The 138,161-nt window shown below is 60.8% G+C and overlaps 3 protein-coding genes and 2 long non-coding RNA genes across 7 annotated transcripts; 2 read left to right on the forward strand and 3 right to left on the reverse strand.

Annotated features, from left to right (window-relative positions):
- Positions 1-1,197: 1,197 nt before the first annotated feature.
- Positions 1,198-3,749, reverse strand: TLNRD1 (talin rod domain containing 1). Its single transcript, XM_044231033.1, has one exon. The coding sequence runs from the start codon at positions 2,948-2,950 to the stop codon at positions 1,859-1,861; it is 1,092 nt and encodes a 363-aa protein (XP_044086968.1). The 5' UTR covers positions 2,951-3,749; the 3' UTR covers positions 1,198-1,858.
- A 4,938-nt stretch (positions 3,750-8,687) lies between these two features.
- On the reverse strand, positions 8,688-12,908 carry LOC122893879. Its single transcript, XR_006381706.1, has 2 exons — positions 10,422-12,908; positions 8,688-10,312 (listed from the first exon to the last, which is right to left on the reverse strand). It is a non-coding gene; the product is annotated as an uncharacterized LOC122893879 (long non-coding RNA).
- A 347-nt stretch (positions 12,909-13,255) lies between these two features.
- Positions 13,256-21,777, forward strand: MESD (mesoderm development LRP chaperone). Its single transcript, XM_044229607.1, has 3 exons — positions 13,256-13,456; positions 18,849-19,081; positions 20,469-21,777. The coding sequence occupies exons 1-3, from the start codon at positions 13,256-13,258 to the stop codon at positions 20,731-20,733; spliced, it is 699 nt and encodes a 232-aa protein (XP_044085542.1). The 3' UTR covers positions 20,734-21,777.
- A 12,010-nt stretch (positions 21,778-33,787) lies between these two features.
- LOC122893378 lies at positions 33,788-43,000 on the forward strand. Its single transcript, XR_006381624.1, has 3 exons — positions 33,788-33,825; positions 36,756-36,878; positions 42,449-43,000. It is a non-coding gene; the product is annotated as an uncharacterized LOC122893378 (long non-coding RNA).
- On the reverse strand, positions 36,454-91,409 carry LOC122893377 (cell migration inducing hyaluronidase 1). Of its 3 annotated transcripts, XM_044230340.1 has the most exons (29): positions 91,312-91,409; positions 87,257-87,397; positions 86,651-86,789; positions 85,776-86,012; positions 83,807-83,986; positions 81,416-81,486; positions 80,770-80,865; positions 79,864-79,985; positions 76,578-76,710; positions 75,605-75,796; positions 68,320-68,495; positions 66,645-66,854; positions 60,729-60,934; positions 59,966-60,035; positions 59,200-59,328; positions 57,071-57,156; positions 56,090-56,221; positions 55,154-55,189; positions 54,918-55,073; positions 51,854-52,034; positions 50,618-50,833; positions 47,542-47,753; positions 46,614-46,805; positions 44,613-44,817; positions 44,417-44,503; positions 43,677-43,834; positions 40,671-40,771; positions 38,992-39,098; positions 36,454-37,279 (listed from the first exon to the last, which is right to left on the reverse strand). In XM_044230340.1, the coding sequence occupies exons 1-29, from the start codon at positions 91,403-91,405 to the stop codon at positions 37,163-37,165; spliced, it is 4,182 nt and encodes a 1,393-aa protein (XP_044086275.1). In that variant the 5' UTR covers positions 91,406-91,409; the 3' UTR covers positions 36,454-37,162. The 3 variants fall into 3 exon arrangements, with proteins under 3 accessions (XP_044086275.1, XP_044086278.1, XP_044086277.1); XM_044230343.1 differs by lacking the exon at positions 66,645-66,854; XM_044230342.1 differs by lacking the exon at positions 36,454-37,279 and having other exon boundaries at positions 38,911-39,098.
- Between the last annotated feature and the right edge of the window lie 46,752 nt (positions 91,410-138,161).

Genomic DNA, 138,161 nt, shown 5'->3' on the forward strand with positions numbered 1-138,161 from the left:
CTGCCTGCCTCTCTGCCTACTTGTGATCTCTCTCTGTCAAATAAATAAACAAAATATTTAAAAGAAAAAGAAAAAAAAAGACTTTTCCAAACATCAAATTCAGAGCAGCTCCCCGATCCTACTCTGACCCAACACAGGTTTAAAGATGCTTTACATGTTGAATACGATGTTCTTGTAATAAACAGAGCTAGTGGAGTAAAACAGTCAATAGGACTTTCTTATATGTTACAGTGAAAAACGCTTTCTTCTCAGAGCCTTGGGAACTACCAAGGTTCAGGCACAACAGATCGGACGAATTGTAAACTGAGCAAATTTAAAGCGTGTTTGGGTTTTTATCCATGTGGCTCTCCCAGGGCAAGCCCTGCGAAGAAGAATGTTATACTTTCAGCGGGAAAGCGTCCCAAACTTAACAAGTTTCAGTAAAACTATACACTTCTCTCTCCCCAATTTTCTTTTTTAACTGTCTGCAGAAAGGACAAACTCCCTTAAAATAACTCCAAACGTCAGTTAACAAAGCCTTCTTCCAATATGAAACCAACCAGAGCAGATCTTAGATCAAGGCCACGGAAATCAGCCCTTTGCCTGCAACTACGCTGTGGCTCGAGAAGGTTCCTACCACTTTCCAGAACACCTCTCCCTCTCTTAAACAGTGTGGAACCCTGCAAACTTCTTCCTACAATCACGAGTGACTGGGTCCTGTGCGAAGAGACCTGCCTACATAAGAGGCCGCAAAGTCTCCTGAAGGTCCTTGCTATAGCCCAGTTTCCAGCTCCAGCGACCAGGTCCCCTGACCTGGCAAGGGTGGGGTACCGCGCAGGATTAGGAAGGGCCCGAATCTGAAAGAGACAGGCAGAATACGAATCAGACAGACCTCGGTCAGCCTGACCCACTGTCCATCAGGACAGACAGCGGTGGGACACAGTGGGGGCTTAAGTACTTTCCAGGAGAAAGCAGAGGCAAGACCAAACTCCACTTGCCAGCCCCAACCCCCCCCCAGCATGGTACCTACTGCCAATCATTCCCCTGGCACCTCTCCAAGGACAGTGTTCTCCAATTCTAGGCTGCTCAGAGAGATCACCCTCCAGGAAAAAGGGAGACAGGGCTAAGGCGGGGAGACGCTGCTACCCCCTCCAGGGACCCATGCAGCATGCAACATTATTACAATTATTGAAAATCAACAATAATTGCAAAGGGCCATCTGAGAAACATAACATTTTAATAAATGAAATAAATACTCCAGTACATGCAAGGTAAAAACTTGACATGGGGGTGGGGGGTGGGCAAGGGCAGGGGGGAATCACTCTATAGTGTAAATTAAAAAATAAAACACACACTCACAGTAGCTTTTCCCCCCCATTTGCAAATCACATGGCAAAGTCATACTCTTTCCACACCAAGTATACGCCTAATCCAACACGATTGCTTAAAAAAAAAAAAAATACAAAAAAAAAAAAAAAAGGTAGCTACATCCATGTCTAAGGAGTGAAAACTGAGGTAACCTTTCTTTTAATTAGGAAGAAACAGAAAACAGAAAGAAAAAAAAAGGACCCCAAAAGAAACAAACCCATGACCTCCTTCCTGCCCAATTGGTAAGAAAATTTAGTGGAGGAACTCCAGAAGAGGGGCCGGGGCTGGGTGCCACCTCCGGGTCCCCGCTGGGTGTGCGCAGGTGGGCAGTGGGTCCCCCCGCGCCCACGAGTGTCGTCGGAGCGCATGGCCCGGCTCTCTGGAAGGTTCCTCTGGAGCATCCGACATGGAGGGGGGGCTTCCCCTGGGATTTCTTTGGTATACGTGGAGAGGGGCAGACAGTAAGTATCTTCCTCTAGTCTGGGGTGGAAGAAAGAAGGGGCGGGGGGTGCTAATTCACAGAATTGGAATTCACTGGCGGTAAAGTCCTGGGCGAAGACCTCTCCCGTAAAGCCTGAGATAGCAGGGTGCAGCCTTCAGACACGGCGCAGGCCGAGTTCCTCAGCCTCTCCCTGTGGTCCGACATCTTGGCGCCCCCGTCGGGGTGCTGCGCCAGATCCCTGAGGCACTGGGTCAGGAGCACGCAGGCCGACACCACGCTCATGGCGCCGCCCAGGATGGCGGTCTGCACCGCCTTGCCCTCGGCGCTCACGGCCGCCGCGCGACCCAGGAACTGCGGCTCGGTGGCGAAGCCCACCAGGGCGCTCACGGCCTGCACCAGCGGCCCGCTGAAGAGCGCGCAGCGGCTGCGGGCCAGCTCGCTGGGCGCCGCCTTCACCTCGCGCACGCAGGCCAGCAGCGCCGACGCGCTGGTGCTCATGCACTTGACGCCCAGCTTGAACTGCTCGCGGGAGAAGCGGTCCCGGGACTTGTCGCTGGCCAGGGCGCACGCGTCCGTCAGGAACTTGAGGTTGCGCGACAGCCCCTGCGACACCTCCAGCAGCAGCTGCGGCGTCATGTCGGCCAGCGGGGTGGCGCGCAGCACGGCGCAGCCCTGCTCCACCTCGTGGCGGCAGCGCGTCACGCGGTAGCGGTCCACCAGGCCCGGCTGCGCGGGCTGCGCGCCCGGCGTGGCCACGGCCGCCAGGTAGGCCGCGTGGGCGGAGCACTCGGTCAGCGACACCACCAGGTCGCCCAGCTCCACCAGGCTGTCCCCGGCCTCCCCGAAGCGGCCCATGTTGAGCTGGCTCTGCACGTCGTGGGTGAGGATGGAGAGCCCCTTGGTGCGCGCGATGATCGTGTCCCGGCACTGCTCGAAGGACTCGGCGGCCCCGGCGCAGGAGGAGGCGGGGCCCTCGAAGAGCACGGGCCGCGCCTCGCTCGACAGCAGCAGCAGGTCGGCCACCAGCTGCATCTTGCCTTTGCAGTGGTCGCAGACGGACACCAGCCTCTTCCGCGGCTGCGAGCAGGCCGCCCCGACGGCGCTCGCAGGAGCCGGAGAAGCCGCCTCGCCAGTGGGCTTCCCAGCGCTGCCGCTAGCCATCGCGCCCGGGGGGCACTGGCATGCCGCTGGGGATCCCGCTACCGCCGCCGCTGCCACTGCCGCCGCCCCCGCGGCCGTCGCGACTCAGCTGGCCAGGGCCGCGGTGCCTTCCCCGCACCATCATGCCATCCACCGCGCCGGGCGGAGGGCACTGGGCTGCTGCGGCTGCCGGAGCCCGAGCGGCGGCGGCGCGGGGCGGGCCCGGGGGCCAGAGGACGCAGGAGGTTCTTCGGGGCGCGGGGAGGGGCTGCAGCGTTCGGCCTCCTGGAGGGCTTGCAGGAACCATGAACCGGGCACAGCAAACTCACGGAGCGCGCTCCTCGCCGCCGGGCTGCCAGGAAAGTCCCTTCTGCTGGGCCGCCGTCGCCGCCAACGCCGCCGCCGCCTTCCTGGGCATGGCCCGGCCCGGCCGGAGCGGGAGGGCGGGAGGGGGGGGGAAGCTGGGAGTTGTCCTTCCTTCCTTCCTTTCTTTGAAATCAAAATCCCTTCCTCGGGGAGGAGCGCGGGCGGCGGCTCGGGCGGGCTCTGCTGTCAGCCACCTCGGGCTCGGCGGCGCACGTGGGCTTCAGGCGCCCTGACCCCGCCGGGCGGCACTTGCCCGCGACGGCGGCCGGGGCTGGCGCCGCGGGGCGCACATCGCCTGCCCCCCGCTCTCGGGAAGCGGCGCCGGCGGCGGCAGAGCCGAGGGTGTGGCCGCTGCTGGCGCGGCCGCGCCGAGTCAGAGTCGGGCGGGAGGCTGCACTGATTGCGCACAGCGGCCGCCCCGCTCGCGCGCTCGCCCGCCCGCCACGCCCGGGCGCGCCGGCCACCGCGGCCGCCCCTTCCCGCCTCGCCGGCTCACAGCGCGCGGCCCGGCGCCGAGGCGGCACGCCCTCCCCGACCGCGCGCCCCGCGGCCGGCCGCTGGCTGTGGGCGCGAGTCCATCCCGGTCGCCCGGTCGCCTGGGGCCCGCGGCGGCTGAGCTCTCTGGAGACCCCGGGCCCTGCGCATCGGACGCCCGGCGCGCGTCTCCCCGGCGGCCGCGCCAACTCAGAAGGTCCCCGCGGCGCGGCGGCCACCCGCCCGGGCCCCGGCTCCTGCCATCTTCGTCAACCTCCAACTTCCGAGCGAGCCGGGAGAAACTGAAAGGAAGGGCGGGGGCCGAGAGGCGGAGGGGAAGACGCCCGCCTCCTCTCCCCGCGCGGCTGCTCCTCGGCGCGGGCCGTGGGTGCGCCGCCGCCCGCCGGGGCCGCCCGAGCCGCCTCCTCCCCGCGTCCGCGCCTCGCCCCCGGGCTCGCCGCCGCCGCCGCCCGGCCGTCACCTCCCTGGAGCCTATAGAAATCTTTTGTGTGGCGTCACCGCCTTTCGTTTAAATCCCGCTTCCTCCTCTCGCCCTTCCTCCCGCCCCCTCCGCCGCTCCCGGATGCTTGCGCGATGCGCTGCTCCTCCCCCGGGAAGCTGGGTGGCTGCGGGAGGACGCCGCCGCCCAGCGCGGAGCCGCGGGCGCGGGCCGGGGGTCCCGTGGGGGGCGGGCGGGGGCTGGGAGCGGCCCTGGGCGCACGGCCCCGGGTGGGGGGGGCGCGGGGCGCAGCCGCCGGCGGCCTCGCGGGGACCCCGAGCCGGACCCGGGCTCCGCGCTTCCTCCCCGCCCCGCCAGCGAGTCTGGAAGGGGACTGTTTCTGCCCCGAAGGGAGGAGGACGCTGCCCCCCGTACCCGGGCGGCGTGCCGGGGGCCGCTCTGCGCCTTCTGCGGGACCCGGGCGGGGTTCGCCAGCCCTCGCCCTGCCCTTTGTTGTGCGTGGCCTCCTCCGCGGGGGTGGGGTGAGGTGGGGGGGTAGATTCTGCAGGGCTGTGTGGGCCGAGGAGAGCACTCGCTAGGGAGTCGGAAGAGCCGGCTGGGGCCCCTCGTGTGCTTGGAGCGCGGGCTTTGAACCAGACTTCCTGCGGTCGGCCTTTTCTCCAGCCGTCTAGTTCTGTGACCTTGTACAAGCCCTCCCCCCAAGTGTCCGTCTCCTCCTTTCCAAGTCAGACTGTGGGCACTGACTGCTCGAGTCCCCGGCTCCAGAGTAGTAGCGGGGAGAATCAGGAGCCTCCGTCCGCGGGCGTTCTCATAACTTGTGTGTCTTCAGTTCGGCGGCGATGGGATCAGAGTGGCCACTGCTCACGAAGACGAACAGCCTTTGGAGGTAAACCGCGCTGTCCGGTTTTACGCAGAAGGAACTCATCCGCTGATGCCTCCAGCGCCTTCCTAAGGACAGGAGGAGAGCAGATGGCCCGGCGAGGAGCCCACTCCTGACCTTTTTTTTCGTTGAACCCAGACCTTGCCCTTCAGGAAGTGGTTGAAGCACCTGGGCTTCCTCCCCTTGGGGTGGGGGTGGGGGGCACCTCTCAGTCCAGAAACAGGCCCTCCAGGTGCCCAGCACCAGCTGGGTGTGTCAGCCAACGGAAATGTTTGTTCCTCTGTCCCTTCATGGTCACCTTTTTTTTCCAGCCAGCCAGTTAATATCACTTGTTACTAAGATGACCGCATTGCAACTTACCGTCCAAACTGAAACCGCTCTTAGAGTGAATTATAAAATATGCTATTAAAAAGTTAACCAAGAAAAACAGATACAGACCTGAATGGGTAGTCACCCGACTTAGAACAGAGAGTGTCCTTGGATATTTCTAGAATCTAGAGGAACCCACTTGTTTTGCAGCCAGGGCCAATAAAAGAGGGTTTTCTCAACAAGCAGCAATTACGTAGGATTAAGCCCTTTTAGTTTTCTATGATTGGAAACCGGGTGGACTGATCAAACTCCTTCCGTGGTAACCCAGGAAAGCACCCTACTCTTATGTAGCTCCAAAAAACATATTAGGACAAGTCAAACCCTTCCCACCATACCCAGTGGATTCATGAAACTGCTCTAGGATTGGGATTTTTCCCCAAAACTACTTGGAACCTGGGGTGGGGGGCTGTTTCCCTTCTATATATGTGTCTTCTCTTTGCTGGACACCTTGTACCCCTCGAGGAACTGGTCACGCATAGAAGTTTCTACTATGTTTGCATTAACTTTAAAAACTTAGAGGATTAGGGGTGCCTGGGTGGTTCAGTGGGTTAAGCCTCTGCCTTTGGCTCAGGTCATGATCCTGGGATCGAGCCCCGCATCGGGCTCACTGCTCGATGGGGAGCCTGCTTTCCCTTATCTCTCTCTCTGCCTACTTGTGATCTCTGTCAAATAAATAAATAAAAATCTTTAAAAAAAAAAAAAACTTACAGGATTATTTTCTTGGTGTCTCCTCCTACCCAGACCCTTCCCGGGACTGCCTCCACCTTCTTCTCAGGTTACCTGACTTTCTGCCATGGCCCATTCAGTCCACAAACACTGGACACCTACCGTGCAGCGGCCCCCACACTAGGCACCCACGTTACAGCAAAGTAACGAAGTCCTCGGAAGGGTAGAGCCCAGAGAGGCAACACAGCCGCACAAGCAAGTTGTCACAACGTGGTCACTGGCATGGTGACCGCCGGAGGAAAGGAGCTGCCTCAGAGATAGTGGGCCCCACGGAACAGCCCAGGGGCAAGTGGGCGGGGTCACGTGGTCAGCTGTGCTCCATGAAATGGGAGGGAAGTGATGTGCCTTCCTTTCTGCCAAGGCAACGCAAAGCAGATCTGCGGTTCTCCATTCTCTCTTGCCCTGCTCTAAGCCCTCGGAGACGGTTCTAGAGGGTGCAGCTCCAAGACGGTGGGACCTCCGTAAGCCCAGCGGCTGGAGTGCACCGTGCGTTGACCTGTATGGGACATGCGACAGGAGCCAGGCAGGAGCCCCGAGTCACACCGCAGACCCTCGGTGGTTTGTCGCTGTAGCATATGGCAGTGCAGCTAAGTTAAGAGCGGCCGTGCGTGCCTCTCCAGTCCCTGGAAATCGGGCTATCTCTTTAGAAACCTCACTCGCTACCCTTTCCGACCCTCTCTGAAAATATAACGTGAACCCAAGGTACTGTGCAAAGTGTTTTTCATTACGGTGGAAATCGGGTGAGAGAAGCTGCTAACACGGGCTGAAGGGTTGGGGGGGGATGGTGGATGGAGCAGACAAGCGGAAGCCCGGGCCCGTAGGAAATAGCGCGGCCCCTGGAGAAGGTATTCTCAGTGCCCGGCCTGGCGTCGTGGGAATTTAACAAAGAAAGGAGCCCGACACGGAAAGAGAGCTGCTTGAGGTTTGGGTTCCGGGGGGCCGGGTGGGACAGACAGGTTGGGCCAGCCGGGAGTGGGGAAATGGGCTTTCCCTCCTTTCTCGCTTATTCTAGAAGGTGTGTCCAGCCCCTGGACTTAGAGCAGGTATAAAAGAGCGGTATGAACACTATTTGGGTTTGGCTTTTTTTTTTTTCTTTTTTGAATTGTGGCTCTATATTCCTTACATAAAACTTTCCATCTTAGCCATTTCTCCGGGCTTAGCCCCGGCTCAGCGGAAGCGCCCACCACCCCCACCGCCTCACCCCGCTTGTCGCCTTGCTCTCTGGTGTATCTTGTTCCCAGCCCATCAGAACACCTACGGAGGGGCTCACCCGTCCCTCCCACATGCTCCCCATGCCCCTGCCCGCCCCTACTCCTTCCCTCTGGCCTGTCTCTCCGGTCATCTGAAGCTGAGTATGAGAGCGAGGCCGGTGTGCGGGCCGCTGACCAGGAGAGGCTCACGTGGGCACCCAGCTCCCAAGACCTGGGAGACCTGGAATGTTCTCCTGTCTAGCTCATCAGAGATCCCTACGTAGAAGTGCAGGTTGCTTTCACGGGTAAATTCTCTACCTCCTCTCCCTACTGGTAAAGGATCTCGAGGGGTATTTTCCAGAATTCTGCAGGGCAGAAAAGATAAATGCCAAGATCCAAGCTTCAGCTCCTCACACTGATCATGCCTCGTTCTTTTTCTGTCTCTCAGGGTGCCCAGTACCTAGTAAGTCAGCAACTACGGATTGCCTCGCAGGCTCCCTCCACGCGGAGCCTCCCTGACCCCAATACAGACTCTCCAGCACTTGTGCCCCTGGTGTGCCCAATGCATAGAGTGGCCCTTAGCACGGCGTACTGTCTCCCCACAACCCCGGCCCCTCTTTTAGGAGGAGGACTTGATCCGTCCCCCTCGTCCCCCTCACCTAGTGCGCCGTGTGGTCGTCAATAAATTTTGTGGAAGAGATAAAAAAATGAATTAACCTGTTGGCCGTTCTTTGCAAGAAAGGCATGCTTTTGTTGAACCCAAATCCTGCTGGCCGCAGCTCTTGCTCAGCCGTGGACACAAAGTCACGGACGTTCACCATCCCACGGCAGGGACACGGCCCGTGGGTGTGGTCAGGATTTACAGCTCATGGCTCTAGGGTCGAAGCGTAGGCCTAAGGCCTATTCGCTTAGCAAGTGTGTTCAGCCCAGTTCTCCTCTAGCTTGTGGAGAGCCCAGGGAGATGATTTTCTGGAAACACAGATCGTGAGGTCACTGACTGTCATTGCAAATCGCTGTGCCAACAAAGTGCAGGGAATGTCTCAGACCACACAGATAAAAAAAAGTCCTACATTTTCTTCTAGCAGATTCTGGTCTGATCCTGAAGGTTTCAAGGCAACGGCAGTATTAGGGATAATTTGAATTAAGTGTATTGTTCTGAGTACTTTAGTTGAAATTAGACCTCTTTGCCCTACAATGTTTAGGGACATCCCTGTGTTTACACGTGTCTTACCCCTTTTAAAACACAACTGATTTGAAATCCCACTCCTTAGAGAAAACCATTAGAGACATAACTGGGCTATTTTCCTATGCAGACATATGCATAGCTGTATGAGTTTAATACCATTCTATAATTTTCTTTAACAATTCAAACAAACAGTTTTAGTATGAACAGATGAACACATGTGAGTCCTAGGTAACGACTGTGATGTTTCCCATCGCATCAATGGGCTCCAGTTGGCCGTCTGTACGTGTAGGTTTTTCACAGCCTGAAGTCGCCGAGCATGTCAGGTCCTCCTGCTTTGTGGAAAGCGGGACATAGGATTATGACAAGGGGCGAATGAAACCAAACATCTAGAGGACTCAGGGGACTTTGTGCCACATGGTAAGTGCTCGATTTTGTCTGCGGTACTCTTGTTTTCATCCTCTGCCTTCTTGGAGTCCGTTCTTGGAAGCAGAATTGCTAATTCCAGGGCGATCTTTCAGATTCTCCACATCATGGACTTTTTTTTTTTTTTTTTTTTTAGGATTTTGATACTTTTCACCTCATTTTCATGTAGAAAGACTGTACCCCTGGAAGCGAACGGGTCTGCTTATTTCCTGAGCATTGTCAACAGGGCACAGGACTTGAATTTATATTCAAGCCCAGATGACGGGTAAACTTATATATCTTGTTTGAATCTGCATTTCTTCGCTACCTAGTGAGGTTCTGCAGTTTTTGTTCATGTAGAAGTTGGCCATGGACTGATGTTGCACAAATAAAGAGAGTGTGCATGGCCTTTCCCCTTCTTTGGCCGGGGAGTTTGTCTTTTTCTTGCTGAGTTGTAAGCTAGTTTGTCTCTACCCTGTCGGACCTTAATGTACTTTTTGCCTTTTAACTTACTGTCACCGTGTTTGGCAAACACGGGTTTTAACTGTTGTCTCATTAGACGAGTCCTACTCTTCTGTTCACAAATAATCAGGTGGTCAGGGATGGACTCTGGGGCAGTCACGTCTCTTCTGGAAATCTGGAATTGCTGCATGTGAGTAAACTGAGGGGCAGCTAAACCTCGGGAGACCCTATTTTGCCTTTCCTTGCACTGGATTCAGAAGTAGCCAAGCAAAGATGGTAAAGGGCCATGGTCTCCCCATGTCCACTTTAGCTCCACCCCCTGGACCCTCCTCCCATTGAATTTAAAGTTTCAGACTTTAAATGGTTCATGTTTGGTGCACCAGAGCCTCCCAAACCACGCTGTATCCTTTAGGTCATAGGCGTCCGTTCTGATCGATGGATACGTATGTCTTTCCCGCTTGTCAGCATCCTGAACATCACAACTGCCTGGTTCCCGACATCGCAGGCAAGTCTTTTCGCGGCCTCCAGGCCAGGCCTCCCTGCTCTGTTGCTGACTGCCACAAGCCAGGATAAACCCAGATTGTCCAGAAGGCTGGATGTGAGATTCCATTTTACCATCTGCAGTCACTGAACCTTGGAGGTGGGGTTAGTATTAAACCCCAAGCAGTGAGAAGTTCGTGGCTTCCTTCAGCCCGTGACCATGCCGTCCCTCTCACTTGGGCCCCCCTCCTCTCCTGTCCTCCAGCACTGCCTCGGGCCTGGTCACGTCTCTCTCGTCCCATCTGAGCGCCCCTGCCTCCAGCGTCCTTTCCAGTGGCTCTTGCCCAGTTTCACCATGTGACCGGCTCAGCGATTACCCCAGTGGGTGCTACATGGAAGAAAGACACATCGTATCATCCGAGGCACCCGGGACCTCTGATGAATGCTGTAGTTCCCAAACCAGCATTTCCTCTTATTTAAAATGGGGATATTATTACCATCAGCTCCTCCCTTCAGGTCCTGACCTCCTGGAACCCGTACGACACTGACTGTGTATCCTGTATCTCCTCCGCTGCATCGCGAGCTCTTTCAAGTGGGGACCCTGTTACATTAACCCTTCCATCAGTGCCTCACCTGCTGGACCGCAGGCCCTCGATAGATCAATTCTCACCGAAAGTTGAACTGAGTCAACTTCCAAACACCAAAATGGTGACAGTGAAAAATCAATCCAGATGTTTTCACATCAGAGGATTATAAACTGAATTGATTTGTTCCTTCGATGAAAGTCAGTACCGTGGAATTTTTTTTTTTATATGATCCCAAGAATTTCTGTGAAACACTAAATGACCCTCCCCCCCCCCCGGTATAACCAGATTCTGTGGCCCAGGACTCTCCACACTTTTGCACCTTCGCTTGGCAGCTGGCAAAATAAATGAGCAGCGGGACCCCTCCCAGCAGAGCACATGACCGACCACAGCTGCTCATGTGTTTTAGCCGTGACTGAACCGGGCCAGGGCTTCGAGCCACTGGGTGGAGCCGTGTGCCCTGGGGAGAAAGCTTATGACATTTCCCCTATGATTTCAGAAAAGAAAAGAAAAGAAAGAATAGGGGAAAAAAAAAAAAAAAAAAACTCTTTTTCTTAGAGTCTCTGCTCCATGTCAGTAAAAACATGTCATGGTCTGTATACATAGAGATGCATGTGTGGGGACAGGCAAGGTCACCCGGCTCTGCAGCGGGACAGAATTCACACACAATTGTCCTCAGGGTGAAAGGGAGGCACAGACAGGTCCACAGCCACCTCCTCTCTTCCCGTGATAACACAATCCCGGTTTTATCTGGGGTGACAATGTATACAACTAGAAGACAGTCTCCCGGCCTCCGCTCTCTCTGCAGGGCTCGGCTCTGGCCAGACACAGGCAGAACTGAGCAGGCTGCTTAAAGGAAGCGAACTCGGTAGAAAAGTGGGCTCCGTGACACCTCCCCTCCTTCCACCTTCTCGACGCAGGGGCTCCAGTCACCACTGCGGAGCCCGCAGTGAACTTGAGGAGAGACACCTCGGGCCTGTAGAATGGAGCAGGCTAAGGAGGAGGCTGGGTGCCAGGGGACTGAGGAGCTCCAGGACCAGCCCTCCAGGATTCTGTTTCCAACCACTTCTGAGAAAGAGAAATGAAACACGGACAACAAAGCCCTCTCTCTGGTCGAAACCGCTTTAAAAGGAGCGCGGTTTTCTGTTACAGGCAGCTTAGGAGTCTAATCCTAGGAAGTGGGGATCTCCTCGTTTGCTAGGGCAGCCGCAAGAGTGTGACAGAGCAGGTGGCTTCAACGACAGGACACACTTCCTTACTGTTCTGGAGGCTGCACGTCCCCAACTGAGGTGCTGGCAGGGTTGGTGTCTCTGGTGTCTTTCTCCTTCACTGTGCACGGCCGCCTTTTCCCTGTGTCTTCCCAAGTCTCTCCCCCATAGGACTGTGACCTAATCTCTTCTCGTAGAAGAGCATCTTCCAACCTCATGTTAACTTAGTTACTTCTTCAGAGACTCTGTGTCCAAACACAGACCCATTCTGGGGGGCGGTGATCAGCACTTCAACATAGGAAATCTGGGGAGGATACAACTCAGCCCATAATAGAAAGCATGAATAAAGAGGTTTATTGTGGCTCTTTTTTTTTTTTTTTTTGGTAATAGCATAAAAATTGGTAATAAGTGTCCATAAACGGGGGTGGGGGTAATAGGGGAATAAAGTACTGTGTGTGAATAGAGAAGCATGCCATACGTACTGAAGAATGAAGAAGGGAAGTTCATCTGTCCTGTTGGAAGAGGAAGACACTTAAGGAGCCAACACGCTTACCCGTACGTCCACTCTGCCGTACACATACGGGTCGATGCAGCGAAATTCGAACGGACCCCGTTGCAGTGACCTGCTGATGTCTACGATGCACAGAAAAACGGGTAGTGACGAACGGCGCTGGGGTACAGTGGTGGGGCGGAGGGGACGCTGTGTCCTACAACTGCCACCAGTGATTCGTCTTTCCTCGTGGTTAAAACTTGGAGAGAAAGACCAGCGAGCGCATCTGCCGGCTCTTGTACAAGAAAAGCGAACACACAAAAACGATGCAGCCTCGGAAGGCATCAGTCCGAGCCTACAGTACCGGGTTAGAATCAGACGAAATACGGAAACTGTCCTGAAAATACAAAGTAATCTTTTGGGGGGAGCTGGGGGGGTCCTCGCGCGCCGGAGAGGTCGGTGACCCTGCGAGGCGAGCCGGACCGCGCGCCCAGCCGCGTGCACGCGTGGCCTCCGGACCGGCCGAGCCACCTGCCGCTCGCCAGCAGCGCCGCCGCGGGGCACGGAGAGGAGCACAGCGGCCCGGCTTCCCCGCAGCCCGGGCGGTCCCAGGACGGCGGCTCCGGGCCCTCCCGCAGGCCGCACGGCGAGGCCCCGCGAGGCGCTGTCCGGGGCTCCCGGAGGCCCCGGCGGCGCTGGTGGACGTGGCCTGCGCGGCACGGAGAAGAGGCCAGGGCTCCGCGAGCCGACGGGCCGGCGACCCGCGCTGACCCGGCGGGGGCAGACACCCGCCTCCGGACCGCGGGAGGGACCCCGGGGGCGGGGCGGGGCCAAGATGGCGCGGGGGCGGGGCTCCTGGAGGCGGGTACGAGGCGGGGCCTGGCGGGCCGGCCCGGGGCTGGGGGCGGGCCTGGGGGCGGGGACAGGAGGGGGCTGGAGGCGGGGCTGGAAGCTGGGGCTGGAAGCTGGCCCGGGGCGGGGCCGGGGGCGGGGCTGGGGGCGGGGCCCGGCGGCGCGCGCATCGCCGGTCTCCGCGGCGGCGGGCGAAGATGGCGGCCTCCGGCTGGGCGCGCGCGGTCCTGGTCCTCCTCTGCGCCTCCGACCTGCTGCTGCCGCCGCTGCCGCCCGGGGCCTCCGCTGCCGAGGACGCGGCCCGGACGCCCGGCGAGGCCAGCCCGCCTCCGCGGAAGAAGAAGGACATCCGCGACTACAACGACGCGGACATGGCGCGTCTCCTGGAGCAGTGGGAGGTCCGCGCGCGCGCACTGGGCCGGCCCCGCCGCGTCCCGGGCCCGGTTCCCGCTGACCCCCCGCGCCCTCCGCCGCCGCGCTGGTGTCTCCCGGCCCCCTGACGGCCCCTCTGCCCAGGCCAGGCCTCCCTGCTGGCTGCCGCGCGCGAGCCGCCGCCGCCCCCCAGCGCCCCCGCCGTCCCCCGCCCCAGGGTCCCCCCGGGACGGTCCCGTCCCGCTTTCCGGGCCACGCCGGTCCCGGGCCGGCCCTCACGCCTCTGCCCTTCGGTTCCTTCGGTGCGGGGGCCCCCGCGGTCAGTGCGCCCGGCACGTGGGGAGGGGCCCTTCCCGCTCTGCTCGGGGGTGGGGGTGGGGTCGGAGGGCGAGGGTCGTCCCAGCTGCCGTCGTGGGCCGGACTTCAGGCCCGCAGGACTTCGGGCTTCTCACTGCTGTAGTCTCCGCCGAGAGTGTTGTAGTTCGGGTGGGGGGTGGAAGCAAGGGCTGCTGGCCCTCAGGAAACTGCACGTCCTTTAAAGGAGCAGAGGCGTGTTTGCGCCAGTGGGTGTTCGGGCCCTCGGTGCGCGCGCCCGCTGTGTCATCTTTTTAGAGAAAGTTCAGCAAAGGAGAACATGTGCCTTTTTCCCTTGCAAAGGCGGTTGGATGGTCCCGGCTGGTCGGCTGGTCGGCGTGGCCGGTGGAGTGGGGTCGGCAACGTGGGTTCTGCTCACTGTGTATCTTGGGCAAGCCCTGTTTCCTCTCCAGGCCTCAGGTTCCTTATCTGCAGAATGAGGTTTCACCGGATGAAGCCTTCCCACGCTGCTGTCTTTATTTTGTGGGTATCTCTGTGCACATGGTCGAGTCTGATAGAGGCTTTCCGTTTAAAATACCGTCAGAGGAGCTGGGCTGGGAGGGAGCAGACTTGTACCGTATGTTATCAGCCCTGATGGCGAGATTGCGGTGGATTTGGGTGTGCACCCCACGGACAAGGAGGGAGCCCCGTGCGGCAGTTCCTTCCCCCTTTGCTGTCTCCCTTTCTGTCCTCTGTCTCTTTATGGACTTGAGCAAATGAAGGTTTTGATCCCCCAGTGTAAGAACACTACCTCTTGAAGAAATCCTAGGCCGGAAATACTAAGACTGGGAGCTAGGCAGCCGGTGGGGTGGGGGCGGTGTGGTGGAGGCGAGCCAGATGTCCCACTGTCAGGAACTCTGTGACAGGACGAGTAACCCCGATACAAACTGGGAACTGCTGAGTTTTGTAAAAAGGAAGAAAGTGTCTTGGGACTTTCAAAAGGTCCCAGGGAGGAAATGGCATTTTAGACACTGGAGAAGGGTGTGGGAGCTGGGCCACAGGAGCTGAGGGTGGGGCACGAGGGAACGGGGCAGAAGGTGCCAATGGTCATTGTCCAGGCTCTGGAATCGGACTGCAGGGTCTCAGAACACTTGTGAGATTCGCTACGGGAGAACCTGTCCATGCTTTAGTTTCCTTATCTGCAAAATGAAGACCTTAGTCATACCCACCCCAAAGTAGCAGGAGGATTAGCTTTAAGAAAGCCCGGATAGAAGGTAGGGTAGCGCACCTCCCACTGGAAGCCGTGGGCATGTGAATCTTCTGGTAGCTTAACTGGAAAAAGCTCTGTCCGAAGTTAAGGGAAGGTTAGTGGGGACCAGGTCAGCCTGGACCTCGAATGCTCTGGGGTCTGCACTTTGTTTAGAAGGCAGTACGCTGTCGCTGATGAGTTTGATGACCCAAATACTGGGATACAGGCACGCTCACAGGTGATCATCCCTACCTACAGACGGAAGTGTGCGTTCACCCTCTCGTGTTCCCTCTGTGCAGACAGTTTTCTAGCTGAGAGCATAGCATTGGTGTAATTTTTTGCTATTCATTTTTTCACTTGATAGACTGAGCATCTGCCCATGGCTACTGCATGGTGTTCATCATACCCTTTAAAGGCTTCGGAGGATGCCTTGGAGCGGGTGTTTCCGCTGTTGGAGGTTTTCGAGTAGGGGATGTCATGGTTAGAAAAATGGTTGGTTGGCAAAGGTTAGGACGGATGGGCAGGGAGAGAATCTGAAGGTAGAAACGACTCCTTGGTTAATGTTTACTGAGTTTTCGTTAGCTAACCGGACTGCTCGGAGCACATTCACTCACCTCACGCTCTTGCCCTGTTTTCTAGGTGGTGACGGGGAAGCTCAGAGAGGCTCAGTAACTTGCCCAAGGTCACACAGCAAGTAAACTGGATTTCAGACTTTGTCATTTGATTTGCAAGGCTGTCCTTTTAACACTTCCACTGCGGTGCCATCCACACTGGTGAACAGAAGTGCAGCTGACAGGTGGCGAGAAGGGCCTGGGTTAAGCCAGAAGCTTAAGGTCGAGCAGAAGGGAGACACGTGAGAGATCGTACGCTCAGCTTGGTGGCTGGTGGCTTGTGTGACCAGGCAGGAGACAGCATGATCTGCTCAAAGCACGGTGTTGAACCAGCTTTACCGCTTGGTAACTGTGACTCTCCCTGTCCTTAACCGTAAAGCCAGAAACATCTCCCTTGGCAGGGTGCGGGATAGACCAAGTGAGCTAATGTTTGCAGACACTCCCCCACGCCCACGCCCCCCCAGCTATGATTTTTCCTCCCAGAGTGGCGAACCCTGAATCCATCCCCCAACTCCTTTCCATCAGTGGGAGACTTGGTGTGCCGTGGAGAGGCCTGCGATGGTGTTGGGGGTGGGGATGGGGCAAGGGAACGCTTTCTGCTGTGTTAGACTCGATGCTGAGTCCCAGCTGGTGTAGGAAGACCAAAGGCCAGTCATTCTCTGATGACACTTCACGGTAGGGGCAGGTTGCGGGGAGGGGTTCCGGAGCCAGCCATGTGAGCTTTCTCTTCCGTGTCACCCCTGCTGGCATGTGGCCTCAAGTCACATTTGCCTTCTCTGAGCCTCACCTACCCCGTGTTCCGTGGGTGCCTTGTAGGGCCATCCTGCAGGCTGGGCACAGCGGCTCCGTTCATGCTAGCTCGTGTGTTACCATCAGGGACCTCAGGAGCAGGGAAAGGATCTGCCGGAAGGGGAGTTGAGCTTTGCAGTGGAGAAGTGGGGAAGCTGCTGGAAAATGTGTAGAGGCAGGGCTGGCCTGGGTCTGGGAGTGCCTGGGGTAGGGGCTTGATGGCTTCCTCAGAGAGAGAGATAGGGACAGTAGGTCAGATGCCCCAGGGAAGAAGCGGTGGGACCAGTAGAGCCGGACTGGCGTCCCTTCTGCCCCCGTTCTACCCCCGCTTATTTTGTAACGGAAACACACATAAAGCTACAAGATGGAAATTTTGTTTGAAACGGTCCGTACCCTTGCTGTATGCACTGGACTTCTGATTATTAGTTTTCATTAAGTGCCTCCTGTGACCTACTGGACTAATTTCCTGAGCTCTTAAGTGAAATCCGTGTGAAAAACGCAAATGTCCTCGGTTCCTGAGCCAGCCAGAAGTCGTGAGGTGTTTTAAGGAGACCGTAGCAGATGTTACAGAGAAGTAAGAGCCGAATGAAGACGGAAACAGCCGGGGATTCTGGCGGCCAGGCGGTCCCGCTTGATTGTGTCAGTGGGGTTCCTGTAGGTGGTTGGAGGCGTGAGGCCTGGGGCCGGCACAGGCTGTTTCCTGCTGGTCTTTATGTCATCGAATCCCCAGACCCTAGGAGGGAGATGCCGCCCCCCTTCCCATTATAGGTGAGGAAAGGGATTTTCTAGCCGCCCCAGATCCCCTCATGGGACAGCTGAGCCCCTGGCTGCAGATCGCCTTCTGCGTACGAAGCAAAAGGACAAAGAAAACCAGTCAGGTGGGAGGGTCGCAGAGTCGAGGAAAGCTTGGTATGTCGTGTGCCGTCACACTGCGGGGCCCTGGGGGTCACCTCGCTCTGCTTTCTTTTTATAGATGAGGAAGCAGGCCCAGGGGGTAAGGAGTCCTACGCGAGGCCAGCCAGGTGGAGAGGCGGGTTAACGCTAGATCCCAGATCGCATGAAGGGGGCCGGCTCCAAGCTCTGCTGTAGACGGCTCTTGGGCCCCCCTTTATTAAAAATATTTTAGAAGTCCACGATTGTTGGTTTGTCAGGAGGACCATGGAAGAGCGACGCAGGGACTGTTTCACTTTAGGTTGGTCGTTTTTCGTTTCCTTCGGTAACCTCTGTACGGAGAGGTGCTTCACTCGCCGCACAGTTCAGCCATTTAAAGCGCACATTTCAGTGGCGTTTTCATGGGGCCGTGCAGCTGTCACCTGCCTCAAGTGTAGAACCTTGTCATCGCCCCAGAAACAAAATCTGGTGTCACTCCCCCGCCCCCGCATCTCCCAACCCTGCAGGCAGCCCAAGGCAGCCACCAATCTCTGTGTGTTCTGGGCATCTCACCAGTGGCTTCACACACCAGGTCTCCTGTGAGTGGCTTCCGTCACTTAGTAGAGTGTTTTCGGGGACCACCTACCAGTCATTCATTTCTTTTTATGGCTGAGATTATTAGTCTTTTCTCCGAGGAACTCTGGCTTTTACCTATTTTTATTTATCAGTCTGTTTACCTGCCTGCCTACCTGCGAAAAGTCACGTGTTCCCTCTGGTGCCTCCCAGTGCCAGCCTGATGCCACAGGGAGTGCTCGTCCCCCTTCCAGGCCTAGAACTCCCTTCCCCGACGTGGAGAACAAGATTGCCGTTATCCTTAATGTATTTACTTGTCTGGGGGAGGAAGCCTAGAATTCTCGCACAGTGGTTTGAGGCTTGCTGGTTCACACCACTGCAGGAACCAAGCCTGTTAACTAGAACTGACTGGCTGTTGGCAGTTCTTACTGTTCAGTTCACGTCGGTATACGTGGAACGCAGATTTTAAGTGTAGGGTGCTATGCATTCTGACAAAGGGATACACCTGTGTCGTCCACGCCACCACCAAGATAGAGGACAGTCCCGTGACCTCACAAAGTTCCTTGTGTCCCTTCTCAGTCCACCTCATCTCATTCTGCCTCTCGGGGGTCACCACTGTTCCTGGTTTCTGTCATCCTAGGTTAATGTGTTGGATCTTGAACTTTAGATAGCGGGCTTGCAGCACGTCTGATTTTTGTGCCCGGCACATTGGTCCCAAGTCCTGTCTTTCCGAGGTCTGGGACACATCTTCATTGCTGTGTTGCAGCTCATTGTAGGACCGAAGGAGAACGTGGTCATTTTTACACTCTGCCATGCTGGGTAGATTCCTGCAGAGGCAAAGAGCTGTCATGCAGGGTCTCTGGTGACCGGGGGTGACCGGTGCTCAGTCCCGCTGGCGATTAGGGCTTCGCCTAGAGGTTGAATAAGGGAGGGCACTGGGTTTCCTTTCTCCTGGGAGAACTCGAGTCGTGCGCGCGCACCTGCCGTCCAGCGAGCGCGTCTGACCACGCCCGTGCTCTGCTCTTCTCGTAGAAGGATGACGACATTGAAGAAGGGGATCTCCCGGAGCACAAGAGACCCTCGGCGCCTATCGACTTCTCACAGATAGACCCGGGCAAGCCCGAGAGCATCCTGAAGATGACCAAGAAGGGGAAGACGCTCATGATGTTCGTCACCGTGTCCGGAAGCCCCACGGAGAAGGAGACGGAGGAGATCACCAGCCTCTGGCAGGGCAGTCTCTTCAATGCCAACTACGACGTGCAGAGGTAACGCCCGGCGGGCCGGCTGGGGATGCGGCGGGCCGTGCCGGGCCTCCGCCCGTGGCCACAGTGGCGTGTCCTTGCTGACGGTCCTCGCCTCGTGCCCTGGCCTCTCCCGTCTCTGATTTTCTCTTACCATGTCTTTCTTTCTCTCTCTTCATCTTTAGAAGAGCGTTTATTGTTGGTCACAGCCAGCACGCTGTTTTTTACTGTCTCATTTGATCCTGAAGTTTTCCTTCTCTTTGTATCTTTAACTTTCCTGCTGTCAGGGTGGAGCGGACACGCGATGTCACGCGAGCGTCAGGTGCCCGGCCTGGAGCTTCAGCAGCCGCGTGCTCTGCCCCTGCGGGGGCGGCTCCCAGCTGTCCCCACCCAGCTCTGTGACGGGCCTCGGGCCCTGCATTGTGCCTTTGTCCCCGGGAGGGTGGTGTTAACTGTCACTTGATCTGAGGGAGGTGGAGCAGGTTAGCGTCCACAGGGCAGATGCGGCACAGCCTGACCGTGGGCCCCCGGGTCCCTCCGTGGGGGCCGCACCCACGCTCAGGCTGGGAGCCGGCGGCCGGGGGGACGGCCCGGGGGAAGGTGAAGGGCGCGGCCCTCGGCCCAGTGCTGAGGATTTGCCTTTTTCCTCCCCAGTAACGGTCCTGAAATTCAGGGTCTTCCCGTGTCCCGGGTGCGGAGAGAAGAGCAGTGACAAAACAGGAAGGAGCACTTTGTGGCCGCGAGGGCAGGGTGCTGTCGTGGGCGGGACCAGCTGCCAGGGGCGCAGGGGAAGGTCAGGGCCCTCTGAGGGTCGGGGTGCGGCCCTTGGGGATTTGCGCCCCTGGCCACACCGAGGGGCCGTGTAGGCCTCTGTCTGCTCGTCTTCACCCCTGAGGACCTGCTGAGTGTTGGCCTGCATGTGACCCTCCGGGCTCGGGATCTCTGTCCGGTGACCAAGTGGTGACCGAGTGTATCTCTGAGCCTTCACGGCCCCTTACCGCGACCCAGCCTAAGCCCGTGGTTTTCACCCTTTGTCCGCCGAAGGCTTTGGGCAGAGGAAACCTTCACTGGGTGCCTCAGGACGCAGAACAGATTCAAGGGGTAACCGCCTCCCGCAGCCGCAGGGGGTCCCCCCAGACCCCTCGCGGACGCTGTCTCCGCGCGGGCGTCCACACCACGCATAGCCGGGTTCCGTGCGTGCGGTTTGAGCAGACGCGTGAAACCCTTCAGTCAGCTGGTGCTTTTGAACCTTAATGTCAGTAGCTACTTGGCCTTGAAAACTACAGGTTTTTCTTCTGTAGTTTTGTTGGATTTGGGGGGGATTATTTTTCCGGTTACATGCTGCAGAGCAGCTCTGCCCGTGAACGCTTTGCTGGTGTGTGCTGACCTACGATCGCGTGTCTCTGTCCAGGTTCATCGTGGGATCAGACCGCGCCATCTTCATGCTTCGGGACGGGAGCTACGCCTGGGAGATCAAGGACTTTCTGGTCAGCCAGGACAGGTGCGCCGACGTAACCCTGGAGGGGCAGGTGTACCCCGGCAGAGGCGGAAGCAAAGAGAAGAATAAAACAAAGCAGGAGAAGGGCAAGAAGCAGCAGGAGGGCGCCCCGAAGTCTCGGGCCAGCAAGGCTGCCAAGGAAGACAATCGAGCCGGGAGTAAGAGGGAGGAGCTGTGAGCGGCCGCCACGGCCCCTTCGGAGGAGCCCTCGGGACGGAAGACCGCTCCCCGGGCAGGGCGGGCACAGGCACCCCTCGCCGAGGACATCCTGCTTTCTTCTGGAAGTGCCCATAGGACCAGGTGTGGTCCATGTGAGAAGAACTGTCTGAACGGCTTCAAGAAGGAAGACGAGGTCTTGTCATTCACGTTGGACAACGACACATTCGCGTTTACCATAAAGTCACTGTACGTGGAAGCCCGACTTGCTTTTCCCGTTTCGGTATGGGGGTGTCGCTGACTCCTACGGCCACGCTTCCGTCACCACGCCGGCCCTGGCCCACGGGCGTGCTGGGTCTGTGCTTCCTTCCTTTCTGTTCACCGGGGCTGCCGCGGGCTGACCAGACGGACGCAGACTCGGCGGGACCGGGCTCTTCGGGCTGCAGACTGGCCTTCGGGACTGTCGTGAAGCCCTCCCCGGGAGCCCTGCGCGCACTCGGGGGTCTGACTGTGCAGTGGCATGGCCCGATGTCTGACCCCCCACATCGGTGCGGAGGACGTCACGCGGCTGTCCTCTACTTTGAATCCTGGGGGGGCTGTCGGTACGTGTGTGGGTTTACGCAGTCCGTCCGGGTCCGGGTTGTGTTTCTGTCCTGCGTGGGGCTCGCGCGTGCCACGTCCCGGGACGGTGCTGAGGGTGGGCGGCGGGAGTCAGCAGGTGGGACGGGACACCCCGTGACCTCGTTCTCCTCTGCCTGTTCTTTGACGAAGTGCCTCAACTGGTTGCGTCCTATGCTGCGGGGACGCGCCTCCCGCTCCTGCCGGGTGTGGCTGTTCGTGCGTCAGGCCGGCAGGATTTAGCTGCCGGGGTCGTTGGTGAGAACTAAAATTACTTGTACAAGACTTCCGTTGTGACTCTATCAAATCAAAAATAGCGCATGTGCGTGGTTCCAAATGTGACTGAGGAAGGTACAAAGTGACAAGTTCGTGCCTCCCCCTGCCACTGCCGCCTCTCAGGGGAAGCTCCTGTTAAGTTGTTTCTAAGGAAAAAAAAGTTCGCTCCGCATCTTGTAGTGACGTGTTCCTTCCAGCCGCCGTGTCCCCACGTCCGCAGGTCTTCGGGTTCTCTGGGCTGAAGCGCGCCGTCTGGCTCCGCAGGTCTGTGCTGCAGCTGGACGGTCTCCCCGCCTTCACCTGCCCTCCCGGCCAGCCTAAAGGCGTCAGGCCCGGTCAGAGCTAATCCTGGGGTCCGTGCACGCAAGCCCCCTTAGGAGGAGGGCTTCCTTGCGTCTCCACACCTCGAGCGGGGTGAGGGGGGCTGGTGCACGGGGCTGGAGCTGCAGCCACCGGGCCTCGTCCCGACGAGGGCTGTCCGAGCCCCTGGCAGCCCCGGCGGCCGTCTGCCCTCTGGCCGAGACAGCAACCGTTGTGGTTGGATCGCGGTTTCAGGCGGACGCAGGGAGTGTACCTCCACACTGCGCTAAGGGAGCCTGTGTTTCCTCGTGGTCTTTCCACGTCAGGATGTCCTAACCTCACTGCTCCCCGTGTAACGTGCAGCCATGTCAGCCCGTGCTTGGAGCGTCTGTGAACGTGCTGGGCATGTCTGGGCACCAGGGACAGTGTAGATGCAGCCCCTGCTGTCCTGAAACGTGATGACCCATTGGGGGAAGACAAGGACTCATCACGCACAAAACAGCAACTGTTAGATGCAAGAGGTGCACGGTGCCAGGAGGTGGGATGGAGGCAGAGGAACCATCTGTGCAAAGGCCCTGTGGTTAGGAGAAGAGGAGGCATGGTGGGAAGCCAAGAGGAGTCGGGCATAGTGCAGCACCCCATAAAGAGGGAAGAGGTACGCGGGCCTGGTGGGAATCTGGGATGCCCTGAGGGATTTGGAGCTGCGTTGGGGTGAGCGTGACACCATCCCGTTTGTACGCGGCTGTTCTGAAGTACTGACCGCAGGGGCCCCAGTGGTGTGGCTGGGGTGAGCTGGGGAGTATTGCAGGGGCTCCGGCCACAGCTGCAGGTGGCCCCAGTGGGCAGCTGGTGGTGAGGGGTGACCTCCCCGTTGGCCTGCACACTGCCTGCCTGGGGACCCTTGCATTCTCCGGGTTTTTCCTTAGCACATGGAGCTGCTGGAATATCTCGGTAAACTTGGATTCTTATCTGAAGGGCAAATCCCTAGCAGTGGAATTGCTGGAAGAAACCAGACGGAACATTCTGGTCTGTTCTCCCGAGCAGTTCAGTTCACGCAGCTCCGCTCCTCACTCCTGCGTGCTGCTGGGCAGCGTGCCAGGTGGGGTCGGCGATGCAGACCCCGCGACCCCGTTGGCGGCCCCATACAGCTGGAGGCGCCAGGCGGCCACACCTGTGCCCCCGGCCCCCCAACCCACACCGACAGGCGAGCTGGGGAACCTCCGAACACTTCCGGCCCAGCCTCTGAGACGTCCCTGCTGTGAACTGCCCGGCCCGGCCCGGCCCGGCCGACATGCGGACTCACCGGCGTTGGGCGGGGCCGTCCGGAACATCCACATACCCTGCTGATGTGAGTTAAAAGTGGTCGAAGACAAAGTCAGTGGGACTTTCTGACTTTCTGATCGGCGGGTCTGTCTGGATCTCATACACCTGCGTGGTGGCCTCCGATTGTGGCCTCGGAGACAGGAGCGCGCCGTCAGGTAGATCAGGTAGACGGCCTTGCCCCTTCGTGCCCACGCCCCCTGGGTTCTCACGGTTCTGCTCTGGGTTTTGGTACTTCTGGTGCCCTCCTTTACATATTATGTTAAGTCCCTTGCTTTTTTTTTTTTTTTTTTAAGATTTTATTTATTTATTTGACAGAGATCACAAGTAGGCAGAGAAACAGGCAGAGAGAGAGAAGAAGCAGACTCCCTGCCGAGCAGAGAGCCTGATGCAGGGCTCGATCCCATGACCTTGAGATCATGACCCGAGCCAAAGGCAGAGACTTTAACCCACTGAGCCACCCAGGCACCCCTGTTTTGTTTTGTTTTAATTTCATTCTGTTTTTCATCTCAGCTGTTTTTGTTAAAATTCAAGGCTTCGGGGCGCCTGGGTGGCTCAGTGGGTTAAAGCCTCTGCCTTCGGCTCGGGTCATGATCTCAGGGTCCTGGGATCAAGCCCCACTTCGGGCTCTCTGCTCAGCGGAGAGCCTGCTTCCTCCTCTCTCTGCCTGCCTCTCTGCCTACTTGTGATTTCTGTCTGTCAAATAAATAAATAAAATCTTTAAAAAAAAAATTCAAGGCTTCATTAAGTTTTATGAACTCAAAGTCCAAATGGAGAATCTCCCCTTTGGGTTATATTTTTCCCCCCAGAATGGACTGTTTCTCTGGAATCGTCAGTCTGTTTCTTCTTTCGTTGTTGTTTTGTAATTGCCAAGCGTTTGGATGGCTGCCAGGTCATTGTTACCCTCTCGCTCATGCTTCGTGGACACAGCGTCTCCCAGACCTTGGCCCGCAGCATCTATTTTGGGTGGGTTCCGCCTCCCCTTGCTCCTGATTTGAGTGTTGTTTTGTTTCGCTGGAGCAGTGATCCAAGGATGTGGGGTGCCATCCCCCAGCTTTTCCACAGCCGAGTGGGACCAGCAGGGTCCTAGGCCTGTGGTCTGGCTCGACAGGTGCACTCTGCAGTGTCCTGGATCCGCGGCTCCTCCCCACAGTTGCGGGAGGGGTGACCCCCATTCCAGGAAGCCACTCGACACATCTTTGGAGAGTTTCTCGCACTAGCCACGGACCTTGGACTGTTGGCATCTCTCTGGGACGGTCTGAGCGGAGTGTTCTTTGCCTCGCTCCTCTGTGCACACCACGTCTCCTGCGGCCTGCAGACCATGGGGTGCTGCCGTGGGCCAGTGGGGAGGGCACCCTCCCCACGCCCTCGTCCTACCCTGACACGTGGAAGGGCGTCACACAGCCAGCAGCCAGCATCAGTCATATTTTAATGCTCTCTATAAAAAATATGGTAAAAAAAGAAAAAAAGCCAACCCTGCCAACAGCTGATTGCATGAGATGGAACCGGAGAGAGCAGGGAGGAGCGGGACAGCGAGGCCGCTGAGGACAAGCGTGGGGTCCACTCGTTTCTCTCAAAGCAGCAAACTCTGGTTCCACGTCCTCTGTTTTCAGAGTTCATATTCCCCGACTTCCCGGGTTCTTGCTTCCAGAGGAGGAACCGAAATCCTCGTTTTCACTAAGACAACATGACAGCCGTGTTAAGCGAGCTCTATAAAAGGAAGAAATTCATCCAGCAACACAGCAGCGGGGGCTCTCGAAGCTCCTGTCACCTGACCCCGTGTCCTTCAGAGCGAGATCGCTGCCCTTTCTGTTCCTGCAGGAAGGAACACTCGTCCCACACGCTGTCTGTGGTGACGCAGGGTCCACACGCGGCGTTTAGCGGCTGTGACGCTCCAAGGTTTCGCTGCGCCTTACTTTTGCTCTCCAGACCCATGTCGGGGAGAAAGTCGGGCTGGACCGCGGTGTGAAGCCTGGTTCCCTTACAGCCTTCACCTCACAGTCGAGCAGCCCCTCTGACCGGCAGCCCAAGCCCGCCCTGCTCACGTGACTGACCCCGCCCCCCTCGGTCCTGGCCATGAACCCGGACATGAGCGCCGAGCCCGAGCCCGAGCCTGAGTGAGCCGGCAGCCGAGTCGCAGAGAGCGGAGCCGCCAGACCGAAGGCGTCCAAACCTCTCGGTGAAGTTTCTAGGTTTGCCCTGAGTTTCTCACCTCCCGGGTCTTGCTTGGGCTGACACCAGAGCCTGAGGGCTCTGGATCCTGACAATCGACTTCCCGCCGGAGCCAGTTTGCAGAGGTTTCCACCGCAGGGCTCACCCCGGCTCCCCCTCGTCGGATTCTCCGGCACCGCGCACCCAGAGGAGACAGATCCAAGCAGGATGGGGAGCCGCGGCCCCGGGGCGGTAGCGGTGCTCCCCGTGTCTCGTCGCCGTTCTTGCCAGTCAGTCACTCACAAGCACGCAGCGGAGTCATTTTTTGACGCCCTGAAGAGGAGTCCTTTGGTCCGAGATCACTGGAACAAAGCACGCGTTCTTGTGTGCGTTGTCACTTTATTTCCAGAGTAATACTGACCGTGCCGGCCATAGTTCATTACAGACGACAGTGATTTAGTTTCCACGCCCCGATGCCGAGGGAGGTGTCGCGTGCTCCGTGCTTGCTCACGTCCCTTCCTCCCCTGCAAACGATTTCTTCTTTCGTCTCCTCATCTGTTGCTGCATTCTGCCGGACAAAAATTGTGTGCTGGACCCTTGCTAAAACGACGAGGAAGACTTAATTTAGGACTGTCCCAGCGAGAGCAAGGGCATCCCCCCCGTGGTGAGCGCGGGCGGCGGGGGCGGGGGGCTGGCAGGGAGCAGCTGTGTGTGGACCTGCAGCCCGAAGGCAGAGCCAGAGGGGCTTGGGCGTTCTCGCTGAACCGGCCGCACAGGGCTCTGGGCGAAGGCAGGCCCAGGGCTGGGGTATCAAGGGGCGGGGGCAGGTGCTGGACTGACTTAGCAGAGTCCCTGCTAGAATGGGGCTCAGCGGGCCGAGCCGGGGGCCTGGGTGAGGTCAGTCCTCAGGAGAGCCCACCAAGTTTGCTCAAGGACAGGCGTCTGCCGCTCCGAGGTGTGCAGTGTGCGCGCCTTCCGTCGAACACGCCGTGGGAGCTGCTGGAGGAGGGCTTCCCCGCGGTGTGGCTGTCGGGTGCCTCTTCACCGGGCTGCGTGAGGCCGCGGGGGGCAGCCCGGCTCTTCCCCGGGGGGCCTGGGGATGCAGGCCTGAGACGAGAAGCCTGAAGGAGGGTAGCTGAGTCGGACCCTCCAGTTCAGCTGGGGCTGGGGGCCGAGGAGGAGGGTGACGGTGGCAACAAGAAACCCAGCTCAGGCTTTAGAACTTCCTCACCTTCCTGTGACCGGCATACTGGGAGCCTTGCCCCTGCCCCGCTGCAAAGCCGGCCAGGGAAGGGGGACGGGGGCTGACCAGCCGCGGCAGCGCCAGTGAGAGCTCCGCCTCCTTCATGGGCCCCATCACAGAAGTAGAGCTGTTCCTTCTCTCCACCGTCTGGTCCCGAGAGCCAGGGCACCGCGGGGACAGCCACGTGGCTGGACCCTCTAAAGCCCTCAGGGTCTCCTCCCGGTGAGAGTCCGTCCTGCAGTTAGGGGTGTGTCCACTAGGGGGCAGCAGAGACCGGCCTCCGCCCCTGCCCTGACCGCGTCCCCTCCTGGGGCGGGAGTCCCGCAGCTGCTGTTCTAAGGAGCCTGTCTCGAGGTCTGCACCTGCCCGACACCCGTGCACGTGTGGACACATCTTCCTCCAACTTCCTCTTTGGAACGGAAGAGACTCGGGTCCTTGTTGCCGTCTAATGTACTAATGCGGTGCCAGGGCACGGCGCCCTAGGAGGGGAATACGGGGTTGTCCCCCCACACCCCATGTTTTACACATGGGGAAACCGAGGCACAGAGACCTGGAGTGTTTTTCCCCAGGTCACCCTGCTAGGGATCGACAAAGGCAGCATTCGAACCTGGGCTCCATCTGGGACGAGGGCTGCTCCCCCATGTGGGCCACGGGGCACGTGTGTGCCAGTTAGTGCCCTCCCTGCACACCGGCAGCCTGCTGGAACTGCACGGGCCAAAGGGGTAAGGCAACCCAGGCAGGCGCGCCCATCCCTCGGCAGAGACCGAGGTCGCTCAGCACTTCTGAAACCGGCTGGGTGCAGGCTGTGTGCCCGCGGGATCTCACTGGCTCCCCAGAGCCACGGGCTTGCGTGGCCTGGGTGAGCACGGCCCCCCCCACCAGCCCCGCGCTGCCGCAGCTGCATCACAGGGGGCGCATTGGGTGAGCCCCTGCCCCGGGGCCCACGGGGCTGAGAGTTCCCGCCTCCTGGGAGCGAGTGAGGATTGAGCGACAAATCCACGTGAGGCGTGCGACACGGCTTTCCGTAGTGCTGTGCCCCTGTTCCCACGTCTGGGGGGGGTTCTTCCGGTGAGTGAACAGAGGCCTATGGGGGTTGACCCCGACGTCCCAGTCACAGCTGGGAGGAGGCAGAGAGCCTCCCGCCCAGGCCTGTCCAGGGGCCTGTGCCCCCCTCTCTGGAGCACAGCTCCCTCGGGGGTGGCCAGCATGATGGCAAAGATGGTCCCGGAAGGAGGCCAGCAGTCTGCCCCACACACTGCGTGCGGGAGCACCGCGTCCTTCCAGGGAGGAGCGTCTCCTCCCCCCGATCGCTGTGTGGCACGGGGCCTGCGCTCAGCCAGGGCCTTCACCCCACCAAGGGCAGAGACCAGGGCCAGGGGGTCCCATCCCCGCCACCGGTGGGGGATGTACCATGCAAGAGCCCTGGGCGGACCACAGGCTGACGGCGCCACTTCCAGGACAGGGACTCGGGCCTGTTGCAGGGGGTCCCACCAGGTGTCCCAGGCCAGAAAGGCCGGGGCCTTTCACACCTGAGCTGCAGCCGAGGCCGCCTGGGGAGCTCCACAGTCCTTGCCGCCCTGACCCACACCTCTCTGCGCACGTGGCCGCCGCTCCCATTCCGTCCAGCCCTGGATGGACCAGAGCAGCCCAGCCAGCTGGGTGTTCCAGGCCTAGAGCACGGTCCTGGCAGACCCTGGGCCCTTCCCTTTCCTCCAGAGAAATCTGCCACAGTCTCCAAGGTAAGACCCGGGCTCGCAGACCCAGAGCCCGGAGCACGGCGGGCGGGGAGTGCTCTGTCCGGAATGTCGGGAATTCCTGGGGACATGTGGTCTGCCCTGGCCAGCCTGCGTTCTTCTCTGGGGAGTGAGGCTTCTTGCCGCGGGCCCAGATACATGGGCCTCTTTGATCCTCGCGCCCCCCCACCCCCGCCTCAGCCCCCAGTCGGATGACCTCGAGCGCCGTATCTGATGTCCCTCACCCTGACCCCTCCTATAAACAGGGGAGGGAGTTCTGCCAGGCCTGGAATTTACAGCCCAGGACCCGGGAGAAACAGGACAAGAGGGAGACCTTTCCAACGCAAAGAAGGGTCCCATTCAACCCTGAGGGTAGAATGAACCTTCTTTACAGACTCCCTGAGGTCTTTGCTCCTCCATTAGAGCCCCTGCAGGGCAAGGGGGCTGGTTTCTGCCTTTGGACACCTACTTCTAATTTTAAATCCGTGTTTGTCACGGGCCAGAACGTGTCTGTCACCTCCTGCAGCACAGCTGGACCAAAGGATCTTAAAGAACAGCTCACCGAGGGGAGTTTGCCTCTGCCTGCTAGTTCTTTGGGCTTTTTTTTTCAATTTATTTATTTTCAGAAAAACAGTATTCATTATTTTTTCACCACACCCAGTGCTCCATGCAAGCCGTGCCCTCTATAATACCCACCACCTGGTACCCCAACCTCCCACCCCCCCGCCACTTCAAACCCCTCAGATTGTTTTTCAGAGTCCATAGTCTCTCATGGTCTTTGGGCTTTTCAGATGCAGAAGCAGGAGCCTGGAAAAAGGGAAGGGAGAAAGAGGTGCAAAGGCCCGGAGGCATAAGTGGGCAGGGCCAGGATGGACACAGAGGGAGGGAGGCGGCCTGTGGTGCGTGCATGTGTGTACACGTCAAATGTGGGGAATGGTGGCCAGCTGAGTCCTAAGGTCATGTAGCCTGTAATGATCTGCAGCTTCCAGAGCCCACAGGGATTCTGCGGCTGAGGCCGCCAGTGAGGGCGTGGGGTGTCGCCACAGACACTATCTCAGTGAGGACCAAGAACTCAGCAGAGCTGAACCCAAGTTACTTAGTCGTTCCCGCTTAGCTGACCCCTGGGCTTCTTCGACCGTGTCGGATGCGCACAAAGGATCCCGTAACGAGCAGCTTCACACGCGAGCTCCGTCTGCTGAGGCTAAATGCCCCCTAAGTTCTTAGCACGTCACTGGAAAGAACTATTTTTAAGGCTCTTGACTCGTGATGCTAAATGCTCCCGAAAACGGCCACTTCCGACTCGCAGAAGCCTCCGTCACAGAACCGTGGTGAAGGTGTGCGAACGCAAACCAGCACGCGCCGTCTGGCCGGTCCCCGGTCCCTCTCCCAGTGTCGGTAACCGTCCGTATTTCCGTAGTCATCTTTAATCTGTGTTTTGGGAAGGGGAACGTGCCTCGATTTGACCACTCTCTGATTATCGACTACTAGGGTTGTTTGGGAGTTTCTGCTACCGTGTAGACCGCCGCGGCGCAGGCCCCTGTCGCCGACCCCCGTGCTCCCCCAGCCCTCGGCTCCGGAAGGGTTCTTGGACCCAGTTCTGGGGCCAGAGCTTTGCTCATGTTTTCAAATCACTTTGACGTACCAGTAAATCACTTTATAGGAAACGTGCGCCAAGCAGCGGGTCACCGTCTGCGAATGTCCGCCCCGTCCCCTAGCGTTCAGTCTGACGGGGACCAGCAGCGTTTCCTGCTGTCCCCACTGACGTCCTGTAACTGCGGGTGAGTTTTTAAATGTGTTTCTCTCCGTTTGCAGGTTTTCTACTGTGAACGGCTCCCTCCTGTGTTCCTCCTGGTTTTACCCACTCCCGCCCCACCGCTCCCGGGGACTTGGTGCGAGCCCCTGGGTATAACGAATCCGTATGAGGCAGGAGGCAGGGAAGGGTCGGGTCATGAAGGGGCCACGTGCAAGCAGGGCGTGAAGTTCGGGCCGCAGCAAGGAGCAGGGCAGAGACGCTGGGCCTGCGGCCACACGGGAAGCATCACCAGCCCGGGGCCTGGGGACCGGGAGGCAGGGCACGTACGGGGCCCCGGGCGGACGGTGGGAGAGGGCCTGGCCCAAGTCCTGGCTTCCTGAGAGGGAGCTCGCCCGCCGGCCGACCCCCCGCAAGGAGGGACGCCGTGACCTTGTTCCCTGAGCCAGCGCCTCCCGTCCCCTGACGGTGCCTCCTGCCGGCCGGCCCGCTGGGAGTCAGAGGCGAGGAGCGGCCGTGGCCTCCCACCCGCTCCTGGGGCGCCGAGGAGGGCGGGCTGGGGCACACGGAGCGCACGGTGTCCGCGGACGCCCGCTTCTTCTCTGGGGGAGCCGCTGGAAGTTCGATTCCGTGGACTTCGGGATTCCTCAGGATTTTGAATTTAATAATTCCACGGATCTTAGCAACCCGTCGTGATGACTTCACCGTCTGCCGGCACCGGCCGAGCACCGCCCGCCCCAGCTGTGCGCCTCTCCTCAGCCAGACGCAGTGTGTCCCCCTGGCCCTGGAGGGACACGACACCAACAAGCAAGTCCCCATGTTAGCAGCGTCTTTCTCCTCCCGACGACGACGCGCTCCTGTCGGGGGGCGCCCAGTCCTTGCCTCGTCCCTCCACCGTGGGAGGGGATGCTGGGCCTGAGGGGCGGTCGGGCGAAGACCGGCAGACAGGGCTGTTCTGCTCGCGGCCGCCTTCCAGACGCTCTGCCTCCCGCCGGCGATGGCTCCCACGGGATCCTTGGGCCCTGCAGCTCGCCGTGGGCCCCATCGGGACAGTCACAGCGTGGACTTCAGCCACAGACTTCAGCTGCAAACCAGGGCTGTCCTCCTCCCGCCCCCGCAGCCGGCTCCCCTGCCCACCGCCGGCAGGGGAGGGGGCGTGCGCTCTCCCTCTCCTCTTCCTGCTCGGGGTCCCAAGCCCCCATCCCTGCTGGCTCCTCTAGGGTGGGGCACACAGCCGGGGGGGGGGGGGGGGGGGGCTGGAGGGGGGGCAACAAGCCCAGTCTGTGAGATAGCAGGGGTCCTCTGGTCCCCTGTTAGGGCACGTGTTCGAGCATTGGCTCTGGTTTGGGCTGTGTTCTGGATTATTCCCAGATGCTGTCCTACCAACTTGGATCCGAGCGATTGTCTCCAGTTAAATACTGGTAAAGCCAGCTTCTCCTTCAGCTCCTGCCTTTGGAGGCCCCGCAGCCTCTTCCTGTAAGGGTTCCCCTCTGGGGCAGGGCCCTTCAGGCTCATGCTTGCGGGGAGTAAGCTCCACAGCTCCTGGGAAACCCCGTGTACCCTTGCCCAGCCCAGGAGGAAGGTGCGTCTCCCCAGAGGCTGTGCTCTCTTCTCCTGGGACCTGTGTGTTCCCTGTGTCCTTGAGTCACCCCCAGATGAGCAGAGGGACATCTCCAGCCTCTGCCCTACCGCACGACAGGGGCACGGGCTAGCTCTCCAGAGACGCGGGTGGCAGCCGGGCGGCCTGTGAGCTGGTGTCCAGCTGAGCATTAAAATGTCAATCTTGTCTTCCTGCAAATACCCCATCTCCCAGGAGGGGTTCTCTCGGCACCCTGGAGAGAGGGCAGACGTCCTGTTCTTGGAATTTCCATCAGGGACGGCCTCCTGGGCAGAGCCTCTCGCCTTCCGTTCCCTCACCTGGAGGGGGTGACGGGGCCCAGAACACCTCTCTCCACACGTCCTTCCAGGACGGCCCAGCAGCACCCGCTCAGAACGTGGGTGACTGTCACCTGCTGCCCCTGCCCAGCCCTGCTCTAGACGGTCCCTGCAAGAGGTGAGTGTGTTCACCGCCCCGTGACGTAGCGCGGCCACGGTCAGGGGCTCCGTAGATTCTCGGGGCTGCTCAAGGTGGGGCCCAGAGAAATCGTCTTTGCTCCACAGAGCACCCAGATGAGGGTCTGGATAAGAGAAGAAATGCTTAGCCCCACTTTTTAAGAAGGGTTTATTTATTTATTTGTCAGGAGAGAGAGAGAGAAAGAGAGAGCACAGCAGGGAGAGCAGAAAGCGAGGCAGAAGCAGGCTCCCCCCCAAGCAAGGAGCTGATGCAGGACTGGATCCCGGCACCCTGGGATCATGACCTGAGCCGAAGGCAGACATTCCCCCGCCCAACCCGTTGAGCCACCCAGGCGTGCTGCCCAATTTTCTTTTTCTTTTTCTTTTTTATTTATTTATTTTTAAAGATTTTATTTATTTATTTGACAGCCAGAGATCACAGTAGGCAGAGAGGCAGACGGAGAGAGGGGAGGGGGAGAAGCAGGGTCCCTGCTGAGCAGAGAGCCCGATGCAGGACTCGATCCCAGGACCCTGGGATCATGACCTGAGCCGAAGGCAGAGGCTTAACCCACTGAGCCCCCCAGGCGCCCCCAATTTTCTTTTTAAACTGTAGTTAGTGGAAGGAAACAACAGTTCTTTGTGTAAGGGGAGGGGGCTTCTATGTCCCAGAGCAGCAGCTGGACGCAGGGATTTGCTTAAGGCATGTGCCTTGGGGGACGGGAGGCGGACGGGCTTTCCGGCCGTGATGACTGATTTTCTACCTTCGGTTGTTGCTCCGCCGTGTTCCCAAGCCTTCAGCAAAACCCTGCTACGTCCGGGTAACTTCCTGTGCTCGTGTCTCTGGGGGATCGAGAAGGAAAGGGCCGTGTTTCCCGCCGAGGTCACTGTGTGGTGTCTGTCAGCTGAGACAAGGAAGGTCCGAAGTGGAGGCCAGCCATGCAGGGGTGCAGCGGGGGCTCCTGCGAGTGAGTGTGTGTGTGTGTGTGTGTGTGTGCGCGCGCATGTGCACGGGCAGGCCTTAGCCGCGAGGGCTGGCACCGGGCTTCTCCCAGCCGCGGCAGCTTGCGCGGGTTCACTAAGCGAAGACGTCGTCCCCAACACCGGGGACGCCCGGGCAGCCCGCGTTTGGGGCGCAAATGACTGAACTTCGTCTCCTCGGTGGGACCAAAGGCCTCCGACTGCTGCCGAGGGCACGCGAGGTGCCTGTGGGCGCTCACAGCCTGGCCGGGTCTTCCTGCGCTTCGGAGATGCTGCGTGTTTCTAGAGCTGGAGGTTCGCGGCGGCCCCGGGTCGAGCTCCAGCCCTCGCTGGCCCGGTGTGTCCGCCGCCCCTCGGGCTCGCTCGCCGCCAGCCGACTGTCCCGGTGAGCTGCGGTCAGAGGCGACTCCCCGGGAGTCAGGCGACGGCTCGTGTTTTTTAAGGATACAATGTTTTATTTTGTTATTCTTTACTTTTAGCTTTATAAAGATTTTATTTATTTGACAGAGACACAGCGAGAGAGGGAACACAAGCAGGCGGAGGGGGAGAGGAGGAAGCAGACTCCCCACCCTGAGCAGGGAGCCCCCTGGGGGGCTCGATCCCAGGACCCTGGGATCAGGACCTGAGCCGAAGGCAGACACTTAACCCACGGAGCCGCCGAGGAGCCCCGTGATACAGTATTTTAAAATTCAGGTGCGTACATTGGTTTTTCTCGACATAACGCTCTGGCGTATTAATAGGTGGGGTCACCGTAACGGTTACGGGTGCCGGAAATCCAAAGTTCACTTGCTTTGCTTTACAGCGACCTGTCCACCTGTGTGGTCTAGAGCTGAGCCTCAGGCCTCGGGGGTCCTCGCACCTCACTTCCCACTCCTTCCGGTGCCCCTGGGGGAGGGGAGCGCCGCGTGGGTTCAGAGGGCAGCTGGGTGTCGGCCTCGGGGAAGTGGGCAGAGACCGGTCGGCTGATGCCTTCATTCAACATTGGAGGCTGCATGTGCTCTGCCCCACGGGAAGTCAGGGGGTCCCGCCCTGAGTGAGGCAGGTGGGAGGGCTGGGTGGCAGCCCGAGGCGGGGGTGCGTGGTGGTGGTGCAGGCCCTGGGCCCGGGGGGAGGAAGGAGGAAGGGGGTCAGAGAAGCCTTTGCGTGGCCCTCAGCCTTGGAGAGCGCAGGCGTCAGCCTGCGGAGAAGAAAGAGGGAAGCGGCGCCCGGGATAAGGAACAGGTCACAGGTCACCTGGCAGAGACCCTGGGTGCCTTGGATGGGGGAGGGGTGAGCAGTGACGAGGGTTCTGTGTGCCTCGGACCGGGATGGGGACCGGTGGGTGACGTGCTGGGTGACAAGGCTGAGACGCAGGCACACACTAGGTTGGGGACCACCCAGTCTGTCCGTGGATGTGGGAACGAAATCACCCCATCCTGCTTCCCACTCAGAGCCATTGCATTTTAAGTCTGAACTCTGACCTCTCAAGGCCACCGCAGGTGTCTGAGTGGACACCCGTCTCTCCTTCCCCCTGCGTGCAGGGAGAGCCCCACCGCTCGCTGCGCTGTCTCCCCAGCCTTCGTCTCCAGGCCCTCGAGCTCGGTTCCCGGTCGGAGGGCTTCTACTGCCCGTCTTCCTTGCTTAGTTCCTGCTCGTTCTCTAGAACCTCCTGGGCCCAGCCCCCAGCCCGCCGAGGCTGGCCGGTCCCCCAGCCCGCCGAGGCTGGCACATGGGACTCCCCTGTAAGTGTGGGAAGCCAAAGGGTCCCCGCCATAAGAGCAGAGGCCGAAGGGTCCCCGCCGCCGCGCTTCCCCGCCGGCTCGTCTGAGGCTCCCTCTGCCCCTGGTTGGCCGGCTGCTGCGGTCTCCCTGCCTGGTCCCCGCCCTTCCGGGGGCCGGTCCTGTCGCCGAGCCAGTGCCAGGGCTCCTTGGAGCAGGGACAATGCTGGTGGTTCAGTCACCAGAGACCACCCCCACCATCAAGTCCTGGGGTCCCCGAATCCCGCCCATCGGCTCCCTTCATGCAGCTCCCGACCCATGTCCTGCCACCTCTGCTAGCTTTCCATCCACCCGGGCTGGGTCCCCGTCCCTCGTCGGTCCCCAGGTGAGGCCGGTTCGCCGCCCCGGGCCTGCCACTTGCTGGTGGTGGGGCCGCCTGCTCCCCATCAGGCTCTTTCCTGCTCCCGTTGGTGCTGATCAAGTGCAGGAGTGTGAGCTCCGCCCCTGGGTCACGTTCCCGGAGAGCGCGGGGGTCACGCCTCCGCCCGGCCACCAGGATGTCCCAGCCCGTCGGGCCGACGTGTCTGTGAGGACTTGGTACCACCGGTGCAGGGCCAGCCCCAGAGAGGACACCGAGCACACACACGTTCGCAGTCACACACGCACACACGCAGTCACACGGCACACACGAGCACACACATGTTCAGTCACACACGCACGCATGTACGTGCACGGTCACACAAGCTCACTCATGCGGACACACTCACATGCACACGGACGCGCACACGCATGTGACGCACACACTGAGTCACATGCACACACTCACACACTTCTGCAGGCCCACACAGTAACACACACGTGCACACGCGCACACTCATACACATGCACACACACGTGAGAGCAGAGATGGAGGAAGCCCAGTATAGGCGCCCCAAGGGCTCTCCGGAAACCACCAAGAGGATACCGTCGTGTGAGGACAGAAACACCCCGGGTCTGCCCTGCCCAGGACGCAGCCACCAGCCCCAGGGACCCCGAGCCCGTCTCACGTGGCCAGTGCCCCCTGAGGACTGAGTTTGTCATCGTATGTAACTGTGATTAAGCGTGGACAGCCACGGTGGCTGTGGCCGCCTCCCGGGCAGTGTGGCTTAGGGCACCACCTGGTGACCTGTTCCGGCTCCGCTTCCCACGCCTCCCCCCAGAGCCGGCGAGGCCCTCCAGCCAAGGGACCTGTGCGAGGCTGGCCCTGCCCCGTCTTGTCCGGCCGCTTGCTTCAAACCCGCTTCTCCCCCTCCATGCTGTCCTCGGACGCTGGGTTTGACGTCAGAAGGAAGAGACAGTCCTGCTTCGAGCCAAGACCCCGTTGGCTTCCCCCCGGGTCAGCAACCTGACCGCTTGGGAACGTGGAGGCCTGGGCACGTCCTGGGCCTGGCCAGCAGTGAGTGAGCGACAGCTTCTTGTCCAGGACCTATCGGTGCCCCCTCGGGACAGGGCGAGGTAGGACGCTGGCGTACAATTATCCTTGGAAGTGAGAGAGGCGCTCACCGATCCCGTCCATCTCATTTCCCTTAGATACCTGGCTTAAAATGAGGGCCGCATTCACGGAAAACAAAGCAAGCAGGCAGGAGAAGGAGATCCTTTGTGTGTTTACTATGGTACAGCAAGATTCTCCAAACCAGAGCCAAGGTCCTCTGCTGCCCACAGAAGGCTCTGGGTTCACCCCCCTCGCACATTTAAGACGACTCTTCATTTCTCTGACCGTGACTTCTCCAAGTGCATATAGAATAAATAAATAGAAAATACATCTTTGTTCATGGTAGCGCCGTTTACACACAAAACACACGGTACATCGAATTCCCGAAAAAGGACCCGCTATTTCGGCAACAGGAAGGAGACAAGCATCTCAGAGGAGTGTCTTTTACCCTAAAGGCCCAGCTCCCGTGAACGCTGACAAACAGAGAGGACCATAGGAGCAGGGTTCCAAGCCACGAGACAGTCCGCGCCACCAAGAACGCGCCGGAGAGAAAGCACACCGATCCAGCGCCGTTAGACGTAGGTACAACTCTGAGGGATCTCAAATGGGTCATTTCGGAAAGTAACTGAACTGGAGGCAGCCCGCGTCCTGGCCACCCGAAGTGATCCCAACTGCTTCACAGTGCTTAGGCCCTTCGCACTGCCAGGGTCTGAAACCCCGCAGAACTGTAGCCGCGAACATGAGGTCATCTCGGCTCCCTTCCCAGGGCCCCGCAGCCGCCCCATCCCACCGCCACCTCCGAGCCGCTGGGCGAACTAGGAGGTGTCGACTCAGCCCGGGGAGGGGGCCTCCTGCCCGAGTGTCACGGACGCGGCCGGGCGCGGGGAGCCAAGAAGGCCCTCTCTGAAGAAAGGCTTTGTGGTTGGTTGCAGGAAAGGGGAAACCGCAGCTCCTCGTGGCCCCCTGGGTGACTTGGGACCTGAGCGGAGAAGGGAAACTTTCCTCCTTCCCGGAACTCTCTGCGAGAGCTGAGCAGTCGCTGGAGGCCCGCAGTGGGCCCCGCAGCTCCGCAGACGCCCCCAGAGCTCACCGGAAGCCTGGCAGTGTGCCCCGATGCTGTCCCCTGGGCCACGCCCGCAGGCCTGCAGACCAGGGGACACCTGGGGAAGGGTCGTGGCTGCCGGGTGCCCTCTCGAGGGGTGGCAGGTACTTGGAACCCCGTGGAGCCTGCAGGGCCATCCCCAGCCCGCGGGAGGGCACCCGCTGTGCACAGAAGGCCAGGAGGAGACCGCCATGGGCCAGTTCTCTCCATTCTGATCCATCTTCCCTTCCAGAGGGCTTGGTCCCATCTGGGGAGCTCCCTCGGGGGTGCAGGACACCCTGGGGCCTATTGTTGAGGCAATGTGGTGTGGCAGCCGGTGCTGGGCATGGGGCGCCTGGGCCCCCTGGCCTGGCTGTGTGGTTCTTCCCCATTCAGGTCTCATGTGCCCTGTCCGCAAAATGAGGGTTTGGGCCTAGGTCACCAGTAAAGTCCTTTCCAAGCCCGAAACCCTGGGCTCCTTGAGGGGTGAGCCCGTTCAGGAACCCATGAGGCCCCAAATAGGAGCTCATGTCTCTCCACCTAGCTCCCCCCACCCGGGGCCTGAGGGTGGCTGACTGGGGACTGAAATGCTCTCCACAGTGGGCCCGGCCCGCCCAGCCCACCCCCTGCCCGGCACACTTGGCCGTGAGAGTGGGCAGCAGGCGGGAGGCAGAGGGTGACCCGCAGTGCCCGGCTTCATCTCCAAACCCCTCTGCCCACCAGATGCCCGGCCCTTCCTTCCTGCGGGCCCGTTCCTCCTCCTGCGGGAAGCTTCCTGACCCCTCAAGTGGGCAGGATCCTTCCCTCCAGGGCACCTGCGTGGGTCCCCATCCTCCCTACTTCACAGTCTCCGCCTGGCATCGGGGGGCACACAGACCTGACCGCCTGTCCCCCCCCCCAGCCTGCAAGTCACTGACTCCAGGCCTGGCTTCTCACCGCCCCCACCCTGCGTGCCCCGGGGCACCCCGCGTCCCAGGCCCTGGCCAGGAAGAATCCCATCTACGTCTAGGGTCTGTGTGTGCTGCGGAAAGCCACAGACTTCTGGAATCCCACGACAGAAAGGGCCTCTAGAAGTCACCTAGTCCTCCCCCCATCCCGGGACCTGAAGTCTCCAGAAGGGCTGAACCCCCCAGAGACAGGGCTGGCCCATTCCCCGAGGGTTGCCGGTCCCGCCTTGGCGAGCGCTGTCTACACCCCAGCTCCCAAGGCCTGAAGGTCGCTGCTCGCTTACAGGAACAGAGATTTCCCGAAGACCCAACTGCCTTCCCGGCTCCACCTCCCACCATGCACGCTGGGGAGCACCGAGATCTGCGACGGCTGATCGGGGCTCCGGGTGCCAGCACCGCTCGGGACTCCTCGTACACCCCCCACGCCTCCCCACCCCGCTGCAGAGGCAGGAGAGAAGTACCCAGGAGGCTGCAGGGAGACCCTTGACTGGAGGCTAGGGAGGGGGTGGGCAGCACCAGGCATCTCTGACGGCCTCCCCTTGGCCCATCAGGGCTGACCCCACTGGGGCCAGGGCCGGGGGAGCCGCCCGCCGCCGGGGTCCGCCATCACTGCGCACCGGGGGGCAGCACGCGAGCAGCCCCTCACAGCTTCTTCTTCCTCACCACGGGGATCGGCACCACTTGGAAGATCTTGGCCTTGTGGTCGTCCGTGTCCAGGGTCACCCAGGTGGGCCGGAAGTCCCCTTTGAAGCCAACGAACGCCATCTTTTCTGGAAAGTGGGGACGGGTCCCGTGAACAGAAGCCCCGAGAGAGTGGCTGCCCTCCCCCACCTCGCAGGCTCCCCGTCACCGTCTCCCTGCCCCACCAGGTGGCCCCCGGGAGAGCTCGGTGCCCGGCTGCAGATGCTACCTGGGGGGGTCACGCAGGGTGTCACCTGACCTCGGGGCCAGCCGCGCGGGGTGATGGCTCTGCTTTACCCAGGACACCTCCCGGGAGCACCCGCCACCTTCCAGCGGAGCCCCCCACCCTCCCCTGTCTGAAGCCCAGTGACCCCATCTCTCCCGGGAGAGGTGGGCACCACTACAAGAGCTCTCCCCCGCCCCCACCCTGCTCCCACAGGCTGTGGGCTTAGAAGGACTTTGTCCAGGGCACGGAGTGGACGGAGCAGCCCAACCAGATGGCGAGTCCTCGGCCCCACACAGCGGTCTCCCTCCTGCGTTCAGAGCTTAACCATCGGAGGGCCGTGCGCCTCCATGTCCATACCAAGATATGGCCCAGGCCGGCGGGCCGCACACATTTCCCATCGCTGGGAAAGCACCGCTCGACAGAGGTCACCCCAGGCACGGCAGCTTTTGGCAACCAGATCGTAATTAAAAAGAGAGGGGCCCCAAATGATCCAGAACTGAGCTGGAAAAGAGACCTCTCTCCCTGGGGTTCTCCTTTGGCACTTTGAAGGGCCTTCGTTCATGGTTCCTGACTTTTCTCTGGGAGCGGCCTGGAGTTCCCGTCTGCTAGGACAGGCAACCTGCGCTAGAGGGTCCTCATGGTCAGGGTGGCAGGGTAGCCAACAGCCCTGACTGGCTCCGGACTAGGACATTCAGATCCAAATTTGAATCTTGGGCAAGTTACTCAGGTGTCTAATTCTATCTAAAATGGAAACCAGGGCACCGATTGCCCGGTTCTTCATGAATTACAAGGTGCCCAGCACGGGGCAGGGCTGCACACCGCACATGGACCGCCGTGGACGGGAGTGTCCCCAGACTCGCCCTGCCTCCCTCCCGGCCTCCCCAGGGACGCCCCCCCCCAACATAGCCTGCAGTGACAGTGGCAAGGGTCAGGCCCGCATTTCTGGGCTGGCTGGCGTCTTCCCTGCAGAGTCTGTGCTGGACGTTGTCACAGAAGGGCTGGGGGACCATGGACGAGCCACCTAGAATATTTGGGCTTTCCTTTTCTCCCAGGTAGGGAGGGACAAAAGAGCGCGGAGGAAATGCGGGACATCTGCCAGAGCGGAGCGCGGGGAGGTGGGCCCTTCCAGGCTGAGCCGCAGAACCTGGGACGACGGTCAGAGCCTCTTTTCTGCGGGTGTTTTGTTAAAAGTCGGGCGGAGCACTTGCTGAGCAGATGGGCAAACACCTCCAGCAGGCTTCTGCCAGGGCCTGGCCGCACAGCAAGGGGAAGCTGCCCTGTAGGCGTGGGGTCAGGGGACATCGCGCCCGTGCATCCCAGAAGGCACCACTTGTGCTGAGGATTCAGAGGTTTGGTGGGAAGCAAGGGGTAGCAGCGGCCACACCCCAGGGATCTGGACCCGCGGTCGATGCGCACCCCGCTCTAGACCACTTACCTTTCAATTTGAGGCTCCTGTCTGCGCCGAGGCTTTCCAGCACTCTGGTCCAGGGGCCCCGGGAGGTGTATCTTCCCTTGGACACAATGAGCACGATGGAACTGCCGAGAGAGGGGGCGTCAGAGGCCAGGCTAGAGGGAGGCCCCTCCTGGGCAGTGGCGGGGGCCGTGCGGGGAGAGGTGGTCAGCAGTGCCCAGAGGTCCAACTGGGGGTTGGGAAAGGGCAGCCTGTCCCGCGTGTCACACTGACAGCTCTTTCCGTGCACTGACCGACATCCTGAGCACCCCTCCCTCATCTGGCTGTGGTCGGTGCCCGTGGCCTCTCCGAGCCCGCTCTCCGCCGGCCCGCTGCCCGTGCGTGTCTGTCCCCAGACAGGACAGAGGAGGAGCGCAGAGCATGCCTCCGCCAGGGCCCGGCACGTGGAGCAGGGACGTCAGTTTGCATTTATTGGTTAGGACTGAGAGAAATGTGGCGGGAGAGAAAGCCACAGGCCGGGGTTACCAGGGGAGGCGTAACCTCACATTCCCGTCCCTTCTCTCTGCTCAGACAACACAGAGCTACGGCTCAGTTTGCAAACGGGGGGATGGGGGAAAGTTTCGAAAGTGTCTGAGAACACCTGTCCTAGGGGAACCATGCTCAGGGGTGGGGGGCAGAGGCCTGGAGCTGGGGGTGCGCCCAGCCTGGTGGTCCCAACCTGCAAAAGCGCAGATCCGGGGCAAGGCTCGCCTCCCCGGGTTGTGCTCAGGCCAAAGTGCTGGGAACACGGGCTCCTCGTGGCAGACTCAGCCTGCTGGGCCAGACAGGAGGATGTGGGCCCCTCCCCCAGGAACAGAAGCCCAACGGGGCTTCCAGTTCACATCTCAAAGGAATCCTATAACCACAGACCACAGTCCAGACATGGAGAGACTGTACAGGATTGTGGAACCCACTGTCCACCCCGTTCGTGTTCCACTGGGAGCAGAAGGGACACTCCTCAGATGCAGAGAGCTTGTTGGCCTCACGACAGACGACGGGAGCTGCAGCTGCGTGTGGCTCTGGGGAGATTGGGGAGGAGGCCCGCAGGGCTGGGGGGTTAGGCCCGTTAAGGAGGGTAGCATTGCAAACACTCCCTCTGCACTGGATTCGGGCTGTGTTCCCAGGAGGCTGCTGTGCCACTGGTCCAGCTCAGAGCCGAGGCTGGAGTCCCTTCCTACTGGGGTGACCCCAAACCGAGATCATGCCGTCCAGACAGGGCCCTAGGTTAGCTCATAGGAACTGCACAGGGAGACAGGGTTCCTCGTGGGCATGCAGAAGCCTGTAGCCTGTCGGTGTCCCTGTCTGCCTGGTGTGGGGCTGTCCTGGCCTCTGAGCCCTGCACCTGTCAGCAGGGAGGCTCCCGGGGCGGCAGGGCAGAGCCTGTTCCTTTAAGCCATCCTTAATGTTCCAGCCGGGGGACAGTGGCTGCCTCCTCCTTGCCCTGGGACCCCAGCGCCAGTGGTCAGCTGGGGACAGGCCAGAAGGGGCCGGGCAGGCCCGGGGCGAGAGTGGGGAAGGACCTGCCCTGCCGTACTCCTTGCTCCTTCACAGGAGGTCAGACAGGGGCCTGCTGCTACCCAGTTACTGTCAGGGCCCCCAGCAAGGCCCCGGGGCTGGCTCACGGCAGGTTCTCAGTGAGGGCTCCTCCCCCAAGGCTCATGGGGCTGCTGCCCGGGCCTGGAGGAGCCCTGGGCAGGGGGGTGTCCCATGCCTCTGCCCCTCCCCTAAACGGGGTGACTCTGCATTTTCCCTTCTTGTTCCAGACCTCTGCACCCTGTTTTGTTACAAGAAGAAATCCTCTGGCCAAAAAAGGCATGAAAACTACAGACCCCAAGATGAAAAATGAGTTTTTCCCAAATCAGTAAATCCAATCTTTCTGCGTGAACGTGTAATGCTAAAGAAGCTTCTCGTGGGGGATAGCGCGGAGACTAAGTGTGAGTAAGCAGAGCCCCCACTCTCTGTACACGCCCCTCACACACTCGGCGTCCGTGCGTCACGTTCTCACCAGTCAGGAGAACACCTTCCCGAGCACCCGCGTGTGGCTCTCTGCTCAGACTTCCTGCCCGGCCAGCTCCCGGCTCGAGAGCGGATTCTCCACCCAGTGGACCAGAAACGCACAGGTTCGACGTGCCCCCACATGGAGAACTGCACGCCCTGGACCGGCAGTCTCCCTGCCCCCCGCCCCACCAAGTCTACGGCTTTGGGAGACACAGAGCTTTCTGGCGGCAGCGGGAGAGACCTCGCCAAAGACACGCGTGTGTTAGATCGGGACGTGCCGGGAGGTCCCGGGGACTCCTAGCAGAGGACGCAGGAGGTACAGGTAAGAATTCAAGCCAGCGGTCCAGCAGGGAGGATGGGTTTGATGGGGTTGGCGCGCGGGCCGGCCCGCCAGGAGGCTGAGTGCAGGTTGCCGGTGGCAGAGGGGCCTGCGGGCAGCCACCAGAAGGACCGGCAGGAGCGTGCGCGGGCAGACGGGATGATGGGGACACGGGGACAGAGGAAAAATGACAGGGGAGTTGAGCAGGATGCCCAGACTCCGGTCAGGCTGTCTGGAGGGACGGTACTGATGAACCAAAACAGAGCGAGCGGGGGCGGGGCTGGCCGGGGAGGTTGCAAGGACAGCAGCCGGCGAGGGGTGGCCTGGAGGAGACACCGGATTGGCGTTGCCCGAGGCGCCATTGGACAGGAATGTCCAGGGCCGAGGAGAGGTCTGGGCTGGAGATACTCAAAAGCCACCAGCATTTGGACCGAGTTGGAAGTGTGGGAGGGATGAGATCATGCTGGGGAAGCGCAGCGTGGCCGGGGAAGAGGGCCGGGCCAGGCCTCCAACGTGGAAGCGGGCAGCCCGGCCGCTGACCTACATTCAGTGAGGCCTCGGCTCCAACACGAGTCACCAGGCGGCGCTTCCCCGTGGAGACCCCCGCCCGGCTCCTGCAGGCTGGCGTGGCCCGGGACGGGACCCAGCTGGGGGTCTGCCGCGCCCACACTCACTTGTCGGGAAGGGCCGCGATGTGCTCCAGCAGCTGCCACGGGACGCCCTGCAGAATGACGTTCCGGAAGCTGGCGTGGCTCAGCACGTGGCCCCGGTGGCCGTCGACCGCCAGCACCTGGAGGCCGTCCTCCGTGCTGGGGCGCTTCACGCCGTCCACCTGCAGGCGCAGAGCAACACGGCTGTGATGTGGGGTCCCGAGGCTCTCCTGCCCCATGGCTCCCGTGCGGACCCCGGGGCGGCCTGTCTGCAAAGCTCTTCCACACAGAGTGCCCCCTCCGTGGGTTCTCTGGAGGGGCCTGAGTGACGGCCGCGTCACTTGGACACGGTGGAAGTCACTTTACGTGGACATCGGGTCTTTGCAGGGGTCCTTAGAGTAAGCATCTGGAGGTGAGGTGGTCGTGGATTTGGGACGGGCCCTAAACCAGCGATAAGGTGTGGGAGGAAGCTGGGGGTGTGGGGCTCCCCCGCTCAGGGAGGAGGTGGTGGGGACAGAGGCACCGTGGGGGGGCGTGTCCTCGAGCTGGGACGGCAGGGACGGCCAGCAGCCACCAGAGGCCAGCAGAGGCCTCGGCCACTGCTCCCTCGGAGGCCAGAGAAGGACCTGGCCCTGACATCCCCCGACGTCGGACTTCCGTCCTCCAGGGTGTTCCGGAGGAGGAAGGCTTGGGACAATAGCCTTCGGAGACCGACCGCACCCGGTGGGCAGCCCCCGCCCCCCCCAGGGGCCGGAGCCACCCACTTCAGTGTAGGCGACGTCGCTCAGGAGATGGAAGAAGCGCTGCCTGGAACTTTCCATCTTCACCTCCAGGAAGTGGTCCTTCGTCTTCTGGAACACACAGCCGGGCACGGGCGTCGGTCTCGAGCCGGGCCGCGTCTCCCGCACCCCCGGTCCCCGCATCAGCCCTCGTGGGCTCTGGGCCGCCCCGGCCACTCACCAGCTGGGCGCCAAGGAGCTTCCGGGGCATGGGCACGTCCACGACCGGCCGCTCGGCGAACCGGGGGTAGGCGCTGGCCGTGCAGTCGCTGACGCCGGCGTCCTTGGGCAGCAGAGCCTTGATCTTGATTCTCTCGCAGCCTCTCACCGAGCAGAAGGCGAACCTCTCCCTCTCGCTGTGCGCTTCCAGCTTCAGGAACAGCAGCCTGCCGGGGAGCGGGCCGGTCGGCTCTGGGGCTTCCCAAGCCCCCGGGGGGCCACCCGCCGCCCCCATTAGACACGCGCGCCCTCCAGCACGGCCAGCAGGCCGCGTCTGTCTCGGGTGGTGTGCGGTCAGAGAGAGAAACGCCCGGGGAGAGAGCTAGTAACGGGGCTCGGACCCTTCTCAGAGCCCCTGTCCGCACAGTCCCGCAGTGTCTCACGTTAACCCTCAGACAACCCTGAGCGGTGGGGACTGTGACCCTCCTGATCTCTCAGCCGGGGAAACCAAGGCTCAGAGAAGCCAAGCGAGTAGCCCAGCATCGCACAGCAGGATGGCAACGGCACCGGGTCAGGAAGATGGTCCCAGGCTTCCTGGCCGGGCTGTCCTCGGACGGGAATTGATTCTCGCTTTCCGGAAAGGACCAGACGCGGCCCGGGGGGTGCAGGGCTCAGAGGGTGAGCGCGCCAAGCACGAACTTGGGGCTTATCACTGACGGTTCAGTTCTGGGGGGAGCTTTCAGGTGACTCCCACCCTGGCGACGTTAGCCTCTCTGACACGCGCTGTCCCCGGGCGTTGACCTCGGCCGCGCCCACACTGCCCGGATAGCCCGATGCCGCAGCCCTCACCCCGCACGGCTGGTGGTGCCAAGGACACAGTCTGCACGCGCAGAGAGGCCCCGAGAATTGGGGAAGCCCAATGGTTCGGTCTTCTACCCAGGAAACAAGGCTCCTGGAACCCAGCTCACATCCCCAAGCTCGTAACGGAACCGAGTAAGGCACGGCATCGTCATCGGCAGGCCCTAATCATGGGGACCGAGGATCAGGGGGCATCCAGGTGGCTCAGTCATTAAGCGTCTGCCTTTAGCTCAGGTCGTGAGCTCATGGAAGCCTGCTTCTCCCTCCCCCACACCCCCTGCTTGTGTTCCCTCTCTTGCTCTCAAATAAATAAATAAAATCTTAAAAAAAAAAAAAAAAAGAATGAGAAACGGGAGCACACGGGTGGCGTAGTTGGTTAAGCATCTGACTCTTGGTTTTGGCTCAGGGTCATGATCTCAGGTCGTGAGATCGAGTCCCGCACTAGGCTCTGCGCTGAGTGGAGAGTCTGCTTGCGGTTCTCACTCTCCCTCTACCCCTCCCCTCTGTGCCCTCTCTCTCTCTCTCAAACTGATCTTAAAAAAAGAATGGGAAAATTGCCGTGAAGCAATCCTTTCCTGGACTCCCGGAGGGCTGGCTGGCAATAGCCTCAGGCTTTGGAGGTGTGTGGGCATCCCTGAGACGTCAGATGGCCTCTCCTTTTAGGGGAGGGGACCAAATATCTCCCTGATCGCCGTGGAGAGACGGTCGATCCCTGACGTCTGTCCCAAGTGGAATCTGGGGCCATTCCCCACAGGGTGGGGGCTTTGGGAACGGATAGGCCCGTGCCCAGCCGTGCCCAGTGACCCCCGGGCAGCCACTGCTGATCCCTCTCCATCCCTCCTCATCCACCTCCCTCTGGACGGGGTCGTGTCATCTGCTCCCGCCAGCCTGTGAGGACTGGAGGTAACGCACCGCGTCTCTGTTCTAAGACTCACTGCTGTCACTTTGCTCCCGGAACAGGCACATTTCCTACAACCCCCGCGTGTGTTTCACGGAATGTTGGTTTCCCCCCAAGCTTGGCCGCTTGGAAGATGCCATGAACCACGGAACCGAAGCCCCCAGCAAAGCATTTTACACCCCGGCTGGGAACTCAGTGGTGGCTCTGGGGTCTGCCAGAAGGGCCGGTGGGGGGGGGGGCACACAGGGCCGTGCCGGGGCTCCTCACCCTGAGTCCTCATCCCAGTAGTAGTAGTAATGGCTCCTGCCCGGGAAGCTCTGCTGCACCTTGTCCATCTGGAAGGTGCGCATGAAGGTGCCCGTCTTGGACGTCTGCTTCAGCAAGCGATTGTGCACGTCCGAGAGGATGGAAAAGGTGGTGCCTCGGGGGTAGCAGAACCCCACGCGGATCCAGTCGCCCCTGAAGACAGAAGGAAGGTCAAATTCCGACCAGGGACGTCCGGGGCCCCAGAGTGTCTGGGGCAGCGCCTGGAGAGAGACTGAACCAGCCTCCCCCAGACGGCACCTCCGTTTCTGCAACGGGGGTCACTGCCATATTAGGGTCTGTGCAGAGTGCACGGGGCTGGAGGGCTCACCGGGCACCTCCCAGGTCTGCACTGGGGTGCTCCACCGAGAGCAGAAAGATGCTTCTCATCCAGTTGTTGCTGAGGCATCCAGGACCGGGAGGATGGGGCTCAGCCCCTGGCCCAGCCTGATCTCGGGGCCCACTCCTGTCTCGGGGTGTTGTTTTCCACATCTGACATCTGTCTCCCAGGGACACAGGGACCATGTTCCCAGAAAGCATGCGAGCCTACGTCTGTGAGGCCAGATCCTGAACTACATGCGGTTCCGTCCCCTCTCCTGGTGGCCCTGGGAGGTGACTCCAGCCCCAGCTCCTCGATGGGGCAGAGCAACAGACAGCCCCCATTGGAGCCCACCCTGCGCCCGAGGCCAGCCATGCCCACAGCGGGGGGCTCAGCCCGGGTCTCTGACTCCTCCCTACTGGCTGCTCTCAGCCCCTGTAGAGGCGTCCTTCTGCGGGCTGACTCCGGCTGGCCTGGGGTCCCCGGCATTCGTGGGGAGATGAGCTCACTGCAGCCCCGAGCTCCAGGGGAGCGGCCGTCCCCAGTCACAGCTTCCGGCCGGCGTCCACTCACTTGTTGAAGTTGATGAGCCAGATGATGAGCTCGGCGGGGGCCGTCTGGTCCCAGTGCACGGTGTAGCCCTTCCGCAGGGCCACGACCGGCTGGTACTGCTGGTAGTGGGTGCTCCGGGTCAGCGCGCCCTCCAGGTAGAGGGGCCGGCCCGGGAACTCGTTCTTGATGATCTTCATCCGAAGGTTGCTGGTCTTGTAGGCCTGGATGTACATCTTCTCGAACCCAAAAAGGAAACCCACATCAGGACAATTACGAGGATGGTTCCAAGAGCGTCTGGCTAACATCTGACTACAGGCCCCACTTCCAAAGGACCCTTTTAAGGATGCAAGAACCGACGGCCAAATAAGGGGGCATATCTTCCTGCTGGGGGTGCGCGATCTTGCTGAGGCTCCTTATTCCGGAAATCCTAGTGGACACAGGGGAGGGCTGGCTTCACAGTTGCACGGCAAACCTAAAGCAACTGGAGGGGGGAGGGCCGGAGACCTCGTAGAGTCCTGCTGCGAACACCGCTCCCTTCCCCGGCGACCTTCCTGCCTGCGTGGAGAGACAGCCAGGGGTGTTGCTGCTTCTCCCTCACTTTCTGGGGTCCAGCCTGTGCGGCCATCCCCGTGTCACTACGCCCTGCATGCATCAGTGGCATCTCACTCCAGAGAATGCACAGAAGGTCCCGGGGACCCAAGAGCCCACTTGCCATGGGCCAACCTCAGTGTCAGACACGGTGTCCTGCATTCTCAAGGTGACATCCCCGTGGCTGTGGCCAGCACAGCCACGAGCCACTGTGAACGTGGAGAGGAGGGGTTATCTCCCCTCCGGTTATGCTGCCCCCAAAACGGAGGGGGAAGCCTCAGCACTGCCTGCAGCCCGACACTCAGGAGAACCACAAGTTCAAGGGAAGACGAAGCTGCAGAGGGAAGGGAGGGGCTCACGAGCAAGCGCTACCGATCTGGGCGTTTCTGCAGAAAGACAAGCAACGTGGGGGAAGGAGAGGGTGGGAGGCTCCCCACGGGGCCACGAGCAGCGCCCACGGTGCGGGCACCAAGGTCCAGGCTTCTGTCACCTTCTAACTCCCCAGTTAGACTTCTAACGACCCCACCCAGCCGCAAACTCTGACCCCGCCTCCCAGCGTGCCTTCCCTAAATGGTCAGGGGCCCACGGCTCACCCCAGCCACACATTCTTCACCCTGAGCAGCGGCAGGAGCCTCTCCAGATCCTTCCACAGGGCCACCTCCCCCGGGACTCTCTCTCCAGCAGCCTGCGAGGCAGGTGCCCTTCCCTGGCTCGGGCTCCTGTCTGCACCCGGCTTTCCCGGCCCACAGTCCTTCCCCACGCCTCTAACCAGTCCGCAGCCCCACACTCCTGGCCCTTCTTCCCGCCCTTAGGCTCTCTGTGGGGACCCCTCCTCGGGCCACTGTCCGGCCGCACCTTCTATCCCCCAAACGCCCCAACTTCCTGCCTGACCCTGGCCCTGTCTTCCTGCTGGCCTCCAGCACCCCCACCTCCGTGTGCCCACCCGGCCACGGGGCCCCTTCCCCTCTCTGGCATCAGCTCCCTGTCCCATCTGTCCTGGACCCCAGACCTCTGGCCAGCTCCTTTCTTATCAGCCCCCTTCCTGATGCCCACGGTGCCCGCCTTCACAGTGGCCCCGAGGACAACCTCCTTCCTTCACGCTCGTGTCCTGGGGCCATCGGGGGGCCATTGGGCTCACTGGGCTCCCCCTACTTTCACAGCTTCATTCTCTTGGGCCTGTCCCCTCATTTAGTCACCATTCAGCCACATGGTAGCTAACGGCAGCGTCATAATAGTCAATGAAGATTTTTGGATCTGCCGTGTTCTCCGTGCCATTCCATACAGCAGCCAGGGGCCACTGGGCACTGGAAACGTGGCCAGCGTGGCCAAGGACCTGAATTATAAATTTTATTTTAATTAACTTAAATTTCAAGCCAAAGTGTGTAGAATAGTTTCCCACTAACGTGATTTTTGGTAGGACTGGCTTTCACTTTGTTGAAAACGTATATCCAAATGGGAGTGGGTTCTAAGTACAAAATGGTCCTGGATTTTGAAGATTTAGAACAGGAAGACAAATATAGACATGCCAAGTGCCTTACTAATGATTTTTATATATTGTTTACATGTTGAGATGAAAGTATTCTGAGTATGCTGTTAAAATCCACTATTAAATATTAAAATTGGGGGGCGCCTGGGTGGCTCAGTCGGTTAAGCCTCTGCCTTCAGCTCAGGTCATGATCCCAGGGGCCTGGGATCAAGTCCCGCATCGGGCTCTGCTCAGCGGGGAGCCTGCTTCTTTCTCTGCCTCTGCCTGCCTTTCTGCCTACTTGTGATCTCTGTCAAATAAATAAATAAAATCTTTTAAAAAATTAAAATTGGGGGGTTGGGTGTCTCAGTCGTTAAGCATCTGCCTTTGGCTCAGGTCATGATCCCAGAATCCCGGGTTCGAGCCCCATGTCGGGCTCCCTGCTCAGCGGGGAGCCTGCTTCTCCCTCTCCCCACATCTGACACTCAGTGTCTTTCTCTCTCTCTCGGATAAATAAAATATTTTAAAAATTATTAAAACTAATTTCCCATTTCTTTTTCCTTTTTGACATGACTTCTAGAAAATTTAAGACCAACGTATGGTCTGCATTATGGTTCTGGTGGTCGGGGCTGGTAGAGCCCCTTCTACCCATATGTCATACGAACCCGCGCCCGCGGCCTCACGAAGGAGGCCCAGCCATCCCCCACTCCACAGAGGAGGACGCCGAGGCTCCCAGCCCCGGGGAGCGGGCTTTGCATCCGCCCACACCTTCATGCCGACTTGAAGCCCTGGGCCTGACTAAGTCCAAGCCCTTGACCTCAGGGTGCCCCCTCCTGGGCATCCTGCTTTCCGCCTACACAGCGTTTCCACTTTGACTTTGGCTGAAAATTCGACTGGATGAGGAGGAGCGAGAAAAGAACAACGAGAGGAGAGACAGCCAAATCTCCCTCTCGGCTGGAGCCAAGCCTGCAGGAGGCACGCACTCCGGCTCGTCATGGGACAGGGTGGGGCCGGGTGACCCCAGGGGCGCCCCGGCCTCCCCACCTGTGCGTAGCGCCCGCTGCAGATGGCCCCTCTCCAGTCGGGGACGTTGATGCAGTCCGGGTGCCGGACCAGCCAGTTGTCGTCCTTGGTGAGGTAGGAGCCCGGGTACTCGGACACAGAGCCGTCGATGTCGTGGAACAGCGACGTCTTATCTCCGTCCATGTCCAGCTGGTTGAACCAGGGCCCGGGCTCTCCGAAGAACACTCTGGAAGTAATCTAAACAGAGCCCAGGGAAGTGAGGCCGGGCCAGGGGGGACAGGGAAACGGCAGCTGTCATTGGGCCAGGGAGAAGTTTCCGGTGTTGACGTGACACCCCGGCCAAACCCAAGATGCTCTCGGACGCTGCGGGAGGCCTCACGGCTGACCTCACGGCTGACCTCACGGAGGGAGCCAGACAGAGCCAGACGCTGAGTGGCCTCAGCTCTGGACCCAGCATGGCTATCTGGCCTCTGCTCACGGGAGACTGCGGGTGACCCTATAGAGTGCCCCGAGGAGTGAGCAGAGGGGATGCAGGAGCCTGTGTGTGAGAGGCTGTGTGTGCACGCGCTGTTTCTGGAAGACGGTCTCCCAACCCCAGCTGTGGAGGTCTCCGGGACTGACCTCTCCCAAGCCTCGGCAGCCTGAGTAAAGAAGTGAAGTGGCAAGTTTCCTTCCTTCCCCTCAGTCGGTCAGTGCTGGGCAGACAGGCAAAGGGCAGCCCCAGAGGGGGACCAGGAGGAAGAGGAAAGTTCTGGCAGGTCCTTACCCCAGAGAAAATGGCCCACCTGGCCTTACCCAGCCTCAAAGAGCAGGCACTGTCCTGCCCTCCTCACCGGGGGAGAGATGAGTGGAATGTCTTTAGCAAAGAAGGCCTTGGGAAATTTGGGATTTTAAATTAATTATACCCACTCAGGTGGCCCTGCCATGAGACTCAGTAGTAGGTCAAGACCAAGGCCTTTGGAGGAACAGTCTTAGGCCCTTGATTCTGGCCAGAGCCCCTGCACAGGCTCTGGAGAGGGGGGTGGCGGGGTGAGGGCAAGCGGGCACTTATGCAGCCGGGGCTTGACCTGTGGGGCAACCTACGCTTGTACTTTTCCAGTCTGGATGCCGACAGGCTGGGACGGGGCCCAGCCTGCTTGGAGGAAGTTGTTCACTCCCTGTGGTGGTGGCCACGGCTCAAACTCCAGCCCCAGGGGACCCATGAATCACTGCCCGAAGTCTGGGTCTGCCGGGAGCCCGCCCCAGCGCTGCACTCACCGGGACGTCCTCGAAGGCGATGTTGGTCACGTTGTTATGGGGGCAGCTCTGCCAAGCGTTGTTCAGCCGGAAGGCCAGGGCGCTGGTGTGCCGGCCCTCCAGGGCCGCGAACTTGCGGAAAGTGCAGTTCTGGATGCTGACGGGGCCGTCATAGAACTGAATTCCTCGGATCGGGAAGTTCCTGCGGAGTTATGGAAGTCAGATGTCAGGCCGGCTGCCATGTTGTACCACGACGTTGTGCGCGCCCTCCAAGGTGGATGGACACGGAGACTCCCCGGGTGAACCATGCCTGATCCCCACCTCCAGCGACTCCTCACTGCAGGCATCAGTGACTCAGTAATTAGTTCACTGAGAAAGCATTCACAGATGCAGAAGACGTGCATAAGCAATTGCCAGATGACTTACTGGATGGAGGGAGAGGGGAGGGGAGGGATGGAAGGATGGATGGTGGAAGGATGCATGGAAGGAAAGTAGGAAGGAAGGATGGATGGATGGTGGATGGATGGATGGATGGTGGATGGATGGATGGTGGGTGGATGGTGGATGGATGGATGGATGGATGGATGGATAGATGGTGGATGGATGGATGGATGGTGGATGGATGGATGGATAGATGGTGGATGGATGGATGGATGGTGGATGGATGGATGGATGGACAGATGGATGGTGGGTGGATGGATGGATGGATGGTGGATGGATGGATGGATGGATGGTGGAAGGAAGCATGGAAGGAAGGTAGGAAGGAAGGAAGCATGGATGGTGGATGGTGGATGGAAGGAAGGACAGAGAGATGGAAAGATGGAAAGATGGATGAAGAATGGATAGCTGTTTAGTTGCTGGCTTGGGGTTTGGGGAATTATCCTTTATTTAAATATTTCCCCCAGTTTTTCCATCCTGTGAAGAGGCACTGAGTAAACGCTGTGAGCACTGCTACAGAATGCCAGTATTATGTCCCTTGGGAGACGAGAGCCATTAGTCATTATCGCCTTGTCTCAGCTGCCATAATTTAATCAGATTAAACCCCAGATGAGTTTCGTCTGAGTAAGCCTTTCGATTGCAAGTCTCTGGGGTCTGGGCCAGAATGGAAGGCGATGGTAATGCGTGAGATAACTGTGCGTAACCTTCCCAGCACCCCTTGCAGAGAGGCAGCCCCCCCGCCGGGAGGGCAACGGTATGGAGCTGCCAGTGGATCTCAGGAAGACCATGATCTCCAGGCTTTCGGGAAAGGATGGGGAGGAGGCCACATGCTCAGAGGGGAGGCAGAAGGGACCGGAGAATGGGCCACTTGCCCCAGCAGAGGGCAGGGGCTCAGAGACGCCCCTCAACTGCCTCTTACTCCCGAGCAAGGCTGGGGAGGGGCTGGCTGGGCACCTGGTGCCCAGTCTAGGCTCGTTCCTTCTTCGAGCCCCGTTGGTTCGCTTTTACTGGAGTCTCTGCCTCTGGGCCGGGCCCCTCCTTCCACAGCCGGCACGAAGGAGGAAGGGCAGCAGGAGGGAATAAACACTGAGAAGGTCCCCGGGGAGCGGCGGTACTGCGCAGTGCCCTGTCCTCCACCCTGGCGGCTCCCCGAGGAAAGCCCCGATCATGCCAGTCTTGGCCGGCACCTTCATGGGCCCCAAGGACTCCTGCACTTCTGCATCTGCAGCAGGAGTCGAGTAGCACAGGGCCTGGAGCCGCGGTTCTCGCGGGCGCCTCCGTGCGCGGTTCCCGGTCTTGCGCCCCAGGGACCGGCCATCCGTACTCGCCGCGTACAGAGCATGGGCTCATTTCCTCCTGAGCCCAGCCCAGTCCCTTTCAGGACGCGTCCCCGTGACGGGGAGGGCACAGTCCCCGCTCGTGAAGGGGCTGCGGGGAACCTGCCTGCTTTGGCAGACCCATCAGGCCTCCATAAACGAGCTCAGCCCCGGCGTCATCAGGACATTCTGGCCCTGGGGAGCCGGTGACCCGCAGCAAAGCCACCCCAAACATGCAGAGGCTGACTTGCTCATAAAAATGACCCGAAGGGACGGGTGCAGCCCTTAGACCAGACAAAAACAAGGGCTTCCTGACGGCTTGTGCCCGCGGGGCCCGGGTTCCATCGGCAAAGTCCTCGCAAAGGCCACACCCACTGCAGTGGGAGCTTCAGGCTGTGTCTGGCCCGTCCAGGCAGGAATCACATTTCCCAGGAGAAAGGGAAGATGCTCAGGGAGCCAGAGGGGCCCTTGGAGCTCGGCGAGCGGACCCCTGCGCTGCTGGCCGGCTCCGAGCCTTGCTGTCTGGTTCAGATTCACGTTTGAGCAGAATCACCACCAGACGGACCCCCCCCCCACCTGCTCCATGAGGCTCCCTGAGGAACTGGCCACGTCCGTTGCGTCCCTTCGCTCTCTGAGCCGGTCAGCTCTCCAGGTCACCCCCTCCTCCAACCACTTGTTTGTCCTCGTCCGCACTCTGTGCGAACTCCACGTGCACCCGACTGCCCGCCGGCGGCCCCTCAGCGCAGCCCTACAAGTCTGCAGGGGAACGAGCCTGGCCTCTAGGAATCTCTTCCTGCACTAACTCGTTCAAACCCCCGGGGCCCACGGGGAACGAGTTTCGTCTCGAATGGCCCTGGCCGTCCCGAGGAGGTGTGACAACACCTCCCAAGCTGTTCCCCGAGCGGGACCCCATCTCCCGTCGAAGCTCCCCATCTGTGTGCGACACGGCCTCGGGTTCTGTCCCCTTCCCGGTCATTCCCCGTGGGCCTGAGTCTGTCTGTCCCCTACCCTCAGAAGGATGACGGAGACGAAGGAGCCGTGGTCGCTGAGCTGGACACTGAACGCCACTAATGTGTTCCCAGAACCACGCTGCGTTCCGATCGACACGTGGCCCCGTGGACGGGTCTCCCACACTGTTTTTCTAAATCCTTTCTCCCGTGCTTGATTTCACCCCACTGCCAGCTAACGCCTTTGGGTTGAGTGATCTCTCTGCCGGGTCACCGACAGAGGACCTGACCGCCAGCAGGTGGAAAACACCAGCATCATCCCCTCCACGGCTGCCACATAGCACAAGCCACACAACGAGGAAGCCGCCAAGGCTGCAAACCTACTGGCCTATGGGGAGGGTCCTGCCGCTGTGGTCCAGGCCGCCTGGGCCCCAGATCCTGTTGTCCATCATCTCCGTCCCCACGTTGCCACTCTCGCCCACAAACAGGCTGTTCTTTATCTCCTGCTTGGAGCCTTCGTCGTACGGGAAGGTCCCACCGCTGTAGGGAGAAGGTGTCTGGGCTGAGCGGTACAGAGCGGCTTCCCATGGAGGGCTCAGCACAACGACGGCTGCCCTTACCTGGCCAGGGTCAGGCCGATGCCATTGTCAGCAAACCTGGGGACAAGAGCGGACAGTCAGAGCCTCCCCTCACTGCACACTCGGGGAAGCTGTGCAAGAAAGGACCGTTCCCTGTCCCCAGCTGTGCACCGTGGACACTGTGTGGGGAAGGAGGCACGGGCTGTGCTGAGGGAGCTGGGGGCTCTCCTGCTCAGTGTCTGCTTGCAAAGATGGGGCTCAGCGTTTGAGGCCACACTGCCCCTCGGCAGCACACACACCAGGTTCCGTGAGCCGCCTCCTGTCCCCACCCCTGACTCCAGGGCTAAGCGTGAGGTTGGACCTCGGAGGACCTTGCCTCCCTTGGAGGGCCACCCTCGGGGCATCCGGTAAAGGCGGCTCCAGCTCCCCAACCCCAGCAAGAAGGACAGACAGATGCTAAGCTTCCCAGAGGTCAGGCAGTGCTGGGAAGGGGGGAAACCACGGTCACAGTTACGCTGTGGCCACGCTTCCGAGTCCCCCAAGTTGTGATTTCAAGCCCCAGTTCCACCACTTGCTTGTTGGTCATTAAACACAGCCTCGGCTTACCGTCCCCCAAATGGAGGTGATCATTTGTGTCTTCGGGAAGCCCGGTGACAAGCGCAACCAGGACGCAGGGCACAGCAGGGGCCCAGAGCGTGTGGCTGCGTCCCTCCTCCCTTTTCTCACTGACGGGCTCTGGGGCTGAGAAAGCCTCACCCGGAGGCTGCTCGGTGACCCTGAGCACCTGCGTACGCTGTTTTTAGGGGGGCTGAGGGGACGCTGCTGGCCAGCGGGGGTGGGGGGGACCTGTACCGCTGCCTCGCGAGGGACCAGAAGGCCGAAGCCCACGTGCCTGTTCCTCCCCGCCCTGTTCTCCTCTCCCCCGTGTGGGGAGACATCAGCCCCTCCCTGTCCCGGACCCCACGGCTCTCTCCTCACCGACAGCTGTCCAGCCACACGTCCCCGCCGCGCAGCCAGGCCCCATGGTCCTGGTTCTTGTAGGCGGTGAAATGTCGGATGATGGCAGGCTCCCGGGGCTTCAGCGGGTCGGCGTCCTGGTGAGGGCTGTACCTGGAGCGCACGGTGGGGAGGGCACAGGTGGCCGGGTTGGGGGCTGCAAGCAGAACCCCTTCTGGCCATGAGCTTCCCCCCACGCACAGTGAAGGAAGGCGCCAAGGAGGCCGCTGCCAGCTTCCGTTCCCTGGGCTCTGGCACGAAGCTGCGGAGCCTGTCACAGAAGCCACGTGGGCCGAGGAGCCCCCACCCCACGCGGGCCAGCGCGGGTCACGGTACAGAGGGAAGTCCAGCCGGCCAGGTGCGATCCCTGCGCGCAGTGTGGCCCCTGGGCTGGGAATGCCCAGCCCCCCACCGACGGGGGACTCTCGACCTCACGCCGGCTCTGGGCTCAGCTCCTGGGCTGCACATGGGGCTCGGTGGCGTCCAGACCGGCAGATGCCGCCGTCCACATTATCACTCACTCTGAAGCAGGCCAAGTACCTCGGCCTCTTTCAAGGGCACTGAGCTGTCTAATGACCTTGAGGTTTTGAAAGCACCTTTGGAAAGTGGCCTCCTGCCTCCGGCTGAGCTCAGTCCCGTCCCAAGAGCCCAGGGGTGCAATTCCCCCGACTTCTCTCTTCCCCTGTAGCTCTCGGCCCAACTGGCGGATGGACCAGGTCATGGCTGTGGCTGAGGGATCCAGGAACCTCTAGAGATTTCTATCTCCCTTCCACGGCTATAGCCGAAGCCTACTTCAGACTTTGCCCCGCTCAGATTTTTACCACGCTACGCCAGCCGCTAGCTCCAGGCCCAGGACGGAGAGGGCTCACCAGCTACCCGATGAGCGAGCGAGCGAGTGAGTGGGGAGAGCGGAGGTGGGTCAGGAGGTCAGCAGGGAGTGCGTGCATCCCCAGGGGTGGCTACCTGGCAGAGATGATGGAGAGGAAGGGCCTCTTGTCCTTGGCAGAAGCCTCGGTAGTCTTGACCCCGTTGTCTATGATCATGCCAGCCTGCGGGGAGGGGACAGTCAGGGACACGGTCACTTCCACTTCCAGGCTCCGACACCTCCTCAGGCCCAGCCTCACCACACGCTCTTGCACACTCCAGGAAAACCTGCCGTGCTGTCGGGATGCATTAACAGAAGTACGGGGTCTGCAGAGAGGGAGGTGAGCAGCCCGTATGGCTCAGCTTTGCTCAGAGCAAATCTGGAATAAGGCATCCTCTTGGAGGTGTGCGTGAGGAAGCTGAGATCTGGAGGGTTACGTGTCTCGTCCAGGGTCACGCAGCGAAGTCCATGCCCGGAACTCACCTTGCTTTGGGCAGTTAAAAGCCTGGGCCCCATGTCAAGGGCAACAGGCACACGCTCCTGGGAAACGTGTCTGCAGAGACTTAGAGGAACTGCTGAATGTAGGTCTTGTCTCCCCCCAAGAGGCAGGGGTCTGGGGTCCTCCCACAGCTCTGCCTGGGCTCCTGCCTGACTCAAGGGCAGACCCTCCATTCCTGTTTGGCCCTGAAGGTGTTTACATGGTCAGCCCTGGGCGCACGGGAGTCGGCCACCCAGTGCCGGGCCTCCTGGCCTCCTGGGAAGGCCCAGACCCAGACTCCCTTCTCCTGTAACCAGAGGCCACTCTGGCTGGTGCATTCCTAAGTCAGGGTGTCATGGGTCAAAAGACGAAGGGCCAGATCCCCAGCTGCTTGCTCCTGAGCCATGACCTTCGCCCCCAAGCCCCGGCTGTGGCCTGCGTTAAGACAGGCTAAGAACACCGATATCAGAGGACGGCGAAAGTCCCAGTGCTGGCCCCGGACCATCGCTCCAGACTAGGACCCTCACCCAAGGGGAGCAGGGGCGGGGCTCATGGGGGGGGCACCACGCCCAGGACTCCATCCAATCAGTGCAGCTCGCGATTCCTGCCCCCTCCCTCCTCACCCTGCCCATCCCCCACCTGGGCCCGCGAGTCCCTGCCTACCTCCTGTCCTGCTCACAGCCCCCTGCTTCGAAAGTCCCCTACCCTGGCGCTACCTGGCCCAGTGTCCAGCTCAGGGGAAGGCTTCTCAAGGAAGGGGTCCCGACAAGCAGCCAGCACAGCATTTCCCCTGCCCGGCCACCCCCCGCCCTGTGCCCTTCACCTCTGTGCCATTACTGTATAGCCCGGGACAGTCTCAAGAACCCCTGCTCTGTCAAGGGGACACGGCTGCTCCTCGTCTCTACTCTCTGTCCCGAGAAACTCATCATGCTTGGCCTCTGGGCCCCAATGCTACCCAGTCCCCTCTGCTGCCCCGAGCTGGCAGGCCCCTCTCCCACCCCACCACGGGTGTAAGCCTGGCTGGCTCCAAGAAGATTCCCTTCTCCACAGTAATCCCCTGAAGGAGGTTTTTTCTCTCCATCCTGATGCATCCATCCCCTCCGGGGCTCGGCTTCCTCTTCTGTCCCAGTAGGGGCTGGACCAGAAGATCAGCCTCCACCAGTGCACACTGCACCAGCCCCCCAAGGCCACCTCTGCACCCCCGGGTGCCCCCTCTGGCCTCAGCCTGGCTCCCCCGCTCTGTGTCCCCTGGCTCCATCCTTGCTGCTGTCCCGGGTGGGCGTCCTCGACACAGCGGGAGTCCCAGGCCTCCTTCCCGGCACCCAGTGTGGTTCTGGACTAGGAGCTTCTGTTTCCCACCTGCCCCTCGGCTCTGCATGGACTGAGCAGCCCACCTCCGGGAACAAAGCAGCAGGATCCGAGGGAAGGACGTGCAAGCTGCCTCCACCCTCCTTCAGGACGGGTGCCTGGTGCTCTGAAGCTGGCAGGTCAGGCTATGCCTTCAGGGTCAGGCAGCCCTTGCTGCTTCCAGCTCTGGCCAGAGGCTAAGGCAGGGCCAAGGGAGGCACAGCATGGGACATTCTCCTAAGAACGGCAGGAGCCCAGGAGGCTTTGCTTTTCTGCAGGCGGGCTCTAGGAACCCCGTGGCTGTGGCCCGCAGCCAGCAGGCTGTCCCAGCTCTGAAAACCTGCAGGCCCAGGAGGGAGGTCGGCCAGGCCGGCCGGGGAGGCGGGGTCTGGAGAGACTTACCCGGTAGTTGGAATGTGCTCGGTTGTTATGGAATTTTCCCAGCGGAATGTGCTCTGAATAGCCTGGGGGGTACATCCCCTCCGAGGGGCCTGTGGGCACGTGGTGGAAGATGAACCAGAACCCGGTCTCCTGTTGGGGGGGTGCGGGGGGAGCCACAGAGGTCAGCCCCGCAGGCTGCTTGCTGGGGCCGCGGAATGGCCCGACGGGGGCAGGACCCAGCACGGCCCCGGATCGGGCCCCCTGCCGCCCCTCCCCAAACGGCCGGCTCGGGGTCTGTGATGCTCCTGGCTCTTCCCTTTCGTTGTGCAGCTCTGGACAGTGAGGCCCAGAGACGGCACCTGACCCCTCAGGTCCCATGGATGCTACGTGGCAGGGAGGAGTGGGTGAGAGCAAGGTTGTGTGGACAGAGCCCCGCGCTGGAGTCCCATGGGCGCCCCTGGGCACGTTCGCCCTCCTGCCCCTGCTTCCCTGACCAGCAGGTGGACGGGACAGGCCCCTGCCGCGTAGGGCTGATGCACGAATTACACCGTTCCAGCGGAGAGCACCGGTGGGCGGGGCACGGCGCCAAGCCACACCCATTTCCATGGACTAATCAGTCCTTTCGGTCAAGTGCTCTGATCCCCCGTATGGTAAAGGTACGGGGGCCATTGCTTAAAGCCAAGTCCAGGGACCCCTTTGTCCCAGCTGAACCTGGCCAGGGGCTCCTTCCCCCTCCCCGCCACCCTGGTTTACTTCCTGCCGAAGAAGAAGGGGTCGTTCTGCTCACCTCGGAGCCCGCGGCCGCACAGTTAATGAGGTTGTTGTTGGGGTTGGCCATCCAGAAGGTGGACACCGCACTGCGGGGGTGGGGCAGAGACCGCGTGACGTCACCCAGCGGCCGCTGGCTGCCCTGCCCCCCACCCCAGGCATGAGAAACCCTTAGCCCGCTGTGAAACCCGGTCCGCTCGTGCGAGGGCGGCGGCCTTCCGCGGCTCGAGGGCTCGCAGTTCAAAGGGGGCACGGGGCTCGCTGAGGTGGAGGCCGTTGGTGGCTGAAGTCAGAGCCCGGCTCTCCAACGAGGAGAAGCCACCAGTGCCCCAGACGGGGCCAATACTCGGGGAGAGGCCCACAATGGAAGGCTGACCACACGGGCTGTCCTGTCTGTCTCCAAATAGGAGAGGACGCCTCGTGCCCGCGGGTACCCACTGGGGCTCCTGGGGGGCAGCCCACGGCCTCGCAGAGGAGGGCCACGGGACGTCAGGGGAAGCCAAGGATGAGAACCGTGGTTCTCCGTGGACAGGAATGATGGCCACGGGCGAGCAGAGAAGGAGGGAATAGACAGCAGGCCCTCCGTGGCCTCTGTGGCCTCCGTGGCCTCCGCTGAGAGACTGAGGGCCGTAGGGGGCTAAGGCTGGGAGGCACAAGCCACTTAGAAGCCCCGGGGTGCGGAGGTCAGAGGCCTGGCCGGGGCGGGTGAGCGAACGCCTGCTCGCAGGGCCCTCCGGGGTGCGGGCCTGCGTTGGCCCGTGGCGGGAGGGGGAGGCACTCACTTGCAGTCCTGCCGGGGCTTGGGGACGTAGCCTGGGTAGGAGTCTTCTGTGATGGTCCTGCACATCTTGCTGTCACGGTCGGAGGGGAGGAGGGTTCCAGACTTGACGAGGAGGCCCAGACAGTGGTCAAAGGTGTTCCGTTCCTCTGGCCCATCCTCCGTGAAGAAGCAGTGGCCCAGAGAGTTATAGCCCACCACGTCCTTGACCTGCGGGGATCAAGACCGGGGGCCTCTCACCCAGCGTCCCGGTGTTCCGGAGCCTAGCCGTTTGTTCCGCGAACGTGACAGGGCACGGGCAGCACCCCAGGTCCCGTGAGGAACCCCGCCGGCTTAGGGAGGGGCCTGGCACAGGTGCGCGGCCCGAGGGCTGGGACGGGGACTTCAAAGCCCCTTCCAGCATAGGGTGGGGCAGGGACAAACTGTGAGAGGCGGGGCCCACGCAGGCGAGAGCACCCCGGGGACACAGCCTATGAGGAGGAACTGCACAGAATCCAGCCCACGGGAAAGGGCGGGGACGGCTTCCCCTGGGGGGCGGCATCTGAGTCCCACAGGCTGTGCCCTCCCCATGGCCCACGATGTACATTGGGCAACCTTTGCAACCCTCGGGCCAAGAGGCAGAGACGGCCCCAGACTCTAGCTCCTCCACGTCCCGGAGTCAGCGGGAGAAGCCGTCGCTGAGAGCGCGGGGCACGGTCCCAGCAGGGCGTCCCGGCAGCGCGGCCCGGTGGCCCGGGGGACGCGGCTCCCTCACCCCGTCACAGGTGAGGCACTCCCACTCCACAATCTCTGAAGCCCCTTCTGGGTCTGAACCCCACGAGCACATCACTCTCAGAACTAAAAAGTCCTTACGGGGTCTCTGGCCTGAGCCGCCTCCCTCCCCAAGGCCAGGCGGCCTGTGAGCACGCCGGACACACGGGCATGGCACTTCTACTTGAATGCCCCAGACACGGGATACTCACTACCGCAAAGGTAGCCTGTGCACGGCAGAGCACTGACGATGGCAAGAAATACCCACTGAACGTCACTGAGATCTCGACCCTCACCCTAGGATATCAGTTCGATCCGCACGGATTACGCACCTACCGGCAAGCCAGGCCCTGGAACATCCAGACCCCATCCCGAAACAGCTCCCCATCAGTACCCTTAACACTTCCGGGAGCCATCCCGTCCCTTGTGGGATGTTTCACGGAGTTCCGGGCTTCTGTCCTCGCCACAAGTCAGCAGCATTCCTCCGTGTGACAACAAAAATGTCTCAGACACTCGCTGCCAAGCAGTCCCGCGGGTTGGGGGTGGCACAGTTCCCTCTGGCGGGGACGCACAGACCCCAGGTGAGCACCCCAGACTCCGAAGTCCACCCCGGACTCCTCCCTAGGACAGAGCCTGCATGCCCCAATCTCCAGACAGCTACGTTCTAGAAGCATCCAGAACCGGGACCCTTCACGTCCTTTTCATCTTGCTGAAGTCTTACACAGTTCTAGAATACTTGGTTTTGGTTTTTGGCTTTGTTTGGTTTTTAGAGCTAAGGAAACAGACTCGGGAAAATGCAGTGATTTGCCCAAGGTCGTGCCACCCGTGTGTTCAGAGTCAGGCAGGGCTGGGACCCCCCACTTTCTTACTGTGTCCATTCGCCCCACAGGGGAGGATCCAAACACCCAGACCGCCTTGTTCCAGGCCGGCTGTGTTCCCTCCACATCCCTCCCTGATCCTTGGTCATTGGCAAGGGCGTGATCTGGAGTCCTGTTCTGTCCCTCACTGAGCAGTGAGCAAACACCAGGGCCATCTGATGGGGCGGCCTCCCTCCGTCCCCGTCAGCTGGGAAAGCAGCTTATAAACAGCCTGGGAAGACAAGCAGGGAGGAAGCGGGGGCTGCTGGGGCCTGCGGGGCCGGCTTCGAGCACGTGCCAGACGGCCACTCTCAGAGGAGGACCCTGCTGCCCAGAGCGGGGCTGTGGGGGGGTCCCAGCGAGCTCACGAACCCGGAGCCGGAGCCGCGTTCAGACCCAGGCCTCCCGCCTCCTGCCCACGGCTCTTTCAGAATCCGAAGTGCCCACTTTCCCCGCTGTCCCGACCACAGCCCACGTGGCCCGTCTCTGCAGACACGGGAATGAAAGATGAGTCAGGGACGCTCATTCTAACCAATGCCCCGGGAAGAGATGCCCTCCAAGACCCTCGCGGTGTACGCTGGAGAGAAGTCCCCACTGGAAGGAATAACAAGAACTAGCCTTCGTGGGGTGTCGAATGTGTTACAGACGTTATCTCCTTTACTTCCTACCACGGTGCGGTTCCCTTTCGCCTTCCGACCGGATTCTCCGTCCGCCGATTCTGTTCTGTTCTGTTCTACCAGTTGTCAACAGCCCCCAAGGGAAACAATCCCCTTTGTCTTGTGTCTTCTCATCAGGGGCAGGTGGGGACGGCACCGGCGCGGAGGGGACAGCGGAGGGAGGGGACAGCGCGGTGAGGGGGAGGAAAGGGCTGGGTGGGAGCAGAAGACGCAAGTCCAAGCCTTGGCTCAGCCACAGACTTGCTGCACATCTCCCAGGCGCCCCGGGGTGACAGGTGCCTTCTAAAAGCTGGCTCTTAGGTCTCTGATCCTTCTGCCTCAGCACGTTTCCCAGAATTGAATATTTACACTTTGACACAGCCTGAGACAGAGAGGCAGACAGAGGAATCTGTACCCCGTAGCCGCACGCCCGACAACACAATACGGGTTTGCAGGGGGCCACCAAGTCCCTGGGCGGCTAGCCCCCAGCCCGCACCCCGCTCCCAAGCGCAAATCACACCTTTCCCTCCCTTTGTCGGCACGTCAGCCCTGCGGAAGGTTGGCAGTGCGAACAGGGATTCCCAGAAGCTGTTTCAGGTCTTCGAGTACAGTTAGGTGGGGTCCCGGCATGAGATTACGAAGGAGGAAAGAGCTCAGCCCTCAGGGGCTGCTTCATCTGAAACGACCATGTAATTTATTGCCTGAACCCGGACGTTATTTTAGAGGGAAGGAGGAAGCTGTTAGGGACAACGCTGGGGAAAAGCCTATAAAGTGGAGGGTTGTGTGCAGACCGACCTCCACCAGCGAGAAGAAGCTGCCGCCTGCCTCCACCTTCCCAGGCGAGTGTGAAACCGTCCAGACCAGCGAGAAACTTGACCCCAGATACAATCAGACTGGAAGACGCATTTCCAGATTCTACCACTCACTTGGAGTTCTTCAAGCCACTGAAGAAAAGAACCTATTTTTGCCGAGTCTTAAGGAGTATGTGACCAGGCAGACAGGAGCCAAGAAGGGCAGTTGAGAACCAGGTCGGGCTCTGCCCGCCCGGGAGGACCGAGCCCCATGAGGCTGCCCCAGAGAGGCACGAGCGGGAAGGAGCCCGGGAAAGAGAGGCCTGGCGCCCACGGCCAGCCGCCCCCCGAGCTGATGGGAACGCACCTGCCCTCTTCCCCAGCGCACCGCTTCCCCAATCCGCCCGCAGAAGCCCCAGCCTGGCACACTTTGGGGGAAAGTGAGCGCCGCTGTCTGACTTCCTGCGGGGGCTCAGGCGGGAAGGAGAATTGGGAGCAGCTATCGGAATCCAAAAGCCAGGGAGACTGAATTCGAGAAACCAGGAAACGGGGCCAACAGACTCCTGGCCCGTGGTTCCCAGATCTGGGCGGGGAGAGAAGGCGCTGGGCGCCCGCTCTACAGGGTAAGGGACCACAGCCGTAGCAGCAGGAGAAAGCTGCGGGACTGGCGTGTCCCTGAGGCTGGACGGCGGTGGGGGGCGGGCTCCGGCCAGGTGTGGGGCCCCCAGACGCCTTTGCACCAACGACCACACACTTCGAGCCGTGGACCAGGTGGGGACGAAGGAAAGGATGGTTTTCTGCTCCCACCGCCTCTTTGCCTTGAAAATGGAAGGGGTGGGGGAAGCAGACGGAATCCATACCGGAGTCTTTCTACCTCCCGAAAGCTCTGGGACAGATTTGCTGCTCCCAGGAGAGAGCAGGCAGATCCCCTGCGTCCCTCTTGCCTGCCCCACAGCTCAGAAGCTCACGGAGATGCAGGGGGAGCCCGCCATGGGCCCTTAGCTGCCTGCCTGAAGGGGACGGACAAGAGAGCCTTTCTCTGAGGGCCGGATGCATCCCGCACTGGCCAGCGTCCTGGGGCTTCTGTGGCGACCACCCGGTTTCAAAGAAAGCACCACCGCTGGCATCGGTGTCCCGAGAGGCATCTCCCCAGCTCTGTTCTGTAGGCCTCTGCTCGCACCGACGCCGCTCTGGGAACCCTAACATCTGCCTCTTCCGTGAACGGGACGTGAAGGGCAACGGAAGTTCGATTTAAGAACGAACCGTGACAACGAGCGCTCAGAGCAAGCAGAACTCCCAGACGCCCGCCTGTTATCTTCCTTAACTAACCCGCCGCTGTTCCGAGCTCAGCCGTCACCCCGCCAGAGAACGCCCCGAGGGTCTGCGCACATTCGACCCGCACGCCCCGCAGACCAGCAGAACAGCCCACACCCGCCCCCGGGGCCGCACCGTCCGTGCGCACTCAACCGTGGGCTTTTACAGAGGAGAAAACAGACATGAGAGGGGAAGTGACTGCCCCATGACCCACGACAGGTCCATGGCAGGAGTCAGATGGACACCCAGGCCCCGGAGGCCGAGCTCACACTGTCTGGTACCACGCTCCCGGCCTTTCCCACCTGTCGTCCACCTTGCTGACTTTCTGCTTCCGCGAGAACACGTTCTCCTTTCTTCCTCCTTGAGCCCCAAACTGCCCCCACGTTCGGCGATCATTCCAGCCACAGCCCTCCTGTCCCTGCCACAGAGAACTGGCCAGTTCCTGGTTAGTGCCCCGACGTGAGCCAGTGGGCAGGTGGCTGGCCTGGGGCTCCCTTGTGCCCCTGCCCCTCACAGCCCCCTGAGCTGGCTGCGACTCCCCACTTGGCCGAGGAGGACAGCAGAGGTTTGGGGATGTCCAACGATTTGCCCACGATGCCCCAGCTCACAAGCGGTGGGCCGAGCTCTGGAACCTGTGTGCTTCCGGACGAGGCCCCAGAGCCCTCCCTCTCCTCTCAGGGGGCCTTTGAAGCAGCAGAGGACACACGCCCCCAGCCCCTGTGCCACACAGCCGTGTGGTCTGACCTGCCACCTCGGACCACTTTCCGAGAGAAGCCAAGAATCCAGAGTTCTATGGGAAATCACTTAATTTTTAGATGACGGAACCTAATTCAGATGTTTCTTCAAACGCCACTGGAAGCAAAGAAAACAGCCCGTCGCTGAATTCCGCGCACAGGCCCGTCGGCGACATCTGGCTCTGAGTTCGTAGAGGATGTTAAGTTTAAAGAAAGGCTGGTTTGGTGTAAAATTATCAGTTTAGTGTAAAGATCACTGAGTGTTTCTTCATAAGCCAAACAAAACACAGCCTGGATCCTTCCACTTACAACATCCGGTTTCTAAAGTTTCTACAGGATATGAGTTTAGTTCATGTATTTATTTTTTAGAGAGAGGGAGAGTGTGAGAGAGAGAACGCAAAGGAGGGAGGTGGGCAGGAGGGGAGGGGAGCGACTCTCCAGCAGATTCCCTCCCCGCTGAGCACGGAGCCCAACGTGGGGCTTGATCCCACGACCCTGAGATCATACCTGAGCCGAGATCAGAAGTCAGATGCTTAACCGACTGAGCCACCCGGAAACCCCGTAAGTTAGTTCCTTAACTAAGAACCAGCTGTGCACAGTCAGGCAGGCCTCTGGCCCACAGGCCGCCGGGCTAGCACAGTCATGCCCCTGCAGGGTCTGCTCTGGACGACGCTGGCTCTCAACTGACAGCTTTCTGAACTCCAGGCCAAGGATGGGTCAACCCCCGGCGGCCCCAGACTAAACGTCCCGATCCAAACACCCATCCAGCGTGAAGCATTAGAGGAAGGGACGTGAGGACGGGGAGGGACGGGGCTTACCAACAGGCCGTTGGAGCCGTGCACCGTGACGCAGCGAGAGAACGTGTGGTGGATGGAGAGCTCGCGGACGTACGTGGGCGGGTCGTAGCCTCCCTTCTCGTCCACGTCGCCCGCCAGGTGGAAGTGGATGGGGTACTGCCCCACCAGCTGCTGCCCCATGTGCCTCAGCTCCACGCCCTCCAGGTGCGCGGCCTTAAAGCCCAGTGCAAACTGCAAGAGGGGAGGCGAGGGTCAGAAGGGCTGGAGAGGTGCCCCCGAGCCCCTCACCGCGGCCGCGTCCCCAGCATGCCCAGTGTCTCGCTAATCCCTGCCTCGGCCATGCAGCGAATCTGACACACAGTGTGCAGACGGGTTAGGGCCTCTGGCCCTCTCACTGCCCGGGCACCAAGGGCCTTTGGATAATGCACAGATGTTACGAGGCGGTGAACTGCTTGGAGCAGCCGGGACTGGCCTCCACTCCTGCCCCCCTCCTAAGTGGCTGAGTGTCTCGAGGAAGGGGAGCCCCGAGATAAGCCGGGGCGAGGCTGGCATGAACCCGGCCTCAGCAGGATGGGAATCCAGGGTCAGAAGGAGCCTGTGCTCTGGTCCTCGGGCTGCGGGCCCTCCTGCCGGAAGGATGGGAACGTTGAGCCGGGAACCTCCATCCGCCCAGGACCCCAGGTGTGCGGACGAGCCGTGGGTGTCTCTGCTCCAGGAACCCACTGTAAAAGCCCTGTCCGAAGCGGGGCTCAGCCTGCTGCTCCAAGAGTAGGAGGATCTTGAGGACACGCTAGCCGTCCTCCCCAGAGCAGGTGTCGAGCGAATGCCACTTGGGTAAGGACATCTCGAGGACTCGTGGGGGCAAAGCGGGAAACGGGGAGCCGATGGCTCAGGGACGGCTCTCAGAATGGGAAGCAGGCTCCGGTCTGCCTGGTCTCTGCACAGCCCTGGCCCCCACCCCCAGAGCCTGAGCAGGAACACCAGCCAGGGCTTCGGGAGGCCCTGGTGACTGGGGAGCCCTGCTGAGCGCTCTGTGGGCCCCGCTCCTTCTTCAGTCAGAGCACCGGGAAGTCTTATCCTGACACACACGGCTGCGGCTTCGAGAGCACCGTCCGCACGGAGCTCCGAGACACCCAGCCTCTATCGGCTGTGATTCTACGTCATGGAACGCACCGGCCACACGTGATGTTCCATATGCCGGGACAGGGCGCGCTCGGTAAGGACGCGGGCAGGACACCCCCATGAGCCGAACGCCAGGGCGCCCGGTGCTCCCTTGCCCTGCAGGACCGCGCCGTGCCGTGCCCGTCCTCGCCTCCACTCCACCGGCAGGCTCACGGGTGCGCTCGGCGCTCCCACATCCCGCTCGTCTCCCTGCCTGCGTTCGCGTCTGGGTTTTCATGCGTCCGTTGTAAGCGCGACGCGTGTGAGTGAAATGTCGGCTCCTCTGGGAGAGGACCCGGGCGAAGCACTGGAGAAGGGAGCGGGGCAGGGACGTGGCCGGAGCCGTGGAGAGAGGGAGCCCAGGTGCCGTGTGAGCGAGGAGTGGATGGCCGTCCCCAACGGGGCCCCCTCCTGTCTTCCGGCCAGGAGTCGACTGCCGGAACAGCACACAGGGCGGTGGGACTTGCCTTCCACAAAGTCCCTGCACTTGTTCCTGGCTCCTGTTCCCGTCCCCCCACCGACCGGGGTCCCATACCTTGATGTGGCCCCCGAAGGTGTCGAAGTCGAAGAAGTTGCAGACGTGGTTGCTGTACGGGTAGCACCTGTCCTCCACCTCCCCCCGCACCACGATGTTCCGGCTCAGGAGCCCGACCTCGGCCCGCATGTCCACACCGTCTATCTCCTCCCCGATGTGCAGGTACAGCGGTTTCCCTAGGGCGGAAAGGGGGTGGGAAATCGGCGGCTGTACGTGTATCTGCACGTGCACGGTGGTCCCTGGGGCCCCTCCGGGTCTGTTTCATGGAAGAAGGAAGCCAGGGAAGTGCAATTCCTGAAAGAAGGGCCGGGATTCACAGCCCTGCAGACGTACGCCTGAAGCCCATGCAGAAATGGCTCTTTGTCCCCCCGTATTGGTCCCCCTTCTGCTTGCTGGTACCGGGGCCGCCCGTGTTTGAGCTCAATGTATGCTCCCCAGGAGAACCATGCTTCCCAGACTCCCCGCGGGTGTGGTCACAGGACAAGCAGAAGCCGTGGGCGGCCCCGTTTTCACTCCTTCCCCGGACGGGAACACTGGTGTGCCCTGGTGAGCCAGCCCTGAGGACAGGGTGCTCTCCCATGTACCCCGACCCTAGCCCCATCCCTTCCCAGAGTCTTAGGGCCCAGGACTCCCATAACTTCTCTTCTCCCTCATACGGGTTCCTTACGTTCTGCCTCCAAACTCATCCAGATGTCCTATCCCAAAAAATTATTGAAAGACCCTTCCGCCCAACTCAACTGCCCTTTTAGCTAATGCCAGTCCCCATTATGCCGCTCGAGTCCCTGAACAAGTGACCGGAACTTGCCCCACTCCCTCCGTCGTCTCAAACCATCTGATTCCCCTCCAGCCCCGTCCCCCTCCCCCAAGGCAGGTGCACCCCAGGGAGGGTGCAGGGCGCAGGAGCTGGGAGCTTTGGGACTGCCTCCTGGTCCCCAATCCGCCCCCACACCAGCCCCAGATTCCTTCATGGAATAGGGAGACTGTGGCCTGCCTCTCGAGGGAGGTCCTCAGCTGGGGGGACCGTGAAGACTCCGGTTCCGCCCACGTTCTGACACTGGCCAGCGGAGCATTTGGAGCAAGTTCACTCTGCCACCGCTGGCTCCTCACCTGCTGGGGCTGCCGGCTCAGGCCGCCGAGCCTCGTGGCTTCACGGTTTCGAGGTCCGGAAGCCGGGTCCCCTCTGGCTGCCCGTGTGGGAGCCCCTCCCTCCACCCCGGGTTGGTCTCCCGCCCCCGACCCCGCTCTGTGAGCGTCACTGTCGTGCCAGAGCCGTGGGCCTCCAGGCGGGTGGCGGGGACTAGAGTCTCTTGCACAAAGAGATTTGCGTGGGGCTCTGAGAGACCTGGCCGGGCAGGGGGGCAGTGCAGACAGGAAACTGCGCACGGAGCAGCGTCCGATCACTGGCGAGGAAGGAGCCTCCCCTGCTCACCGGCTTCAAACGCTCGACGTCTAGCAATAGACGCACAGAGCTTGATCACAAAACCCCTGGCCTGCCCAGCGTCGTGCCTCTGAGTTTGCTGGACCCTGACCTTCTTTTCCTCACAGGTGGACATCCCAATGGACAACAGGCAGCACCAGAAAAGCTTCAAAGGCTCCTCAACTCAGCAACACACCTCCCACTGTTCCCAGCGTGCAGAAGGACTGACCGGCCAACTGGTGCCCCAGAGGCCACTCAGAGCTGCCCAGGAACCAGCCAGCGTGAGGGCCGGGCCCCCGAGGAGCCGGGTTCTGGGAGGGCCAGAACGGAGCGCGTTTCCTGCAGGGACGGACTCCAAGGCTTGAGCGCAGGAGGGAAGATGTGGTGCAGAGCGCGGGCTCAGTGCTGCCGGCCACAGACAGGAGGGGAGCCCTGAGGGGCTCGGATCCCGTCTCCCAGCCTGCAGGACGCACAGGGCAAAACCCCGGGCTCTGCGGGCTTCTGTGTCATGGCTCCCGCGCCCACATCTGCGGCAGCCTGAGCAGAGCGCCCAGCCCTCCCTGAACGTGCCTTTGCTACTTCGCATCTCCGCGTGCCTGCCTACATGCCGTCTGGCTGGGCCGCCCTGTCCACCTGGCCTGGGCAGCAGATGGCTTTGCCCTTCCAGATCCTGCTCCAGGGGCCAGGTCAGCAGGCCTCCCTTCCAGGCACACATACCCTGACGTCCGGCCGCCCCTTGTGGCATGCACATTTGGGGGTCGGTGCCCCCTTAAACTGTGGGGAATGGGCAGAATGCTGACCAGAGGGCCTTCCCCCGGGATCCCTGGTGGAACACAGCGGGAGAGGGACGGGGGAGGCTGCAGAGGACCGTGGCTCTGGATCCTGACTCAGATGATGGCTGCGAGTCCCTGCACACGTCACTGACGCTCCCCGAATCTCGGGCTCTCCTTCTGTAAAATCGAGCTGTTGCTAGCATGAGTCTTGAACGGAGCTATGCTTGTGGACAGAGTTAATCCTTGGAATGAGCTTCAAACTGCCCCTAATGGCCCGTGCAGCGGCCACCGGCACTGTCCTCGGGGGAGATGGGAGCCCAGGGCTTCCCCTGCTGCCTCACAGCTCCAGACTGCTCCATGCGGGGAGCGGGGGACGGAGGGACTGTGTCTACCAGGTCCCGTGAGCCGAGTGTGCAGGACCGACAGCCAAGAGCTGTGTGCCCAGTGTGCTCCTGCCGCCTCTTCCCCGCACCGTGGAGCCCGTAGAGGATCTTTCCAAACCCCAAGTGGGGCCATCGGTCCTGCTGCCGCGTTCACAGGCCACCGCCCCCCAGACCATCGTTGGGGGCTGCCCGGGGGGAGCTGCATGCCCTGCTCTCCCTCCCTCCCTTGCTTCCCGCAGCTCTGGTGCACAAGGGCCAACCAGGGAAGACCCCCAGATTGTCCTAAATAACCCAGGAAGGCCACTGGCATGGGGCAGGGCTCAGGCTGGAGGGTCCCAGAGAGGCTGTCTCAGCCACACAGCTCCCAGGCTCCTGGCCCGGGCCAGTCGTCTTTGAGCGGAGACCCTGCGGAGGACGGGGTAGGACAGGGAGCCTGGGAGCGGGGGAACTCGGAGTTTGAATCCTGGCTCCAGTCGGCCACACAGACTTGCCTGGTCTACACCAGCTCACCCTCCTAGGACGGCTGAGGTGCGGGAGACGCTCTACGGCGTGCCGTCCAGGATGCTGGCCACCGGCCACCTACAGCCACTGGCCACTCGGAAGAGGGCTAGGAGGACCGAGGCACAGACTGCCAAACTTGGGTTTTAGTTAAATCTGAACAGCTTCATGTGGCTGGTGACCGTCCTGGACATGGAACGTCCCTGCACCTGAGTGTCCTCCTCCGTGTCCCGCAGAAACGGGGCTGCCACGTTGTCAGGGGACCACGAGGAGCGAGGAGACGGTCTTGTAAAGCACTTGGCGGTCACGGGAAACAGAGAGCGGCCGTACGAGGAGCAGGTTAACCGTGGTATTACCGAGGGGTGCGTGCTGGGGCCAGGGAGGGGGGCGTGAGAGCTAACGCAGGGGGGTCTGGGGAGGTTTCCGGGTGCGAGGCGGGAGGTACGACAGCCACCCTGCGGAGAACGGCGCTCCAGAATGTTCTGAGATGACTCACACTTTCGTGACTTGGTGGTTCCCATCTGTTTGCTGTCAGGAAACCCTGCACGGGCGCGGAGGCCTGTTTCCTGGAACTGGGGGGCCGTGAGGAGGGACGATCCAGGAGGGCGTGTCCCGCTCTGCAACCAGCCTGGGGGGGCCAAGAGGCCGCTGCTGGGGGGGCACAGGGGGCCGGGCTTGGGGCTGAAAGGGAGACACGTGGGCCTCCCCAAGACCCACGCTCGAACAACAACCCCCCACCCCCAGCTGGGCTTTTCTGACGATGCCCACCAGGGGGCGCTGTTTTCGGTCACGCTTCGAAGCCTCAGCGCAAAGTGGACGGTCCACTCGGAGCCCAGCGTTGGGGGTGGGGGTCAGGGAGGGGTGCGGGGCTGCCAGAGACACAGACATAGGCTGCTGCTCCGAGGGAGCATGGAGGGGCCCGAGGGGGGTCCCGAGACTTCACATCTCTGCGCCCCCTGCACCAGGGCCCACAGTGGCCCCGTCCCACGGAACGTCCAGCCTTCGGAAGGCTCGGGAGGCAGCTGGGCCTGTGAGTCGGCCACCAAGTGGGGCCGCTCTCCTGCGTCCGCTCCCCAGCCACACTGCTGAGTGACGCAGCAGCCCTAACAGCACCTGGTCCCTCGCTCCGGGCCACTCGGCTCTCAGGAGCTGCTGGAGGGGAAACCTGCCCCCCCCAGCCCTCGGGGTGCCCAGCACAGGGGTGCAGATGTGGGCCGGGCTGGGCAGACCTGGGGGGCCTTCCACCCCTCCAGCTGCCCCTGCGTCCACCCCACCAGAGACCGCGCGGGCCGCCCCAGAACCCCCGCACTGGCATCCGCTCACGCCGTCTCAGTCCAGGACCCTGATGTCCCAGGAGGGCTGTGCATGCGAACCAGCCCCGGGGACACAGCAGTCATACAGGGAGGGCCGTGGTCTGGCCCTCACGGGGTCCGAGCTTCTCTGGGCGCCCTCTCGTAACTGGGGGCGCGGGGAGCTTCCCCCCATGGGGAATGCCACAGGCTGGTGTAGTCGGCGGGAAGCCTTGTCCCCTGCCCCCAGCCCCACGCAGCCCCTCTGCCCCTCATCCCCGCTGCTCTGGTCCTCCTTCATGGCTGGGACACTGCATGGGTCCCCAGCACAACGCCCTGCACTATGCCGCCCCCCTCCGACGGGCCAGGCCACCTGCCCCCTCGTGAGCTCCCGCAGGCAGAGGACACATTTTTCTGGCCCATGGCCTGCCCCATCCGCATTTCCTGTGTTGAACAAACGATGCTCTCCCTCCCTCTGCCCTGTGTGTCCTCGGGAAAGGAGCAGGGCATGCCCAGCCTGGGGGCTGAAGGACACACAGGGACCCCTGTGCTCACAGAGCCTCCTGCCTCCACGCCCAGAGGCATCAGGACACTCAGGACAGGACCAGTGATCCGCCTCAGCCCGGGGCTGCTGAAAATGATGCACGCATTTGCCTTTCTCCCTCTACGAGGGTCTTTACCTACAGAATGGACTTCCCCGGCACCGTCCCTGTCCACCCCCAAGCTCAGGTGCTCCACGATTGCAGAATCCTGCCAGTGATAGCTGCTGACATTTACGGAGCGCTTACTGCATACCGGTCGCCGTTCAAAGGGCCTCACCCTGAAGGGTTCAACCCGCCCATCCTCGCAACCCCGGGAAGGGTCATGATCTATGATTGTTGTGTCCGTTTTACAGATGGGGAAGCTGAGGTATGGGGAAGTTAAGTATTTGTTTAAGGTCACGGCTGGCAACCGCATTCCTGAAACTCTGAGCCTGCGCTCTACCAGAGAGAGAAAGGGCTGGAGGGGAGGGAAGAAGGAGGGAGGGTGGGTGGGGAGGTATAGAGGGCGAGAAAGAAGGAAAGTGCCTTCCCCGAAACGTCTTGAGGAAATGAGACCAACAGCATGCCCCGATCTAATAGACGAGTCCGGCCGGAGCTGGTACCAAGCGTCTTTGTAGGGAAAGCTTGCGGGGACTGTTCTCGCCGCTGTGCACGCAGCCCTGAGCCCCGTCCCTCTGTAGCCCAGGGCCTCGGGGAAGCTGCGTCTCTGGGCCTCTGTTCTCCTCCTTTTCACCGGACAACAGTAAGGAATCTGTGATGTTTCTTTCTCTCGCTGCCAAGAAGCTCAGAGACGGATTTATGGTCTATTTCAGTAGCTTTTCCTAACCGCGCGCCCCCCCACCCCGCTGGATGATTCTTCTCACACCAGAACGTATTATATCCATGCGTATCTTTCCCTTGTTTTCTGTCCTGGATGAAGATTTAATTGGACTTGTCTCTATTGTAAAATATCCCCAAACCTTTTCCAAAGAAGGCAGGGGTTCGAACAGAGGACAGTGTAAAAAGGCAGAGTCTGTCAGTGTGTCAAGCACGGCCATGAGTCCAGCCACACGCAGCAAACCCGTCGGCCCCGGGACACCCACGGCCTTCCCTTCGCGGGATCGGCCCTCCAGGACCATAGCTGCAGACTGCGGGGGGTGGCCTCCAGGGCCCATGGCCCCCGAGAGCGGGACAAGGGAATTGGGATCTACCACCATTGACCAGCTTTTTAAACCTTTGTCCCCCCAGATTCCTTCCTAAGCACACCCCACCAGCCAAAAAGATTGTTTGACTTTCTGTAGTTTTATTTCCAAAGCGACAGATAATTTGGATACATCTCTGACCATGTTCCTCCTCCTTCCCTCAATCCTAGACCTTTGCCAGGGGTCATGGTCCTGTACTGGCTGGTGGTTCTGCCTGGGACGGAGTCTCCTTTCTTCTGGCCTTTTCCTCCCCAATTTGCCTTGGGGGAGGGACTCCTTTCTCCAGTCAATAGGGGCACTGCCAGAGAGGGCCACGTGAGTCCCCAGCCCAAGAGGGCCCGATCTTCCTGGAAGGTGGCGTGAGGACTATGTCCCGGGGACCTCCCAGGGACCTTCAGGACTGTGATGCCCTGAAGACACGGCCCACGCACACGGCCCACGCACTCCCACTACCCTGACCCCTGAAGCAGCCCTGCCCCCGTCCTCGTGCAGAGGGGCACATCCCTTCTTGAAGACCAGAAGCACGTCGGACAAATTCCTCTTTTGCTTACGATAGTCAAGTTGGATTCCACCGCTTATAACCTAAGAGCCCTCCTGGGACATAACTCTCTCCATGAATAAACACAGACGGGGACGACACTTTCAATCCTAACAATCTGAGATTCCAGGAAACTCGCATAATATACGTTGCAGTACCACTAAGTCAACAATGAGAAGAAAAAGGCGCCAAAGCTGCAGAAAGAAGAGATTTAAAGTTTCCCAGTCGCTCACATTATTGTCTAACAAGAGTCACTCCCTTCCCTCAACCTTGATGGGACAAATCGGCTGACCCGCCCCGTGTGTGTGGAGCTTAAGCACATTTTTTGCTTTGTCCGGTGGAATGTGGGTGTGAGAGCTGATCCTGAGCCCGGGCCCTGCATCCTCTGTGTTTCTGCTCTCTGGAGCTTTCCACCCCCGCCACGGGAAGAATATGCCTTGGGAAGAGTGAGAGTCCCACAGACTGACCAGAACGCAGCTGTCATCCCAGAGCCAAGCTCCGTCCAGAGATGCTGGACCCTGGACCAGCGGCAGGTGCATGAGTGAGAAGTACGCACTTGCCGTGAGGGTTCGAGGTCTGTTTTGTTACGTAGCATTATTGTGGCGCTATCTGACTGATAAGGACCTGTTGTGATTTCCCAGGGCGGGCTTAGCAGAAGTCTCACCTGCCACTCGGACCTGGTTGGGGGCACAGGCTTTGCAGGGCAGCACCTGGAACTCCTCTGCCTGGTACATGGAGTAGTCAGTACTGGCGACGACCAGCGTGTCCCCGGGCTTCCACGACCGAACCTCGTCCTCCAGGGTCAGGACGGTGCTGTTCACGTTGGTGTCGATGGTGACGGTGAGTTTGGGCCTCACTGAAAGTCCAGACGGGAGGGGCTGAGGTAGAACCCTGCGTTCTCGGCCAACGTTTGACCCCACGCCTCTTCCCTTTCCCTCCCTAGATAAATGCCAGGTTTGCCTATCCAAACCCAAATCACCAGGCTCAGCCCATCCCAGTCTTGGTGCAGGTTTTTGAAGTCAACAAAACCATAGCAGAAAAGAGCCATTCATTAGCTCCGGGCAGGGGAATTTTCCAGCAACTCCTTAGTCAGAGTTGAACGTGGCACCCACCACACCCACTTTGCTCAAGATGCAAAACAAATACAGTTCCTCTCAACTATTATTTACGGGAGCTGTAAGCCCTCCCCGCCGAGAGCACTCATCCCTAATGACCACCTTCTGGGGAAGGCCGAGTGCCTCCGCGAACAACCCAGCCATTTCCCGTCCCTCCTAACGAGCACCTCGGGAGCCGTGTTTAAAATAACAGCACCCAGAGGCCGCGGGCTCACGTCTCTGCGGGGGGGGGCTGCAAGAAGTCAGCCCGGGGCCACGGCACCCTCGTCGTCTTGGGCCGGGCCCTTCCCCTTCCTGAAAGGCGTACAGGCAGGTGGGGCCTGGCCGGCTCCTGCCAAGTCTGAGGACCGTCCCACGGCCCCCGGGTTGCAGAAGGGCCGTCCACGGCGAGTCTGGCAGAAGCGCCGTGTCACCGAGATGTCCCAGGGCTGCTGACCCAGTCGCAGCCAAACCCCCAACGGGCAGCTCAAGGAACGAGCCGCGCACGGCCGCGCTGTGTGTCCCCGGCACGCGGGTGCTTACCAGGCTTCCCACACAGGAACCGCACACGGTAGGTCTGGCAGGCTCGGCCCCCGTGGTAGCACACAAACCTATAATCCTGGCCTTTTTTGTAGACGACCTCAGTGGTGAGGTTAACGCCATCCGCCGTCGTGGCCTGGGAACGGCACGGGAATTACAGAGCAAGATCATTCTCATGTGCCTAACGGAGGAAGGCGATGACTCACGGCATAAACATCCACTCACGCATCTAAAACCGTCCCTGCTGCCGGACTTGTTTCCTCGGGCCCAAGGTGGTCGCGGAACGACCAGGCCTCGCTTTTGTGCTAAGGAAACAGTTTTGTTCTAAGGAAGACCACGTGAGGATGCGGGGTGGGGACATGGCTCGCCGGGGTGCCGGGGTGGTCCGTACCCAGACCACTGATTTGCTGGGACTCCTACCACCCACCCCCGGCCATTTATTGAGGACCCCTCTGTTCATCGACAGGTGGGGGGGGTTAAAAATACTCGTGCCCTGGCCCCCTCCCCCGGGGCTCAGATCTGGTGTGTCCACATGTGGCTGGGGATCAGAACGTTTAGAAGTGGCCCAAGTGGTTCCAGAGGGCAGTCCAGTTCGAGAACCGTCCTTGCCCCAGCAGTTACAGGGGTGAGTGCTCGGCATATGATCTCGAATTCCATCTTCACGGCAACAATGAGGTCTCTGGCTCTACAGATAAGGGAACCAGCCTTCCGCGGTGAGTCACTTGCCCAGGGTCAAACAAGCCAGTCGGGGGCAGAGCCAAGATTCGAATCCAGACTCAGCCAACCACAGAGCGGGTACACCTCCCCACTGCGGCCGTCCGGCACACAGCCCAACATCCTCTGTTCAACATCTGTCTCCTCCCCTGGGGATCCTGAGCTCCGGGGAGGGCAAGGGTCTGGTTTCCGCCTGTCTCCCTGATGCCCGCTTCCAGCCCGGGGCTGGGCACGGACTGGGGTCTCCGGGGTGGGGCCAACGGGTGAGCAGCCCCAAGGCCAGGTAGAGAGTTTAGGGAGCGGGCTCCAAGGAGGTCACGCTCCCGGCCAGCTGGGGCTCATCCCAGAGCCCGGGTGTGTCTGCAGCAAGCCCGCGGCTGTCACCAGACACAAGCAACTGAGATCCGGGCTGCAGCTGCCATCCTCCCTGGCACAGAGACCAAAGGGACCCGGCCAGGAAATAGGGAGGCACAGTGGAGTCAACCTATTAAAAAAGAGGGCGGAGGGGGGGAGCTTTTCAGGAAACATTAGCTTCAACACAGCGGGTATCTGTTGGCCTCAACAAGAGCTCTAGGGCAGGGAGCTCCGGCATCGCGAAAACCCAGCCCTTTGCTGCAAGCGTCGAGCTCACCCCCATCCTCTGGGGTGGCCTCCAGCGCCCTGGGAGAAGCGGGAGTCGCAGACCCATCCTTGGGAAGAAGTGAAGGCTCAGAGGTTTTTAGAAGCCAGCTCAAGGTCAAGGTCGTTGGACTTATCAAGCTTGGCTCCTCTGAGGTCCCACTGTTTTCCGTGGAGGCCAGAGCCCGTCCTTCTGCAGGAGACCCCAAAGCACGGAGAACTGAGTCTGAAAACACCAGGGAATGGAACCAGACCTTTTCCAAGGCACAGTGTCCCACACTTTCTTGAGGGGGGAGCATCTATTCAACTCTGCGTGTTCCTTCCCTTCCTTTTCCTAACCCTGAGGAATGACCTCACTTTGGGATAAGAAGAGAAAAAGGTGGTTCTGCCACTGTTCAGGGAAAATGGTCTCCGCCCTAAGCAGACACAAGTCTATTACTATTTTTGCTAATTAAGAATTATAAAATAACAGTAGGATTATGATAATAATATTTTTAAAAATTATGGGTCCTTCATACATCGTTGTGTAACAACCACAAAATAATCCCACAGGGAAACAGTGACAATCCCCGATGTGCGTTGTTACTGAAGAGGAAATTGGGACCCTGAGTCACCTGACTGAGGTCTGTCGCCAGAACTGGGGTGAGGGCGGCGAGGTTTAGGGCGGCAGTCACCTCAGGGCCACGGGAGCACAGGGACAGAAGCTTCGAGAAAGGGCCACCGTGACCACTGCACCCGAACCCTTGACCGCTTCCCTGTGCCTTTGTTTAGCCAAGAAAAAGCCAATGGAGTTGAGAGTTATGAATCGATAAGGGGCCACCAAGCTCAGCAAAATGTTGTCACGGAAGGGGCTTCTGTGAGCAGCCGCCCGGGGGTCCTAGAGGATGGGGTCGGGTCCCTTGGAGGGTCTCGGATGATGGAGCCGGAGAGCCGTCATGCCCTCCGCTATTTTGCATTTTATATCTACGTGAGCTCGTCCCCGCTCGGCTGCCTCCAAGCCTTCAGTGAAGTTTTATTTCACCCTTTAGCCTGGGATTGGTTGTGCTTCAACGTCAGCAGGTGCCCGCGTCCATGCTGGGAACAGAGGCACCAGGGGAATGGGAGACGCCTACGGGAAGCGGCCACGGAGACGTGGTCTCCTAAAGGCAGTAGTCCGGAGCCCGACGGCGACAGAGCCGACACTGGAGGCGTCCGTTGACCACGTAAGCGTTCCTGGAGGATTTCCAGAAATCCTTGGGGAGGGGAGGGGTGCCAAGGCCAGGACGTGCTGTGGCCAAGGGACCTGGAGGAGTAAGACGAGGACTGGGGCAGAACTAAGGCTGGGATGTTCCGGGTTGCAAGAGAAAGTTAGAATTAAATCTGGGGCCTTTGGGGGCACTGGCCCTCCTTGATCCTGCTGGACCCAAAACGAGCCTCCAGCCTGCGGCCTGCGCTCATTCGGGTCAGCCCTTCTCGAGGATGCGCAGCCCTGTGAGCAGGTGGGGAGTCTTAGCCAAACGGGAACGGTCTGCCCGCGAAGCCGGTGAGTTGGGAGCATCGCTCGTTCACACACCGCTCAGCAGAGAGCCAGGCTACGGGGAGGGTGCTGAGCTCAGCCAGCACCCCAAATCTCATTTGGGTCCTGTGCACTCAAGGTCCCCAAGGAAATGGACTGAGAAGGGAGGCTGAAGGAGACAGCCCGTCCCCCGGCTGGGGCACCGTCCACCCTGGCTGTGGAAGCTGCTTGAGGAGGAGTGGGGAGTGGAACCAGGAGGGAATGCTGGGCGCTTGTTGGGGAAGTCACTGGCCTGGCCGGGAGGCCTGGAGCCGAGAAGCGCTTCTAGAGCGGGAACGGGACTTCCCGGCTCACCTATGTCCTGGTAGCACGGGGAGACTCGCACCACCCCAGTGGCAAGAAAGTCAGACTCCGCTTCCGAAATAAAGTCTTTGTCACTCTTGATCATTCAGAGTTTGGTACCTGGATGTCGATGGGGCGATTGCAGATCTTTCCTGGGTGAGCGACCCGGAGGTCTGAGATTTTCTCCCCGCCTTTAGTGTGCGTCACTCGGTCGTGGTCAAACCACTCTGTCCACTCCACATCTAGGCAGAACGCAAAGAGCAGGGTGAGGCGGGAAGGGCCCAAGAGGGCAGATGCCCCACAGCGGGGCCCCCGACACCCCCGGGGGGCCAACAGGAGCCGAATACCATGCGTCCAGCTGTGCCCCAGAGCAGTCGCCGTGTCTCCCACCTTTTCATTAAAAGCATCACTTTTTTTTTTTTAATTTTATTTATTTTTTTGACAGACAGAGATCACAAGTAGACAGAGAGGCAGGCAGAGAGAGAGGAGGAAGCAGGCTCCCTGCCGAGCAGAGAGCCTGATGCGGGACTCGATCCCAGGACCCTGAGATCATGACCGGAACCAAAGGCAGAGGCTTAACCCACGGAGCCCACCAGGCGCCCCTTACAAGCATCTCTTAACGGCCTTTCTCACTTTCCAGATGCCACAGAATCTGTCTTCTTCGTGACCGCAGAACGGGTGACAAGGAGAGCTACGGTCAGCCCGTTTCTCGGGGCGGCAGGGACGGTGCTGCTGTCTGCCCCCCGCCCCCAGGCCTGCCCGAAGGCCGGTCCTGCTCCCGCCTGTTTCCTACCCAGCACCGCTGCTTGGCGCAAAGAGGATTCCGAGAGGGGAACAGCGTCCTCCGGGCTCTTGGCCGCTTGGGACTGATTAACGAGAGACAGCTTGCCCTCGCTAATTTAGTTTACTCGGCAGCATCCAGGGGTCTTATTGGCGCAAGAGAAAAATCCTTGTTGTGCAAAGACAGAAACGTCCTGCCCTTCCCTCCCAGTGTCCGGGTTTTCCTGGTCGTGCCGCACGGCTCACCTTGAACCCACTCGCTGGAGGAAGAGACGTTGAAGGGCTCGCCGTGCTCCGTCTGGAACACTTTGGACACCCGGGCGGCCGCCGAGCCTCGGTGTCCTGTCGGAGAGAGCGGGGGCATCGGCGACCGCAAGCCCCACCCCCACATCCCCCAAAATGTAAATAATCCCAAGATGGAGCCAACCCCTAGCACGCAAGGATCTTGAACTCTTTCTTAGAAACAAAAACCATGTCAGGCCGTCTCTCTACCAGGGAAGCAGATTTTCTACGGTCCCTTCTTTTGCTTCAGTTTTGAAGATTTGATTTCTGTGGCTGACAAAGCTGAAGCCTGATTTCTCCCGCGGATTCCTGTCTGGGAATAGGACCTGCGGGGCTTTCCCGCAGGTGGTGAGGGCCCCCCCAAAGTATCTTTCGAGCTCAAAATATTCCCCCTGGAGAGTCTGTCCCCGTTCTGGCCTGTCCTAGGTCCCTTGTTCTGAGTAAGTCAGTGGCCGTCTCCTTGCAGACGTAGATACTGTCTACGCCAGCGACCGTGGGTGGGGGGGGGGGTTCCGCCGGGTTCTGAGGGAGGAGGGCGGCTCAGAAAGACCCGGGCCTCTCGATCGGGGAGAATGGGAGGGGATTCTGCCTCTCGCCAACTATTTGTTACCGTGATACTCGATATGGTCTTCAACCGAAGAAGAGGGATTTCCTTTCACGGTGAGGAAACTCCAAGGGTGTCTGGTAAAAGCAACAACAAAAGGTAAACTGCTTCACCGGCCTGGGCCTGTCCCAGAGGCAGAGCAAAGGCGGAGCCCGCGAGCACGCAGCCCTCCCCGCTGTGCCCGGGAGACCCGCTGGCGGCCGGGCTTCCCTCTCCCGGAGATCAGGAGCCCTTCTTCGCTTCCTCCCTTCCTGGCTCGCCGGCCGCTTACTCGCCGAGAGCCTCTTAACCCCACTCGGGTGGGAGACGGGCACGGATCACGAACGCACAAGCCCGCGGCCCTACAAACCAAACCACCCGCCAGGCCCGGCCGGGTCCTGGAGCGAGGCTTCCGATAGCTTTGAGAAAACAAGGACGGAGGCTCCAGGAGAGAAGGAGCCTCGGAAAGTCGGGAGAGACCCCTCGCTCACAGCGGGGGACGGAGGAGGAGAAGCCAAGGGAAGGCGTCCTCTGCTGAAGCCGGCTCTGAGGCAGGAAGGTTTCCCTCCCCGTTTCTGTCTCCCCCTGACCCCCGTCTTCCGTCCCGCTCTCCCCTCTCACCGTAGGATGGCAATTGCTCACCGTACTCAAGACCTTCTGTTGTTTTTGTTTTCATTTTGGAAAGCAAGTGTCTACTGAGGTTGGGGATGTGGTTGGTGACTCTCTTGCATAAGACCCATCAGTGGCTCCCCAGTGCCCTCTGGATGAAAGCCAAGCTCCCGGGTGCAGAGAAATGTCTTCCTGTGCCCCCCTCCTCAGCCTCGTCTCTGTCCCCTCCCACACTCGCACCCCCTTCTGCGGCCCGCCCCCCTCCCCCGCCTTCAGGAGAGCCCCACGCTCAGCCTGGGCCTCGGCACCTGCTGTCCCTCATGGGAACCCGCTTGCCCGCATCCTCACCGGCCCGTCTGTGCCTCGAGCCCTTCCCCCGCCCTCATGCTCACAATTCTCATCACTTCTCTGTTGTTCCCGCTGCCCACGACAGCTCAGCCCGTCCCGTCGGGCCCACACTGGCCAGTAGCCACGTTCTGGGGGCACCAACCGCGGCCACCGCAGACCTCAGTTCTGCTGATTCCAGATGCTCTGAGTTTGTCCCTCAGAGCGTGTCTGCACAAACGAGGACCAAGAGTGCAATTCCTGCCCACCCGTGTGTGGCCCTCAGGGCAATGGCCGTGACAACGCCGGGCAAGCGTCCCTCCTCCCAGCGACCACGGCTTCTCAGGAGAGAACAGGCGCTAATGACTGCGGAATCCTGATTCTGTACCAGAGGGGGCGGCCCATGTTTTGGTACTTAGTATCGCATGTGACCCCTCCTCTGCTCCGGATGTCGTCCACTTCACAGGTGCTGGAACCGAGCAGAGAGAAAGGGTCCCCACCCCTGCAGGCACACCTGCCAGGACGTACAAATTCAGGCCGCACTGGGGCCAGGGCGTGGGCCCTTAGCTGTTGCCCTCTTCTGCTGACCCCTAAGTAGCCAGTCCCCTGGTGGTTCTCACTGTCCTCGTAAATCCATGACTGGCCTTTCGGTTTATAAAACAAGGAAATGGAAGCCCCTCAGTGTTTGCTATCAAAGGAGCCTTGAGATAAAAAGGTGTCCTCCAAGCTGTCATTTCTGACGGCCTGAGCTCCCTGTCCAGACCCTTCCAGAAGGAGCACCCCTGGGCAGTGAGAGAAGGCACTGTGGAACCTGGAGCACTGCTCGGCCGCCCCCTCCCTTGCCAGGGGGAGCTCGGCTCAGCCAGGGAACCGGCTTTGCTTGGAGCCCAGGGGAAGGTCTTCTGGCCCCTGACCCACCTGGGGTTCTGCTGTCTTCCAACAGCCCCAACCAGAGGACCTGACCCTCCACTGAGCTGAGAGCTGATTCAACATGATGGAGAGGTGTGGCCGGGGGCCTGTGTGCACGCCAAGGTCAGGCACGAAGCTCTAATCCGAGACAGACCAAACCCAGGGGCACATCAAAGGCCCCTCTCCCCGGGACGGGGCTGGGCAGGCACCTTACAGACTCCCTAAGCAAACGTCTTTCCGTGCCTCCCAGGGCACATGATGGCCCCTTTGCCAAAGAACGGGCAAACGAAGCTGGGGACTCATCAGAGACAGGGATTCCCGCAGCAGGCGGCCGGCCGATGTTTTGTAAGCGGCTGAACGAACGAATGAGTTCGTGCGGACCGAGACCTTCTGTGTTTTCAGAGTGGACTACGCTTCGTAAGAAAATCCGGGCTCCCGGGGCGCCCACTGCTCCCCAGGCCGGCACTGAGCGGGGTGCGCCGCGGTCAAGGAACAGACGCTAAGACAACCTGCGGGCCCGGGGGGGGGCGGGGTTCAGGGTCCTGGAGGTTGGCGGGGCGGGAGAGGCGGAGGCACCTGAATCCGAGGTGTAGGAAGTGTTTGCTGCCCAGCCTGGTCATGGCCTTCCTGGCCGCGTCGTCCAGGTTCCGAGACCCCTCATCGTTCACGGCCACCGAGAGGATCCTGCCCGCGGGCACCGCGTTCAAGTACTGGGCCAGACGCTCGCTCTCCTTCTTGGATCTGTACGTGTCAAACCTGGAAGGGCAGAGACGGCGGTTCCACTGCCCTGACAGCGGCTCCCCGAAATGGGACGTCTAGGCACACGCGTGTGTTCCAGCACCAACGTGCCCTCCACAGACCCCAAGGCTGGGATTGTCTAAAGAAAGGGAGCTCTCGTGACGGCAAAAACCCACCTTCCCAAGCTCGACGGACGTAACCCACCGTCACAGAGGAAACACCCGCGATGCATGATCTCCAACAGCAGCCTGCCCCCGCCCCCCGGCACGAGCGTATCCGAGGGAAAGACACGGTTTTGTAATGACCTCCAGCTACGCGCCATGTGACCTCACGATCTGGGACAACTGTAAGGGAACTTCCGGAAGAATTTGTCTCGGGGCTTAAGCAAAATCGTTCTAAAACCGGTCTGGAAGAAGAAGCCAGCGTGAACGGCCAAGATTTGGGGCAAGAGAAACGGTGGTACGGGACGGCGGGGGGTTGCAGGACGGGCGCTCCGGAGCCCTCAGACGGGCTTGCAAGGGTTTGTGCAAGCGGGTGTGTCCCCGCCAAGGCCCCTCATCCTCCCCTCCGCACCCCGCCCCCGGAGAGCCGCCGGCTGCAGCCCCGCTCGTCTCCGTCTCCGAGCTGTGACCACGCCACACACCTTAACTCATCCCTCTCTGCCTGACCCCGTGCTCCCGACCTTTGAGGGGCTGGCCTGCCTTCTCATCCCTCCAGGTAACCTCCGTGACCATAGTCTGCACACGCGCGTGCGTCTGTAAGGTTTATTAAGATGTCTGCTCACATGCATTCCGCTATCAGGCTCTCGAGGCCCAGGCTTTCACCAAAGGAAATTTAGAGGGAGCAGCTGTCCCGTCTTTGCAACCTGCACACCAGCTGTTGGGATGTCTTCTCCTCCCACAGCGCAGTAGGGCACGCACCGGAGCCCGGAGCGCCACAACGGACACCGTCCTACCGACTGCAGAGGCAACGCCGAGGGGCCGGCGTGCCGCGTGGAAAGGGAGGGCTCTCGGACGCACTCTGTGCCCATCAGGCTTACCCCGGCTTCCCACGCTACCCGTGCGCCGGCCTCTCTCAGCCCCAGGCCAAGACAGGTGTCCGGACGGAGTGTGGGTGAAAGGTCTGTCTCGGCAGATCCGGGTGTGTATCAAACTCCGACGCTTTCTGGCCTTGTGACTCAGACCGAATGGATTCCCCTGAACCCCAGTGTTTTCCTCTGTACGAGACAGAGCCTACTCCCAGGGCTCATGAAGGTAAATTACAGATGGCCAGTGAAGTGGCTCACACGATGTTTTGGACACAGTCCAGTGATGGTGCCCCTGCCCCTGCCAAAAACCCAGACGTCACCGGACCACGCTGCCATTGATCCGCACCCCACCCCTCTGCGGTCCCTTCTCCGCTTCCAGACATCGTGCTCCCCTCACCACCGGCCCTTTGCACTTGCTGCCTGCCCTCTCGAACACTCTCTCCCTGACTCCTCTTTGCCCTGCGGTTCTCAGTTCAAATGCTGCTTCTCTACACTGGTCTTCCTGACCCACAGATGCAAACCAGGCATCCCTAGTTACTCTCCGCCATTTCCTTGTGTCGTTCCCCCTCATCAGCACGATCTCCAATGATGCTGTGTCTACACGTGTGCCCGCCTCGTTCTTAATCCAGGGGAGGGAGAAACGGGTCTCTTCCCTTGGGGGACTTCTGTCCGACTGGCTCACGGCTGTGTCCCAGCACCCAGAGGCCCATCTGGCCGGGGCACATGCTCCGGGAGTGTCAGGAACGAAGGGCTACGTGCTTACATGAGGGCAGACCTTACCGGTCAGAGTGGACAACCGTCGCCGATTTGGGGTCGATGACGTGAACAATGACCCCACGGTGACCCCAGCTCCTCTCAAAGAAATAGCCTCCTTCCTCCATGCCGCCTGGGCGAAGGGTCTTGTTCAGAAATGTCCAAGAGAGCTTTTTCTGTCCGTGTAACTCCAGCGTGCCTCCTGGGCCCACCCCGATGTACTTCAGGCCAAAGTAAGGGTCGGGCTGAACTCCTTCGTCGGCCCTACGAGAGAAACAGCTCCCCGGAGTCAGCCGACCCGCCGCTCCACCGGCCACTGAGCCCAGAGGGGACCACGCTGCTCCCGCCACGGCCACCCCAGAACCAGACACACAGGGTGGCTGCCCAAGGCCAGCAGACAGCGTCACCCACATCGTCCTAACCAGACCCAAACGAGTCCAGAAGGCCGAGCAAAAACACTCATCACTAGTTCCCATTCCCAGCGCAAAGAGTTTCCTACGCCGGCCCCTCTGGCCGCGTACTACAGACCCTCAAATACTCTTGGCTTCCGCTCCTGAGAACCTCAGCTGCTTGAAGAGAGGCCACAGCCAGAGGCCAGCACAGAGGTCTTCCTTCCCTTGTCCATCGTAACGGACTGAATCAGCTTTCCCAGAGGCTCGCGGAGCCAGGACAGGATCGAAGGAGAGCAGGGACTCTTGTAACTCACAAAACAAACCCCTAGTGAACCTGTCCGTCTCTCCCCGGTCACTGCCATCTGTCCTGCTCGTGGCTGCCTCGGGCCGTCTCTAAGGATAATCCCGCCTGGCACAGGAGCCTTGTCGTCCTGCTGCCCTCTCCCCTCGGGAAAGCCTCCACCCGCCAGGGCGGAGAGAAGCACTTGGTCCCCGGAGGCCGGCGCCCACCTTCCGTAGAGAACGATGCTGAAGTTGCCCTGGTAGGGGCAGAGGGCGCTGCCAGCATGCAGCTCCCCGCCGTCGTCTATCAGGACGTGCCGGGCCCGCAGGACAATGGGCTCCTCGTGGTCTTTGATGACTAGCTTTCCTGAGGGCAGGGGAAGGGGACGGGGTTTGAGAAGGCTGGCGTTAGCGGTGGGGTCACAGCAGAGGCAAGGGCGGCCCCGCCAAGCCCCCCTCGTCCAGGCGGACAAGAAGGCCCGTCTGTCCCGCTCTCCCACACCTGCCGGGCCCCCAGGTGGCTCCCCGTGTGGACGCAGCCCACCGGCTTGCAGCCCCGGCTGTGCGCACGGCCATCAGCAAGGAGCAAGCATCAGGAGGCTAGATGTGCGGGAACGCTCCCAGCCCCAACGAGGACGTCCCTCCATAAACACTTCTATCACCGAGGCTGGATCTGGGACACTCCGCTCCCAGGGGCCCAGCGCCGGGGGCCTCTCAAGCCACACAGAGCTCTGGCATGAACCCGGAGCACAGGACCTTGGTTCCGCCCGTCAGAGTTGGGGCAGCCTGCACCGGTCTGCTGGGCCATGCGGCAGTGGTCGGGGACCAGCTTACCTCCCTGGGAGACGTGGATGGAGTTCACCGTGGCAGACGCGGCAAGCAGCAGGGCCCTGCCCCGCCCGATGTGCACATAGTGGTCTGGGTCGTGGCCAGGGTTCCAGGGTTGCAGCTCGGGGCTCTGGTCCGGGCACAGAGCTGCTGAGGACAGAGAGGCGTCACAGCCTCCATTCCGACCCCGGGATGCCAGGGGGTGCTCCCACACCGTGCCCTGCCCCCTATACTAGCATGTGAGGCCTCGAGAATGTGGACAGCCCCCACATAGGCGCCAGGAGCCCTGGGGTCTCAGTTCCTCCCACGTTGGTGAACCAGCCACGTCCTTCCTCGGGGGTCAGTCTCCCCGTTGATAAAAGGGATGGTAGACAGGGTGACTCCTGAAGATATTTCAGGGCCCAGAGCTAGGGGGTGATCTGCCCGGAGTGCTCGTCATCCGAGACATTCTCCCCACCCCACCCCCCGGAAAGCGGTGCTCTGAGCGTGCACACGGCCCCTCTCCTCCCGCATGAGAATCCGACTCTTGGTAAATTTTCCCGCTCTGTTCCCCTGGAAACCCGAGAAGGAGGGCATTGTACAAACACCGTGCCCCCGAGGACTTCACTCCGGCGAGGGGGAGGGGCACCCCTTATTAGCAATGGCGACTCAGCGGGGAGGTAGGTGCATGACTGTGTCTCTCCCGGGGGGGAGGTCGTGCCGTAGGCTCCCCTGAGAGCAGCGGCCCTCCTAACGGGGCGCGTGTCCCGCGGGAGCCCCTACGTCCCACCCACAGCGTTGCCAGAAGAGACTGCCCTCAGTCTCTTTTTAAAAGAACACAATTTGGAAACAAAGCAGCCGATGTTTAACGGTAGGTTGCTTACAGACCACCAAGTTTTGCAAAACAAACCTTACTGGATGGAAGAGGGAGAGAGAGACGGGGCCGAGGCTCCCGGCCAGGGCACCTCACGCACCTGCCCTGCCGCGGCCTTGGGTCCTCGCCCCCGAGGAGCCACACGGGGTGGCTTCTGGAAAGCTCTGTGGAGAGCGGCCAGGACCGTTCTCGTGCCAGAGAAACGAGGCCCGGTGCAGCTCCAGCCCCGCACCCTCCAGAGGGAACCTGACGCCGGGTGGCCTGTGGTGGCCTCGTGAGTCAGACGTTCAGCTGAGCTTGGAGGCCCCGTGGCGGGTGTGGGGGAGGCGCCTCCCCCGGCTCCAGTGGAAGCAGCAGGAGGAGCCTCGTCTCCATCTGGCCGGCTGGGCCGACTCCAGCGGCGGACGGCGGGCGCAGGAGGGCACGGAACCGCCTCGGACGCGGGGAGGCTCTCCCGGCAGCCGGGAGCAACCCGGAGGCAACACGGTGGACGAAACAAAACGAGAAGGGCTTGTCGCAGAGGACGAGCCCGGACGCCTTCCTCCCCTCTGTCCCTCGAGAACCGTAAAGCAGGGGAACCCCTCCATTTAAGGGCCCCGGGCGGGGGTGGGGAGTGGGGGGTCAGGCAGACCCGCCGCAGGGCCAAGGTTGCAGGTGAAGGCCCATCCCTGGCACAGGCTGGAAGGACGGACGCGACCTCCAGCCCAGGCTCCGAGGAAGGACGTCGGACGCCTCGTGTCTCTGGAGCCACGTGGGTGCAGAGAAGAGCGTCCATGATGCAGAGGCGTGACCCCAGGAGGGACCCTATGCGATCCCCGGCACGTCAGGTCAAAGTGTCGCTGTACTTTTGTTCCGTTAACTCTAGGAAGACAGCGTCTGCCCCGTATTTACTTATCTCAAGAGAACTGGAAGGGAGGTGCCCTTTATCTGCCCTCAACAGCCCAGACACAGACCCCCGAACCCACGGCTTCTCATCGTCTTTGTCCTCTGAAAGCAGTGACCCCCCCGTCCCTCCTCTGCCGCGCATGGGGTGGGCCCTCGGTACAGGGGGCCCTCGGTGCGGGCTGGCAGAGCTGTGGTCCCACCCAGCCCTCCCCAGCCCCACAGCACCCCCCTTTTGCCCGCCAGCTGCTTCCCTGTCAGCACGAACCCGGGCTCTGGCTGTCTCTCATGGAGGAGAGAATTTCACATGGTTTGGAAAGTGGCTCTTCCAGCTGTTGGAAGCCCCAAGGGACTCGAGTCATGGCAACACACTGAGAACCGGAGTCCTCGCTCGGCCGTGGACTTCCCGGAGCCTGTAGGCTGGGCTGCTGGTGGGCCGGCTGTTTGAGCATCCAGCAGCCCTGGGGCATACGGGTCGGGGACTCTGGTGACCCCACGGCCCCGAGAAGCTTCTGAGGGTCACGTCTGTCCCTGGGTCTGTCTTCAGGTGGGTTGAGGGCTTACTGGCTTCCATCCGAGGACGATGCCCTCCACCTCATTCTGGACCCACGTGTCTGCTTCCAAGGAGGGGACACACAGCAGTGCAGGGGACCCCTGAGGCCCACTGACGACTGAGTGGTCCCTGCAGGGAGCCACAGGCATCCCAGCTTCTGGGACAAAGCCCCAGGGTCTCGCCACCACATCTCCCAGGATCAGCTCTGCTGCCCCTTCACGCTCCAGGCACAAGCACGGAGTCCGGGACGCCACAACTGGCTTTGGAAGAGGGCAGGCCGACCCCAAAGGCTCTTGTGCCATCAGGAGACCAGACCCCCGTGCACTAGCGGTGCTGGCCCCACAGGAGAAGCTTGGCGGTCACTAGCGGGCTCTTTCATTAGAGCTGGATATTTGCACGGGGTAAAGGTCAGTTTCAGCGGGTTTTCGTCTGTGGGGACCAGCCAGGGGCTGGACATGGTCAGAGCCTGGGCTGGAACATCTGCAGGGCAGCCGGCCTTCCCAGGAGGGCTACAGGGGCAGGCGGTGGGCGGAGAGTGAGTGCAAGCCCGGGGCAGATGGAGAGACAGCAGACAGGACCAGGGACGGGGAGAACCAGAGTGGCCTCCTTCCCAGCTGTCTGCACCCAGACCGAAGAGAGACACCCAGGCTGTGGCAGAAAAGTACCCGGGGAGACCTCCCTACAGCCCTGAGGGGGGTCATCTTAAAACCGACCCCGGGGCCCCACTCCTGGCCTAACGCCCACGCGCCTTGATGTTCACAAAGAATAAATGGATGAATTCAGGCCACGCTGCCCACGATCTCACCAAGTGTTAACACACACCCTGCCTGCCCCGTCCCTGCTGGACCGACAAGAGTCCACGAGAATCACACCAAAGGAATTCCACTCGTGACGACGGGAGGTTACGTCCTGCCCTCCGCGGCCCGAGAACGACAATACAGAATAAAGCCCCTTCATCCTTGCTGCAGAAAAGCAGCCGGCAGGAGCCACGGCAACAGAGTGAGCCACGAGGGGGAAAGTACCATTGCTCACAACCCTCGTTCGAAACGGACACATGGTCCCCAGCGCTCCCCCAAGTCTGTTTCCCTCATGGCCGTTTCCTATCGTCCCCCAGACCTGCCCTGAGCTTCTGCCTGTTTGTTCAAAATCATTCCTGGAAAGAGTTGACACGGAGCTCAGAAAAGCAGACCTCGCGTGAGGCATCGCAGCCGACAAGACGCTAAGTGGTCCCCAGATTTTACGAGGGCAGAGCGAGGAGGGAGCTCTGGACGCAGGCGGAGGGCAGGCTTGTGCCCAGATGTGCGATTTTTTTCTCTGGACGGCCCCTGTCCCCCAAAGCAGTCTGTAACATTTGAATTGGTTGTCAACCCTTAACCAGAAGGGGATTTAACACAAAAATCTCAATTTCTGGCTTCTCTTAAAAATTCATGTGCTCCCACAACGGGGCCCCACTTCCACATGGAGAGCAATTGGCTAGGAGTGAGAAGTGGGTGTCCCCCTCGAGGAGCCTGAACTTGCCAGGTGACCACGGTCCCCGCCTGGCCAGCCCCAGTGTCTGGGTCCTGCGTCTGGCTCCCGGGGACACGGTGCCTGGAAGCCTGTGTCTAGTCCAGCCCCATCGTTTTGTGGCTTACACCAGAGGCCCAGGATGGGAGGTTATCAGGGCCCAGCCAGAGCCAGCCGCCCCGCCCCTACCCTGGGGCTCCTTCTCCTGCCCCCAGCTGCCTCTCCTCCCACTGAGGCACCGAGCTCCCCCGCTCCGTGGTGGCTCACCTGCAGACACGGCCCCAGGGAAGCAGGCCAGGGCCAGCCAGCTGAGGGTCAGCATCGCCTCGAGGGAGAAGTCCTGTCTGCTGGTAGCTCCCATCCTGGTGGCGGCTCCCTGAAACTGAAGCACGCCGAGTGAGACCCGGGACCTCAGCGGGCCGGAGTCTGCGGCCGGGGCGGGCACCGACAGACTGGGCCCCCGGCGCACACGGGGACAGGGCCCGCCGGGGCAGAGTCCTCAGCCGCCATGACTCAGGCCTGGGCAGACCGGGACACGCAAGCCCCGTCCCCATCCCGCCCCATCCCAGCTCAAAGACCCGGCGATGGATGGAATTTCATCCTCGGTGCCCGCACTCCCGCCCCTCCAGGGTGAAGCTTTTTTCTTAAGGAGCAGAGAAAACCAAAAATATTCCCACACAACATGAGCTGGAAACCAGATGCCACGGACGTGCTGTGTGAGCTCAGCTCTTTGGACAGACCTCTCTGGGCCTCAGTTTCTTAATTTGGCAGATGAGGTTGTGGACCGGCTGCGTTCTAACCTTTGCCCCGGTTTTATGGGTCCACGTTTCTAAAATACATCTTGATCAAGTCTCGACAACAGGACATCTGTGTGTCACGCGCCCTCTGTGTATCAACTATCCAAAGCAAGATGAGATGACGAGAGATAATCGCCCCCCATTTGTTCCCTCCTTCCTTGGGAAATGAACCCCCGGCTTTTATCTGCGTGTACGGTCACCTAGTATAAAGGCCACCTTTCTGGGCTCTCTTATGTAAGTGGTACAACGGCCTTGGAATAAAGTTCTGGCCAACACCACCCCAGTAGGGTGTATGAATTCCAGGAAATGCCCTTAAGGGAAAGCAAAAAGTCCTTCCTTCCTCCCTCTTGCTGGAGGGAATGTGGATGTGATGGCTGGATCTCCAGCAGCTATCTTGGGCTGCATAGTGGGAGCCAGACTGAAGATGGCAAAGCAAATGTAAAGAAACATCAAGGCCCTGACCCTATGGAGAACAGAAGAGCCCTAGGCTCAGGCTTTATTTTTATGTGTGAGAGAGCTAAATTTCTATTTTGTTAAACTTCTATTTTACTAAAGCTGCTTATCTTTCTCCTTTCATTCAAACAGACAGTGAATATGGGACTCTGTATAAATAAACCCCAAGACAGGAACTTAAAAAGATGACAGATTCCCCTTTGAGAACAGAATGCACGCAGAAAACATGTTTGTCCCTCTGTGGCCACACAGATGGCTCAGACTGGGCTTTGGCGGGTGGTGACCAGCTCTGGCTTCCCTGCCGGGGTACCCGGGTCCTATCCCGGGCATGACAGCAGCTATGCCCAGAGAGAAGCATTTCTTCCCTCATGGAGAAAGGGGCCCAAATCCCTCTTGCCAGACACAGGCTCCTCCCCTGAACTAGCTCAGGGACAAATCTGACCATCTCTGGCCTGTGGGCTCCTGGTAAAGAGTCTGGGGTGCTCCGGGGGAGCTGGGGAATGCAGGAAGATCAGAGCAGGGGCCCCCACGCTAGGCCTGCGTCCTTCTGTGCAGGTGTGCTTGGAGGCGGGAGGGAGAACCTGATACTCTCAGATTCGGTGCCCGCGGTGTCCTCCCTGCCTGGCCCGGGCCTGGCCTGCAAGAACAACAGGCCCATTTAGTCGCCTCGGCCGGCCGCTGAAGCCTCGCATCGCGGCCTCTGGGAACGGCGCCTTTCCCATGGGCCCCAGAGCAGGAGTGTCTGCTTTCCTAGAAAGGAGGGGCTTCAGGGACAGGGAGGCGGCACTGCCCTCAGGGGAGAGCCAGAGCCCCGCTCCCGAGTCTGGATCAAGTTAGGAAAACTAGAGATAGCTGTTAGCTGCAGATAACAGAAAACCCCCATCACCATGGGGTCCTCCGAGGGGTGCCCCGACTTCTAGACCGTAGGCTGGCAGCTCCGCTGGCTAACGGAACACAACAGGCTCCCAGGGCCGTGGGGGCTGGAATGGAGACGGTCTGGGTGCGGGCACCCCTTCCACCCCAGCTCCAGGGGTCCCCTGTGAAGTGGGCCTCAGATTCCCACGTTGAGAGGCCGTCCAGGCATTCAGGGACCTGTGGCTCTGACAACCTCTGATTGCAACACAGGTTATTTCAGAGACCGAAGACACACACACACACACACACACACACACACACAGAGTCCCCTTCTGGGCGCGCACACACACACAATGCCACCTGGAGGGCACAGGCTCTAAGCCTCTTTTCCCCAACATTCAGGAGGCTTCTGCCGTGTCTGTGTCCGAGCCCCGGGAGACAGAGAGGTGACGCCCACGTGGCCAGGGTGGGGGGCAGGTCTCTCCTGGGAGAGGCTCCAGCGCCCGAGTCCAGAAAGCCCGAGGAACATTGTGTCGAAGCGGGTCCCCAGAGTCTCTCGGATTTCACTTGGGAGCTCTTCACCGGGGGAGGCCGGCGTGGTCCGTGGCTCGCTCCAAGATTTCTGGCAACGGGAGCTGAGATTCTGCTGGCAAGATACGTTTCTGACCTGGTTCCCAGCTGCTGGAGGCCCGGGAAGAGCACACACTGCCCCACAGTGCTAGAAGTTTCCGCAGGATGCTACGGGCCAGAGACTGGTCGACTGCAGCCTGAGGGCCATGAGCTGACCTGCTCCTTGAAGAGCGCGGGGGCAGCCGTCTGCAGAGCCAGCAAGGAGGAAGAGGGTGGACAGGCTACTTGGAACAACTCAGGACTCTCCATGACCAGCTCAGGTTCCAGTTCCTGCTGTCCGACGGCGGCCCAGGCCGTGTGCTCGCGATTCTCACGGGGACGAGAGACACTGCCTCTGTCCGCCCATCTGGCCTTCACGTGCCCGGGGCCTGAATCTTGGTTCTTCCTGCAGGTGGTCGATCCTGGGGTCGGGGCTTGGCACCTGCAGAGAGAGAGGGGAACAGAGTGTTGTTGGAGGGTCTGGAGAGCCCCTGTGTCCCGGCCCACTCTGCCCCAGCACGGCGGCCCACTGGCCCCAGGGCGCGAGAGACCCCGTGCTGGCGTGGCCGCAGAAGCCGGACCCCTTCAAGAGAGTCCTGGATGCCCCCAGCAGTGGGGGAGAGGGTCTGCTCCAGCTCGGGGGCGGGGGGGTGACATGGGACCTATGGGATGATCGGCGGCCTGTCTCGGGAGGGCGAGAGCACAGGGACAGCGTCTCCCCATCAAACCTGGCCTGAGGCAAGGCTAGTGTCACCCAAACCCGGACAAGGCTGGGCCCAGCTACTGGCAGGACGCTGTGGTCCAGAGGCCTCAATGCTGGCCACACGGCTGATACCTGGGAAATCATCTGAACACCCGGGGCTCCCTTTCATGGTAAAATTTGACTTACTACATCCTAAATTCCAAGGTCACTGTGGGATCAAGCGAGACGCCTGACCGGAGGCCAGCTCCTCCCCCCGCCCGGTTTGTGCTCTCTGGAAGGCCAGCCTGTGCCCCTGTTCGTGGAGGGCCCCCGTGGGGCTGGTGCAGGCCAGACCACCCACACAGGCTCAACTTAGAACCTTTTCTGGACAAGAACCTGCAGGCCCGTGGCCACCAGAGTTCATGCAAACAGACAGAGCCGAGAGCTCCCTTCCCGCCGGGCGGAGAGTGAGTCATTAAAACGCAGGTCTGGGGTGGAGTGTGATTCTGCCTTTCTAACCCGCTCCTGGGGGAGGCAGGTGCTGCCAGGCTGTGGGCCAAGACACAAGGATCTGCCCATTTTACAGAGGGGAAACTGAGGCACGGGGAGCCGGATCCCGTGCCTGTGCCGGCCAGGAGCAGTAGATGGAAATCCAGACCGGCGTCCGAGAGGAGAATTTCTGTCCGACCAGAACTTAGGGGACATGTGTCACTCTCCCGCCTCCCTACGTGCTTGGGGAGGGGCGGTGGGTGGAGGGAGACGGGGCCCATCTGGTCCTGCCCCCGTCTCAATCGAGGCATCACTTCAAGTCTTCATTTGGGTAGTAAACACAGGCCTCAGATGCCCTTGATACACCCACGGAGGCTAAAAATTCCTTCTCCGAACAGAACACCTGCTTGGATACGGGGAGTCCCCTCCGGGAAGCCACCTGCACGCGGAGCCACGGAGGGAGGCACTGTGGTTCCGCGGGGGGAGACGAACGCACACCGAGGCCCCCCCAGCCCCGGAGGGAGGCCCACAAGTCGTTCGGGTCCTGCTGGGCCGCTGAACCCAAGCCCCCCATGGCCACACCGACCTGGCTCCCCAGGCTGACGACGTCTGTGTCTTCGCCGCGTGTCCTGACCCCCTGAGCAGGCACCGTGGGGGCGCCGGGGGGGGCCAGGAAGGGAAGACCTCCGCCCTCCAAATGGTCCCCCGGTCCCATCACTCGATGCCACGGGCACCGAAATCAAAACGATGAGTGTGGCCCCCTCCCGCCCCCCCGGTGGAGATTCCTGCAGCCTCAGCCCCCCAGGAGCGCCTGGCTCCCCGAATCGGAACCTCCGGGGCTGGGGGCCCGGCCCTCCGTGTGTGAGCGAGTCCCCCCGGCGAGGCTCCCGTGCGCACACAACTGAGGACAGTGTTAACTCGGCTCAGAAGACACAATTGTCACCCGGGGCCTCAGGGCCGACCCCACGAGTGTTCGACGGCGTGTGGGCGAGCGCTAACCATTTGGGCCGTGTCACCAGACAGACCCACGCGGCAGGGCCAGGCCGGCCCCAGAAGAGCGGTGCGTGATCACGGCCCTTCCCTTAAAGCTCGGGGCTCCGTCCCCTCGGCTGTGGGCGGGGGATGGGTGGCGGGCGGGGGGATGGGTGGGGCAGGGCTGGACCGAACGAGACGCACGGGTGTGGGGTGTGGGGCGCCATGACCGAGCCGGCGCGCTCCGGGAGTCATGCTGGTCCGTCATCCCTGCCGGGCCCTGCTCGCTGCCTGGAGCCGCCCACCCTCAGCCTGACTTGCTAAGCGGGATTTTTCGGGAGCGTCTTCCGTGGATGCAGGGCTGGTACTGGGTCATCAGGTACGAGGCCTCGCTGATCCAGAGACGCCTTCTCAAAAGCTTGACCTGGAGGGTGACGCAGGGGCCTCAGCCCCAGGGACTGTGCTTATGGGGGGGGGGCACAGCTATGACACACTGGACACATGCAAGCAAACTGGTGCTTTTCGTACCTGTAACTCTTCTCAAAAGTCTTTAAGCCATTCCCTCAACGGAGGAAGAAAGACATCATCTGTCCTCTTGGAGTCACTTTGCTCCGCCCACGCCACCCCAGGAGCATAAGGAGAGCGGCTACCCCGGTACTGATGCGGTGCTTCTCCCAGAGGCACAAGCTCAAGGCCGGCGCTCTCGGGGAGAGGGGGACGGAGTACTCAGTGTCCCTGTGTCCCTCTTCCTAGTCCCCAGGCATCAGACGCCCAGCATCTGCAAGTTCACCTCGTCCTGTGGAAACTGTGGCCCTTGTAGGGCTCCTCCTTCCCTCCAAGTCCATCTGGGGGTCCTTGTGGGCACCCGCACACATGAGGGCATCAGCCTGTCACTGTCCTGGGGCCACTGCCCCTGCTGCTCTCCACCTCTGCCCTCGCCAACGGAGCCCTTCCGCGTGGGGAGGAGAGCCTGCCCCCCGGTGACTGGCCCACGGGAGCCCCCTCCACGCCTCGGCCTCACTGTGGAAGCCGCCTGTCTCATCCGCAGAGAGACGGGGGACCAGGCTCTGTCACCTGTCCCCCAGCCAGGGCACACGAGGGCGTCTCCCAGGACAGGATTCCTCTTCCAGGAACCTCCCTGCCAGCCCCGCACGGGGCTGTCGGTCTGGTCTGCCCAGCTCATCCCGTGGCTCTATAAGTCAGTGGCTCTCATGTGGAAGGAAGGCTTGGGCGCCCCCTCCCCACCCCACCTCCTACACCTCTCAGCCTCCTTATACATCGGTGGGGGCCAGCCGTGTGTGGGACGGGAGCTGCCCCCTGACTTAGAGGACAAGCCCATGTGGGTCCCACCTCGGGCTTGGCTGGGCATCATCTGTAAAAGGGACAGAAGCTCTGCTGGCTGCCCTCTACCCCCCCCCCGCAGGGCAGGGCGAGCCTGAGCTGGGGTGGGGGAGGCTGCCCAGCCACGGGGCTCTCATCCCTAGCACCCCACCCTGGCCGTCAGAGCCCCGAGTCCCCTCGGGGCCGGCAGCTCAAAGGTCAGCCAATGCCCAGAGCAGCCCAATCCCACAGATCCGTGACCTCGAAGGCAAGCGTCTCCCAGGACCCTGAGTCAGGGCCTAGAACCTTCCCCGTGCGACCACCAGGCTACACACCTTCCTGGCCAGTTGTGTGTCCTCCCCCGGCTGGCTGAGGGGTTACGGCAATAAACACTTCATCAACTGTGTTTTTTAACCGAAAATACCAGCATCAGCAGTTGGCCGCACATGTCTCCTGGCCCACGGTTAGGCCATGTGTGCCGACTTGTTCCCGAGGTTCCAGCGAGATTTCTGCAAAACGTCCCCTGCCTTCTCCTGGTCACCTCCGGCCGGAAGCCCCCTGCTTTACCCCTCCGAGGGCCCCGTGATGGCCCGCAGAGCCCTCCTCCACGCCAGGGGGCCCCTGCCTGATGGCAGGTGCCAAGGAGCTGCAGGGGTGAGGGAGGGCAGGGGCCAGGGGCTAAGGCACCTTTGGGGCAGGGGTTTGGACTTTATCCCGAGGGCTCCGGGCAGGCGAGCGGGAGGGGCCCTGAGCAGAGCCCGCCACCCACGCGTTCTCCATAAAGACGCCGCCAGGCAGGGCTGGACCCGGGGAGGGGCGAGGGGTGGAGGGTGTGCCGCTGGAGGACTCCACCGCCGGAGTCGAATTAATTCAGCACACATTTACCAAGCGCCTACTGCATGACAGCTCAGGAGAAGACCTGCCTGGGGTCGGTTACGAGGTCACAGTCCGGGGGGCACGGGTGCCCAGGGAGGGGGGCAGTGGGCGGAGGAAGAACGCGGAGCCCTTACACACGGTGTGTGTGTCTGACGGTGTTCAGGGCGCTGGAGAAAGTCAGGCAGGACCGCGGGGATGGAGCCGCTCCCGTGCACGGGGAGGTCACAGACGCACTCACTGAGAAGGGGACATTCGAGCAGGACTTGAAGGTGGGGACAGGACAGGGGTGCAGTGGAGATAGGCAGGGGGAGCTTGGTGTGTCCTCGGAGCGAAAGGAGCCGGGTGCTGGGGCAGAGACAAGGTCGGAGGGCAGAGGGGACTGCCCAGCAGGGGTGAGGAGAAGAGCCCAGGGGCTGTCAGGGGAGGGTCAAGTGGGAAGGAGAGAGGCACGTGGGGCACACGTCTGAGGCAGGACGCGTTACGGAGACGGTGCCCTCCATCACGGCAAGGGCCCCGCTCAGGGCTCCATCAGTCACACGGTCAGGCACGACTGGCTTCAAGGGAGCTGGCAGCAGGGGTGTGTTGGGGGGGTCCCGGCTTACACGGGCCGTGCAGCCAGCCCTGCGCCGTTCAGTCCACGCGACGCCCTCCCCACTGACCGCTCTGCCTCTTGCAGCGACGCTCCGGGCACCGTCTGCGGACGGCGTCCACCTGACTTACGGCTCCTCCGGAGTCTGGAGGCCAGAAGGGAGGGACGTGAGGCAACTGGCCTGCCAAGGGCACATGGCACACGGCTGGGAAGGGACGGTGTTCTCAGAGCCACAGAGCCCGGAGCACGCGACCCGCCGTCGGAGCCGTGCTGGCTGTGGGTCCCTTGTGTGTGTTCACAGTGTTCCTGCACCGGGGAGCTGCTGTCCTAACACACCTCCTTCCAGACGGAGAGGAAGGAAGGGCAGCGGCAGAGAGATTTGCCCTCGAGGCCCTGCGAGCAGGAGGAGCAGGCGGCGGAGCTGGACCGTGTGTGTGCACACGTGTGTGCGGATCACACCGCCACCCGCAGGCTCTGAAGCTGCGGGCCTGGGGCACGACCCCATAACCCCTGTTTGCACACACACAGCCTGATGCCTGGAGGGTCAGGACCCGTGTCCGGACTCAGGACAGGTCCCCCGCTGCCCTCAGGCACATGGATGATGAACAAGGCCTTCCTTCAAACTGGGAACAGGAACCTGTGGGGGCAGAAAATGCTTCCGTGGTCTGTGCCGGAGGGGAGCCCTCTGTCCCTCACTTCCAGCTGCTGTGGTTCAGGCGGGGCTGACCCGCCACCTCGGCTGCCGAGGCAGACACGGGACCCAGCCTGGCCAAGGAATCTATTCTATTCCCTGGCTGCCGGGATCTGTTGGGGAACCGTCACATGACCCGAGACAAAGAAAGGGGATGTGGAACCACTGGGAAGCTAGTCCTCACCCACGGAGGCTGGGGAGCCTGGAGCTGCCCAGGGCCTCTGTCTCTGCGCTGAGAGCACCTGCTGAGAATGAGACGTGCACAAGGAAGGCAGAGCCTACAGACAGAGAACGGGATCATCAAGCACCCAGATCCAGCTTTGCCTGAAGCTACTGCTCTCCCTGACCTTTTCAATCACGTAAGCCAATAACGGCTCTTTTTCATGTAAGCCAGTTTGAACTGTGCGTCAGACAGTTACCAAGGAAACCATCCTGACTGAGAAGGATCCAGACGGGGAAGGCAAGAGGAAGGTCCGTTTCTTATAAGTGTTTTTGCGCTCGTAAAATATCCATTTTAATCAACAAGGCCTCCTCTTACTGTATTGGGAAGGAGACTTCCTTTCTCCAGCTGTCCCCTGTCCCTAGACATGCGTGTCCTAGAAAAAGTAGTTCACGTGAGAAAGAATGCAAGTCATGGCCACCACCATGGTCCGAGACCCGTTCCTGTAGGAACCGGTAAGGACTGTCATTCCCCGTCCCCGCCACGAGCCCTCTGCTCGGGTCATGGCACATTTTGTTTAAGACCCTTCGAGGGCTGCCCTCCCTCCTGGGGGGAAGGCAGGACTCCTCACCCAGCCCCACGCGGCCTCGGGTCTCCACCCCTGCCACATTGGCCCTGTGGTTCTGTCCTCTGATGACGCCCGGCTTGAGAAGGCCCCAGGGGCCGCCACGCCTGGGACGCTCGCCCTTGCCCTACCCACTGGGTGTCAGCCTAACCCCCGGCTCTCGGAGGGGCTCCCCTGAACCCCTGGCACAGGAAGGGGGTCGTCTCTCGGCGCCCAGGGGGATTTTCTCCACTCGTCAGAGTTGGTCATCATATATTTACTTGTGAGTTTGCTCGGCGGCCCCAAGCTTCCTGGGGACGGGAGATGGCCGTTGGCCGGGCTGCTCGGAGGGTGGTCCGGAGACCTGCAGCAGCACGGCCCCTGGGAGCTTGTTGCAACAAGGAGCCTCGGCCGAGGCCACTGACTGGCGAACCGGCGATTCTTGGGCGCGCCGACCTCCCGGGGCCCCGCGGCGCCTTCGGAGCTCCTCCGTCCCCTCTGCCGCCGGGCCCCTCCACCGGGCCCCTCTTCCGGCAACCCGTCTGCCAGCGCCCTCAACGGCAACCTGTAGGCCGCGACACTCCCCACAAAGGAGCAGGCCGGGACAAGTTCCGCCCCGAGCTGGGGCCCAGAGCGCTGGCCTGAGAGCCTGGCTCGGGCGAGCGGCCCCGGGAGCCCCTGGGGGCCGACGCAGCAGGAGGCCCGTGTGCAGGCACCTGCTGCGTCTGTGAGCCAGGCTGGAACGCGGCGAGCCGGGCCTGGCAGCCCTTCAGAGGGCGCGGCCTGCCCCCCGGCTCCCATTCCCAGGCGCGCACAAACCCCGGGAGGGCGGAGACGAGTGTTTGCACAGCGCACAGACTCTCCCCGCTCCTCCCGCGGCCCGGCCGGACTGGGGTCGGGACACTGCGCTTCAGTCTGGCTCCAGGTTGGGCCGGAGCCCTCCTTTGATCTGCGGGGGCTCGTCTCCTCCCGGCTTATTTATTTGCAGAAACCACCGCTGGTTTCCTGAGTGTTCAAACACACCCACAGGAAGCGACACCAGGTGGGGCCCAGCCCCGCGGCCTCTGGACGGCCCTCTGCGCCCCTGCACTCCTGCGGGCAGGTGTGACTCGCAGCCTCGGGCTGTGAACAAAAAGCCCGTAATCTTAGAGAGAAAATGGACTCTGATAAACCGGCTGGGGAGGGGCCCTTAGTAACCGAGGATCCTGGGAGACCTGGGGCGAGGCTCCTCTGGCCTCTGCTTTCTCTCTGTGAAGGAGATCCCGGGCCACGCATAGGTCAAGGCTGACTCATGAGTAGGTCCCGCTCCGGGGCTGGGACAGAGAGGCGGAAGCATCGTGGCCCCTGCTCGGAGAAGCTCGCCGACGGGCCCTGAGCTCCGGGCACCCCTGCTTCACCACTAGGGAACCGCAGGCCTCCACAGGACGCCACTCCCCCATCACACCCCCACATTCACCAGAATGTTTTCCAAACATAGAGCCACGCTGCAAGAAGTCTGCATGACCGCCAGCACACCCACGACCCAGAGGCTGCCGGTAATATCTCGCGGTATTTACCGTACCACGTAACTACGCATCCGTCCGTCCGTCCCTCTGTCCGTCCAACCAGAAAGCACAGAAAGCAACCTTGGGTTTCGGATGCAGACTGCAAGCACCAGCACACTGTCCCAGCAACGCTTCAGTACGCCTGTTACCAAACAGATTTCAAGATTCACTGAAATTTGTAAAATCTTTTTGTGATTCATTTAGTTATCTTAGAGGGAGGGAGAGAGAGTAGGAGCGGGAGGGGCAGAGAGGGAGAGAATCTCAAGCGGACGCCATGCTGAGTGCGGGGCCCGACACGGGTGTTGAACCCGCGACCCTGAGATCATGCCCTGAGCCGAAACCCGGAGTCGGGCACCAAACTAACTGAGCCACCCAGGCGCCCTCAAACCTGCAAAGGTAAAATCTGCATCTAGTGAAATGCACAAACCCTGAGTCTATATTTGCTGAATTTTGGAAACTGCCTGTACCCATGAGACCCAAGCCCCCAGCCAGGCGAGAACATGAGCGTCATCCGGAACGTTCCCTCGCATCCCGTCCCAGTCAATCCCTCTCGGGAGGCTCCACCACCGTTCTCCCAAAACGGTACTTCGCCCGCTGTGGAACTCAGTGTACACGGAATGACCCAGAACGTAGCCCTGCATGGGGCTTCCTTCCCTCAGCACGTTTCTGGGAGGCGGCCGCGTTCTTGTGAGCGTCCGGGGTCCCTGGGTCCTAACTGCGCGGTGGTCCCCGCCGATGGGCTCCTACACAGCCGCCTTCTTACTGCTCCCGGGAACCCCAGTGGGTCTGGGGGGACACGGCCCGACAGAGCCGTGTTGGTGCTGTCCTCGAACCCAACAATGTTCGGGGGGCGAGGGTCCTTGGGTCACCTCAGCCACGTCGCCCTGATGAGAAATCGGGCAAGTCCTGGCAGCTCCCCGCTCTCCGGCTCCCTCGACAGCAAGACGCTGGCGGACGGCAGACCCTCAGACGGCCCCGCACGGACCACCGAGCGGCTCTGTGATTCTAGTCATTTCCGCAGGTTCGTGTTGATGTGGGAGCCGCTCCGTAGCATTCGGTGCCGACGTCTCGCGGATTTATTTCTCCCGTGTCTCCCCTTTCGCTCAACTCCCTACACTCACCGCCTTCAACACTTCAGGCTACCATTCCTCTCCCACACCTAAGGCTCTTAGTCTCTTCTGCCTCATGGGCGCTTGGGGGAAATTTTCTTTCTTTCTTTCCTTTTTTTTTTTTAGTTCTGTTAGTTAACATACAGGGCAATACTGGTTTCTCGGAGAGACTTTTAAAAGACAGTGTATACAAAGTGGTTCAGAAAGCACGGGTATGCAGTCGGCGCTCCATAAAAGCCACCTTCCTTCCCCAGCTGTATGCTCCCGGACAGGACAGTTGCTGGAAATAGCACACGCCCCCCCAGAGAGGGGCTGCCCTGAAGAATCAGGACCTCGGGCCTCCTGCCCGCCGGGCAGTGCTGAGAGTGGACACCTGCAGGGTCCCCCGGGGCCACAGCCTGGTCGCCGGGGGCTGCAGCCCATGCGTGTGTCACGGCCAAAGGAGCGGCCAGCAGCACAAGGAGCCCCCGCCTCGGGCTCTGGCCTCCTCTGCCGAGCTGAGTGGCAGCCCAGGACCTGGCCTACGTCCAGCCCAAGCTGCCTGTGCTGCCTCAGACCTTCCAGAGGTTTCAGCTGGAAAAAGTTAGTCCTTGCTTTTCACCATAAAGTGGGAGAGAGCAGTCCTGGCTGAGGGATGCGGCGGCCCTGTCAGCTCGGGGGCCTGCTGGGGCCGCGACGGTGCCCGGCTGGGACCTGACTCCAGTTTCTTCTGGCCTCTGAGTCTCTGTGTGTCCCTAGTATTGTCTTTCCAGTGCCTGGGAGCAGGGACGGGTCTTGAAAACCATGAAGCCCACGGCTTGCCCAGGGTTTCACACTGAAGATTCGAGCTGGGTCCCAGTTCAACTCAACAACGTACACGGGCCACGTATCGAGTTGGAAATATGAAAGTATCCGTGTTCAACCACTTCGATCTACCAAAAATGGGAGTTCCCTACAAGTCAGTCTGTCCAGGCCTCTTAAGTGGATGCTGCTGTCCTGGGGTCTGGGCGGGAGTGGGGGGCGTGGTCCAGAGACAAGGAAACGTTGCTGGCACGGCCGTGTGTGATCTACTCGGTGCGGCCGTCTCTGCTGAATCCTACCTCCTGCTGCCCAGTCCATGCCCTCTGAATTGGGTCGGTCTCCTTCGCAGGGTTTCAAAGACCCCCATAGTCTGAGGCCTCCCAATTCTCTGCTGTGAGCCAAGGTCTTGACTGTGCTCCAGGCCCTATATGACTGGCCTGCCCTTTCTCAGAGTGGCTCTCCTGGAGCCGTGTTTGTTCGGCAGAACTCCTGAGTCCTAGGCCAACACACTGGACCAATGAATGGGTACAACCGACCGAAGCTAGGCTGGTGCTTTTTCTCCGGGTTCCGGTCCTTTCGTGTGGCCTGGCTTGACACCTGCCTCTGATTCTAGGAGATGCCGCCTGGTCCTTACAATAAATCCAACCCCATGCATTTTTTTTTTTTTTAATTTTGTTAAATTGAACTCAACTGGTTTCTCTTACTTGCCCAAAGTCATGGTTCCTGCACCCAGGAAGGTCACCCAGTGACCTCGCCTTTCTCTCTGAAGGTCTTAAACGGGTCTTGGAACTTTCGGACACAAGCATTTCTCGGTGTAGATTTCTACCCTGTTCTCAGTGGCTCTCCCGTGTGGTTACAATCCCACCCATCATGGCCGGGACTCTGTGAGGACAGAGGGTGTGATGCCCCGACTCACTCCGTATCCCGGGGCTGGACAGCGAGCGGAGGGGACTCCTGGAGGACCCGTAAAGATGACGCCATGAGCGCGGGCCTCCGGGGCACTTGGCCCCCGAACTCCGTAGGCACCTGTTAGCAGCTGCTCTCCTGTGTTTACGGTTCAATTCTTGTTGGGACAAAGACCAGCTGAAAATCACACACAGAGCGTTCAGACGCTCCGCGCTGCACACCGTCCGTCTTCCCCTTCGGTGTGGAAGATGACAGAAGCCCCACCTTGTCTGGCTGCCCTCCAGGGTCCTGGCATAAAAGGGAGGAAGGGAGGAGGCGGGGATATGCCTCCCAGTATGTTGTGACAGGAAGGCCGAGGGGTAAAGCCCTTCTTTGAATGGGGACAAAAGGCTGTTTTTTTTTAAACACGTCTCTGTATGAAGGAAGACGACGCCAGAGAAAATGTTTGCAAACGGGGTCAGAACGTTTCCCATGCCATAAAAACAAAGCGCTGACCTCAACACCAAACCACCACCCTTTCTGTTCTTAGTTACTAGTTAGGCTGCTCCGATCTCCAAAAAGCGCATTGAACGTAACCCCCGATTCCCAGGGGACTGTGAATTGCAATGACACCCTCTGGGCGCTTCTACGGGCCAGGCCCTGGGCGAGTCACCTTCTCTCTGGTTTGTCTCTCACCAGAGCCCGGAGACTAAGGGGGTTTATTACAAAATCAGCAAGTAATCCGCCTCTTCTGGGGTCCAGACTGTCAGGCTTTCAAGCCATTGCGTCTTTTCCTAGCTGCTTTGCTATCCTCAGAAACTAATAGTCCCTTGGCCGGACCACAGTGACTCTCGGATAAGTGCCCCTTCCTGCCCAGCAAACTCAGCCCCCTCCCTCCTTTGCTCGTGCCCCCGTCCACCCACAGAGAAGCTAGCGACATCTACCGCCTCATCTCCTCTCCAGTCGTGGACGCAAGCACAACCCCTCTGCTGGACGTTCACGGTGGCCTCCTGACCCGTCTTCTGTCTCCGGTCTCTCCCTCCTTCTGACCCGTCCCCTTCCCCGCTGCCCGTAACCCGGCTCTCAGGTTGTACTCCACACCTTTCCAAAACCCTTGATGCCTTGTGAGGTCCTGCGTGCCGCGGCCCCAGCTGTCTGCTCAACCTCGCCTCTTGCCGCTCTCCGACCCGACCCCACCTGCTGTGTTCAGCTCACCCCGGGCCGCCAGAGACTGCCCCCGAGACCCCGTGCACTTGCATTGTCTGTCCCTTCCCTCATGGTGCTCCTTCTGCTTCGATGGCTCTTTTCCAGCATCACCGGCCGAGAGAAACCCGGCCACCCGGCCACCCGGCCACCCGGCCAGGACGGCTTCCAGGTCTCCTCTCCCCGGAGCCCGCCTTGGCTTCCCGCGAGGAATTAATCCCTGCTTTCTTCCTCAGTCCCCTTCTCTGTTGAATGCTTGTCCTTGTGCATAATTACAAGGATAATTACAATGTCAAAGACTGTTACCCGTCTCTCCCACTAGAATAGGGGCTTCAAGGGGGCAGTGAGCCTTACTGTCTTCACCTCTGTGTCCCTGGTCCCGGGTCTGGCGCAGAGGACGGATTCAGGGAGTGCTTGTCGGATGAAGAACAGAATCGACATGCCAAGAAATCCATGGACAAACGACTTATTGTAGCCCCTAGAGGACCCTCAGGTGGAGAGAGGGTCATCCGTCGGCTGGTCATGGGTCCCCGCCCTGCCCTGATCCGGCCTGGTCCTGCTGCGGAGCAGTGTGGACCCCCAATGGTCTGCCCACCTCTTCTCTTCTAGGCTCTGGTCCTCCTGCTCCCATGTGGTCAAGATGGGGCCTCCCATGTGGGTCAGTGCCCCACCGGGTAGGCCGCGCCGATGGCCCACAGAGCACCTCCAGGCATAGCGATGAGCCCCTCCCCCGGCGTCTCCGACTGGGGTCAGAGATGGTGTTTGAGGACCGTCTTGCTGCAGTGGGTGTGGTTCCTATAAAGAGGCAGCCCCGTCCGCTTCCCTGTTCCCTGTAGGTCCACCCTGGGACATCCAAAAGCCAATGGGGAGAGAGGAGCAGGGGGAAACAGAGTCAGGGCAGGGAGGTTGAGCCCACTTCCAGCGGCCCTGAGGTCGGAGCCCACACACCTCCTTTCGCAGGCTGTCTTTCCAACCTACCCAGGTTCACTGCCGCCTTGCCCTCTCCTTGTGGCTGAGGGGCCTGGGGGTCGGGTGTCTGCCACTGGCAACCCCAGAGCCCGACAGGCAGACAGAGGCACACGGGGCTGGCCTCCTCCTCGCTGAGGCCCCGAGCCGTGGCTCCCCGCCCCTCCCTCCCCGCACAGCCGTGGTCCGTCCACAAAGTCCCTGACAACGTGGGTCTTCTTCCAGGCTGAGTGAGAAGACACACCAGTAAGAAAGTTGTCACCACGCGCTGCGTCCGTGAACCACCCCCTTGGCCAACCCCTGCCAAAGCTTCCCCGGTGCCTCGAGTCCTGCCGACTCCGGCCCGCCGACCCTGACGAGGTTACCCTTTCCCACCCCTGCCTGGGCAATCCCCACGGCTCCGCGCTCTCCAGCCCGAACACATGGGTGCTGTGCTCAGTCCTGCTCAAGAGCCCCGGCCACGCCCTCCCCCACCCCCGCCGCGGCCCACTGGCTCTGGCTGGCTCGGTACCGTGCCCTCCCGGCCCAGCCCATCACGCTCTGTGCCCACTGACTTGCAACGTCGTGGGCCACGCACCGTCTCCCGGGCAACCCTTGTCCGTTTCTGCCTCTGTCTCTGCTCACTCAGCGCCCCTGCCTGGGCCCCCCACGCCTCGGGGAGTGCGCGTACGTCTCCACATGTCCATGTGCCTCACTTTCAGGAGCTTCCCCAATTGCCCTCATCGACACTTTGCTCCTTGATCCATTTTCTGGCTCCCCCTCCCCGTCTCTCCCGTTGCCCACCCTTAACCCCAACACGACTTTCCAATTAAGACAAAGCTCACGCGTCCCCTGCAGTCCTCGTCCACCCCACACGTGCAGCGTGTGTAGACCCCGAAGCCAGGACTGGCCCACGGTCTCCGGGGCCCCTGGCAGAGCCGGTTGTGTGAGGGGCGAGGAGGAAGGAGGAGGCCAGGATGACTCAGGGCTTTGTGGCTGGGGCGGAGGGGGCCCCAGGCCGAGGGAATGGTGAGCACATTTCCCGGCTGGCTGCACGCCTTCGGGATTGGAGAGGCTGTTGGCAGCCACGCGTGGCTGTGCCGTAGGCAGTCGTGGGGGTGGGCTCGGAGACGAGGAGAGAGGGGTGGGTTGTAGACACAGTTTACAGAGGGCCCTGGAGCCATGGGGGAGGGGGTCCGAACCCATCAGGGGACCCGCGAGCTGGGACGAGCGCGGAACAGATGCTGCTGGGTGACCCTGCCGAGGGGGCTGCACCCACACGGTGGGGCCAGCCCTGCCTTCAGAGGGACAGCGTCCACGCCCCTTCCCTCCGCCGAGGCCCCCCTTCCCATCTGGTGCAGGCTGTGCCCTCCGGGCCAGCAAAGCCGTCGGAGAACTCAGAGTCCCCACCCGGTGCGTGTGAGGCTGGTGGTTCAGCCGCGGGCATCTGGCTGCCCGCCAGGCCCACCACCTGCTCGGGCAGGTGCCCCACCTTTCCCTGCCGCCAGCAGCTGCCAATGCAGCCTCTGCCCCCACAGGCTCCGGGCTGCTCGGGCTCTCCGAGGATTTTCCCTCCCTAGGAGCACCCAGAGACGGGTTCCTTCCCTTCCCGCTGGTACCTGCTGGAAGGGAACCCCCAGAGAGCCCCTCCATGAACACAGCGATGTGCACCGAAGTTCGTCCCTCTCCCTAAAATGCCAGCCTCGGCGCGAGTGGGGGGTGCCTGCGGGCTGGGGACTTGGCGCGCCGAGGCTCCGCTTCCCCACCAGCTCTCCCAGAGCCAACAGGCCTGCAAATACGTTACAAGGTGCGGAGCAGGTTGCGCGAGGCCAACCCAAGGTGTCGGAGCAGGAGGCAGGAGCCGCTGAGGGGTGGCGGTCCAGGACCCAAATCTCTCATGGACCCTTTCCCAGAACCGTGGGGCACGAGGTCAGGGCTGCCGGGGGCCCGGGGGCCCGGCCAGAGGAAGGGCGTCCCCCCCAGCCCTCCCAGACCATGCAGCATTCTCCAAAGCTCTTTCTCGGGTCCTTACTTATTTTTTTCTTCAGATTTTACAGTAAATAATTCACCTTCTGTTTTCTTCCTGGGCTATCTCCTTGTTAAGGGCCTGAAAATCATTCTTGTTCTATCTGCTGTGGTGGGAGCACAGCCCTGTGGCCCCTCTTGGGGATAAAGTCCCCCTCGTCCCCGAGGAGGTGTTGGGGGAGTGAGTAGGCACACGGCTCAAGGGCGCTGTGGTATCGCCATCGCCCTGAAAACCACGGGGGGGAGTCCCGGGACGAGCACAGGCCTCCACAGCTCCCTGTCCACACCCGCTGCCCCTGCAGACTTGGGCTAGCAGCTGGGCTGACCGGCGTCAGGTGCGGGGCTGGCGGGCACCTGCCTCACCGTCACCGAGCTCTGTAACACCCTGAACGAGCCCGTGGCTTTACCAAGCCAGGAGGGGGGTCTCAGAATGGGGCTATGAGCCCACGGGGCGGGGGGGGGACCTGTCTTCTTGAGAGCGTGACGGCCACTGCCTTTGGTGCCCAGGATCATCACGGCCACAGAGCTGCCAGTCAAAGACCCTTGCTGGAGAGGAGGGGGAGAGACGGCTGGTGCTGACCGACCCACTCTCGGGGCACAGGCGTGAGGGTCTAGTCAGCACCCCGCAGTGAGTCCTTGGCCTCCTACTTGCCCCAAGGGCTCCCAAGCTGTTGCTGGAGCGTCCCCCAAGCTTTCTGTCGGCTCACACTGGCTTGAGGCGTAGTTTTCTTTCCCCTGGAGCCTGACATTCACGAGCCACTGGGTCCCCAAAGCTACCTAAGAACACCCAGGACCTTTAAGAACTACCCTGTCCGAGGCCTTTCTTGAAGATCTTGATTCTGTACCTCTGGGCTGGGGCCCAGGAATGGATCTTTCTAGAAATGCCCTCGGTCTCCTGACCCGCAGTCCGCAAAGGGAACCTACAGGGAGCCCCCAGGTCTATGACCGGAACCACCCGACTTGCTAGACTTTAACGTCTGCGACCGAGTTCCTAGATCCAGAAACAGGGCTTTGCGCTCACAGCGTTTGGGCACTTTCCTCTTCCTGCAGCCACCGGGTCCGTCCGGATTTCCGGCCACCCAAGCCCTTCCCCGACCAGTGGCAGCAGCGCCTCCGGCCGGCAAGCCTTTCTCACCGCCGTCCCAGCCTCTGGAGGGAGAAACGAGCCAGTCTCCAAGCCGCTGCTTGTCAGGGGGCGGCGACTCAGCCCAGCGGCCGCTGCTTGTGGCCAGGACGGCGGCAGGGAGGCCTCCGCTCACCGCCTGGAGCGCAGTGCGGGCACCGCGAACGTCCGCCCACGTGTCGGGTGTTGTCAGTGCCGATCGCACCGGGCTCAGCGCCCGCACTCGGAACACGGACACGTCCCCTCTGCACATCGGTTCCATCGGCCCGGACGGCCGTGTGCACGGACGGCTGCCCCAGGGGTCCGGGACCTCCAGCATGTCCCCTGCAGGGGAGGCCCCGGGCAGCAGCTCTGGGGACCAGTCTCGTGGCTCCTGGGCCGGTGGAGCAGACGTACTGCAGGACCCCGCGGTTCCGCCCAGCGGTGCGTTTCTGCCCAGATGAAAACACATCCACACGCGTGTTCCCAGAGACGCTGTTCGTGACCGCCCCAAAGTGAAACAAGGCAGACGTCCACCAACTGGTGAATGTTGACAGAAAATGCGGCGGACCCGTCCCACGGAATACCACCCGCCGCCCCGCGATGGCAGCACTAGCCCCCGCTGCGACACGGACGAAGCCTGAAGACGTGATGCTCGGGGGAAGGAGCGGGCTCGAGGGCCACTCCGGACCCAGTGACACAGTGGGCAGCGTGCTGACAAGGCCAGTCCGCGGGGACGGAAGCCAACTCACGGTTGTCAGACAGAGGCCGGGGGACAGGGGAACAGAGGGACACTAGGGGACAGGGTGTCTGGGGTGCTACCAGGGTCTAAACTAGGGAGAGTTTAGACCCTTGCTCACCTCTCAGCATACGAACGGACGGCGCAGAAGAACATGCATGTCTCACGGCACGGAAATCAAATCTCAAGCTGTTGCTGTCCCTGGCTCTCCACAGGCCACTGGACCAGTCACTTAGCCAGGGAAAAATGTAAAACGCCCTGGACGGGCGAGGGCTTGACGTCAGGGGACACCTTGTGATCCTGCGATAAACCGTCATTACCATGATCAGTCATTACAACCCCACGAGTCGTAAGTCAAAGCCGGGCTGCAGGCGGTCCACACGCGGGATCACAGCCCCGCCAACAGCACAGCCCAGGGAGGACGGCACTTCCGCTCATGGGCGCAGAGCCTGGGGCCGCTCAGAAGGACACACGGGGTCCCAGACTCAAGAATCAGCCGGATCAGAATCCAAATCTTGGCTGGCCTCCCTCCAAAGTCTATGGCTCATTCCTTCGATCGTTCAGCGGCGCGGCGCTGAGCCAGGCCCGGGGGAGTGGGTGGTCAGCAAATCCGCTGTGCTCCCCGCCCCCAAGTCCAGAGGACGACGGACGCCGATGTGGGTCAGTCATGAACCAGATGCACGCTGACAAGCAACACCACGAGTTATGCAGCGTGAGAAGGTGGGGTCTGGGCGAGTAGGACAGGGGAAGTCGAGGCAGCCCGGCAGGGGTGGTGCGGGAGAGCTTAAGGACATTCAGGCGGCTGCGAGATGGGTGACGTGTCCCGGGGGAAGAGGGAGGGGCGCTCCGGGCGGCGGGTGACAGTGAGCACACACAGGCCACACCCACACCCTGCGCCTGGGTTTATGGGCGGGGGGGAGAGGCGTCCCGCAGAAACTCCAGAAAGTCACTGGGACCAACGCGGCCTCCGGGCTGGGCGAGCCACTCCGGGTTCTGAGTGGCCCTTTCTGAGGTTCCTTCTGTCCTCCTCCTGCTCCGGCCCAAGGCACACGGTGGGCACGCAGCCTAGGTGGATGGAAAGGAAGCACCGGTCCCTCGTCCTCCAGAGAAGTTTCGGGGTGGAGAGGGCGTCGCCGAGGGCACACCCGCTGTGGACAGAGTCACGCGAGGCGGGGACTCACCCAGCTCTGCGGGGGCGGGGGCAGGAGGGGAGCGCCCCGGGACGCCAGGCGCTCGGCCTGAGGCTCCAGGATCCCAGCCCTCTTGCCCCCACTCTCTGGGTCTAATCCGGCCGCCTGGTGTCTCCAGCTGCCCCGACGGGACTTCCCAGCTCACCCACGCCCACCGCATCCCCCGCCAGCGTCACCGGGAACTGTGCGAGGTTGGGATGAGCAAAGGAGCACTGTCCCGGACCCCGGTCACAGCCCACGCATGGGAGCGTCACTCTCCAACACCGTCCTTCCTGGACAGTGCCGGGGCGCGAGGCAAGAGGAGGACACCAGGGACCCGGGACAGAGAGGGGTGGAGGTCGCACGCCCGTAGTGCTCCTTCCACATCGCCGACGGGGCTTTCTTGGATGCCGCAGAGCACGGGGGCTACTAGATGCGTCTCTGAAGCGTATCCACCTCCTCTAGCCTCACCCTCTAATACGTAACGGTCCGATCACCGCGTGCGACCGAAAATGTTCAGTTTATCCACACGTTACTTCAAAACCATTCCACAAACCGTTCGAGTTGGAGGACGCTCTGGCCTGCTGGCCTGGAGGCTCTCCCAGCCCTTGAAGCAGCGGCAAGCACCCGGCCTGCTGTGTGCTGGGCTCTGGCTGCACCCCGGGATGGCGGGGTCCGGGGCCACCGCTGCTCCCCCGCCCGAGGCCGGCCCGGCCCCGCTTGACTCCTGCTCCTCTGCCAGCCTCCATGCTTCGGGGCCACCTCGGTCATCCCGCGCTACCCACTGTCCCCGGGCATGCTCTCTGGGGGTGGGGGGCCCCGAAGGGGAGGTGGGGACACAGGACGTGAGGGGCAGCCCCACATGGCCCCGGTTCCAGCCCACCAGGGGCTGCTGCTCAGGTCCAACCGGCCGAAGGAGCCCTCATTAAGGGAGCAGACATTCCACTTGGGGCTGCCACAGCCCTAAGTCAGCAGGGGTGGTCCCCCAGAAATCCCAGGGAGCACAGGGCAGGACAGAGGAGTCACCTGGCTCACGGTGCACGAGGCTCCGCAGCTGTTTCTGGCCCCCGGCCCCCCGCCCCCGTCCTGGCATTCGGCTTAGTTTAACAGCCCCCGGCTTCTGGCCGGAGCTTTGCTGCCTCTCCTCCGCGGGATGCCCTGAGCCCCAGGCGGGGGCACAGACAGCTGCAGGAAGGGGCAGACGGAGGTGGGGGCGTGGGCACACACGCGGGAAATTCATGCCTACTGAGCAGCTGTTCCTGAGGCCGGGCGTGAGCGCCAGGGAGGCTGGCTGAGCGGCTGCGGGCGGGGACCCGGCGTCCTGCTTTGCCTGCAAGGTGAGTGTGCTGGGCCGGCTTCCCCCAAGGCAGACCCCACGGAGAGTCGCAATCTGGGCGATAGGGCGGCTGGACAAGGTTGGGGCTGTGTTCTCACGTGCTCTGTCCCTAATTCACGGGGAGGCCTTGGGCAAGGGTGCCTCCTTGCCTCAGCTTCCCCGTCTGGAGAATGAGGAGCGGTTTCCTGCTTTCGCAGGGGCCGCGCTGCCACGATCCCAGCTGTCTCCTTAGTGAGTGGCAGGGCTTGCTCCCAACCCCAGGCCCAGCTAGTGGCCACCCGAGGGGAGAGTTTCCGCAGGATCTGCTCAACACCCAGGCTTCCCCGCTGTGCGCAGGGGGGGCCAGGCCGCACGGCCAGCCCGGCACGGGCGTCCCACTCACCCAGCTGTCCGCATGCAGTGAGGTGCCCACAAGGGCAGACACGCTCGGCGGGCAGCTCCGAAGCGGCTGGACCGTGCTGGCCTCATCGCGGGCGCTCCGGCGGGCTCTGGTCGGGTGCGTGAGCTCACGGCGGGGGGACGCTCTCGGGTCACACTTGCTCTACCCATCAGCTGCGTGACCGGGACCCAGTCGGTCACCCGACACTCCCGACCCTCGCCACGCTCCCCTGGACAGTGCTGGCCATCGTGGCGCCTACGTGTGTGGGCCCGTCAGGAAAAGTTGTTAGAGACCTTTACGCATGTGTCTGGCGCACAGTAGGTTCACTATTGTCCGTTACGAGACGGCTCTGCCTACGTCCAACCACCATCCCCCAGGCCGTTCTGCACCATCTAGCATCACTAGCGAAGTGTCTTTGTGCTCGCTCGCAGCTGGGGGCCTCCACCGATCGCCGACATGGGACTGGGGGCTCCTCCCATTGCCGGGAATCTGGCCTCCCCGCCGCCCCCACACTACTTCCTCCCCACCCTGTCTGCACGCCCCGGACCCCCTCAGGCCTCACCCCAGGGTCACGCGTCCCGGACCCCCCAGCACTGGTGGGCTTCCCTGTGCCCCACACTTGCTGCAATCCGCACCCCCCCAACCCCCACCTCCCCCCGTCCTGGCCATCTGTGCCTCGAGAGCACGGAACGAGTCTCAGTGCTCGGTGAATGTTTGCCGACGGCTGAATCAGGGCACACAGGAGACCAGAGGAGAGGCCCTGGTGGGGGGGGGGGGAGGCCACACAGACGGACAGGCGCGAGAGGCCAGCCTGTGCGTGACTCATTCGCTTGGGACCCACCGTGGTTTTGTTTCAAAGAGAACTGGAAAGAACGTCTTTCAGCCGGGCACGGTGGAATCCAGCTAGCTTCTGTTCCGAGGCTGTGTTAGTTAAGTGGGCTGTCGGGCCCCTGGCGCGGCAGCTCCTGCTAGAAATGCAACTCCGAAGGGGACAGCGACAGAGCGTCGCTACTGATGAACTCGTACTCGCCTCCGGGTGCCGTGCTGGGCACGCGCTATGCCTCCTCGGGTTATGATCCCTGGTGTCCAGAGGAGGCAAGACAGCCTCGGGAAGACGGGGTCACTGTCTCAAGGTCACGTGGCTCGTCTGGGCAGAGCCATGAGTTGAACCCTGGTCTTCTGGTCTTAAAGTGTGTGCTTGACCCCCATACTGTGCTGCCACTAATCCCACCGGTGCGGCCGGCCACCAGCCTCCCAGCCCTGTCCCCGGCCAGAACCCCCCAGAGAGAGGACTGCAAGGCCCCCCAGGACCTGTGAGGGAGGAAACCGAGGACAGAGAGGGGAAGGGGAGGGAAGGAGAGCCTCCCCACGGGCCGAGCTCATGAGCTAACCCAGCAGAATGAGGTCAGGCCAAGTTCAACTGGAAATGCCTGAGAGAGAAATGGGTCCAGGTTCTGGACGTCCTAGCCCACTCCTCCTGCCTGCGTGTCTGGGCCAAGGTGGCGGACAAGAACCAGAGAGAATCGAAGCAGTTCCCGCCCTTTTTGGGGAGTGGGGGAAGATTATGCCCTCCTTGCCTGTGAACGTTGGTGTCCCTTCTGGAAACTTCTCTCCAGCCCCCTCTCCCCCATCGCTGGCACAGGGGCTCTTTGCTCAGGGGGCTGAGAATTCTGAAGGCTGAGAACAGAGGTTATAAGTTGGCAGCTTAGAGACCAAGTCTGGCCTGCAAAGCATTTTTAAGTATTTCAAAAATGGAGAGATTTCACACAAATATCTGGATTTCCAACTGGAAAATCCAGAAAAATCTAAATGTCTGGAATGCTGGAAAAATCTAAATCTCTAAATCTAAATCTAAATCTCCCGGGTCCCGATTCCCACGTGGTCACCATCAGCTGAAGCTGTCCCTTCATGCGGGACATAGTCTCCCCGGGACACGAGAAGGGAGGGGCCCGCCTGGCAGCCCCAGCCACGGCCCCTGCTCTCGGACTGCAACAGCTGCCTTCCTCCACTTGCGGCTGGGAGCACAGAGAGCTGCTTTGTCGGCCGGAGAAGCCAGGGCATGGTGACCACACAGAGGGGCACTGGGCAGACGCTGGCCAGCACACTCAGCCCCCTCCAGGAAGCCTGCTGGTATTGCTAATGTAACACGAAACACCTCTGGCTTCCTAGCCAGCCCCCCTAGGGCTCCCTCTCCAGCGGCCGCAGCCCCACCCCCCAGGCTGGCCTGGCCGGGGCACCTGGGCAAAGACTCAGGCGCTACAGGGCCCACGGCCACCGCCCCCTGCACCTCCGGCCGGCACCCCCAACAATCCTGGCAGTGTGGCCCGGGTAGCTCCCTGTGGCTCCGGCCTGTTTCCCCGCCAGCTGTGCTGCGGGGGCCGGGCCATGTCCCAACCACCAGGCACATACTTCGTTCCAACTTCAAGGAGCTTCCAGAAAACTCAAACAAATATGTGAGCCCAACGGCCTTGCCACAGGCCTGGAGGCAGCCTCGGGGGGAGGGCACAGATGGCAGGCCCGGCAGGGTCTGGCCCGGCTGCTCAGAGGGACCCCAGAGAGTCACTCTGCACCCTCCCGACCCCCTACTCAGTTAGGGGAATGGCAGCGGGCGGGTCGTCTTGGCTGGGGTCGCACGGCCAGATCCCGCGTGGCCTTCCGGGCCCCTTGGGAATGCCAGCCCTGAGGCGTCTGGGGCTGGAGGGGTTCGGCCTGCCTCTGAACTTTGAATGCCCGGGACCACGTCCCCCCTTCTACCAGAACTGGGTGTTATGATTTCCTCTTCCCTGATGGTCTGGGGGGTGCCCAGGCTCTGGTGCTGACCACACCCTCCCCAGCTGTGTGAACTCGGACCCGCCACTTCCTGCCGCTCTGCGGTTCCGTTTCCTGAGCTGTGACAGAGCTCGAGGCGCTGCCCTGCAGGGCCGCAGCGAGGACCAAGGCCTCGGAACTACCGGGGCCTCATCAGTGTGGGACATGACATAGGCCCGAGCAGGTGAGATGCCACAGCCGTGCAGCTCTGCGCCTTGGCCCTACGGTGCAGGGGAGGCGGGGAAACCACAGGCTGGGACCTTCCCCAGCTCCCCGGATGAGTGTCCAGTATAGCCCATGGGGGGCCCCGAGCTCCCCGGGGCCCAGCCAACTGTGCAGGCCAGGGGGCGGCAGGGGCCACGGAGAGCCACACAGGGTAGCCCCCGCCACCAGGTCCTGCCATGGCACAGCCTAACCCCTTGCGCCGGCCTTCTGCTGCTGGGAGGCTGGGTCTGATCTGCCCTGCACGAGCGCGCTAACCCTGACCCCTGCAGCCCAGGTGGGGCGGGAGTGCAGAGGAGTGGGGAGCCAGTCGGCAGCTTGGCACAGGACCCTCCCGGATGCTCCTGGCCTCGGGCCACACTCGGCTCCCCACTTGGGACACACGTCCCTCGTCTGTCTCCTTCACTCGTGCTTAGGTCTAGTCTCCAGTGAAGCCACACACACATGCACACACACACGTGCATATACGCGCACAGACCCACATGTCACATGCACAATGTTAGCGCATATGTGCACACACATATGCACACATCCATACACAGACATGCACACACATGTGCACACACGCATGCAAGCATATGCACATGCAAGCAATACACACAAGCATGCACTCGCACACGCGCGTGCACACACACACATGTACATGCACTGCGGGGCCTTGGCTCCCAGCCCTGTGCTGGGGAAAGCGGTCACTGCTGATGCGCCGAAATCACGTTTGGCCTCCAGGCTGGGACACCTCTCACTGCAGTGTTTGTGGCTGCCCCCTGCTCCCTCAGGGCCCCCAGCTGCTTTTTTTCCTCTCCTACAACCCTGCAAAGCCCCAGTCTCCCTCCAACACTTTCACGCTGTCCCCGTTCAGAGGGCCCAGCTCTAAGCCAAGAGGCCTCAGGGCAGCCTTCACTCCCAAGTTCTGGTTACTGCTGACCCCAGTGCTGAGCGCCCTTGGCCAGAGCCCACCAACACCGAGGCACCAGACCCACATAGAGCACTCGGTGTGCATGGGAGAGCAGGGGAGCGGTGGGGAGCATGTGTGCTGGAGCCAGGAGGGCCCAGGATCAACACTCCCCCTGCCCCCAGCTGAGCCACTGAGCACCCACTGCTCAGCGCATCTGAGCCCCAGTGTACCCCTCTGTGCAACGGGAATTCCCACCTCACGTCCAGAGATAACACAGAAGTACTCTGAATTTGAAAGAGCCATATAAATACTGGTCGCCTTTGACTTGGTCCTAGGAACAAGGACCTGGCACACGGGGGTTCTGCCATACCCAGGAGGTGGGTGAGAACCACAGAAAAAAGCCCAAGGGAAAATGCCACTTAAAGGAACCACATGACATGCTCAGGGACGTTACTCCCATAAACACACCTGGGCACTCAGGGAGGTGGCACTGAAGGCGGCCTCGGGCTGAGGGCTGGGATGAGCAGAAGGTCAGGGACAGGGAGAGCAGGGAAGGCATGGCGGGTGGCCGCAGCACAGAGTGCTGCTGGGCCAGTGGGAGGGGCCAGAGTGTAGAGCCTGATGGGAGAAAGAGGGTCTCAGTGAAGAAGGGTGAAGAGATGGCATGCCCGGAGAGCACAGAGAGGGCACTGAGGGACCCCCGTCTGCATGAGGGACGTTTTCTGGGCGCAGGGTGAACCCTCGCAGTGGAGTGGGGCCACAGGAACAACTCTGTGTCTACTGTGAGCTTAGCCAGGGCCACTCGGCTCCTGCCAGCTGGCTTCCTGAATGAAATGAAAAGAACACTAATAATGTCCCAAAATAAATGCAAGAATGCTTGGCTTAGATGCTCCAAAATATCTAGGCACTTCCTCCTGGTGGAAGGCAGATGGGGAAGAAGGAAAACATTATCAGAGAGTATTGGCACAAGACGTTCAGAAAACCAGTGGCAAGTTCCTGGAGGCAAGAAGCACGGCAGCAGCAGCTGTGCTGTGAGCTCTGGCATTGGGTCCGAGCTCAGGCTGTGCTGTGAGCTCTGGCATTGGGTCCGAGCTCAGGCTGTGCTGTGAGATCTGGCATTGGGTCCGAGCTCAGGCTGTGCTGTGAGCTCTGGCATTGGGTCTGAGCTCAGGCTGGATGACCCGGGCAACTCCGACCTGCCTTGGCTCCAGGGGCCTTGGGTGGGGAGGGTGAGGACGGCGTGGGTGAAGTGATCCGTCTCCAGTTGCCAGAGAGGAATGCTGCTGTTCTAGGTCTCCAAGCTTTAAAAGTGCCTTCCATAGCAGGCGGGGTACCCTCTGCTCAGCTGGTTCTACACCATATGACTCACTATCCACACACCCCCCACCTCTCTCCGCACATTCCATTTGCACACCCATCTGTCTGTCTGTCTGCCACGCGCGGACCCTGGTGCAGCAACAGTCCTCCCTGGTCCACAGCTTCTTGGAGTCCCTGGTCAGAGTCCTGCTGTTTCCTGGAAACCAATCCTGCTGGGGGCCACAGGTGACTTAAAGATCCCTGAGGATCCAAGCCCCACTCTGGGGTATTCGCAAATCCACTGCCTTTTAGGCTGGGGACCGCGGATCACAGGGCCCACTGGGTCTGCCCCCGCGTCAGGGAGGCTGATTTCTGGGTCAGCCCCGGAGGCTGGGAGCTCGGGGCGGGACAGAGATCAGAAAGGACCTTCCCTGGATAGGACTCGCTGCATCCGGGGGCTCAGAAAGTTTTCTGGGACTCTTCTGCTTAGGCCTTCCCCTACCACGCCGTTATCCCGGCCTGTGGTAAAAACAGTAGTCAGCATTCTCTACTGCTGTGGTCCCGGTCGCCGTCCGTGGCTGAAAACCGTGTTGGTTGGAAAATGAAAATCTGTGCGTGGACGCAGACACCCGACCAAACTGCTCTGGGTGACGTACGTGGAGGCCTTTGGGCTGGCTGGGGAGGACGCAGGATGTCTGGGCCGGGAAGGGAAAGAGAAAGGATCTGGGAAGGGCTGGCTGCCGAGGACACAGGGACGGTGGCACATGGACACACTGGAGAACGGTCTTTAAGCCATCCTGCATGAAGTGGGCCATCAAATCTTCCTACTTTGTAAAACTTTTGGAAAATCTCTGCCACGCTCGCTAATGCTGTTGGGGGCAAGTGGACAAAAAAAGGGAAAGCCTGCAGGGACAGCTGGTGGTTGGCAAAGGCCTTTGTTTTGGGGTTTTTAAGGCACTGTCTTAATTTCCCACAGAGAAAGGCCTTTTTCTGCTCTTCAGAATGCTCCTTGCTGTCCGCATTACCGACACCAGCCCCCAGAAGAGGCTTTTTCTCTCTCAGAGAAGCAAAACTCAAGGCTGAGCTTAGGCGTATTTAACTCTCGGGTTTGGGAGACAGAAAGCTGTTCCAGCATTGTGGGGCCAGGAAAATACACCAGCAGCGGAGAGGGTAGAGAAATTTTCCAAGCTCTCTTTGGTTTTAAAAAGAAAAATAGAGAAACAGTTCATACGAAACAGTTCATACGAAAAATCACTCCTCTCTAAATATATCAAGCACGAGCCTCCTTTCTGAGCAAACCAAGTTACACACGACCTGTTTTGATGTTTCCTAACCAACAAAGGGACTTAACATTTTAAAAGGACACTTAAAAATAAGCATGTCGACATTTCCGTTTTCACCTAAATTTTATTATGTTTTTTTTTTTTAAAAAACTCCATAGTTCCAAAGGGGGCAAGGCTCTGATCTGTCTAGACTAGTCTTGCCCAACAGTGAAGCAGAGAGGAAGATAGGGGGACAAGGAAGGTCACGATAGGCGTCAAGGTCCCTAAGGAAGGGAGACCCTAAAGAAATCCAGGGTGTCCACTGATCCTGGAAATGCAGGGAACGTATGCGAGGTCTTTACGGATATTCCAATGTACCAAATCACAGCAAGAGCATCTGTCCCAGGTTTTGTGGACACCTCGTAGGCTCACACCATCTGGAAACAGGCTGGTGGATCCCACACGCTCGAGACAAACCGGACACTTCTAGGGGCCAGGAAAGCATGGGGCGGCTGTCCCTGGAGGGTGACGGTGGCCATGCAGGGCACTGACCGATCCCCCCGGCCCAGGACATGAGGAACGTGACGGCTGAGCGAATGCTGATGGCACTCGCACCCTGTCTGTGGCACGGGCGAGGCGCTGGTGGGGTGCAGGGACACGCGCTTCTCCGCCTAGAAATGCCCACGTGTCCTTCCAGACCCTGCACTGCTGCTGTGTTCTCCGTGAAGCCCGTCCTGATACCACCCCATCCAGGGGTTAACGCCCCTCGTCCTGCCACTCTCTGTCCCCAGCTGTGCCTGGGTCCCAGCGTTGTGTCTGTGTTGGTGACTCTTTGAGGCTAGGACGTGGCCTTGAGGCCTCTCTCAAGTCCAGGAGCCCAGCACAGGGACTGGCCCCCCGGGGGACCTCAGGACATGGCGGGTGAATGAAGGGGTGAGCGCATGGATGCTTTCCCCTTACCCCGTCCCACGCCCCAGCGCAGGAGGCAGACTGGGGCGCTCCTAAGCCCTCTACACGGACGGGCGGTGTGATGGGAGGGCAAAGGAACACAGAGGAAAAAGCAGATGCATCTCCCCCAAGACATGGAGGTGCTCAAGGAATGCCTGCTCTGGGTCTTGAAATACTGGTGGAATTTTGCCAGGGAGTCCCCTGGGACACGGGACACTCGAGGCAGAGGCACGGTAGGAACAACGGCCTGGTGAACCCGGGTAGCTTAGTGCAGCTTCACGGACCAAACGGAAGCACCGTGGACAGGGTAAGGCTGGGGAGAAGCCACGGGGTGCCCGCGAGCAAGTGTGCTTGCTGTCTGTCTCCCTCCAGGGAGGACTCGAAATGTTTCTCGGTTCAAGAAACATGATCTTTGAAAATGCAAACAGATCCCTAATTTTGAAAAATAACATTTCATGGCTGTAAGAAGCCAGACACACACAGACACACCCACGCACGCACACCCACGCACACATTTCCTTTAAAGCAACCCTTCAGAAACCGGCCGTGCCGGCCCCGGGGACGCGCGGGCAGTGCAGATCAAAGAGTGAATTAGTCGGGACCATGACCGTCATGATGTGAGTTCACGCCTGTGGAAATATTGCTAAATGCGGAAAGGGCAAAGCTTCCGAACCCAATTTTGCAAAACAAGAGTCGGCCGGTTTGGCTGCCCATGGCCTGCGAGCCAGGCGTCCAGGCGTCCAGTCACCCCCTGGGCAGACACATTCTTGCTCCGGGGGCGGGAGCAGGTGACACGCCACGCTGGAGCTTTGGAGCGGCAGGAGACGGGACGTGTTCGCAACAGGTTCTTGCTATCTCTGTCTGGGCCTCGCAGTCACCCCCCGTCCAAATCCACCTTTCTGCAGGGCCGGGGGCGGTGGGGGAGGAGTTTGGCTTCACCAGGCTTCAAAGAGCCCCTCAGCCCACAGCTGCACTTGGAGACCATCTGTGGGAGGGACAGCGCGGGCTGTCCTGGGGGCCGGCCTGGGGACAGCGGACCTTCGCCGTCATGCTCTCCCCCCACGGGGCCCTCTTGCGCCCAGAACTGCGGGTCTCCATCAAGAGACAGAGAACCAGGGAGCTCAGGGAACCCGGCCGCTCTGCCCAGCTTGGCAGTCATCAGCGAATGCAGTGCCCGCGGCCGCCTCGGTCCACTGTCTCCCCCTGGGGCCCCAGCTCAGAGAGGTCGGGCTCCCCCTCCCCTCTGCCTGCCGCAGGACCCTGGAAGTGCCACAGTCTGCCCAGGCCACAGCTGCCTCATCCCGACATCCCACGTCACCACCCCACACTCCCGTGCCCTGGGAGGGCTTGGGAAACGCCGGGGCCCACTGACCCCACGGTGCTTCCTTCATCACCCCCACAAATGTTTCCAGAAAGGCATCCTCGCCAGCCCCTGGGGCTCCCCTGCCCCCAACTGCCCCGGCTCCTTCTGAGCCTCTCCCCTGGAGCCTCCCGGAGCTCCATTTTGTGGATCGCGACCTCGCCCACACCTCCACACTCCATGGATGCCTCCTTCCTGCCTCCCCAACCCAGCACAGCAAGCCCCCGGGAGACACCTGCGGCCCCGCTCCCTGCCTCTGGGCTGACAGCCGGGTCACTGTCCTGGACACCAGGGTTCTCCAGGCGGACCGTGCACAACGTGCCCGTGCCGTAGCTTTGTCTAGAGTGACCTCCCCTAGATGAGGAGGCCGGAGGGCCGGCTCCCGCCCCCCTCCTGGTTGGCGCACGGAACGTTCCTCAGTGTTGAATGACCATGTATACAAGCCGGGTGTTGTCGTCCCCATTCTGCAGGAGAGACAGAGCCCGAGAGGTCACGGACGACTGCCCGGCAGGCAGCGGACCGCCGCTGTACCCGGGTACCCACCTCCGCCGCGGCCCACCGCCGCGTGCCGGGACTCAGCCCGAAGGGTCCCAGAGACCCAGCAAAGCTAAGACGCAAAGACGATTTTGTTTCCAGTCCACACGGCTCCCGGAGGGCTCACAGATGGAGGAAATCAAATGCAGGGAATTTCCTGAGCGGAGCTAGACACATCAGCCCCGGGGCAGCCAGGCTGGCTCAGCCGGTGCAATAGGCGGTTCTCCAGCTCCGGGTCGTGAGTTCAAGTCCCGTTTGGGTGGAGACATGACTAACAATGAAATAAAATCCAGACAGCCGTCCCAAAGACGACTCCGCAGCGCCCCATCCGCACCCCAGGTCTACAACCACAGGGACCCCTCGGGGGCGTCCTCCTTCGGTTCTTCCTCCGTCCCGGGCTCGGCCAACCATACAAGGGACAAAAAGCCGTGAGAACGGGCAGCCCCACGAGGTGCGGGCTGGCCCTCCACACCGCTCGGGAAATCCGCGTGGTCATTTGTTGCCGACCCAGGGATGAGAAAGAACCGGGTCACCAGAGCTGAGTAAGCGGCAAACAGGACCGTGGAACGGGGCGAGCGCCGGGCGGATGTGACAGTGGGCGACCGGCCGCCCAGCCCGCAACGCCGGGCCGCGTAGACGGCGACAGAGACGGTCCCAGATCCTCCGGAGCCTGGGCGCCCGTCGGAAGGGCCGGTAGGATCACAGGCACCGGCAGGCCGCGGGCGACAGCCTGCAGGTCCGGGAGGGTCTGTGCCGGCAGCACCGGGGGAAGCCACCGAGGAGGCCCGGTCGGCCCGCCGGGCTCGCTCCCTACAGAAACCCGAAGAGGGAGAGGCGTTTCATGGGGACCCAGATGCAGTCTCCGGGCTGGATCTGTGAGCGCCGGCTGCAGAGAGGAAGGAGCGGAGCCGCTCCGGCGCAGGGAGGAGCCTGCGTGCGTGTCCTAGGGTTCCCTGGAACACGGTTTGAGAACAGCTGGTCTGCAGCGTTCCAAACACGCAGGGTGTTCCGAAGGACGGACAGCATCGGGGACTTCTGGGAAGAGATCTCGGGGGGAGCCGCAGGACCCGAAGGGGAGGTGGGAAGCAGCGGACAAGGGAGGGTGGCGGGAGCAGGCCTCCCGGGCCCTGGGCAGCGGCGGAGAAACGGCGCTGTCTGCCGGAGGGTCTGCAACCACAGCGGCTGTGCCGTGTCGGCAGTCCCGGCGGTGGCAGAGCTGCTGGGAAGGGCCGGTGCGGGAGGACATGCCCCTCGACCACTGGGGGCCACGGGAAGGGCAGGGGTGAGGGCCACGGGAGGGATTTCAGGGTGTCCCCAGGGCAGGGAGACAAGTCCGGGAGCCGCAGTGGCTGTGCGTGGCTCCTGGCCACGAAGCCCGTGGGGTTTGGAACCCAAACCACCCTCCGTGGGTGGGGGAAGGGTCATTGCCCCCCACTAAATTGTGTAATCCAGAGTGGACTCAAACCCCAGTCTCCGGACCAACACCCGCCCACCTCCTGACTCACACACACTCAAACGGCACCAAAATGTGCGGGGTGTGGTTATGCCCCGTGAAGACCACGCCGGGGCACCTGCTCCGGAGACGCACCGCTAATTCCGGGACCCCCAGCACGGGGTGGGGGCTGGACGCTCAAAGCTACCAGTATTTTCCTGAGCGGATCGAAGCCAGCCAGGCCTCGCTCTGAGAAAACACCGTGTGTGAAACCCACAAACAGGCTCGGGAGCATCTAGCGACACTTCCAGGAAAACGTCCGCCTGCCCGGAAGGGGACGCGGGGACGGATGGGTCGCCCCAGGACCCTCTTACGGTACAAGCTCCAGCGTCTGTCAGGTCAAATTATCCCAACCGTTTGTAGCCTTACTTATTTTGGACGGTTCGCTGTTTGGACCAGACCTTTTATTTCCAGATTCGGGTACGTGGTGTTCTCAGGAAGTCCCGGGGCAAACCGGCATGCTTCTCTTTGTGTGAATTTCTGTTTTTAAAAAACTCTCTGGGCCGTGCCTCTGTCCTGTAAGCCTCACGTTCGAACCTCGCGGGACCTCGCCAGCTGGGATGCGGGCGCAGGGGCTGATCCCTGTTTCAGCCTCCCCGAGACCGCGAGGAAGGGGTCGGACGATCTGATTTACCATGGAAACCCCAGACTGGCCCTAACTGACTTGCTGGCTGACAGAGTCAGCAGTCCTGGGAGGGATGGAGGGAGGGTTCAGGCTAGTCTCCCCTCGGCCGTTGCCCAAATTCCTCCAAGTCTCAGGTACGTGGACACGGCCTCCCTGAGTGTCAACAGCCCCCCTTACCGTACGTGGGACTCTTTCAGGGGACTTTCTCAGGGGACAGGTTTTGAAAATTCTTCTGGGATCACTGTCTTGGGGCTGAAGGCCGTCTTGCTGTGATGGGATCTGTATTTACATTTTCTCATCCCCTGCTGACGGGCTCTGGGGCAGGGCCACATTCTCTGTCTCTGTCTCTCTCAGCCCAGCTACAGGGAACGGAGTTCCCCACCCGCCGCACGTCAGGGCACAGTGTCATCGCCGGGACAGACCTCATGATCCATGTCCAGTGTGGAGTGACATCCTCCCCCAGTGGCCCTCTACGCCGGCGCCCAGGGCCACCCATCATTCCTCCAGCAGGCCAAGACCGATATGCAGACACAGCCCACAGGCCCCGCGGGTAACTCAACAGCAAAGGCATTTTGGGGATAAAGCTGAATGAGCGGCATCTGGGGAAAATGCACTATTAAATGCCAGGTCTCGAAGGCAGGATCCTGTATTTTTAATGACCCCGGCTCTGCACAGGGCAGCCTGAGCTCCCAGAGGGCATTCGGTGAAGCCCAGAGGAAGGGAGGTGATTGGAAGGTGTTCCCGGGGAGGAAAGACCGACGGACGGCGAAGTTCCCAGTGACGGGCGGGCGTCCGAAGACGGTGTCAGCACACTGGGTGCAGGGCTCTCTCCTGTCACATAAACACTCCAGCTGCTGGACCACAAAGGACCCAAGCGTACCCCCCAGGCAGCCTGCAGTGGTCGGGATGCTGAGACCCTGGCTTCATGGCACGGGGGGCTGTCTGCAGGCCCTTCACTGGGGAAGAGAAGTGTTCTTAAGGCTCATGGGGTCCCCTGTGTGTCCTGCTGCTCTGCCTCTGATCCAGGGACCGCCACGAGGCTCCAGATGCAGCGGCTTCGATTCCCTTCCTTCTGTCCTCGCCCCAGACCCTACTGAGAAGGCTCAACGGGCCGCTTACTTGTCTGAACCCCGGCCATCTGTGCTGCGGTTCCGCTGACTCTCGGCATTTGGAGTGGTTTAAATGGCGGGTCAGACAGAGGCCTTCCCAGCTCAGCCTTGTCCTGGAAATTCTTATTAACGTTTCCAAGAATAAGAGAAGAAAATCAGGCCTGCCTCGTCGAGGGTGGGGTAGGGCTAGAGCTGGGGATTTCACACGTCAGTCCTGGCTCAGGTGCCTCCCAGCGTGTGTCCTTGGGCGCACGGCGAAGCTCCCCGAGCCTTGGTTTCCTCATTTGCAGACTGAAGGGACGGCCCCCAGCGCTTGTGGTGAGTGACGCTCAATGAGACCGCACATACAGCTCAGTGACACCGTGCCCACGGGCTACGGGGCAGGCACTCAGGACATGTCTCCATCCCTAAACGGGGACCCCAAGACCTCGGAAACCTGTATCATAGAAGTTGAGCCACGTGGTGTTTGGGGTGTGGGTTACCCTTCTTTCCTCCTTCTCTGGTCGATGGGGAGAGCACACAAACCCAAATGGAGATCAAAGTGTCCCCTTTACTCAGGCTCTCGGTAACAGTGAGTTGGGGAATGTTCCAGAACATCATTTGCCCCAACTCAGATTGATGAGACCTGAACCAGCAGGACGCCAGCCTGGGGCTTCCCTAAGTCCGGGGAGCTCACTTTCCACTTGGCAGGCCGCAGGATCGACCCCCACACGGCCTGCCTCCCACACAAGAACGGGGCACGAGAGCACCCACCGTCCCCCAAAAGAGTCTAAGGTGTAAGACAGCAAGTCCTCGGCGTATGGAAATGGTCTCTAAGGTCTCGGCAAACTCTACACCGGCGGAGTGAGGCAGGCGGAGAGGGCACGGCGCTCCGTCGAGGCGAGCTGGGCCAGGCTGTCGTGGCTGGGCCAGGCTGCCCACGGCAGAAGAGGGAGCTCAGGGTGGGGAGGCCGGCGTGCACACCTTTCCCCCCGCCGACAACCACGGAGCCCAGAAGTTCCCAATGCGCCAGGTCACGGCATGGTGGCCGGAGACACCGACGGCCCCGGTGCCCTGGGGAGGGAGGTCGCTGGTCTGTCTGCACCAGAGGCTGCTGGGAAATGTCCAGGAGGAGAGGACAGGAGCAGCGGGCAGGGTCCCCGAGGGCTCCGGGGATGCCGGCGGAGACACAGACAGGGCCACCCGCCCGGCGGCAGCTCCAACCAGAAGCCTGGAAGGGCAGACTCGGCCCCCGATGAGAGAAGGCCGTGGGCCTCCAGAGGCCGCGAGGAGGTGAAGGCGAGCAGAGGAAGGCCAGCCGGAGGGGTGGGGTGAGCAGGGCCGTGAGCAGGGCAGAGTCAGCCAAAGGCAAAGGAAACCACCCTTGCTTCCCCTTCTCAAGTGCCTGGCAGATACCACTAAGCAAACACCGCGTCCCTCCCCGGGGACCCCACACGTGCCTTCACGGCCCGCTCCTCAGGTGGATAAGCAAGGCAAACCCCCCACTACCCCTCGCCCCGAGAGAAGACCTCCAACGGGAGGGAGGGCTCGGGCTTGGGCTGGGCCCCGTCCTCCTCGCCTCCGCCAGGCCCCTCGCGGGCATGGTCTGCGTGCACGGGGGACGCGGGGGGGCCGATCGCAGCCCTGCCCCTCCCCCACTGCGCAGTTCCCTGGTGGTGAGATTCGGGTCCACGGGGGAGGGGAGGGGCGTGGGAGTTCCCACACCAGTCCTGCGGGGGGGGGGCGCGCGGTCCACGAAGAAGGGTGGGTTGTGCCCTCCTTTCCTGCTGGGGAGGCTTCCTCTTCTGGACCTCACCCAGACGCCGGCTCCCGGAGCGCGCCCCTCACCTCACGCTCTCCGAAATCAGGAGGCCCGCTCGGATTCGCTCGGACAGAGCTCGGATGGGAAACGAGGACCTCCTCCCCTCAGGACGGGGGATCCCAGCTGATGGCGTGGGTATGTGGGGGTCACAGGAGGAGACAGGGCCCTGAACCTCCAAGGCCCAGGGGAGGAAGAGGCCTCGGGGAGGGCCGGTCCCAGGACTGAGAAGTCCCAAAGGGGCTGCAGTGTGAGGCCTCTGTGGCCGCAGAGACCCTGAACGACCTGGCCCTGGGTGGCCAGCATGGAGTCCCCTGGCTGGAGGTTATTGTCCCCAAAGGCCCCAACACAGGTACACAGATGCTTTGCTTCCCCAACCCTCTGGGAAGGCCAAGTCTGTCGAAGCCGGCTGTCACCTGAGCCAAGACTCCACGGGGATTAACACGTGCAAACGTCTGGAAACACCCCCCCACACACACACAAACCGCTCCCCGCCCTCCTGGGAATCCTGGTCTCCTCGCCTCCGATCAGTGCAAGGAAGGCTCCTGGTGGGCTGTTGTCCCATGAACGTGTGAGGCTCCCGGGGCCCAGAGAGTCTGGTTTTCTTGGGATCCCGAGCCCAGTTGGCCGCCCTGGAGTCCGACGCCCCGACTCCCAGCGCCACGTTCACCCTGCGTTTGACCATTCCCGCAGCTTGGCTCTCGGGCCCGACCATCTGCTCGGAAACCTGAAGAGTAAGGCGCCCCAAACAGCCGCAGATGGAGGCCGATCAGGGCAGAAACCAAACGGCGCCCCGTTGGGGGTGGGGGGAGACACTCGCACTGGAAACGTCCTCGTTCTCTGTCACAAACAGCAAGAGAGGAGGAATCACCAGCAGATTGAGCCAAGCAGCTGCGCTTGCCGGGACCAGCACTGAGCCCCCCGCGGGCCCGTCCCCGCTGGGCAAGCGGCTGCTCCCACCCGGTGTTGACACGGCCCACGGCAGACCAGGCCTCTCTGCTCGGGGCTCGGCCACCGCCTCTCATGTCCTTCCTGTGGAAAATCAAGGGCCGGAGATGGGGGCTGGTTCCAGCAGCTTCTCCGCGAGAAGCGGCCGGCGGGTGTTGACGGGGAGCCTCGCGATCCCATGCCAAGGGGACCTTGCCCCCACGTCAGGGACCTGATGCCTGCCATCGGCCGGGTTTGGCTTGGACAGGGCCGGAGCTGTGACAGCGCGCTGAAGCAGACGGTCAAAACACCGTGAGGTCATTACAAGCATCAACCAGCCTCCTCGCTGCAAGGGCTCGGAGGCGGCGGCCCTGACCAGCAGGCGGGGTGAGGGGTGGGGAGGACACAGGGGCTCGGCCGAGAGCCGCACGTTGAGGGCCCGCGGGGAGCCCTGGGCTCGGCCCTCGGACTGATGGGGGACACAGCACCAGGGAGGGCAGCTGTGTCCAAGGAGGCCCAGCGAGCATCGTCAGAGCCAACTGGACACTTCCTTAGGCTCAGTCAGACGCACCAAACATCAGACACAGATAAGATCTGGACGCGTTGGCACAATTCACTTACTCTCAGTTTGAGAATAAAACCCAGTCTGACCATTGCACCAGCGTCTCAAGCTGCTACAACCAGGAGGCAAAGGGAACCGGCGACGCCACTCCTCTTGGGCCTAACGGCAAGTGGTCACCTTCCACCATGGTGGCTCTACGAAACTCAAGAGCTTCCCAGAGCTCCTGATTAGCCCCATCCCTTCCAACCCCAAGGTGAGAAAGGCCCCCAGGGGGACTCCCCACAGAGCCCCCTACTGGGATCTGCCACCCGGAGCTAAACCTTGAGTTCATTCCCCATCGCCAGCCCCAACCCTGTCCCACGACGCTGGGCATGAGAAAGAGAGCCCACGGGGTGAAGCGTGCCGGCGAAGGAGGCCCGAGGGGATGCGCGTCGCCCTCTCCTCCCCCAAGCATCCCACGCTCACTCCTACTCACGGCCCCATCTCACACCTTAACGAAGCGGCAGACCCGTCAGCCCGTCGTCGTGGATAAAACCTGTCTACTTTACCTCTTACAGACCTCAAGAATCTGTCCCCCGATTTTGGGTCCCTGTTCTTTTCACCTGGTTGCTGGAGAAGGTCTCCAAGCTGGTCCCCCTGCCCCTGCCTGCCTCCTTCCACTCAAGCCATGTGGCTGCCAGAACCGTCTTCCTGAAATACAAACACGCATGCCTGCCTCCTGCTCAAACTCTCTGTGGCTCTCAGTCCCCTCTGGGTCATACCTTCTCAGTGTGACCCTTGACAGCCTGGCCTTGGCTCCCCTTTCTGGTCACTCACAGCACTGCCCGATGAGACCCCCGGGACCAAAACAACAATCCAAACTTCCAAGGACAACAAGCCGGGGAGAATGTGTGCCCCCCGCCCCACGCCCCTCGAGCCTGCAGTCCACCTCCATGCTGCCCTCCCTCCATGGTCAGTGGCCGCTTCCCCCCGTCTGATGGCGCCGTCCAAGGGGCCAGAGGATGGGCAAAGTTCAAGTCTAAATCTGAGCAAACAGCACAGAGCCTAGGGAGCGGGAGGTGTTCAGAGAACGTTGGCTGTTTGGAACACTGTGGAGTGGTCCCTCTCTAACCGTCGCCTTCTAGAAGGTCTCACATCCTTGCGATGAAGATCAAAGTGCACGGCTCTGAGGTTTCCAGCGCATTCCCCACTCCATCCTTACGTGACCACATACCTAGTCTACTGGATGCTTGCTGTGATCTCGTCCATGGGGCAAGAGCACAGGAGTAACATTCATCATTTACTGAGCCTTTACTACCTGCCTACCATCGTGCCCAGTGTGGTCACGATTCCTTCACTCACTGTGCACAACAGCCCGGCAGGGGAGGTCCTCATACAGCCTCCACTCCACGGGTGAGAAAACAGAGTTTGCAAAGGGGTGAGGGACGTGGCTCAAAGTCACTAGGTCCTCACACCTCCGGAGTCAGACCCAGACCCACCAGCTTCTGCGACCTGTGCCTTTACCAACGACTATCACCCCATTTTACAGACAAGGAAATGGAGGCTCAGAAAGGTTAGGGAGACAGTCAAGGTCTCATAGCTCAGAAGGGGCCGAGCCAGCCCTCCCGTCTCCACATCTCTTGCCGCGATCACCGCCCTCCTGGCATCAGGTGATCAGACCCGTGGTTCGGGGAGGCTGAGAAGAAAGAGATGTGCGGACAACCGAGGTCCTAAGATGGGACCCCAGGAGAGCATGAGAAGCTGTGAGTACAAAGGATACCCTGTTCCACCCGTCCTCAGGAAATTTATGCGGCCAAAGGAAGAAAGACTTGGGTCCTGCATGAATATTCTTGGCAGCTGGGAAGACATGTGACTCACGGTATTTATAAGGAACAGACTGCCCGCTTTCCTCTGACCCGTCTGGGTAGCAACACCACCACGGGTTCCCACTGCCCAAGAGAATTCCAGATCAAACAAAGGAAAATCAATCAGGAGAAAGAGACACAGACACACACACAGAGAATAAGGGTGGCATGTTTTTGCCCAGCTCCGCAGAATTCTGGAAAGGTCCGGAGCAGGAGCTGTGAGTTTACACAAGGAGGAAGGAGGAACACGGAGCAAGAGGGAGGCGGGATGGAGCTCTGCCCTCCCCCGCCGGGGGTCGGACTGCGCAGGACGCCCTTGGTCCAGCCTTCAGGAGACCCGCGGAAGCCCAGAGGTTTCTAACACGCCTTCGAGTCCAGACCCTGCCCCACCGGGCTGAGGGATGGGGTCATTCCACCTGACCAAGCCTCAGTCTCCTCAACCAAGAAATGGGGTCATCAAAGCCTAGATTTCAGGGCCTGCTGGGAGGCTCACGGAGTCACACACCAGCGGTGTCTTGCTCGGGCCTAGCGCACGGCAGCCGTGGGGAAACACTCCTCCACCACCTCCCTCCCTCGTGTGAGACAAGAGCCTTCTCTCTCCCCTTAAAATAGTAAGACAGACTGGAAAAGTCCTCTCTCCACTTAAACTCATGGCTACCGAGGGGGAGGTGGGGCATCTAGGCCACACGTCCGGGGCCCCGGGCCAGGACGCTCACGCCAGCACACAGTCTGCCATGACCAAGACAGACACACGGCGGCCGAGGAACCCCAGGAGAGCCATGTAGGCACCGAAGCCTGCAGCCTCCTGAAGGACGCAGACACGGGCAAGCTGGACCCAGCAGGGCGGCCCGTCCCCGAGAAGGAACGTCGCTCTGAACCGGGCCCAGCCCGGCCACGGGAAGACTCGGCCTCGGGACCCGCGAGGCTGCGGATTTCAGGGCTTCCTGAGATCCTAACCGCACGGTGACAGCCGTGGCATCAAAGCAAGAAGGGAAATGGGTGAGGCCCGTTGGAGAATTATATAATCCTCCATTTTTAAAAATAGGAGTGGGTATTTTGGGAAAGAACTGGCAGGGCAAGGTCTTGCATAGCCTTTCTGAATGGCCTGCGGAAACTCAACGCATGGCTTTCTCCCGGGGTGTCTGGAGAGATGGGCTCCCCGGTACGGCCACAGAAGGATGGAGAAGCCACGCTGGGTTGGGCAGTTGGAGAAAAGCACTTTGCTCTGGGACTAGGCAGACGAAGGAGGAGACTTTATCATTCGGGGCCAGCTCTGGGGCACACACCCGGAGGACGGGAGGAGGGCACCATCCTGCCGTGGTGTCTTCGGGCAGATCCTTCCTCCACCATCTTCTGCGGGGCCAAGCCGGTCAAGGATGACAGAGGCTTGGCAACCGCTCCCACCCCCCACCTTCTGCTCCCGTGCCAGACATTACTAATCAACCGCGGCTCCCGTGCCAGACATTACTAATCAACCGCGGCTCTCCTCCTCTACCATCCCCAGGCCCAGCCCTTCCTATAGCTCTTCCCCAAGCCACCGACAACCACGGGGAGCTAACCAAGGGGACCTTCTTGCAAGAAGCCGCACACTGGCTTCGGTTCGGGGCCCGACTCGCTCACGGCCAGACCTGTCGCAAGAGACGAGATACTCTGGCATCTGGGGGGCCCTTCCCCCAGCTTAGGGTTCAAGGCTTCCGCAGTGACACAAACACAGCTGCTTGAGGAGAGGAAACATCTGCATTCATTTGGGGGCAAAGAACAAGTGGTTCCAAGGACAGGGCACTTGGCCAAAACGAAAGCCACCCAGGAATGCTGGGCCCCCGGGGAGGGAGTCGGCACTTGCCCGAGCCCCTCTGATGCTAGGCGTGGCCGTGGGACTTGACTTGGCTGCTGCCTGTGAGCAGAGGTGACAGAGGTCACACCTGTGACGTTCCAAGAGCCCGCGTGTGGCTCCCTACGCCCCCTCCCCTGCGCCCCGGGTGACGGCCGAAGCAGGTGCTGAGATGGGCTCCCGCCAGCCCGGGGCCCTGCGAGGCCGTGACCATGGGCAGTGACTCCTTGCTGAAGCGTTTATGTTCCCAGATCGGAACACTTTCCCCAGTGGCAGGGCTTGCCGGCAAGCTGCGCGTCTCCCTAAAAAATTAAATATTTCTCGAAAATGGACCCAGAAACGCCAACATTGTTTCCGAGATGGCCCAACCCAACCCCTGAAACATAAAGCCAGGATTTATCATCACGACCTCCTCAGCGAAGGGCCTCGCTCGCGTCCACAAGGATCACCCGAACCCTCACAGCCCGCGACGCCCCACCATGCCCCAGTGACCCCTCCTGCCTCCGCTCACCACGATTCACGGAGAAGCAATATCTGGGTAGTGTTATTTTTTAAAACTCTCCCTCCCCACACCCCTCCAACCACGACAGTTTCGGGACCGCCGCCCCTGGCCTCCTGCACCCCCTGCCCCCTGCTATAGAGAATCATAATAATTCTATCAGCCAATGCGCCAGAATTCCAGCTCCTTCCTTCCACCCATGAATAACCCCATTGTCGTCCCTTCCCTGCCAGCGGGGGCATCCTTCTCTGGAAACAGAGTAGGTATTACAAACATAAACACATCACAACAGAAATCTCCTTGCGCTCTTCGGGCATTTAAATAGTATCTATCTGGTGAGTCACGAGGTCATGGGGACAGCAGCCACCCCTTCCACTCCTGGGGTTGGGGCGTGGGGCACCTGGACGTCCGTTCCCTCATCTGACACCCCGTACTGTGCCTGGGGCTGTGCGGATTCGGGACACCATATCCGCCCGCCCTCCCCCTCCCCCTTGGACACCTGTCTCCCCCCACCCAGGGCCCTGTCTTGAGCCCCGGCCTGATTCTGCGTCACACAAACAAAATGAGCTGAGTTCAAATCCAGCTGATGGGCCAAGGCCACGGACTCCGTTCAGGGGGAGGCTGGGCGGGATCCAGCTCAGGACTTCTGAGAGCAGGGTGAAGCGGGAAGCGGGGAGGCTTCCCAGAGGAGCTGCAGCTTAGGCTGGGCTGGGCTGGGGGGCCCGGCTCGCCAGTGGAGAAGACATGGGGGAGGGCGAAGGGGGGTGGCAAGACCACCACAACGGGACAGCACGGATGTCGGCCTGGAGTAGGAGGCAGAAGGGGTCCAGACACAAAACCCAGAGCCCAGAGCTTCTGCCTCCCCCAAGACCCCGAGTCTCTGATCTGGCGCTTCCCCTCCCTGGCCAGCCTGCCTCTCCACCCCGGATGGGGCGAGAAGTGAGTCTGGGGTCCCGCAGCAGTGAGGGAGCCGCCGGAACGCGGAGCCTTGCTCTGAGGCCGGAGAGCAGCCACACGCACGCTTTGTCCTGAAACCTATCGTACCTTTTCAAAACAGAGGAGCCCCGGCTCCCACCGCACACCGGCACGGCAAGGGGCCACTTTAGAAAGGCCCCGTCTTGCCTCACTCGCTTGGACGTTTCAGCAAAACTTCAATCTGGAAGAATATTGGAAAGAGGGCACCGGTCATGGACTCATCCCAGGAAAAGTATTTATTCTTGCCTTTCCTTAGCCAAGGAAAGTTCCTATGCTGGAAAAAGCACCTCACCGTCCCCCGAGCTGTACGGCAGAGATTAAAAATAGAAGGAGAGAAGCAATCCTGACAGGCTGATCACCTTCCTTAACTCCGAGTGCTCTGCATCTTTTCCCTCCTACTTGGAAAAAAAATCATTATTTCTTAAGGCTTCCAAGTAACATCCCACTAATAAAACACCATCTTTTCTTTATTTTTTTTAAAGCCACAGACTCTGTCTTTCTAAGTAGAGGGTATTTATTCCAACTCCTCATTTTTATAACTCAGGAGCAGAGGAGGAGGGAGGAAGGAGGCAGAGAAGACCCACTGGGTCCCCACAGGGCAGTGGGCACGGCACTGTGCGCCTTCCATCTGCTCCCTCGCGTAATCCCCGCAGCCAAGCTTTTGGGAAAAGTCTCCTGGCCTTATTTCACGATCAAAGAACCCCAGGCTTAGCGGCAAACGGACTCCCCGCACGACTCAGCTAGCCAGGGGCAGAGCAAGGACTGGAAGTGGCTTCCGTCACATGTAGTCTGAATTTTAAAGTCTGGCATGTTCCTGACTTCCTCAAGGCCAAGTTCAGTAAACAGCATTCCCAGCTGGCTTCGGGATCTTGCTTTCACCCCGACTCCCAGCCCAGCACCGCGGAATGACCTGCACAGTCCCATCCCTTGCTTGGTCGGTCCTCGCCAGCACCCGGGAGCTGGGGCGGGAGAGGGGGCCCTTCCCTCAGACGAGTGCGCTGCTGCTCTGATCTCACCAGAAGCGCCCGCTGGGGACTCGGGCAGGGACTAGGAGTCGTCCACTTGCACCATCACTGCCAGCCCCCAGGGGAGGAAAGGCAGGAAGCCCATGCAGGCAGGTCTCACGCCGGGCGAGGTCTGTAGCTTCCGGCCAGACCCACAAGGGTGCAGAGGTGGGGAAAGAAGCAGAAAATCGATGCCACTGCTGTTGCCCTGCCCCCGACCCCGTTCCAGCATTCTGCCGCTGGAGGTGCCGTTTCCCCCATGCGAATGATCTGTCCCCCTCTTAAAAGCCTTTGCATCATGCCTGAGTTAAGACCATGCTGTAGCAAAGACACCGTCAACCCAGGCTGTGAGAGGCCACGGCTCTGGGCTTAGTGTGGGCCTGGAGAAGCCTCCTGTCGTTCGAAAAGGACAGAGGATAGAAAGGACCGGCGCGGGGATCACTTTATAACGTCTGAGGATACCGAATCACCATCATGGACCCTGAAACGAGCGGGATGGGGCATATTTCAATTTAAATATTAATAATAAGAAAAGGGGGCGTCTGGGTGGCTCAGAGGATTAAGCCTCTGCCTTCGGCTCAGGTCATGATCTCAGGGTCCTGGGATCGAGCCCCGCATCGGCCTCTCTGCTCCGCGGGGAGCCTGCTTCCTCCTCTCTCTCTGCCTGCCTCTCTGCCTACTTGTGATCTCTGTCTGTCAAATAAATAAATAAAATCTTTAAAAATAATAATAAGAAGAAGGAAAGGAAGGAAGGGAAGGAGGGAAGAAGGGAGGGAGGAAAGAAAAAGAAAGTAAAAAGGAGCCCTATGGGACATTCTGCTGCTGTGGAAGTAGACTGTCCCACCAGACAAAAGTTCATCTCCAAAGCATCTACTTCACCATCTCAGCAAGTGGTGAGAGCGCCTGGGCTGACGGAACAGGACTCCGGAGATGCAGAGGCAGGCATCAGCTCGCGCAAGCTGCTGGGAAACGGGGACGGCGACAGTGAGTCTATAAGGAAAGTGGAAATGCCGCCGTGGGACGGAATCCACAGCAGGAAGACGGAATAATGAACTGACACAGGAGAGAACCGTGTGGAGGAGGCCCCGGGAGGCTGTCTCAGAAACAGGCGGTTTCCAGGCCTGCGCCTTTGCCGTGTTCCCTCTGCCCCGCGCCTGGAGCGGACCATCTCTCCAGGTCCACTGCAGACCCCTGGGGTGATGCCGTCTCCCAGGGGCCCCCACACGTGCGGCCTCGAGGCAGGGGCTGCGGGCAAGAGTCAGACGAGGACTCTACCGGGTGCTGACTTTGAGCCAGGTCCAGAGGGATGACCGGAGGGATGAGTGGAGGACCAGCATGCTGCCCGGGCTGGAGCACAGACAAACAGTTGAGGGACACCAGGCAGGGTTGGCCACAAGCCAGAGTGTGACCTTTCTGCTGCTATCGATGGGAGGCGGTGTCTCCACTTTGACCGATAAACCTTTGTTGCTGTCAGAGAGGAAGCCGGGTGCCGGAGACCCCCCAGCAGACGAAATACGCCCTCCCACTCTTTAGAAGGCCACAGGCTGGTGGGCGCACCGTGTGGGAGAAAAACGATCCAACCTGCCGTTCAGAAAGATGTCGTAACTGATCTCGAGTTAATCCACGCTCTTACCACATCCGCGGTGGTCCGAGCCCCAGAGCCGGTGCTGGCTTTGACGTCTGCCTGCGCTCCAACCGGAAGCCCACGCCTCGCTGCGTGGCCTTGAGTGAGGTGCTTCCCCTTTGTGGTGCTTCAGGAACAGCACCGCTGCTCCTCTCACAAATGATGGTGACAACGGTAGCGACGGTGATGGTGGTGACGGTGATGGTGGTGACGGCGGTGATGATGGTGATGATGGTGATGGTGATGGTGGTGATGGTGATAATGGTGATGATGGTGATGATGATGATGATGATGATGGTGATGGTGATGGTGGTGATGGTGATAATGGTGATGATGGTGATGATGATGATGATGATGATGGTGATTGTGGTGACAGTGATGATGGTGATGGTGGTGATGGTGATAATGGTGATGATGGTGATGATGGTGATGATGATGATGGTGATTGTGGTGACAGTGATGATGGTGATGGTGGTGATGGTGATAATGGTGATGATGGTGATGATGATGATGATGATGGTGATGGTGGTGACAGTGATGATGGTGATGGTGGTGATGGTGATGATGGTGATTGTGGTGACAGTGATGATGGTGATGGTGGTGATGGTGATAATGGTGATGATGGTGATGATGATGATGATGATGATGGTGATGGTGGTGACAGTGATGATGGTGATGGTGGTGATGGTGATAATGGTGATGATGGTGATGATGATGATGATGATGGTGATGGTGGTGACAGTGATAATGGTGATGATGGTGATGATGATGATGATGATGATGGTGATGGTGGTGACAGTGATGATGGTGATGGTGGTGATGGTGATGATGGTGATTGTGGTGACAGTGATGATGGTGATGGTGGTGATGGTGATAATGGTGATGATGGTGATGATGATGATGATGATGGTGATGGTGGTGACAGTGATAATGGTGATGATGGTGATGATGATGATGATGATGATGGTGATGGTGGTGACAGTGATGATGGTGATGGTGGTGATGGTGATGATGGTGATTGTGGTGATGGTGGTGACGGCAGTGATGGTGATGGTGATGATGGTGATGATGGTGATGGTGATGGTGTTGATGAACATGGGGATGGTGGGGATGCTGTTTGATGGTGATGGTGGTGGTGATGCTGATGATGAGGGTGGTGATGGTGGTGTTTGTAATGATGATGGTGATG

Source organism: Neovison vison, chromosome 13, assembly GCF_020171115.1.
Source record: "Neovison vison isolate M4711 chromosome 13, ASM_NN_V1, whole genome shotgun sequence".
Lineage (NCBI taxonomy): Eukaryota > Metazoa > Chordata > Mammalia > Carnivora > Mustelidae > Neogale > Neogale vison.

What these genes read in the sequence shown, in the direction of transcription:
- TLNRD1 (XM_044231033.1), bottom strand. Translation starts at nt 2,950, where the DNA reads ATGGCTAGCGGCAGCGCTGGGAAGCCCACTGGCGAGGCGGCTTCTCCG.
- MESD (XM_044229607.1), top strand. Translation starts at nt 13,256, where the DNA reads ATGGCGGCCTCCGGCTGGGCGCGCGCGGTCCTGGTCCTCCTCTGCGCC. An exon ending in GTCTCCTGGAGCAGTGGGAG is followed by an intron (nt 13,457 to 18,848) that starts GTCCGCGCGCGC and finishes CTCTTCTCGTAG; the next exon opens with AAGGATGACGACATTGAAGA. An exon ending in GCCAACTACGACGTGCAGAG is followed by an intron (nt 19,082 to 20,468) that starts GTAACGCCCGGC and finishes GTCTCTGTCCAG; the next exon opens with GTTCATCGTGGGATCAGACC.
- LOC122893377 (XM_044230340.1), bottom strand. Translation starts at nt 91,405, where the DNA reads ATGGGAGCTACCAGCAGACAGGACTTCTCCCTCGAGGCGATGCTGACC. An exon ending in CCCTGGGGCCGTGTCTGCAG is followed by an intron (nt 87,398 to 91,311) that starts GTGAGCCACCAC and finishes TGTCCTCAGCAG; the next exon opens with CTCTGTGCCCGGACCAGAGC. An exon ending in CTCCAGCGAGTGGGTTCAAG is followed by an intron (nt 79,986 to 80,769) that starts GTGAGCCGTGCG and finishes CGTTCTGCCTAG; the next exon opens with ATGTGGAGTGGACAGAGTGG.